This window comes from Pseudopodoces humilis, chromosome 4, assembly GCF_049639895.1.
Source record: "Pseudopodoces humilis isolate 2021_Gansu_Grassland_sample_001 chromosome 4, ASM4963989v1, whole genome shotgun sequence".
NCBI lineage: Eukaryota > Metazoa > Chordata > Aves > Passeriformes > Paridae > Pseudopodoces > Pseudopodoces humilis.
Genome location: NC_142203.1, coordinates 22819518 through 22963696, shown reverse-complemented (window position 1 = coordinate 22963696; position 144179 = coordinate 22819518). Strand labels below are relative to the sequence as shown.

The 144179-nt window shown below is 38.5% G+C and overlaps 1 protein-coding gene across 4 annotated transcripts; it reads left to right on the top strand.

Moving 5' to 3' along the window:
• Positions 1 to 58318: 58318 nt before the first annotated feature.
• ZNF608 (zinc finger protein 608) lies at positions 58319 to 142340 on the top strand. Of its 4 annotated transcripts, none has more exons than XM_088054596.1 (11): positions 58319 to 58356; positions 58554 to 58713; positions 61841 to 62887; positions 96466 to 96721; positions 132922 to 133009; positions 133495 to 135946; positions 137709 to 138126; positions 138670 to 138842; positions 139728 to 139881; positions 141158 to 141217; positions 142204 to 142340. In XM_088054596.1, exons 3-11 carry the CDS (start codon positions 62003 to 62005, stop codon positions 142338 to 142340), a joined length of 4623 nt encoding a protein of 1540 aa, XP_087910722.1. In that variant the 5' UTR covers positions 58319 to 58356; positions 58554 to 58713; positions 61841 to 62002. The 4 variants fall into 4 exon arrangements, with proteins under 4 accessions (XP_087910722.1, XP_087910720.1, XP_005528169.2 ...); XM_088054594.1 differs by having other exon boundaries at positions 141158 to 141239; positions 142204 to 142320; XM_005528112.2 differs by lacking the exon at positions 142204 to 142340 and having other exon boundaries at positions 141158 to 141243.
• The last annotated feature ends 1839 nt before the right edge of the window (positions 142341 to 144179 follow it).

Sequence of the window (144179 nt, the reverse complement as noted above, 5' to 3'; positions counted from 1 at the left end):
GATCAAACAATTTTGGTTGCTGGGTTGAAGTTTTTAAAAGTACTTGATGTTACTCTTGAATCTGCTCTCAGTTATAGCTCACTAAAGGGTCTGGCCCACTGGTGGATCTATAAATACAAACATAAGCTGAAAAAGCTGCTTCGAAGGCAGAATGCACAAATCTGAAGTTAAGTGATTTTCATTCCACTCTATGTTGTTTATGCAGTTTCCAGTTCTGAAAGTGAGTGGTTTTGCAGAACAAAAAAAAATATTTAAAATCTTGTTTGTGTACTGTGTCCAATTTTCTGTTGGTCTTTTACAGCAGAGACACATACAATTACATTGCACTTAAAAAGCACTTAGATGAACTCATTCCAGTTCCCATACATGCAAAGTAGTGCATTTTTAGATAAACTACATTAAAATGAAGACAGACAAGGAGGAGATTGTGTGTTGTGATTTTATTCTGATTACTGAAAGGTAACTTATCTACTATTTTACTCCTCCCTTAAAGTATTTAAATGCAAAGGACAGGGACAGATAAACAAGACATAAAACTTCCCTGGAAAAAAAATATATATGTTCAGCTTTTCTCATCTTATACCTGTTACTGCAGTATCATTTTTGTTGGATAGAAACCTGATCTTCCAGTCACTCATAATCATTAAAATCCCTTTGTTTATTCTAGAATGTGGGGCTCCATGGTCAGTGCCTGGCATAATTCCAAGTTAAGCACAGTGAAAACCCTTGTAACAGCCGTAAGCCAGCCTAGTCCTAGCTCAGCTGCTATAGCAGGTGTCTGTTCAGTGAAAGTTTCACTGTCCTTTTTTTTTAACTTCACACACACCACCACCATTTAACTAACAGGCTGTATATGGAAGCCTTTATATTTGAAAGATACACAAGAGTGTGGTCCCATGCAGCAGCTATGGGGAAGAGCATTATTCTACTCCTGTCCCGTGTCCTGGAGGAAAACTTCTTCCTTTTTTATTCTGTGACTGGTTTTTTGCCCTCTCTATTTACTATCATGCTGTGTTAATACTCTCAAAGCCTCCTGCTCAGCCACACGATCTCTTACCCTCTATATTTCCCTCATCCATTTATTCTTAACATATGCTGACCATCTTCTTGGTAGCACAACTGCTTCTTCTCCTGCATGACCTTGATCCCCTACTGTCCGCAGCTTTCCATCACACTCTCCTTGTTCCTACACCTTCTGCAGCTCCTCCTCTTCATATTTCCTGTTCAGGTAACCTTCCATGTCCTTTTGACACCAGAGGCATGAGTGCACACCTGGCTTTGCATGCTCTTCACACCAGGTTCTCTTTGGACTCTCCTGGAGGGATTACTTGCCTCATGGTGTACTGGGTAGCCATCCCTCCTAAAAGCAGTCCCAGTGTGGTGACAGAAGCCTGCACTTAAGCTCACTCAGGTTGTGGCTTACGGAGGGCCCCAGGGGCAGGCTGGAGGGCAGTTACATTTGCTCTAACCGCATTTATCCCCTCCTTTCTTCAAATGCAACATTCTTCATTTTAGTGCTCTCTACCCGACATTGTAGACCCAGAGTATTCATTAATGTTCCAAATATTAGCTAAAAATTGCTACATATGGCTTTGCCACAGTTTCACTTTGTATCTGATCAAAGCAGATGATGGAAGGAGCAGTCCACACAGACCGCAGGTGCTTTAGAGATTCAAAGCCACAAAGTCAAAGTCTGCATGAAAAATGTGAGCACAATTGCTCAAGTGGTTATTTTATTCATATATACGACCACCTCAATTGCACCTGCACAGCAGGTGCAATTCACCTGTGCAGGATAAGAAAATATGACTCTAACAACCAAAAAACCACCAGCTACCTGGCGTGTCCTGCTCATTATGCACTGCATTAATGAAAGGAATCTTCCCTTTACACAAATTGCCTTGGGTTGAAGCAACTTTCTCCATTCTGCCTTCATTCTATCTACTTAACCTCTTCTGTTCTACAACACTGGAAGAAAATACTATCAGATTTTGCCAAAAAAGTATTTCTGAATTTCAGCTCAATTAACAGCCTATATTTCCAATCAGTAATGTACAGGTGTTCTAGTGGCTAGTTTTGGTGATTTACAGTCACAGGAATTATACAAGGAAAGTCTTAGCATATGGTAACAGTAAGGATCTCTGACTGTAGTGCATTTAAATCAAACAATATCCTCATTAGCATCCAGGAAACAGAGCTGTCCTTTAATGTTCAACAATGCACTACATAGTGAATGGAAAGTTATTATGTCCCAGATGCAAATAATTTCTCTCACTTATTTTTTTAGCTCAGTATGCAGTTAAGGATACCACGGTAAATGACAGAAAAACTAAAAATGCACGTAAATAACCACACATGTGAAATGACACCAAGAGCCTGATGTTCTTTAATTCCATAATGCTCAGTAGCATTAATTATTCCCTAAATCTACATTGAAGTGTATTTAAACCCCAGTTCTAATGTATTTAGCCTTGTATTTCTATAATTCCAGAATGTATTACAAAATCATTACCAGCCCAATATAAATAAAGAAATTCTAGGCATGGAAGCAGTAATGCTGCAGACATAAGTTGAGATAGATTAGTTAATTGTTTTCCTCATTTATTTTCCTCTTCTTCATTAAATCAATATCTGTTCTAGATGGCAGGAGGAATTTGTATAGTATTTGAGTCAACACAATGAATTTAACTCATAGGAATTTGACTGCATTTCTTAGGCCTTCAGTGATATCTCCTTACAAAATCAGTGGCCACAGAGCAAAAGCAGGAACATGAAAACACTGCTTAGCTCATAATTCACATTTCTGTAAGTGGAGGACTTTCCAATAAAATTCAGACACTTGAGAGGTATGGAAACTGCTGTGGCTCAATAAAGGTGATTGAATGCCCTCACCCCCTTCATACAGTACTGGTTGGGGTGGGGGGAGGAGGGGAGGACAGACAGGAAATAAAAAACGAAACAAGCAAAACAAACAACCCTAAAGATAAAAAAAAATATTTAACTGTTAGGTCTCCAGATATAATCTTCTGGAAATTCCCAAAAAGTCTGTAAATCTTATCATACTGCAAACAATTAGAGGTGGCACTAAATGCAGTGAATGAATAATGTACTAAACCAAAATAGAGTGGTTGATTGATTTGGTATATGACTAAAGGCTTCTCTTTTCTGCAATCAATAACATAAACCTTTTCACTTTCTTGTCTCTCCTGCAGCTCCCTAATATTACCTCTCTGCTGGGTGCTACACTGTTCTGGGAAAAGTTGCCCAATGTATTGTTCTGAGATTAGTTTCCTTTGGGACCTTGACTCTGCAAATAATTGCTACCAATCTGCGTTCCAGACAGAATGAAATCATCCCTCATGGAATTTAAGAAAACCATTTTTTTCAAATTATTTTCATGATCCGACTCTTAATTTTCCTTAACATAGCATTAGGAATGCTGCACCTTAAGTTGTAAAAAAATTGCATAGCAGGGCTTTTATGGTTTGTGTTAAGTCATTGAGACAAATAAGGACAACGATGACTGAATACAACATCATACAAAAATCTTCATTTGTGCCTAAATCTCTGCAGTGACTTCATACTTGTCTTGCCACGGTGGCTACTTGTTTATCTGATAGCAGAACAAGGTAATTGTGGATTGCAGAGAGGAAACAAAAGGGGCCCTTCTGGAGAATGTGGCCTGTTGAAAGATAGAGTGAACATCAGCTGGCAAATTAAAACAAAGACCTCTGTGGGGCAAGAAAAGATTACGGGAGAAGGTAACACAACCCTGTCCTGTGATGCTTGAGCTGTGCCCAGAAGTGCCTTCTCTTGAACAACCACCACAGTGGAGAAAAAAGTTGAAAAAAAGTACATTTTGAGAAGATGGCAAGTGTTGGGAAAAGGGCATCTGGTATGTCATTTTCCAGGATGCAAAATCATAGTATTTGAGCTGTGTGTCATCACATAGATAAGTTACAGCTGAGAATTTGATTTTTGTTGTGTGTTGGTGTTGGGGAACGAAATGAGCTATGTCATCAATCATGCATGCCCTCAACAAGTCTTTCTATCAGAAATAAAACCAAGCCAACTTTCAAGTCTGCCATCCATATTGGAGGGAAAGTACTTTATTTTATAACAGCAATATCTTGCTCTGCTTAGTTATTCCAACACTTAGCTGCAGGGAAAACAAAAAGAATTGTGCTGGGTTTGGCTGGGATGTAGCTAATTTCCTTCACAGTGGCTGGTATGGGGCTGTGTTTTGGATTTGTGCTGGGCACAGGGCTGATAACACAGAGATGTTTCTGTTATTGCTGAGCAGGGCTTACACAGAGCCAAGGCCTTCTCTGCTGTTTGTACTTCCATGCTGGGGAGGAAGTTGGTGGTGCCTGAGAGGCTGGGAGGAGACACGGCTGGGACAGGGGACCCCAAGGGATCAACGGGATAGTCCAGTCTATGTGACATCATGCTCAGTACATAAAAGTGGGGGGAAGAAGGAGAAAGGGGGAACATTAGGAGCCATGGCATTTGTCTATCCAAATAAGTGCTACACATGATGGGGCTCCTGGAGAATGGCTGAACACCTGCCGTCCATGGGGAGCAGCGAATTAATTCCTTGTTTTGCTTTGCTTGTGTACCCGGATTTTGTTTTCCCTATTAAACTGTCTATATCTCAACCCATGTGTTTTCTGACTTTCACCCTTCAATTCTCTCCCTCATCCTGCTGGTGTGGGGGTGAGTGAGAGGCTGACTAAGGCTTGGTGTTGGCTGGGGTTAAACCATGACAGAAACCCAAACAAGTTGTTTTGAAAGCCCTGCTTTCAAGGTGAGGTAGAAGAAACAATGTTGTGACTTTGGTCAAACTGAAATGTTAAGCTGCTGTCAGGTAGAGTTGTAAAATGTAGTGTTCCCATTTACCTCTCAACTTCAGAGAAAGAAGCATGCTGTGACATAGTGAACATTTTGATCTCTGAGAACTTTTTTCAAATTTCAGAAAATAACTGTGACCTCTTTGGATCTTTAAACTACAGTCTGGATAAAATGAAATGAACATGGAGTTAAATTTAATTTCTGATCTTTGTCCAGCCAATCTCAACATTTTAACCTTATCTTTGTAGTTGAGACATCTGAAGAAAAGTGTCTAGGGAAAGCTCCCAGGTGGTGACTCTGTGCTGGCACTTTGTGTGCCCTTTCAGTCATTTAGGTCTCACAGCTCAGCTTATAGCAGAATATTATCTAGACTAGAGCTTCAATGCAGTTTTCTACATTTTCTTCCTCTGTTTCCTTCATCAGAAAGCCTGGCATGTATTTTGTATGCAGTCTCCTTTGCACTGTCTTTGTTGCTCTGCAAAAATAAAAAGCTTCATTAAACTGAGTTTCTAATTTCCACATATATTTCTGTGGTCATTCCTCAGTATGTTGCTTTTAGCACACACTTCCCCAGTAGTAAGTGGCAGAGAAGATGATTTGTAGATTGTTCAGCATTTATTTCCTTCCCTGATTGCTTTCCTGACTTCTCTGGCCAAAACTAATCAATAATACTACTGATCTGAGAGATGCAAAATATAGTTTGGATACTTGTCTTTTGACAAAGAAACTTCTTTGTCTGGGTAGAGGGACTTCGCACTTCCTTAGCCTTAAGCCAGAAAAAAAAAAAAAAAAAAAGAAAGGTTAATTCATCCCCTACCTTTGCAGGGTAGTCCTTTGATTGCTGTGAGCTCAAATGTGTTTCAAAATGTCATTCACTTAGACCTGCCTTTTGCCAGCACAGTTTTTCCTTTCAACACTGAGCTCCTCTTGTCGTCCTGCTGTTGCCACCCCTCCTTTGACTTTGCCTGTCCTCCTATCAGTGTCTTCTGCTAGAACATAAGAGCTAAGCCTGCGTTTGTATTTATAGCTCAAATTTAATTGAAAGTTTCGGATGTTTGCAATGAGAAACTGAAAATTAAACAGCTGTGTCTTGACAGCTTTGGAAATGCTGCTCACTGAACTCCCTGAGCAATTCAGAAAACATCTCTGCTGAAGAACAAAACATGGCTTATGTGGCTGTGTTACAGCAGTTGGAAGAAAGTACTAATGCTATGAAGGTTTTATATTACTTTGCATAACTGGCATCACAACCTTTGTTTAATATTCAAGCAAGATTATACAGATAAAGAAGGAAGGCAAGAGGGAGGAAAACTTAAGCAAGCTATGGTTAAGACAGTCTAAAGGTCAAAACTGTAATATTAAATAAATCTTACATGCTTTTATAAACCTTAATTTATTGTCTACGTGCAACTGACATTTTAGCTTTGGGTTTAATACCAATTACTTCAAAGTATTCTTGTAGAAGAATAGTCGATAACCCTCTTACACAGTATAATTGGAATTCTGCATGTTAGAACATTTGGTTTCTGAAAGATTTTTGTAAATGTTAATAGCTGTCTTTTAAAATGGTGTAAGTGTGAAATGCTATGAAAAGCAAAGGTTTAAATGTCACCATGTCTATAATTTTCATATTGTAAAAACTAAATAAGCTTTTACAATATGAAAAACCTAAAGGCCTGCTGCAAGTTTGAAGATATAAGCTAGCTCATTATTAGTTTTTTGAAACTGATATGACAGACACATTTTTTTAAAACTGTGCATTTTAGTCTAAAATGTAAAATTGAACATTTAATTGTCTGGAAGTGTTACTACTGCCAAATCTTCCTATTTAAAATCCATTATCTGAGTCTGGTAATAAAAAGACTTACCTGGGAAGCCTCCTAGTGTGTTACCAGAAGTATTCTCCTCATATGAACCCACTGGAACTCAGACTGAAAAACTACTCTTATTTGTCATAGTTGAGCATTATGATTTGTACCTACTAAAAAGGTGCTCTGGTACATCAGTAGGATGGGAATGGAAATCACAGATGTTTTAAGGTAAAGTGTGCAAGCTTTTGCATTCCCTTGGGTGAAGCATGGTGCCGTGAATTTTGGAGTACTAAAAATTTGGGGAAAAAATGGTTTTCATAGCCTAACCCTCTGCACTCTTTCTTAGTAAAGTCAATAGTGCAGCAATGAACATGCCACAATAAACAAGAGACTGCTATTTATGACTTATTCATCCTGCCATATGTCGATATATTTTAACAGTAAAGATGTGGCTCAAGACAGTCAGAGTCTCAGAACTTTTTCAGTATTACCAAAGGTATCAGTTTTTCTTCCAGCCTGCCTAAATCAAAAGTACAATAGCAGTTAGGAAAGAAAAAACCCAACACATTATAAAGAGCAGAGAACATTAGCAGAAATCACATGAAGAACACCTTGTCCTCTCATGTGGGTTTTAGGAAGCCAAAATAATCTTTTCCTTACATAAGGTAATAATAAGGATTTACTCTAAGCAAAACAAGAAAAGATAATCTCTGTGAGTTAAAAGAAAGAACTATTTAAAGTCTCATGGCAAAGTATGTGATTCCTCACTCCCTAAACTGACTTAAGTAAACTTAACTTACAATATTTTTTCAAAAGAATGCATGAAAAGTTTCCAGAATTTTGGCACTCACATCCAGGAATAAAACATAAAAGGGACAGAGAGCACATCCTACAGCAAAAGCTAGAGTGTAGGGGACAGGAGCATATACCAGGAGAGACTCTCACAACCAGCAGTTAGTAGATTTATAATAGCAGAAAAACCACTGTAACTTCAGTTGCTGAAGGTTGTTGAGTAGCTCCAGATCAGAAAAAGTATGTGACATATTGGAATGGTTTTTATCATACTGTGTGGATCTCAGGTCAGAAAATCCTGGGAATGGAGGGAGAGGCAGGGAAAAATCTGGGAATGGGTAGCAGGGAGCAAAAGAAGTAGAGAGCATGCCAACCTTCACATAGATAATGTCACCATGAAGGGTTGGACAAAAAAAAAGTTCTACAAGACTAGAATTAGTATAGCATCATAAGGTCTACAGTTTAGAAGAATAGGTTTTCTGGTATTCTTTTTCATGGTTTCTTATTACTGACTGCCATGTTGCTTCTACGGAACACAAGAGTCTACATCTATTTTTGTACTCTTCTCAGTGTACTAAAAATTACCAATAAATAACACAAGGAAAACAGGTTATAATTTTGCAAGGTATCTCGTGCCCAGCTGCTCTAGAAAACTGAAACTCTGTCAGACAAAGTCAGACAGAAACTAATGCATGGTTATATTACTTTACATTGTATAAAAGATACTGACTAGACAATAATCAAAAATCTGAGAATTTTGTTTTTCCATCAAAGAATGTTTAGGGAACAAGAACCCTCAGCTATTATCTTTTTATATATATATATATTAGTGTTAAAATGGATTTATGGTATATTCATTTATAATTTGCAGGTTTTTAATTCTCCTATTCTGGACTCATATTATCATTCTAGGAATTTACAGCACTTGAAAATATATTACACATCCTGAAAGCCAAACCACTGACCTCTTATAATAGCCCATTTTCTCCTGTAAGAAAATATTTTTAAAAAATTATAGGGGCAACATAAAAGACAGCTGCTAGTGCCAAGTTTCTTGTTTACAATAACAAGGGAAACCTTCATCACATGCAGAATCCAGTAGGTTAATATGAACATGCAGTAAATGTTAGCTTAAGTATACTACGTTAGAAAAGGACATTTGTTCATTTCACATCCTGAATGATGCATGATTTTATGATGCCATTTCTCAGTCTTTTCATTTTCCTTTTTTTTTTGGTCCAGCTTCCATCTTCTCAGTCAAAGGAAATCATCAAGTGACCTTGAAATCTGCACTGGTATTTTCCTAGCAGAGAAAGAAGCTCACTTTTCTCATTTGCAAAAATGAATAACAATTTGATCATTCTTAAAACTTCTAAAAGGTTAATTATGCTCTCTCCATGAGCACTGAATAAAAACCTGCTTTATCTCTGCCCAAATGAAACCCACAGGGCTCTCATTCTCTCTAACTCTGCCTGGAGACGAAATCCTGCAAGCTGTCAATTAACTCCTATCAGCTCATAGATCTGTGTGAGCTGCAGATAATTTTTTCATCCAAAAACTATGACAGCTCTCATTTTCTGGAGCTGTTGGGTGACTTAAAAAAATTCACAGCAGGAAAGTGTTATCTGGCTTTGGGCTTGCTGGAGAGAAAAAGAAAGAGTGAGAAAACGAGAGGCAGAAAGGTCCTGGGTTATGGAGAGTTCATTTCCAGCTCTAAGATTTCCGTCTGGTTGCAAAACCCCACTTGAACTTGAATTGCATGTTTTAAACAATAATAGAAACTGAGCATGGAAATGTACCACAGAGATGTTTCCTTGACTGTTTGGGTTTGGTTTGGGTATTTCTGTATAGTTGCTAAATAACAGTCAGCCACAGAGGAAAGGATAATAGCAAAGCACAGAATTAGAAGAACAGGCACCCCAATGTGAAGTATTTAGCCTGCTGACATTATTTCCTGGTTGAAAAATGGCTTTATAATTTGGAAGTCAGAATAGTAATCTGAAAAGGAAAGAGTGAGAGACCATAAGAGTGTTGTTTCACTTATCGTGCAAGATGGATGTTGCTCTGGCATGGACAGAAAAATAAAAAAATTGCACTGAGCATTCAGTGATCACTGATTTCTGCTCACTTACTTAATTTCTGAATAGTAAGGTAAATTCTTAAATAATCAGCTATAAAAACTTGCAACAAAGCCATAGGAATAGAGGTCAATGGCTCTGTTTGTGTCAGAAACTGGAGTTAAAGTAATTAATTCTAGATACATTATAAAGTGGTAGTGTTACAACTAGCACATGCATGGGACTCCGAAATTTGGGGTTTGCTCCTGGCCCCGCTTTGACCTGTGGAAACCTGTTCATTCTCCCACTGTGATATTACTGGGTTAGCTGTAAATACCAGGGCTTACTCTGGTAGACCGACAAAAAAACAGCTCAGTTGTATCTCAGCATTCACTACTAGACACTTGGATCATCCAATCAGCAGCTTCAAAGTGCAATGGAAATCACAAATTTTTACTGGAAAAAGAAAGAATTGATCCATCCCTTTCATTCTCAATTTCTGTACATTAAAATGGAAGCTCTCAGGGGCAAACACATCAAGAACTTCTTTTGGAAGTTTTTATTCTAAAAACTAAAAGAAGGCAGGACTAAATTCATTGCTCTTTATTTGTGAAAACAATATGAGAGCTAATTTAAAAAATAAAATTAGTCCTGATGTAGCTCCCCATTTGTAGGATCTTCCTTTTCTGTTTCTGTCTTTTTCAAACTTTCCTGATGTGATGAAGCCACCAGGTAAATTGTTTTCAAGATTAGTGAGTTGACTGATCTCAGCACAGAGCAGGATGCATTTTCCACCATAAGTATCTGAGTTATACTAAGCTTTTACTCTGAATGTACTAGGACAGTCACACCGTTCTTAGATACACTAGGATTTCATATCAGTTCTCATAACATAAATAAATGAGAGATTCCTAGAGAGTCTACAAGCCTAAAATCAGCTTCAATTGATTAACAGAAAGGAGGAATCAAAAGTAAAATAAAGTGAGCTGAAGGATAACTATACTGAGAATAACTTTTGAAAGAACAAATGTACCTACAGAGCTATCTGCTAATGTGGTACCTGATTTTGGTACAGGATTCCTTTTTAGCCTTGTAGTTTATCTTAAAAAAAATATTAGTATAGGTATTCTGATGGTTTTGGCTGTAATATAATTAGCAATGTGGAATGAAATGATGGATCTTTTATTTTTGACAAATTTCTGAAACAGACTTCAATGTGATGCATTAAAACATCTCCATGAGGCTTTATCTTCTTCTCCTGAGGCAGCAGAACAAACCAGCTGTCATGGAATATATGTTGTTTATAGGGCAATATTCTTCCACTTCTTTGAAAAGAACTAATGAAGGCTGCAAATTCACAATGATTTAATTACATTTTAAATGCACCAAGAAGCTGTAATGAAAAGATTTAAGCATCTTAATTATGCTATCAATATTACCTAATGCAGAGAGAAATGGAAAACCTACTAGGCAGTAAGTAACTTAAATGGCTGAAATTATGTGAAATATTCAATATTATCTGATTTCACTTTCAGGTTCTAAAAAGTAGCCATAGAAATTTTCACCTTAAGATTCCCTATAGCAACACATATTTTAAATTTTCAGAAAAAGTACTGGACAACACAGCTGAGAGCACAGACTCACTTAACAATGTTACAATGGTAGAATAAATATGAGAAATTTTAATCCAATGTGTAAAACCTCTGAACACCTAGTAAACAATTACATAGTTTTATTTTTTGACCTGTTAGTCCATGTATGAAGTAACACCTATTATTGCTTTTTGTCTGTTGCTTTCCTGAAGGTTTTGTGCCCCCCTCCTTTCTGTTCATTTCTATCACAGTTTCTCCAGTTGCAATGTATTTGTATTCCTTTAAGGTAAGCATAGCTTAGATTCTACTTAAAGTAATCAAAATTCAGAAAGATCAGTAGGAGGGTTTTTTTTTTATTTTTATTTTTGTGGGGTTTTTTTTTGTTTTTTTTTTTTAGTTAATGAACCAGAAAAGTGACAGGAATAAAACAGATTAAAACATGGGAAAATCATCAAATACTTCAATGAGATAAGTGTTTAAAAGTTTCATCTGCCAGAAGTACATGGCTCATCACTACAGTATATGCAGCTCATTCATTAATGGTGCGATTTTGGGATCCATCAAGTGAACACAATCAAAGGTAGCATGATCAGGACAGTTCAGTCAACCGAAATAGATGGCTTTAATCAGTCTGGGAGCAAAAGGACCGGCTGAGTGTCCAAACAGTTCATGGGATACTCAACAGGACACTTCATGCCGTGGGTTAAGCTGTGCCCTCCAAGAGAAGGCTTGACCTCTCCCTGATGTTTTAAATGTCAAAAGGAAAGAATGTGTACAGGGAACGAGGGAGATGCTTTTGTGTGGAGACTAATATTCCTTGCTGTGTTAAGATCTGTGTTACAGATCTAGATCTACTGATCTAAAAATTCTCTTCATTACAGATGAACCAGTGTCACTCTGGAGCTCTCAGTATGCTGTGTGTGGACTGAAAGACATCAACAGCCCACATGTGAGAAGGCCAGCTTCTCTTCCCTTCTTGCCAGCATGCCTCATTCCTCCATTTAGTCACTGGACTTGCAGGTAGGTTCAGCTGATACTTCCAGGCACTCGTAGGACATTTCTTCTATATTAAATGCAGTTGGCGCTTTTAGGGAGAGAAAAATTTGAAAAGCTCCTGGGAGCCAGAAGTAGTGTCAACCTACTACATGCCATGTCCTGTGGAATTAGCACTTTCACATGTTTTTATCTTGAAAGGTGGGGCAGAATTTGGAAACAAGATCTTATATTCAAAGTTTGCCGTAACAGGAGATGCAGTGCATCTGTGGAGCCCTGCACTTGTATATGCCTGCCAGGTACAAACATGGACTCACCTGAGAAGCTTTCAAATGTTTGCTGTTATTTGCCATTTCAGTGTTTTTAGGTATATGCCAGTGCAAAACCACCTTTTACACAGAGCTCAAAAATGCTGGTGTATATTCAAGTTTTTATTTTGAATTTGCATACCATTTTTTTAAAATGCAAATTAGTAACATATGTACCCCTAGAACATTTCTGCAAATGCTCATAAGCAGAGCTAGTAAGTACATTCAGCTCTTCTGCCAATGACAAACTGGTTTTCCTAATTTTCTGTTTTTCTTGCTCTTGTGTTTTGTTTGTCTAAAGGCAATCTGATATGATAATGATTTATCCAGACAATGATTTATGTACTATTCCATCTTTCTAATAAATATCTAGATTTGTGGAATGTATTAAGGATGTAATCATGTTGGTATTAAATTTTTATCCAGTTTCCATTATAATCAGGAAAAAATTCCCTTTGATTTCAAGGACAGTTCTATCAGACCAGGACCACTTAATTTTTTAAAGCAATGTTAAGTGCTGCTGTTCGCTGACATTGTTTCCCAAACACCAACGATTGTTCATTGACCCAGATGTGAACTTGGTTTTTTTCTGCCTCTGTTTATAGACAACCTTTCTCTGTTGTGCTTATCTACCCTACTCAGAGACCTATTTGACTTGCTGGGATCTTGTGATGGAGCAAACTAGAAAGCCTGTGAAAATTGTTTATAGCTGAGAATGTCAAATCAGTGTTAAAAAAGACACAAAATTAATATTTACATAGATCAGGAACCTCTACTTTACATTCCTACCATTACTCAACTGTTGGAAAGAAGTGTGCTCCTTGAAAGGGGGGAAAGAAAAGCAGCCCACTTTGTAATGCCTAGACTTGGGTATGGATGTCATTCTCTGCAACTCAGTACTTCAACATGACAAGGCAATGCACTAAGTTTCAGGAAATCCACAGTCTTTCCAAATGCCTGTCCATGATTGTGAGCAAAGTTGCCTCTTGCAGGACGCAGAGACCCTTCTGCCTAGCAAAAAAATCCCTTTTTTTTTTTCCTTCTTCTTTTTCTTTGTTGTTGTTTTTGTTTTTTTCAAGCCGACAAACCTGTGAAAGCTCAAAAGGAAACAGAAACTGAATTGAAAGAGAGGCATTCCTACCTGCAGCCTGCTTCAGATGTAATGATTATGATTACAAACAACAATGACTTTTCACAGTACAGTATTTTTGACCACAATTGGGTTCTACATGAACTTGTTCTTATGTATACATAAACACTGTTAATGTGTCACAGGAAAGCTGTGTGATGTTTCAAACTTTCCATGCCAGATGTGTTTGCAACACAGCCACAACACTAAGAAAAGTTATGTATACAGTGATACTAAAGACCTTTCCACTTCAGAAGAGTTATTTTGTGTGTGTAAATGAGAGCATGATTTTTCTTCTCTATTATTCATTTAATGAATATTCAGAATAACTAGGGACAAATAACACTCGGGAAATACATCAGTTCAGAAACTGAAGAAGCTATTCCCATTTCTTTTGTTCACATTGCAACATTTTTAAATGATCTCTGAGCTTTCTAACAAAGTGAAAATTTCAGAAAAGTTCAGAGCTCACTGCCAGATAAGTACTTTTCAGTCCAAACTCAGCACAAAAGGTACATTTTATCAGGAATGAGATAACAGACAAAAAATGAAGTATATGTTCCCCAGTGACAGATGATACAATATCACCTTTGAGATCTGTCTTGTTTTCATCATACTATAAAACTGATTATCATTGTGGTCAAATCTCAACAGTTGTCTTGAATTTTTGGAGGGTTATCTTCAATTATGAGTCTTTTCCTGTGACACAAGGGACACAGAAACAGCCTTTGTGTGGGGAAGAATCTAAATCCTCCATTACTGCCTGTAGGGTAGCAGTGTAAATCAAATCAATGAAGAGTTTCATGGTAAATGTATGGATGAACATTTAAAATTTGTTTTTTTCCCTATGAATCTTTAGACCAGATCAGTGCACACCTGCTCCTGTATGCTTACTAAAATGTATTGAGGAACAGATCTGGTGACTGTGCCCTATGATGGTTCTGTGAAATTACCACGCTTATCCAAAATACATTCACTGGGTAGAAATATTTTAAATCATGTTGAGCAAACAATTGAGCTGACACATTTGAGTAGTAATCTCCAGCAGGAGAAAGGAGCAGGGTAGAGGTGAGCACTGAGATAAGTCACCCTCTTGAATTGGATCTGCCTTTACATTACTGCTTTTTTTGCAAATATCAAATCACATCCATACTGGTAACCGATGTATATGACTGGGCTGGGAAGCATAAAAACAGCAAAATTTAAAAATAAACCTGGTCATTGTCCTGCTGCTTTCACTGACATAGAAGTCTGTGCATTCAGAAACTGCACACTTGAAGGTACATGACAATTTGTGAACTTCACATATTTGTGTCCCACACTCACTCCATTTTCTGTAGACTGGTATTTATAACTTCAAATACCAAGAAAAAAAATATTTAAAGAAAAGACTTGAGGGATAAATGTCTAAAATAATTTGAATAATTTTAGTCCTGAAGTACTGAACTATTTTCAACTTGAATGTCAGTAGATTCTTTGCTGAATTTGGTTGTCTCTCTAGTTAGCTTACTAATAACAGCAAATTAATATCTGACTGATTTGGCCTGACTTGGTGCTCAACTGATTATACTTATTGCCTGCTTCTTCCATCACTTTTAGATTATTTCAGGCAGATCAATTGCCTGAAAAACACAGGCTCATATCACTGTCCAGACTGTGGGGATAGGGACAGCTTAGAAAGCTATAGTACTTTATCTTCATGCTCAGTAAAGTCAGCTGCAGAGAGAATGCTTACAGTTTCATGTTACAGCCATTAAAGCTATAGTGCATGGTCCTTCTCTTTTCTGTATAGCATAAAGCATTTGAACACCACAGGAGTTGCATCTCTCTAGCCTGTCTTGCACTCCAGCTTAGGATTCTGTTCTGTTTCTCTCACTGACCACAGAGAGTAGCTTTCCCCTCTGCTGAGAAGTACACAGATGATTTTACTGCACAAAACCCCCCTTGCCCATCAGATATGTATTAATACACTTGCAGGCAGTCACTGCATGATATACAAAGTTTGACATTGTACAGAACTATCTGGAAGAGTTTTATAGCTATAAAAAATGTTATAATGGATTTCCATAGCAACTTTCTTGCACAAAGACTATTCCATGTGTGAAAGTATTGTCTTTAAAGAATAGGGAGGCTTACATTATATTAAGTCTAGGACAAAGATAAACACACCTGAAAGGCAGCATGGCCTCTTAGAAATTGTGTGTAGGCAAGAAAAGAATGTCATGCAGTGTTGTGTAACTGGACATGGGCTGTGTTTTGTGCTGTGCAGAAAATTGATTGCAGTCTTCTGAGTACATTTACAATAACATTTGCTGGCAAAACCATTAATCTGACTGTACTGACTATTGTGCAACGTCTACCTCTTCAACATCTGTGAACAACACATATCATTAAATTACTGTGCTGTAAGAAACACTGTTAAGAACAAATTTTAATGGTTATTTCTTAGCAGCTCTGAGGGAGCACCGGCAATCATACTGCTTCTTCACGGGAGCTAGATGGCTTGAATCACTCAGAGAGGCTTTTCAGCCAGAGGAAGATAGGTTACTGAATTTAAATGATCCAGTACAATCATTAGAATTCCTGAAAATGTCTACAAGTCATTCCACACAGGTATTTTCAGATTACCCCTTGAATACAGGAAGATTGCCAATGAAAAAAAGAAATGGATATGAAAAGACTGCTGGGCAGCCTTTCTCTGTTACAATAATAGACCAAATTCTGGAGTTGCTAACTACTTTTTGCTGCTATTTAGCAGTTACAGCTTCAAGAGAAATAAACAGCACATACTAAGAAAAGCAAACCATTGTTGCATTCATGACCTTATACCAAACACCCTTCATACTGAGCTTTACTGACTGGCATGCAGATTTGTTTCATAAACAAAAAGTAGTGTTTTCTCTCTAAACAATTCATTGTGAGCAATTTGTCATTGCAAACAGCTTCTGGCAGTTGACCAACTCCTTTCAGATAATCCTTCTTTAAATCAACTGGCCATTAAAATCTTGCCTCCCAACAATGGCACCAATTAGTTCTTAATGAATAATTTGTCTGGATTACTGTATTTGCTGGATGAGATGGAATGAAGCTTGTATGTCATAAGCAAAATTGTTAACACTAATTTATCATTTAATTGCCTTTCTCCTCATCTGGGTCATTTTTAATTCTCTCTTTTTCATGGGCAGGAACTGAATCCATAGCATTTATAAGACCAGAGGAGTGTGTTTGATGAGAGCTATTGATTAGGTCCCATACACATACTTCAGATTTTAGGTCATTATTTTCCTTTTATTGTATTAAAAAAAATATAGTCCACAATAAAATAAGTTCACAGAAGCAATAAATAATTATAATTTAAATTTCTTACAAAATAGGGAAAGAACATGCAAGCATCACAATAAATGTAACGCAATAAATGTTTGAAAACAGGTAAATAGACATTATGAGTCTACTAAGTTCATATTTCTGGAATGCAGAACTACTAATTACAGCTTGGAACAGAAGAACATGAATATTCACATTTACACTACATTCTTAAAAATCTTAAAATAAGGCTTATGTTTCTTCCTTTTACCCTTTTTTTTCTTTTCAATCAGCAGATTTTAATTTTTCTTTTAATGGCTGTAGGTGTGTTGAGTGAAATCAATTCATGTTAACTGTATGTGTCAACTATTTCTGAAGAAAGACTGTTAAAAAGAAGGAGTTGGATTGAAAAGTAGAACAGCTGAAATTCAACTCATTGTCATGGCAATCAATTTTTGTTCAGCTTCCTGTGTTCTCTGTGCTCTGAAATAAGCCATGTCTGCAAGGTGTGACTCCATTTTCTCATCTGAGAGATGAAGACACTAATCCTTCCACTCTCCCAGGTGATGTCGGATGCTAACCTCATTGGATTCTATGAAAGCCATAGGTAATTTGGAGATGAGAGCAACAGAAAGGTCTATAAATAAGATAAAATAAACTTCTTGAAGGAAGCATTGATTTTAGTCAGGACTGATAATATTTCTTGTCAATACTGACATACTAGTTTTCATTTTCCATTATTTCTAGATTTTTTAGTTAAGCTAAAAAAGTATATCTTCTCAAACAGAGTTTGAGAGGTCTTATTTATTGGACTATAACCATGTTCCAGTGGCCATGTAACTCCAAGGTAAGTTACAAAGTGTTATACTATATAAGTACACACAAGAGGTGCCTTTTTCTGTTTCAGCCTCCTAGACTACAGAATCAAGAACACAAACATCATAATTAGTAGATTATGAGAACCAGAGATCTCCTCTTGAATGTAGAGAAACATTCACAGCTCATTGGTGGTCCATTCCCTTGTCTGTACTCTGTGACACTACAGCTTTGTTTATGTATTTTAAAAGAAACAAAAATTGCATGAAAGGTGTATTGCCTGAGACAATTAAGAATTTTGTAATTTTCAGATTTCTCTTGAATTGAAAGTTAACATGTCAATAAGACTTTGGAAGGCTTAAGGGCTGGAGATGAGGTCAAGCCCAATGTGAACATAGTGCTTCTTTGTTCTTCTGGTCTCATCATTCGTTAATAATTACTATGGAATGGATCAAAGCACCTGAAAAAAAAACCAGTATGGAAATGGAAAACGTTGGTCTAAAAATTTCTCTTTCTTATTGCAAGCTCGATCCTTGATACATTAGTGCACTTGTACCATGGGGACTGTATTTTTATCCATGTCCGTAATCCTTTCTAGCAATTCCACAAGGTATCTGTAGTAGAACAGCCAGTCAAAAAAGATCCAGAGAAAAACACTGCCTTAAAGTGCAAGACAGCCTTAAGGTACTTTCAACAAGTGTTAATTCTCAGACCAAATGGCAACCACAGATCTGCTGGAACAGGCAGCAGGGTCATCAGGAATCCAGTTGGCATAGTTAAAAAAAAACATCAGCCACAGTCTCACTGCTAGGTCCTGAGGAAAACAGAGGAGTTACAACTTCTTGGATTGAGTGGCTCTAATGTATCTTCATGCATAAGTAGTCTTAAAATCTTTTTCACTAAAGCCAACAAAACCTACTTTGTGACAAAACCAGTTGAGAGCATTTGATCCCAGAGGAATTGTACAGGATTCTCACCAGAATGAACATGTGCAAAGAAGCATGCAGTCTTGATGCATTTATTCCACTTCTCAGTTTTCTCATATATTCCTGAAATTAAAGACCTTGTGATTAAAGAGACATAATGTCTGTGGATCTGGATGCATAAATGCATACATATTTTATGCATATGTATGCACACAAATATATATATGTACATAAGCACATACGTACCCATACACATAATTTATATTTATGCATAATTACATATGTGGCTTCTTTCTGTTATCCAGATACCAATCCTATACGCAAAAAGACTCCTAGAAAGACACTACAAGAATAGTTCTCTAAGAAAAATATCCAGGAGGCATATCCAGGACTAATGTCTTTCCTCTTTCCCTGACAGTAGAATTTCTATGATTTTGTAAATCATATAGAGAGTTTTTTCTTATTTACCTGTGTTGTTAATGTTTATTCAAGGATAAAAAGTATGCACTTTTATTCATATTTATGCAACATCATTGAGGGTGACAGTTTACTTAAATGTTAAGGACAATTGAAAGCTTTTTATGAGCACAATCCCTTTTTAAAATAGAATGCACTTATAATTTTTATATCCAAACACAGTCAACTGACAATTCAGAAGCAATTAGTAATAAAAGCTGATTATCATATGGTTTGCATCATGTCTCTGTGTGTTTTAAATCTCCTACTTCCTTCAGTAAGATCAGTCTTTGGGGCTAATCTCTCCCACGTGAGTAATGCTATAAAATTGCCTTCTCTACAGAGCAAAAGAGAAATTGTTTAAGTAAAGGTAGAGACTGTATAAATCATAAACCACTCTCTCAGATAAAGGCCATTAGGTAGGTCTGTGTACAAATTTGACACTTTGTTTCCTTGCCTTTGACAGCCGTTTAGAAAGGCTTAAATATACAAGATCTGACTAAAGCTTTCAAAAATTCATCACGGAGTATTTGTTAACCTTGTTCTCCGTGATAGCTGTAGAACAAAGATAATACTCCTCAAATGGAGATAAATTACAGTCTTTCAAAAGATTATCAGCAGTCTTAATCGAGTTTGCTCCTGCAGCTGAACGGTCAGTGACCTTGTTGCTCACACAATAAACATACCTGCTGCTTTACGCTCACAGGGAGCAGGTTTTCTCCAACCAGGCCGCTGAGAACTGCTCCACAGGTTTGTTATGGCTCTAACTTCTGCAGGTAAGTTAGGAAATTCGGCTGGTTGAAGGACAATAAAGACTGTAATTCAAGAGATTTAGGTAAATTTCTAGTGCAGCTTGTGCATACGGATCAGCTGTTCTACAGACATGCTGAACGCTCAGCAGATATAAATCCGCACGGCCCTGGAGATTTCCAGGGCGCCACACCACACCTACTGCCACTTCAGCTGAGAGGCTGGCCAGGCAGCTGACTGCTCCTTCCTTCAGCAACAAAGGAGCTCTGCACAGACTGTGAGGCATTTCTAACATGTAGCTATGTGCCTTTTCAACTACCTCTTTTTGGTTTTGTTTTATTTCAGGTAAGAGTACTCGTGCACCTCCTTGTTTGACATAAACATTTCAGCACCCATTTTTCATACTATAACACATTGGCTTGACAGGAACTGCACTGCAGGGAGTTGGCACTCAAGCCAGTTATGCCCAGGCTCTCTTTCTTTGCAGAGACGTTGGGGTGGAGATTAGATTTTCATTATCTCCTAATGGAATTAAGTCCTGCACTCTATGAGTTTGGGACTGTCCATACCAACCCATATTCAGCAGAATCAAATTAAAAATCACAGGTTTAACACGCAGTTTCTGCAGAAAGAGCACTTCTCTTTTTTTTTCCCCCCTATTAGCAACATGACTTTTATTGGAATCAGCACCTCTTGATGTTGCACAATGGCACAGCATGGTAAAGGATGAAGCTGGGGTGAAGGAACAGCTCTGTCTTCTCTGAAGCAGCCTGTGCACTAGTGGGCAGAGCTGTCTGAGCACAGTTCAGTCAGTCCTGACATGAAAGTTAAGCCAAGGCCGCTGTAAGATAAAGCATTTGGCATTACAGCTCCACATACATTGGAGCTATGAGACTCTCTGCTTTCTTCTCTTCTTTTTAGTTTAATAGCTATTGGGTTTACTGAGTATTTTTTTCCTTCTTTTAGAGGGAAAAAATGCCCATTATGAATGCTGCTGAGTGCTGAAGAATTGAAGAAAACCTCAAAAATCCATCCCCCCCAACAAAAAAAAGAAAAATAAAATATATATATATATATTTACATATAAACATTTCTTAAAACTGCAGCCAGTGAAATAATAATATTTTGCTCTCAACCTGGAATTTCAAAAATATTTCAAGGACAATAAAAATAAAAATTGACTATTGTCACATAGCCTGATGATGAACCTTCATAAAAAACTGAAGTAATGTTTTTGCTATTTGACATTCCTCTGCTCTCTTTCAAATCTCCCCCTTCTTATGATTTCTTTTGCTTCTGTGATTATTAAACTGTCCCTACAGCTTTTCCTTATACACTTCTACAGCAGGCTTTGGATAAAAGAAATAAAAAATTCTTTGAGGCCTTTCACTCATTTACTCACCCTGCTGCTGCATGAGTTGATTATCCCAGGAAATGGTTAATGGTGCTAAGTGTTTTCATACACTACAGCAAACCCCCAGGATTTGACTGTTGCTTTTGTAATTGAGCTCATGTGATTTTATTTTTTTAGGGGAGAGGAAAGAGTCTGTTTTAATCATATGGCTATGAACTGAGCTTCATTTTCTAAGAAAACAGCACATGAGACTTCCTTCACAAAAACAACAGTAAAACCTTAGATCCACAGGGTGGGTTTTTTGTGGGTTTGACACAAAATTATTTTGCATAACCTCAAAATTATGCTTACAAGGCACAAATAAGACAAAGCTAAGCAGATTCCAGTATTTATCTTTTTTTAGCTGTGCCTTTGGGTCAGCTAGGTTCTGCTTTATGAAGAGATGGTGAATCATCTCTGCACCCTCCTTCCCTTGCTTGCTCTGTAAAACAGCCTAGGGCCCTTGGCAGGGCTGCTGTACTTACAGAGGTCACCACTACACGACCTGTTTTTGTTTGTAATTACCAGCAAACCCCACTAAGCTCTCTGGGTCTGAGGATTAGAGTGGATTGCATGGCACCCATGCAGGCACAATAACTTCACACCATCAAGGTGCACAGAGCTGTGGCATCATTCACAGGCCCCTTGTTCAGCTGCTCTCCCGAGCTCACAGCCTCATTCCCTGGGGTAAAAATCACTCACCTGCAACACTCTGGCTGAGGAACTCAGTGGAGTCAAGCTGTCCATCCACAGCTAGCCCTTGCTGACCCTTTCAGGCCAGTGACAAATCTCTGATGTGCTACTTGAGGACTACAAAGCTGTCCTAATACAGGGCTTCTGAGGGCATCTTTGTCGCAGACATTGGCTAGCAGATTTAGCCTGGCGAGGCATGTTAAAACTCAAGTAAGTCTGTGCAAACAGGAACTTGCATGCCCTAGCTAGGCTTACTAACACAAATTCTGTAGGTATCTGGAGGCACATACATACTTTAGCTATACATCCAAATCAGCTACACTGACTGCTCTTTTAAAATTACTCACAAAGGTCTTGCAAAATTAGGTCACTTAATTTTACAGAGTAAAAAAGCTGAGCATTTTCAATTTTCAACTGAAACCTTCAGTTTGAAGAGAGACCTCACATCAACAAGGAGCTGCTGGAGAAGAAAGCTTTGTTTTCTTTGCAGAGATAAGTCTGAGGACTTCAGAGTACATCCGGTCACTCTGATAGCACATCATTTAATCTAGTGCAGAAACTAGCAGAGGGAGCCAAAAGAAATTGTGAAATTTTGTGTAGAGGTGGGGCTTTTATTATGCTGCACATCTATTGCTTGTGACACCTGAGTTTCTGCAGGTTTCCAACCAGTAGATTCTCTTAATCAGTAACCATAATAGTGCTATTTGTTTGCACTCCCATATAAGAAATTAAAATGGAGACTAGAATGGTCTTTGATCTCCTTTACTCTTTTCCTGTAATTTATTCTCCCATTGTTATTCTGTATGAAAGGCAACAGCAAAGTATTTTGGGGCAGGTCATAGACATGAAGGGTAGGACCCAGAGCCTTTTTGTTTCCCATAATCCAGCAGAGTAGGTGATGGCCAGCCTTTGAGTTCCTGCCAGCTTCTGGACAAGAGCTTCCATCATAAAATACAGGCTGAGCTGTTTTAAAGAGTCAGAAATACCTTGCACATGTAAGCACATAAATTCTCTAAAAAAAGACTGCGCATGTGAATTTGATATTTGCAGGTGGGGAGTTACGTAATTGTCAGGAGACAACTGCATGCAGCAAGACTGATCCACTCTCAACTACGGCAACTCACAACAGGTTAGACAAGCTACCACACATAAGGTTTTTCTGCATGATTGCACATTTGACCTTTCAAATTCTAGCCTGAAATGTCAGTGATAAATATTTTTGTTTGTTATACAACTCTAGCGGTGTAATTGTTTTTACTACTATTCTTTGTTTTTATTATTATATGTGGTTAACCCCAGGATTCTAGAGGAACCTTTGCTTCTTGTATTACACGTTAATTTTGCTTATTGTGCACATTTTTTCCTTTGCATGACTCAAAAATAAGGCACAGTAAATCTGTGGCAAGTAGCCACAGTTAAGAAAGAGTCTATGGCTCCACAGAGTTGTTTGTTCAAAGGATAGCCAGGACGAAGTTGGTTTGCAGAGTTTTTTCTTTGACAAGAAAGCATTCTTTTACAGAAGCATTCTTGTAATCTGTCTCATGGAGAATGCTTTTTTGCTTGCTTGCTTGTTCTTTGGTTTCCTTCTTTGCTGCTGCCTTCGTCTGTTCATCTCTTTCCTTACTGTGTGTCTTCTGCTACCTGTGCAGGAAACATTGCTCCTTCTTGTTGGGAGGCTGGGAGAAAACCTCATTTTTTTACTGATCTTTTCATACCAGGACATCTGGACCATGCTAGCTTTTGTGTAGCATTCAAGTGGTTAAATTAAAAATGAGCTGGAACTTGAGAGAAGTTATGTAGAAATAACGCCTCCTAGATCCTAGATAATATTTATTACAATTGTCTACTGTCACAAGCTATTTCAGGCATTTCGCAGTCTTTCCAAAAGCCTGCAAAGCAAAATAAAATTATCTCACTACATTTGTGGCAAAATTTCACTATTATTCATGGGTTTCTTCTTGAAGAGTACCAAAAAAATAAAATGGCCATATCATGATCCTCAAGGACAGGTCCTCATCTGCAATTAACATATCTAGCTAGACATGATTTTACATGAAGACGCACCTTCAACATTCCTTGAATCCTTGCAAATGTGAATGATAAATCATTTACCTAACTAGCCTATAAAATTGGAATCTTCAATCGGAAGATTTATAATTTATATCTTGTGTTTTATAACACAAGAATTATTGTATGATTTCCAGCATGGACTATTTATAGCAAATGTATAAATTGCATTTGGGACAGCCTCATTGGTCATGTTATATAAACACCATACATTGACCGTATATTGACCTCCGTATGCTCAATACAGTGATTTACCCAATAAGCTTTTCCTGGGAAAATATTAACATTAGGGATTCCTTTCTTTCACCAGTGCCAGCAGTGTTCACCCCTACCTGCATTTGCTCATGTACACCTATTTTAAATGTTGCAGAAGAGAACACGGTTCTAATACCAAAGAGAACTTGTCTCCTACTTCCCTGCCTCTGCAGTATCATATTAACACACTTCCTAAGCAAAATACACAGTTCCATACCTATGACTACCACTCTAATATCAACAAATCAAGCATTTTATCAACAAAGTGACAATGGAATATCAGTAGAATCTAATTCCCCAAGATGGTGGAGTTTAAGGGCAGTATTCTTTATACACCACACTGTATTTCTACCACAAGTGCCTAAACTGGAACGTTGGATTTCAGTGGGTAAGTCAGCTGGTTTAAGTACCTGCTTTCTCAGACAGAACCTATTTTTCTCTGTTAGTTTGTTAAGGAATGTAGAGAAAATAGCCTTCCAAAACTAAGTGCTTCAATTCAGGTTTTTTTCCAAATTTTATCATGACAACTCTTCCCCAGATTACTTAGGGCCAGATTTTCCCAACAGCTCTAGCCACAGCAGACCACTTTAAATTGCCCAGGTTTCTAGAGAAGGACTCTTGAGTGAGCTGCATGGTGTGCCTTTGGAGGAGTAGACACATCCCAAAAGGGTGCAGCACACAGAGCACTGGAGTTACCATCCTAGGCAGACAACTGGCACAGCATTCTTGTTCTGGGTTTCCAGACTGGAACACCCTCCTGTGGAAGGCTCTCTGAAATCTTAGCTTTGAGGATCATTTCTCTCTCTTTTAAATAGGAAGTGTAAAAGTTGCACAGAAAGTAATATCAGCTGTCTCTCCAGTGAAAGAGAAATTAAACCATCATCTCTTCTTTTTCACCACCCAAATCACCAAATGATTGGGCATTTATGGTCTGAGATACTCATAAGCCTTTTTACTGTATCTATTTCATTTAAAAGAAAATAATATAAGATTACCAGTGGGAACTGTTAAAGTGGGAAGAGGTTGTCTATAATTTTTTTCTGATTCTTTCTTCAGGTGCTGTGCACATAGGCACAGAAAGGAAGACAACAATAGACACAACACATCTTATTAATCAGACAATTTTGTTATATTAGTCCACAAAGGCAGAGTTAGAAGACAGTGGATCTACGTATGTGCATGAAATACTAATGTTTAGAAGGAGAAATATAAACAGGCAAAGCTAATTGCAAATTGATGAGAGTACCAGAGCATAAGAAGACATTTAGTCAGAAAGAAAGAAGAACAAAGAAAAAGTAGAAAACTGAAAAGAATACAGACAAGCAAAGCTATAAAGGCCAAAAGCTATAAACAGCAAGAAAGATACTAAAGAGAATAGGAGAGCAATTAAAACATTTATGAAAAATTATCAGGCCATAAGTGATTTCACTGTTAAAAGAAGGATTGGTTTTGTCTGATAAAATGAGGCTTACATCCACTTATTAAGCAGAAGAGCAAATGTGGATCATAATGAAAATTACACCACCTACTCTGTGGATAATGACTCAGTTTTTTCAAAAGCTACCAGAAAATTGTTGAAGGAAATTGAAGTAATACCTTTTCACTCAGTGATTGTTAAAACTCACCTGAAGAAATTATCCTGAAGTTTCTCTTCTTGTCTTTCTGTTTTTTATATACTCAAAGGGGAGAAAAATTACCATTCCAGGTCCGTAGACTGAATAGCACCCATCATAGACAGGTCTGTCTGTCATGCCATTGAATCCAGGAGGTGAGGTTATCATGCAACAAGCTTGAATTTCTGGAGCAGAGCAAGCTTCATTGCACATTGTTTGGTGTATTTTCAATTTTACTTTTCCTTATGAGCAAAGCATAAAAAATTTGAAGATGGCAGATACACTCAGGCATTAATTGCTGTTTCAATTGCTTCTTGTTCAAGATGTTTCAATAATAGTCTTGTAAACAGCAATGTAGAACAAAAATTCAATTCTGAACATTTTATTGGGAAAAAAATAGAGCAAATCAACATAATAAGTTCTACTGCAGTGTTTATAATCTCAAGAAATCCTTTAAAGAACCACTGAGACTTTCTTCAGATGATGTCTCCAGCATAGACTTGTTTTCCAAAAAGAAAAAACCCCAGATTGTTTTAACTAGTTTAATTATTGTTAATTATTTACATTTATATTAAAATAAATGAGCTAATAATGAAAATACTTAACTAATAAATAATAAATTAAATAGTCATATCACAGTATGATCTACAAATAAACAGTAAAATAAAATGTATTAGTAGTTATATAAATTTTATCTTTGTGTTACTCATTCATTGCTTTAGGGATTAGATGAACGTCCATTGAGTCTGAGAAAACCTCCCCCTCACATTCTGGAAAGCTCAGGATTCAATGCCCAGCAGGATGCTCTTGCCTGACATCCAAGTCACACTTTTGAGAAGCCATGCTGAGAGGCACCTCTGGCCTTTGCACATAAAAAGTGAATTATATCATTCCTGGATTTTATAAAGTCTTCAGAGGGATTTCATTTGGGACTAAAGAATGCTGACTGAGAAAAACCAGGACAAAGAAGAAGCTGCAGAAGTTTTGGCAACCATATAAGGAATCACTGAAAAGACTTTAGCATCCTTGCTCATCCCCTCTGAAGCATTTCCATGCCTACATTTATTGGGAAAAAAAAATTGTGTCTGTTGCCATGCATTTATGGTGCTCATCTGGACACTACTTTTTCATCACTTTTTCATTTTCCCCAAAACTTTGCTGATTCACTGCTTTTATTTCTAATAAATTAAAATCTTTTGTCCTGACAGATATTTGAAGAAACTGCACTTCATGGTGTAAGAACTGGGCTATCACTCATTTCTCTGGACTTCCTAGTAACCATAATAACTCCTGCAGAAATCATAACAATCTTTTATTCTATAATTTGGGGAAAACAACACTATATGGAAATTTATTTTTGAAAAGCTGGACAACAACACAAAAGAAAATTAATCACAACTTTCCTTAATATACCACTTCTGAACTAATTTATTTAAAATATATTGCTTTTCATCAAACAGCCTTTAATTAATAGAAATCTTACAAAGTATGCTGGGACACAATATTTAGATTTTTCCCTACATACATTTTCTTCTAGGTTTTCATGGCACTTTTCTTCAGCAGTTCTCTTCATCCCAAAGGTAATCGCTGCTTTTTTACAGCACCGAATGTGAAGGCAATTTTTTCATCTAAATATTGAAGATGTCCTCTAAGCAGTAATGCCCAGCTTGTTTTTTTTTTCTTTTTTTCTTTTTTTTTTAAGTTATTATTTTTACTATGATGTAATTTCCTGCTTGTGTGAAAGTACAAGCAAGCAGCCAAGGACAGATGGAGGGAAGAGCAACCCAGCTTGTTTCACCATCAAACGTGCAATGTAATTACAAGCTGTAGTACATGCAGGTTACCCTGTCTTTTAACTTCAGTGAGGCAAACATGAGAAGACATGAAGTCGTGACTTGAAGCACTGAAATAAATGTTGTGACAGCAGAAGCAAGGCCATTTTCTATTTTAGTCTGTGCAGTAAAGGTGGCACTTTGCCTGCTGACAATACGCAGGTGAAATATGCAGAGAAGAATCAGTGTGAGCATATGCTGTTTATTTTAGTGCTTCCAGATGTGTGTTCTCAGAAGCTGCATTTCCTTCCTTGTGATCAGAGGTCAGGAATCCCTTCAAACGACAGCAGTGGGAGCCAGCGCTGGCAACCAGCACTGTCAAAGCAAGTCTTGATGGAATTTATGGAGATTGAGATACTGTTGGGAACACATCACTGGAGATTTAGTGATTGCCCACACTGAGAGGTTTAGGAGTCGTCCTCAAGGAGAATTTCACATCCCAGTTTCCTATAGTCATAATTAGGCAACAATCGGTCTGAAAGGAAGTAAGTTCAGTTTCAAGAGCAGTTTCTGACAATAAAGTCAGAAAGTTTAGTCTACTGTTTTTTTCCATGTTCATCCATTTACATTCATTACTCTTGGGACATTCCATAAAGTCCTTCTTATCTTCTGCAGGTACTTAGCAAGTCTGCAAGTTTGTCAGAGAATGAGTTGAAGATTACAGGAGACTTTGCTGATTTTTATGATGTGCTATTGCCAGACCTCCATCAGGAATCTGTGAGAATCTGTTAACAGGAAAATTCATAATAGGCAGTTTAATGAATAAGGGGTTTTACTGGGAAATACTACATTTTCTGACTGAGTATTAAATTTTAGAGGATTACAAGAAATCTGGAGAGTTACCAGGAAATAAAATTGAATAAAATAAATAATTCCAATGAGTGAGAGATGAAGGTACAAAACGAGGTCAAGTCTGGATTTAAATGTTTAACATTGTTTAAAGAGCTCCATCACTAACTCTTCCCTTGACAGGCTTATTCCTATAGCAAATACTTTTTAAAATATTTCTCTCCATGTGGCATTGCCATATGTTTTATATTGCTTAGTTTTCCATAAACAGAGCACACACACACGTTTTACAGACTATTGATCTTTTTCCTGTTCTGAACAATGTTGATGAGAGGTTTTTTCCTGACTTTTATGGGAAAGTTTTTGGGTTGGTATTTTTGGTTTGCTGGCTTTTTTTAAAAGCTGGTGGGTTTTTTGCTGTTTGTTGTTTTGTTTTTTTTAAGCTGAATTATATCATGCACTGCTGGGGATGTTGGTATTTTTCTAAGCTATTCCTTATAGTGACCAAGCAGAGTCTAATAGACTTTCTTGTCTGGAAGAAGTACTTCTGTCAGTCAGCTATGCCAAATGTTCATTTCAGTAAATGAGGTCTACCCGGAGCTCTGCTACAGTCACTGAGGTCAGATGGGACCCCTCACCTTTCTGTGGCAAGTCCACGGAGGCCTTGCTCATCATCTCTTCATGCACTGAGATCACCAGTTTGAATGCTCCCACTTTTACCATGTGACATATAAAGTAGGATGCACTTTTCTGAAAACTACATCTTGTAAGGTGTGAAGTTAAGCAAGGTGAATCACAGCCATGAATGCATCTCTGATCAGTTCTGATGCACAATTGTCAGATACACATAGCCAGTTAATCGTTGGATTTTGTTTGCTATAATGTCAGCTTCCCTTAAATAGAGAAGAGTTGAGGGATGAGATCACAGAAGTATGTCAGAAGGTTAAAGCTGTACTATGAGGTCCACATGCCACTCCTGCTGCTGCAGAGGTCTCTGCCCTCTTAGCTGCTGGCTGATCCTCCCCAGACTGGTGTCACCTTGCAGCCAGAGCCACCACAAGTGCTTATGTGCTTGTGCTGTGAGCTGGGATCAGGAAACTGATACAGCTCAGAGACAGCCCGTGTCTGTCTCCATGCGTTTCAGATGGATCAGCTCCCTTATCTGCTTTTAGTCTCTGCTTCACAAGTGCTGCTTCTGGCAGGCTGTGGTCAGCACAGCAGAGGGAATGGGCAACGTGAGGCGTGCGTGGGAATGGCTGTGATTTTGGCAGTGCTGCCAGTTTACAGGTGCCTAATCCTGCAGACTAAGATTGTCAATAAATGATGAGGCTTCATGACACAAGGGTTCCATGGATTCTTTTGTCTTATAAATTAGTAATGACTGAAAAATTCTGTATACTACTGGTACAGAACTTATAAATAAACTAGGAGTGGAAACACACAGGCAATGCAGACTTAGCAATAATTTACCAGAGCTGCATTTTCTCCTTTCTGTCTCTGTTTACAGCATTAAGTCATTCAGTTACTTTTTTTTCCCTCTTTATTAAAGTAATCTCTTCTTTGTTGTACAGGAAGGCCTTTTCTTCTCGCCTGTTTTAATGACAGAAACAATAGAGATCATACACAGATGCAGGATCTCCTTTGTCAAGATTATTCCAGATAATGAAGAGGTGAGCAATCACTATGTCAGTTCAACAGAAAAGATTTTCATCATGTATATTTCTACTAATTCACAAAAAGTTGTCACGGAAGGGAAACATCTTCAGAAAGGAAAAACTGATGCAACTTGTCATATTCTGAAAGGATTGTGTGCAATTAGTAGAACAGTAATGAGAAAGTTAACATTTATATTCCTGTATCTTTCTCCACACAGACTATCTAGTTCATTATAATTGGAGGATTGTTACCAGCGGAACATTTTTAAAAATGCCTTATTTCCCATGACTCGTCCAGGAAAGACCAGTAAAGTTCATTTGTACATGAGGAAAGGGAAAAGAATAGAATTTTCCATTACAATACCATCCTAAACTTTCCTTTTAAGGCCATGTCTTTCACAGTGATATATCACAATTATACACATCACAGAACTCCTACTTCATAATTATTTTTCTAGCAAATCGTAGCCATTGGAAAACAAATAAACAAACCCAAACAAACAGAGAACAACACCACCCACAGTGGCAAAAGCTTATGAGAATCATTTGAATAGTATTTGTCTCTAGCAGATACCACTCCAATGAAAGAAAAAAATGGTGCAAATTCATACAATTGATTTTAACCACTCTTCCCGATAAGTCAAATGTTGACACGGCCAGGGAGATGTCAGAGCTGCACGGGCTAGAGCAGTGCAGTCCACTGGGGTGTGAACAGCTTCCACCATCTAAACAAATCTCTATTTCATGTTGATTCAGCTGCTCTTGAATCCTCAGTTTGTTTTGCCTTGGTGAGGTCTAAGTTTTAGAACCTTGCCTAGAGCAATGCTCTGTTTACATGTGATTTTTAAGTGTTGGCTACTAAGTGTATTGTACTTGAAGAGACCTGAACTCAAAAGATCTTGAACAAAATTTTATGTCTCTTCATCTTGCCATGCAGCAGTAACACCACAAAAAAAAAAAAAAGAAAAAAAAAGACAAAAAAAAAGTGGTCCTGTTGCTTGTCATGGTTGATAAAATAAATATGTTTTTCAATCCGTTAGTGATATAGTGCTTTCAACAGAGGAGTGAATAATACCAGGTGTTCTGTGGGATAGAGACATTGTACTAACATTTGGTTTCATAGGAAACCATGGAAAAAAGCCATGTTTGCACTCTATAGCTGGAAACAAAGAAATGTATACTCTTGAAGTGGCTGCCTTCAGTGTGAAATGTGGAATGAGAGAGGCTTTGTTTACTGTGAGGAATGTCACTACCAAGTTTCTTAATCCTTTGTCAACACCGAGCTAATTCAGCTTTCATAAAGACAGGGTAGGGCAATGAGTAAATGGATCAGTTACATTCTTCTACTATCACACTACATTAACATTAGAGTTTACAGGTTGCTCTGCTGAAAGGGCTGTCTAAAATTTATGTTTCACAGGGATTTTTTTTTGGCTAAATCTTTGGCAGACTATGCTTTAGTAATACAAGCAAGCAACAGAAGATGTCTGTGAAACAAACATGATGATTTTGCAATGATCTCAGCTGTGCAGTAATAGCAATTAAAAGCTAAAATACCTCAATGGTCAGTACAATTAATGCCATTAAAGTAATTAGACCCAGCAGCTGTAGGGTCAAATAAAGACAGCTCTATAAATGACAATATGGCAAATGAAAATTACTGACATTTTCATCTAAATTATATTCCCTAAATTATCATCTTAACACTAAATAAATAAAGCTATGATAATTCAAAGACAGATTACAGATGGAAAGTAGCATAACTGCTTGCTCCGGAGTTGGCTAGTGTTGAAATTTAAACGTAATTAATAGCCTTTACTCACTGTCTCTGGTTATACATGGTGTTTCTCATTTACATTCCTTTGCAAGATGCTGACAGCACTAAACATCTGAGAAGAAAGATCTCATCCACCAGAGGAAAATGGTTCTTCATGTTATAGTGCTTATAATGGACATGGTTGCTGCACTCTTCTAATAATAACGACCAGGAAAAGGAATGTGGGAGAGGGAGGCTCTATGCTGTTTTCTTTTCAGTTTTGTGTTCCAAGCCTTTCCTGGAGTCAACGTGAAATGTAATTGCTCTTTTGACCTCTATCTTCTCTCTCCCCAGGTCTGAGGAAGAGCTACACTGGTTGATTATTGCAGGAATGAAAGGCACTCTGACCTTGCCGACCGAACGCCTTGCTGCTTTCAATGTTGCCCATTATGCTGAAGGCAGGCAACTCCTGGAGAGAGGCTGAAATCTACAGGAGCGCTGCTCGCCGGGCAGGCTGCCAGCAAGGGCTCCAGCACACACGGGAAGCCAGCTGGGGGAGGGAGAGGGGGAGACTATATCAAAACATTGTTAGCACAGGGTATAAAGAGCTCTCAGATGCTGATCACAGATTGCTTCTTCATTAATGAGATTTTATATCATCCACCTGAAATTAAAAGGAGCAGAGAAGTAAGGGAGAAAAGAAGAGTACAGTGATAATGTTTTTGCAGTGGTACATGGCAGTCATTAAATTAAAAAAAAAATAAAATTAAATTAAAAAGCCAACAAACCAAAAAAAAAAAAAAAACCAAAAAAAAAAACCAACAACAACAAAAAACCCAAAAAAAACCCTGAGCCCAAACCCACAATTTTCACAACAATAGACAGATTGTTGCTGTATAAGGCCCATTGAAAATACTCCTCCAAGGAAAACGGGTCAAATATTCAGTCGCTATAACTATGCTGAATTGGAAAATATTCACCATAAAAATCTTCCATAGAATATTTCTGGAGCTGTAAAAGGCTGGAAAACATACCAAATGCTATATTTGACAGATTCTCTCTCTTTTCAAGTGTGCGTGTTTTTATATTTACATATATTTCAGAAAACCAAAACCTCAGAATTCACTGAAGTAATAAGATATCATTAGAAATTATTTCCTATTACTCTAACTGTAACTTTCATTGCCCTAAGCCAGCCACAACGACTGGCTGAATGAGGTTTGTAATTTGACCTGAAGATAATATGGAGACTCAGATGGAGCTCTTGAAGGGCACTGATAATTTGAACACAGCCCATTTCAAATGAAGCTGTCCAAAAAGATGTTCAAATAACATGGGCATTTCATTTAGAAGCTGAATTTATCCCAGCAGGGTCACTGGTATTTCAATGTCATCATGACTTGAAGACTGCCTAGTGACTCATACAAAATGAATTGGAGCTCTTTTGTTTGGTGGTTTTTGCTTTCTTTTTTCTCTCAGTCATTTATCCTTATCACAGAGAAACTCGGCTAAAATACAGGCAAGAAATACACGTGTCATTTCCCCAGGCTGATGCAAGGACTGGGTGATTGCTAGACCACTCTCACAGAAGCCACTGCTGCTCGCCTTGCGGTGGGAGAGCCGCTGCCCTAGGATGACAAACACAGCACACACCATGGATCCAGCGGTCATGCTGCACATTGCCCAGCCCTGCCAGGTCCCCGTGTGTGCTGCCAGGCTGTGGACAGCAGTGATTGCAGCTCTTTCTGGCAGCAGGGCCAGAACATGCTGGCAATCCCTGCATTGCCCCTTGCCATTTCCCGTCACTATTCCAGAAAGCGAGGCATGTGCTGTGTCCTCACAGGCATTTTCTGCCTTGAGAAGGTGGTTTTATCAGGTCACTGCTGCTCAGAAAGAGCACACTGATGCTCTGCTGCTGACCAAGAAGCCTGGAGGAAGAAAGCCAAATAAACTGGTTGTAAGTCATGACCAGAACTGGGAAGATATTCTCCTTGTTGCTTGGGCCAGAGTGAACCACCAAGGGAGAGTCCATCAAAAGTCTTTGCATATAATAAAAAAATTAATCACCTTTATTTTTAGAAGGAATGCTGTCCATCAAGATAGCACTGAGTTGATCTGAGTTTACCTGAGTTTATCACCAATACATTCCATGCGGTTATATATCTCTAATGGAGTTCCATATCATCAAATTTCTGATTCCTTATAGGAATTTATGACTATGACCAGTGCTCTCATTCAACTTCTCTGTGATAAATAAAACTGACTGCACACCCCAAAACTTTCACAATGAGGCTCGTTCTCCAGTCTTTCAATTTCTTTTCTAATTCTTTCTGCATTTTCTTTGGAATATCAACAGTTTATTTGAACACAGTGCTCCTATACAAACTATCCTACTAAAAATATCTTTAACCTTATTTGATAATCACCCAGCCTTGTTATTCAGTTGACTATTCCCCATAGGCCTCCACTCATTTTCAGAGCTGCTGAAGTCCTCTACCCTGAAATACTGGCTTCTATTATTTGTCTGAGCTGAATTGCTATATGGTATGTCTGGTTCTTTTCTCCTTCCTTTTGTTGGGAAAAGAAAAGCCATAGTGTTGTGTCAAAATGAAATAAGCCATGCTTTAAAATACCATGTGTAAAGAACCTGAGTGGGAAAATACAGGGGATCCTTTCATCCAGTTACCATACCTTCGATAGTTTTTCCATTTAATAAATACAGATTATATTCTGTATTTATATTGTTATATTAACACTTCACCTTATAGAAAAAGGGTGTTTATATTGAATACTATTTTTGCTATTATTTTAACTGATGCCCTGCACATTTCAAGAAGCAGTTGCCAGGATTAGTGAGGGAAATGGGAGCATATTGTGCAGGCAGAATTGACATAAAAATGAAGCCAGGTGAGCAGGAGTCTAACACACAAATGAGAGTAAATATATTTTCTTCAGCACACTAAGGAGCTAAGTGACTTTTTTCCCCATTCTTTACAGAGTTCAAATCCCTGGCAAACAGCATGCTGCAGCTCAAGTTATTTTGTTTGGAGAAATCTAAAAAGGTTAAGCCAACTAACACCATGAAACAAATGGATCAGAGGTATTTGAGCCCTAGAAAGTCAAAGTATTAAATAAATTGTAAGTTCATACTGTGTCAGTTCTTAGTTTTCATTACTTTAATTTGAAGGGTGAAGTAAAATACAACTATGTTAGATAAAAACATAACAAAATAAAAAGGTACAAGTAACTTGACATGACATACATAAAATAGTAAATTATTGTTTTCACTCAGTCAGTTTACATAGAACCTCAGTTTATTTTTCCTGTAAGAAGTTGAAAGAATATAAGCTGCCATTTGTACTCTGTGTTTTTTGCATCTTCCATGCTTGCTACCTAAATGTTTTGTATTGTGGATACAAAATAGGAGTTTTGACTGTGAACCTGACTACACATTCAGTGGGTTTTGGCTGTCTCAATGGGTGCAGTTCTCCACAATACAAGTATCTGATTAACACAGAATGAACATAAAGACCTGCATGTACTTTCAAGACCAAATATTGCTGAACACTGGCTTGAGTTACAGATCCTTGTTTTGCCTGCAAATCAGGCCTGGTAGGTACTCAGCCTAGAAATGCATACATGCTACATCACGTGTTCTCCTGCCCACCTGGACCTTCATCCAATGAAAAAATAACAGTAAATGTCACTTTTCTGAAATATGGTAGTATGTTCACCATGAAATCATTGGTAGACTAAAAAAATATTTATAAATTACCTACTATAGCTCTAAAAACAACATAAGCAAGATTTTGTCTTGATCCAAAAATACAAACTGAATAATAGTAAAATTTAAAAGATACAAGTAATTTTCCAGTGTGTGTGTGCATTTTGATGTGTAGTCTATTTGGAATTATCTTTAAACTTTGTGGGAGGTTTTTCCTCTTTGTTTTGATTGCCATTTTTCTTATACATGAGACACTTTCTATGCTTATAGCTCAGGAGAAGGGGTGTTAGTGAACTTCATAAAGCTGACCAGAGTGAAATCCCTGAAAAATACATAAAAATGTCAGTTCTTGTCCTATCTGTCAGACCCTGCAAGATGCCAGAATTTTACTGTTGATCTGATCTGGGAGAGATTATAAAGCTCTGGAAAAATCATGTATCACTGAGGCCCAAGTGTGTCTATGGGTTCAACAACTGGGCTTGATGCAATCTAATTGTTGCTCTTTGCTTTATTTTAAAGGTTGGAATGTGGCATTTCAAAAACATAATGTCAGATAAGTAATAAGTGTGAATGTTAAGGGTTTACTGAATATCAGATTTCATCCAAGGAGATGAGAAAGACATAATTTCTTCAATATTTGCTAGATCATGGGTTTTATTTTTGTAGGAAGAGTGGCTGGCAGCTCCTTGTCAGCAGACGGGTAGGAGTACAAGAAGCTTCCTTGTGTTCAGTATCAGCAACTCCTGTTTAATTTGCATTTGAGGGAGTTTTTTCCATAGTGTATTCATTTGCCAGTGAGTTAATATGTCCCTGCATAATCAGATAAGAATGGAATAGAATTACTAATGATAACAGGAGGTGGAATAAGGGCATGCCAGTAGAGCAGCCTTTCCTTTACCCACTTAATCTGAGTAGATCATAATTTCAACTATCTCAAGTTTAGGTTGGTCTTATTTATTTTCCCAAGGTTTGTTGTTGGATGTTTGTTTTTATCTTATTTTTTTTTCCCCCCCAAAGGTGAGTGTAGAAAATTTAACGCTGTGGATTGGCTATGACAGCTACTACTTCATTCTGTGAAGCTGGAGAATACAGAACTTATGCTTGCTGCTAGAAAAATACATTATTTACCTCCTAAACCTAAATAGAAGAACAAACTAATTAAAGCAGAGTAAAAAATGTCCTCTGTAAAGCATGAAGTGAAAATCAAAAAAAAACCCAAACAAACAAACAAAAAAAAAAAAACCACCAAAAAAATGCTGGTCCCAGAGCAGCATAATCTTAATATATGCAAGTCAGTAGCCATACTTGCATTAGAGTAAATGCAAATGTCATAAGCCTTTAGGATTGTAATGTGCCATTCACGGGGCAGCCTGCACAGTGAAGGAAGGAGGACTTCCAAACAGCTTTGTCAGCTGCTATTGTGCCCCTGGGGCTCAGCGGCTACGCTGTGAGCAGCAGTGCGTGAGCTGCCCTGCCAGACTCGGTGGTGCTCGAGAGGTGGTGCCTTGACCTCAGCCGGGAGGTCACGGCTGCACTGCAGGGGTTTGTGTCGCAGCCAAGGACAATCCTCCAGGCTGCTTAGCAATGCACTTGTGGGCCCTCCTGTAGCCCTTGGAAAGGGGCACGGTGACCGGCAAAAGGCTGCAACGCGAAGCTGCAGCATGTTAAAACGCCCCGGAAAACCCCATGAATTTACCACTAGTAAATTCATCCCTACCAGTGTCTCTTGGACAAAGCAGCAGCACAAACACCCTGGAGTTTTATGTTGCATTATTACTTCTAAGCTTCTGTAACTACACACAGATTATCCCTTCTAGCTGAAATACTTTGTAATGCAGATGAAGCTACTTTTGAATCAAAGAGACAGGTGTTAATGGCCAAGATGCAGGAGGCCCAATTTTAAACTCATATATGATGTAATTTCGTTTAGATTAACTCAACTCCTAATTTGGTTTTGTCTGTGCAAATTCTCAGTGAACGCAGTGAGCTACACCATTCAAATACAATAGCTAATGCAGAAAGTGGATATGTCATGTATTCACTGATTCCACTTCACAAATTTCATTGTGATTTTAGCATAGAACTGTGAGTATATAAGCCATGATGTATTAAAAGTCTTATGAATATCTACAGCAGTATACAAGCAATTTGAAAGAAAAGGAGGGAGGAAGAAGGGAGAGAAAAAGAAAAAGAAAGAAAAAGAAAAAGAAAAAGAAAAAGAAAAAGAAAAAGAAAAAGAAAAAGAAAAAGAAAAAGAAAAAGAAAAAGAAAAAGAAAAAGAAAAAGAAAAAGAAAAAGAAAGAAAAAGAAAAATAAAAATAAAAAGAAAAATAAAAATAAAAAGAAAAATAAAAAGAAAAAGAAAAAGAAAAAGAAAAAGAAAAAGAAAAAGAAAAAGAAAAAGAAAAAGAAAAAGAAAAAGAAAAAGAAAAAGAAAAAGAAAAAGAAAAAGAAAAAGAAAAAGAAAAAGAAGTGCAGGGGTAATGGAGGGAATGGAAGGGAATGAAAGGGAAGGAAAAGCAAGTCAAAGGAAACAGTCTCTAAACATGTATTATGTGCCAAACCTTAAACAGTTTCTTCAGCCTAAAGCATTCCTGTGGATTTTGCTTGGGCCCCTTAAAATTCTTAGACGTTTCCTATTTGAATATCATCTGCTCAGCAGGACAGATACACCAACTATAAACTATTCTGCCTAAGTGACATAAACTACATGACCTTGCACTGGCCTTTGCAAATGATTTGGACCAATGATGTGTTTAATTGGGAATTTAATGAGCGAAATAGATGTTCCCGTGCTTTTCCAATTCACAATTATGTTCTTCTGCTTTTACTTACAGATAACTCTACTGACTTTGAGGAAGTTACAGTTAAAACATAATTTAAAAAAATTTAAAAACATAGGCAGAGCAACAGGCCCATGAGAACTTTGCTGCTGAAAACAAGCAGGATTTACAGCACCATGGAGCAAGCAAATCCAAAATGTAAAACAAGGCAAGTAACTATGGTGTCCACTAAAACAGCCTCCCCAAAAGGAGCACCAGATCATTGACAGATGTTTCAGCCACTGACACTAAAATTAAACTTTGAGATTGTAAAACCTGTCAAGCATTGAAGAATGCTTGATCCTGTCACTGAAATTACAAGCACCTCCCTCAACCAACACATCCCAAGAACCACACAGTACAATACTATAGTCCTTTCTGAAGAAAACCTATACTTGATGCTACCAAGTTCAGCATTTCTAGTTTCTTTTCTTATAAACTCTTTTTAGTAGCCTGAGAATTGAGAAAAATTTATAGCTATCTCAGCTGAATGGTTTTTTTATACTTTGTCCATCACTGCAGTGCTTGAGCATTTAGCACTGTCCTGAGAAATACAGCATACAGAGTTATGGGGTCACTCATTCATATAGAAATATGCTTCAGAAATCACACTCAGAATTCAGATTATATTAAAAAATTCTAGCTTTGATTATCTTCAAAGTCACCTTATCATTAGCAAACCACAGAGAGGATGCAACATGTAAGACAGGCGAAGGTCTGAGATCCAACATAGAACACAGAGCAGGAGGGGTCATCTCAGACATTATTTAATGCACGAGTGCCAAGCTAAGGATATCTATCATCTAAGGCAGATACTCACACAGGATGAACAATCCTAGCAGAATCCTTATTCTAACATCTAAAACTTTAGAATAAAAGTCATTGTCATATGGACAATGTGTCCAGATCACAGGGATATCAGAAGGAAAAGGTTCTGTTTCAAGTACAGCATGCTGTGAACAGATTTTACTTTTCCACTGGCTTCTACTGGTGTCACTGAATTTCATAAAAAAAAAAAAAAAAAAAGAAAAGTCATGCTCTGGCTGTGCCCACACTAGTATGACAATGATTAATTGCTAATTCTTCATTCCCTCATGGAATTTATTTATGGTAGGCAACTGATAAAGTGACAAGAACTACATGCCTCTGATTTTTAAATATCATTTTGTTCCCTTTGTACTGAAGATTCTTTGCAAGCACAACACATCATTTAGTGAATCAGTAAACTTATAAGAACCTCGGGTTCACACAAAATTTTCCAAAAACAGGTGCAACTAGCCTTCGTAGCTCAACCTTCCCTCAATCCCCTAAGGGACTGGTGTTGCCCTTCAGGTACCCAGACAATGTCTGGGAATGTCTGTGATCTTTAGAATATAAAATTCCAGCTCCACCGTATTTGTATGAAAGCCAGTTCTGCATTTTTCCCTAAGCCATAGAAAATGTCAAAAGCCATAAGGCATAATGACAGAGTTAGAGTCCCTGCTGCATTATTTATACACATTAAGATATGTCACAGCAATTGTCCTACATAAAGAAGCCCAAGTAGCTTGTATTTTTAAAGGTCCTCAAGTGGATATTTACATCACAATGCCTGTGAAGTCCCAGTAGGTGTGTTCTGATAGGAAAACCTCTGTGAGTCTCTTGTTTCTTTAATTGGCTAGAAGTCGTAAGGAAGTGTTGTAGGAATGTCTACAAGGTTGTTGTCAGGTAGCCAGGAAAAAAAAAAAAATAAACCCCTGCATTTTAAGAAGGATTTATCCATTCACATAACTAGACTTTAAAGCTGTAAGTGGCTGTATGCTTCCATTGATCCCAAAGCTGCTGCATGTACTTGTTGAATTTTCCTGTTACAGTTTTTAGTGCTGGTCAGACTTGTCAAGTTTCTAGTGCAAAGTAGAACAATTAATTTTGTTTACACAAACCACTAAGGTCCCAAGTTAATGCAAGCACAGATCTGTGTTTAAGATCTGTATTATCAAATCTCCCCATTAAACTCCATCAACAACGTAAAGGCAATGAGACACAGAGTCTTCAAGAAAGTTATGCTGAAGCCTCTGAACTACAAGGATTTTGACTCAGCACAGAAGATGAACATCCATTCCTGCCTGTTCACAAGCCACCAAAAGTTTTCTTAAAAAAAAAAAAAGCCACAGACTAACAAACTGGATCCTCCAGGGAAACAGGATGATCTCAAATAACTGGACTATCGTTTGTGTGACTGCACAGCAAGGTGGAAGGATCAGACTTCCAGTACATAGGCAACCCTCTATTGCTTTGTATCTAATTGTTGCTGCCCAGGCAGCTTCAGGGACCTGCAGGCGCTGAGCAGCTTTGTAGAGATTACACGATAGGTCCAACATTCCTGGGGTTGAGCTTCACACACTGTCTGTTGGAGCCTCTGAGAATGGAGACCTGCAACTCCATGCTCTCAGGTGATTGTGCACAGGAGCAGTAAAAGTGAGGAGAACTCAGAAACAAGATTCATAACCCTTTTGTTTTAGTCAGTTCTTACTGAGTTGTGAAAAACAGACAAAGTGATCACCTTCATGCTTTCGAAATGCATGTGGTGATGAAAGGTGTATATAAATTCTGCCAACAAAGTTAATTTCCCTTTTTCTGCTTTAGTGTGTCATGGTGACCTACAAAAACATCCAATGGGCAACAGAGAAAACACTGCAAAGAGGAGATGGTGTTAGCAATCAGGTGTTCAAATATTTGTTCTTTTTTTTTCTCCTGGTTTTTGTCAAACAACTGCAACTCAGAATTAAAGTATTTGATTGCAAGGTCTTGTGTGTCATTATGTATTACTGGTCCTATTGTATTCCTCCAGCAGGGCACAACAGACATCAGTTACTATTTGCAGGCTTGGAGATGTATGTATTTATTACATTTTTCCTGAAAGGCTTGAAAATAAAAGCATTTTCATTTAGTTTATTAACATTATGCAAATGACAACATAACTAGTCTTGATTTGCTGCCACTACCTTGGAAATATTTAAATATTATTATTACTGAGCTCAAGCCTTCAGTTTTATCTCGGAAATTTATGCTTTTAGGCTCAATTTATGCTTGTCAACAAATAATGATCATAGATGTGAGCTGGTTCATAATCCAGAGGTACTAGGTTACAATGTGTTGCCATGGAAACTGTGTTTTATTGCATTTTCTCTACTTGATTTAAGACATTTGACAATCATAGCAACTGTTTGCCTGTCTTCCCATATCATAAAATATTCAAAAACACAAACAACCTATAGGTTACATTCACACAGTTCTTAGACCTCACCATAAAAATAAAATAAAAAAAAAAAAAAAAGAAATTACAACCTTACATTTAATAGGGACCTTTTCTGAATAGTTTATCTCACAGAATGTCAAAGAGTGTTGGAAAATTCAATCAGAGGTTAGTCATCGAATGGACCTGTCTTGCCTGTGGTTCATTTTGTTTATTGCATCATATATCTTTTATGATCACTGAGACTTTAGCCTGAAACAGCATTTTCTTTAACAAGAGCCATGTTTCCTCTAACGTTGTTTATTGCATCTGAAACATTACTCTTTGAAACCACAGTACATTTTCAATTGAGCAAAGGTCTGTAACAGAATACAGCATGTCTGTGTTTATTCTGGATCGTGAGTAAAAAATATCCCAGTTCATGTAACATTAATCACTTTGCCAGTGTTCAGCTGAGGTCATTGCCACATTCCTAGCAGTATTAAGCCAAGTCAAGATTAATCACGTACATTAAACCCTGCAAGGAAAGCATGTGCAGCGCATCTGAAATTAGACATTTGGTGAAGGACTAAGAGAGGACTGTAACAAAATATGTTAGCAGTGTTGTAGAAGCTTTCAGAACAATTTGAGATTTTTACCTCCTATGTTCTTGTCAGCTCATCTATATTTAAGGCTTTGTTGCTGTCTCCTTCATTTAGCCCATTTTTAAGAAGTTCTAAATAAAATCACAAAAATCCTTTTTAGATTGTAGGACTTATTCCCCCCCCCCCCTTTTTACTCATTCATGTATTTAAAAATGCATTAATGTATTCTTATGTGACTGAAATTTAGCTGCTGAGATTTTAAATAAACAGGTTATATAAAAGGCTATATTCAGGATATATTCAGATAGAAAAGTTAACAATCAAATTGTATTTCATATCAATTGTCCTTTCATACTTTCACCTGTTTTTTGTATGTGCACATACATTAGTGCCATAAAGCTTCACATTTTGCACTGATGTTGCTGGAAGTGTAAAAGATGCATTTTACACTATGCCTTTATGTTCTACATGGTAGACAGAATTCCTTTGTCCATTCTTGTAAACTTCCATTAAACATTTGTTTCATTTTTTTTGTGTCACAATCATAAAAGGATAATTGAAGGGCAAATGCTTTCCATTAAAAACCCCAAGGAGAAAACCCTGTTGTGACATGAAGTTTACAGTCAGTTATTTCCGCCTTGAGAATATATTGACATGTCAAAAAGACTAGATTCATGTTTTAAAAAAAAATTAGGAAACTTGGCAATACAGCAATGTAAATGGGAACTAAACTGCTGAACTATAAAATTAAAGGAAGCAGATTAACATTATTTTGCCATTCTGCAATGGCTTAGCAATGGCCTTCAATATCAAATGTTGTTTTTTTTCCAAAGATAACAGAAAATTTTTTCGTACAGCAAACATCCAAAATCTGGGCTTGCCATAACTGTAACTATGTAAGGTTGTGTCCTTATACAGCAGTACAGGGTCACAGAAGTATATAAAACACCATCTCACACCACCAACTCATCCAGACACACAAAATGCTCCCAGCTGGGGATGGATGGATTGTGCATTGAAGGCAATCCTTCTCTGCTTGGAAAGTTCACTGCCTGGCTGACTTCTGTGATCAGCAAGAGCAGTATCCCCACCTCAGGGTCCTCAAGACAGAGGCTGTATTCTACAGGAAAGGTAAGTGGCATCTCATCTTGTCAAAATCTCTCTGGAAAAGGATGCCTTGCATCAGTTTCTGAAAGGGTTCAGACACTATAGCATTTTTTTGTCTCCTTCTTTATGAACCTCCACTCAGCAAGAGAGTGCTTTTTGTACAAGACCAGCACAGAAAGCAGTGAGAAAGCAGTGCTTCCTTGCACTTAGAGAACAACATTCCTCTTGTGGATCATCAGAGGCACTGGTCACAGCTGAAGGCAGGAGATGCTTCTAGTAGCAATGACATTTATGAGACATCTGTGTCATGTGTGCTTGCCACAAATTTATGCTGAAGTGATATCTGGAAACAATCCTTATTCAGATCTAACTGGCATATATTCTTGATGTTCTTTCATAGAATGAATCTTTTTCCAGTGGTTGTGTGTGAGGTTCCTCTCTGCTGCACAGGCTTACAACACTGGATAGAAAGTCTGTTGCCCTCCTTGAATATACTTTCCATGCTTTTATATCAGTCTCATATTTGCTATATGACTTGGGAATGAATTCTGTGGCCTTCGATGTTTCAGTAGTATGTAGAATAAAGATTCTGTGAACCTCCTAAAATACTTATTGCAAGGTTTTCTGAAATGGCAGGGATTTGATTCCTTATACAGTGTCCTCTCCAAACCCATACTCTAGGGATTCAGTGATTTTGACTGTTTTGCCACAGACATCATGCATGACATTTGATCTTTTTCTTCTCCATACTACCTAACAGGTAGGTGTCTGTAATATTTTCTACTAGGTGTCTGTAATATTTTGCTTTCTGCTTCGTATTCTAAAAGTATTTATGAGAAATAAACACACCTTCTTGGGTTTTTTAAACTCTTGATAGAAAATAAAAGTTAAGAAAACTTACCAAAAAAATCCAAAAGACAACATAAAATTAAGAGTTAGTCTCTAATTTTTTTTTGTCTTTTACTTCCAAAAACTTTATTATTGCAAGTTAAAAGTCAACTGAAAGGATCTTGCATGCCTGCAGTATCAAACTGCATGTGTTTTCCCTGGAAATGAGTGTACCAGTGGCTTTATTTAAGACCAAATTCATAGACACACAGAATATGCTGAGTTGGAAGGAAGCCACAAGGATCATTGCATTTAGCTCCTGTCTTATGCAGGCCACCCCAAGAGTCACACCAGGAGCCTGAGATCATTGTCCAAACACTTCTTGAACTTTGTTAGCTTCCCTGGGGTGCCTGTTCCAGTGCCCAAACAACCTCTGGGTGAAGAATTTTCCTGACATCTGGCCTAAACCTCCCCTGATACAACTTCAGGCCATTCCCTCCCATCCTGTCGCTGTCACCACAGAGCAGAGATCAGTGCCTGCCCCTCCTCTTCCCCTCCCAAGGAAGCTGTCACTGCAGTGAGGTCTCCCCTCAGTCTCCTCCAGGCTGAACAGACCAAGTGCCCTCAGCCACTCCTCACACGGCTTCCCCCCAAGGCCCTTCACCATCCTCATGGCCCTCCTTTGGACACTCCCAAACACCTCAATGTCTTTTTTGTGTTGTGGCACCCAGACCTGTCCCCAGCACTCGAGCTGAGGCTGCCCCAGCTCAGAGCAGAGCAGGACAATCCCCTCCCTTGCCCGGCTGTGATGCTGGGCCTGATGCACCCCAGGACACCGGGGCCCTCCTGCCTGCCAGGGCACTGCTGGCTCAGGGTCAGCTTGTCATTGACCAGGACACCATCTGTACCACCTGTACCATTGGCTTTAGGTGATGCCATAATGTTATGCTAGGGTAAAATAATAACACAGTCAAAGTTTCATCACCATAACAACCTGACAATATTTTTCTGAGTATTTTTTGTTTTGTTTAGCTTCATATTTTTGGGTTTAGGTTTTTTTTTTTGGTTGTTATTTTGTGGGAGGGAGGTAGTTTGGGGTTTTGTGTTGTTGTTTTTGTCTTGTTTTTGTTTGTTGCTGCTGTTGTTTTTGTTGTTGGGGTTTTCTGTGGCTTGGTTGGTTGGTTTTGTTTGTTTGTTGATTGATTGATTGATTGATTGATTGAATGAATGAATTACTGATAACCCATTATGTATTTGAAATTAATAGTAAATATATGCCAGTCCTAAAAGTAGGGATGCCTCTTAGAGATAATTATCCATGCTCAACTTCAGAGCTCAAGAGACAAAATGAATGTGTCAACAATACCACTAAATGGTCCTAGGTTAGATAAATTCCTCACAGAAAGATAAGAATGTTGAAATCTTCTGTGAAAAAAAATATGGAACTATGGCTTCATGTGTGTGCATTGAATGCTTCCCAGACTGATGCACTGAGTGCCAAGCTAGGTACCACACAAAAAATTCCTCATGGGTAAGCCTGATTAACAGTTAAACAGCCGGCCCAAAAGACCTGGAAAAAGCCAGTGGGTATAACATAGCAAGAAATCAGATCACTATCCATTGAGCCTACGTGTCTGAAAGAAGTCACACAAGACTCACCTTGGATTTCTAAGATTTCTTACAAATTTGGAAGATTATTTTGTAGTCAATAGCCTGAATATTCTCTCTGACTTTTCTAAATCGTTTGTCTTCCAAATAATTTACTGCCTTCAGCTCAGCTCATCATCTATTGCATACGTTGATCTCACAGACAAATCTCCTTAGTCTGCTATGAAAGCAGGTTTATTTCTTCCCTTCATTTGCTTAGGATTTCCCATGTGTCTCCATGAGTTACACTTTGATTTCTTAGATATGCTTTTCACTGAGAAAGTTGCTGCAAAGTATACTGTTGTGAATTTATAGCACAGTCATTCTTCTAACCCTAAATCCCTCACAATGCTGATGCTCTAAGGAGGAAGGCAGATCATTTCTTTTTACTGCAGCAGTGCCAGAGGAAGGGATTTCTATCCCTAGGTACCAAAAGTCTTTAGCTGTTCCTCTGAATGAGGTGCTTTCATGAGTATGTCTTAGCCTGCTCTTGGAAAAATGAATGGGAGTGGGTTATGTCTAAAATGTGATTGTTTGGGGGCTTTTTTTTTTTTCAGTTCAACCCACAGATCTGGTGATATGTCTCTGTCCTTATGGTACAGTTGTATTAAATGGTATAGCCCAATTCCTTGGTTTACTGCAATTAGGGTTGTCTTGCACTGTTCAGGCCTCAATTTCCTCACCCTCACTCCCACCTAAACTGTATGCTACCACTGACTGCCGTAAGAGGTGACACATCTGGTCCTCCGACTGCAGAGTGCACTCATTCAGTTCACTGAGCCAGCAACAAAATAACCCCACAAAACAGTCAACAGTTTTTGTTGGCTTAACAAACTCCACCGACTCACTTAGGGGTCAAATGAGTGCCAGATCCGTGCAATCGAGAGGATGAGACCACACAACTTGAAGGGCTGGAGAAAAAGTGGGAAAGTGGGGCCTTAGAGAAAAGGACTTCCTCTTTTGGCAGCAGCAAGCTGTTAGAGCAGCTGAAGTGTCTGTCTGAACTGCACCCTCACCATGCACAAAGGATGCCCATGAGAAAGAGTGCAGTAGTGTGCTGTAAAGTCACACCCCTACATACTTTGCAGTAACTTCACTTGAGCCATAACTCTTTTGTTCTGTGTTTGTTCTCCAAATTCCCTCCCTGCAGGCAGGTAAGGGAAGTAGCTTCAGCTAATCCCCTTAGCGTACCTATTGTCAGTCTAAAGTACAGTCATTATGTTCAACAAGCCTCCATTGTAAAGAGTCTGGGAGAGAGAAGATGAAATCCACGGATACCCATTTGACAGAGCATTCAGAAATACAGAAAACCTACAAGCTCACCACACCATCCAGAAATCCTAAATCTTACCCGTTCACCCCATCACTGCATTATGTCAGAGTTCAAATTACTAGACATTGATTAGGTGGGAGAAAGGTTTGCCAGAAAACTTTTCTGGCTGAATGCACATACATTGCACAGCAGAACATGTCGGGCCCCTTATCTAATTAATTCTGTAATTAACAGACATTGCCCTGTTTTGGAGAGATCAGTCTTTTTTGTGAGCGCAAGTAATGCCAGTGACTGGGACAGAAAATGTGGGTTTGAATTAAATTTTCAGTGACCACTTTTGACCTACTCCCTTCAGTAATTAGCAAGAATATTCTACTAGAATCAATAGCTTAACAACAACAGAGGCAGCTCCAGGATATGACTACTGGGCTGTAAACAACCATTGCAGATGAAATAGAGTTATTTTCTAAGTCTGTTGTGACTTGTTTACCACTGCACTCCCTTGTCTCTTCTTGTAAGTACCTAAATATCATCTCTTCCAGGAAGAGCCCCCTCTAAATCACTTCTGCAGAAATGGGTTCTACTACTTAAGCAGTGGGGAAAATAGTTTTGTTAATTTGCCTCATTTTGGTTGAAATTATCTAGAGAGTGCTCAGGTGGAGGGAATATGATGTACTGTCCCCAGGCAGATAATGAGATGTACCTCTTCACTGGCACAGCTATTTGCGGAGTATGTTGCTTATCTCTACTGCTGCAGTCTCCCAGGGAGACAGTCAGGGATATCTTCAGAGTGAGGAACTTTTAAGGTGCAATTAGATAGATATCAGATAAGCCATAAAAATATTATTTAATTATATAATATTTTATTATATTTTATTATTTTAAAAAATATTAATCATTTTAATGATTTGTATCTGCAAGAGGACATAAATTAGTAAGGACTTATCAAACTTTACAGTTAAAGTTATTTAAAAAGACTTCTGAATAGTAGGTCTTAAGAAACCCCATATATATATATTTGTATAAACATATAGTCTCACACTTATATTAATATAGAAAGAGCTAAAACCAACTATTTTTTGTCTCTCACAAAAGAAATGGTTCACACATGTTGTCCAGCTTGAAAGTTTCCAAGAGAGCTGATTGCCAGCAATTATTTTATGTTTTATGATGCATTCTTTCACTCTATATTTGGTTTTGTTCATATGGAGTGCTCTGTGCAATACAAAGGTTTGTATAGGTTTGGAATTCTTATATTTCTCCTCAAAGCTTGCTGCTATTAACAGAGAGATTGCTTAAAAAAAAACAAAACAAAACAACTTTTCCATAGCTGCTGGCTCCTCATGAAATGCATAACAAGATTTCAAGGAAATAAACCCAACCCATGAAGAGAAAAAAAAAATGAGAGGACACTAATTTTCCTCATTCTGAGTAGGAGGTATAATGTCTTTATAAAGTAATAATTAAAAAAATACAAAACAATGACTGGTGCCTTATCTGGACCTTCCAGCTGTACTTCCCCCTTTTGCATTAGCAGTGTGTGTTCTAAGGTTATGAAAAACCATGAAAATTGCATCTTAAGAGGAGTTTTATTCTTTTTCCTAGGATTTGATTGAAACAGACAGCTACATTTTGTGTATATATAATTAGGCAGTAAAATAGGCTTTGAAGGCAGATTTCTGTTTAGTATGTGAGTCACACGTACAACAGTCTTTCATTCAGCAACGAAAGACTGATCTTTTTAATGCCTCAACTCGCTCAACATGTTTTCTGAATGCTACATCTTGCAGGAAAGAAAAAAAAAAGGAGAGAAGGGGTAAAAAAAAAAAAAAAAAGAGACAACCCAAGCAGCTTTAAAGACATATTTCTCTCTTTCTGTTTTTTTTTTTTTCCTTGTTTCCCCAAACGAAAAACAATCTGAAAAGCCAATCTAGCTAGTCTGTAGTGATTTAACCTTATGACAAACTGATTTTTATCGTCTTTCTTTCCAGATTGTTGTCCAGGGCAGCACTGAATGCTGCACCAGCTCTAGGCGTATCTAATCCCTCTCATAAAAGGCCATTGTGGTAGTAAAACTGAGACCAATGGCTTTTTCATTCTCCACATCTCAGCTCTCCAAAGTAATGGCAATGGGGTCTCCTCTTCATGTTTTTCTTTTCAGATGCATAATTTCTCCTTTTAATAAGGCTAAAATAGAGAGAAATAAAAGGAACACAATCACATTTTCCTCAAAGCTCTTTCTATAAATACCTTCTGGATAACTGAACTTAGGAACAATTATCTGTATTCTGAGCTGTTGTGACACTGTGTGAATATAGCAAACTATTCATGGAAGTTTCTGATCGTTATGAAGTATGTGAACATACTCAAATTTTGGGCACTATGACTTAGGGCTTCACAATTTCTGCTTAAGGTCACACTGGCATTCTTCTTCATCCTGAAGCCTAAGGATGCAGTAAAGGTACTGCTCAACACCAGGACAGTTCTTGTACTTATTCCATGCAAAGTAATTGTGGAAAAGCAATTACCCACTTACTTTGTGCATTTGCAATGCATTCCTCTCAACAATATTTTCCCTAAATCATAATCCATATATTTTCACAAAGAATAGCTAAGAAGGCTAGACAGCAAATATTCTCTGGAAAAAAAGTGTGTTTTCCTTTTTTTTTCTCTCCCCCCAAAAGCCTTGACCTCAGTGTTAAATGTTTTCATTAACAATATGTTAACGTATTATATTTCAGAACTAGTTCACCATTTTGAACAGCAGTATGAGAGAGTTGGCCTGCATTTGATTACAAATTTTTATTTGACCTCAGAGGAATGCTTTTAACCAGCAAAATACAAAGTACTAGATAAAAAGATTTAGAGCCAGAAGCAGTTCACATAAATTAATTTCTCCAAATAAAAAAACACTGCATTTTAATATACCTGATTAATACTGATACACTTGCAGATATCTTTTTATATTACCATTAAATTAAAACCCAACAAATCTGTTTAAATTACACAAAACTTTGATTTGAGCAAAATATTAATACGTTTTCTTTTAAATTCTGAAAGCATTACATTTGTGCCCTTAAAATTATAGAAGTGTAAAATAAAAAGCAAAATTTTATAATCAGAAAGATATAATTTATTCCTAAATTTTAAATCTGGAGATAAAAGGAAGGAGAGGCATTTAGTCTGCAAAATATTCCATGGGCCAGAGCATGGAACAATTCTAAAATATCCTTCTCTTTTAAATACAAGAAATCTTCTGTGCATTCTTGATCAATATGAGCTAGAATACGCTCTGCACAAGCAGTGACCCTCATAGGATTTTTTCCAGGTTCTTTCATAATACATCTGTGGGAAGATGGCTGAAACAGCACTTCTGGCTCTGGGATGCCACAAACAACCTTAGACTCCAGAACAGTTTCTAAATATCTCCTAAGGACTCAAGACTTCTTTCAGGAATCACAAAAAGTGCACCAGGCTTTTTTTTTTTTTTCCCACATCCCCAGGCAGTTCAGAGAACAAGACAAAAAGTCTGTTTCCATCCCAGCTTAAAGAGATTGAAAACACAAAGCATCTACATAAGGCAGATAAAACAGAGACCCCTGCATGACTCTTGGGATGTGTCACTCTTTTCTCTGGTCCCAAAGAAGAGTGCAGTTGCAGTCACTGGAAGGTCTGCTTTAATAGCAGCTATTTGCAATAGAGGTCTAAATCTAATGCAGATGTTCCTCCTAATCATATTACACTTGATCTCAATATGCTTAACAAACACAGTCCTCAGGGCACCCTGTAAGGTAAGTAATCACTGTTACACAAAATTACAAGTGAGGAAGTAGAAATTTTGTGATGAGATGACCTGCAGGTTTCAAAGTCCAGACTGTGCAGAGGCTCACCAGCTAGACAGACCACCTCTGCCTTCTTGTCTGGCACAAACAGAACTACATTTGAGCACACACCACTCCTTTAAAAACAGACAGACGTGAGGTGTTCCGTTTAGCTACAATCACAACTTGCTTCCATTAATAAGAAGAATGATCAAGCAATATGATTATGTTACCTTCTTGTACTACAGCTGTGGTGTGTAACACCAGCTATGTTTCATGGCCCCTGTGTGGTACAACTCCTTGAAGTTGTACATAAAAAGGTGTGCAACAAGACTATTGGAGTGTTATACACATACCATATATTAACAGAGTAGGAACTCACTGAAATGATTTTGCATGTTGTATAATATATTCTAGATTCCCAGGTGTTTTACTGTCTTTAGTAGGAAATTCCCATTGCAAGGTTTTTTTTGGGTTTTTTTGTTTGTTTCTTTTTTTTTTTTTTGCTTATATTCCTTACTTCTATCTTGGTGTATTGCCTGGAGTTTTTTAGTTTTGGATTGCTGTTGGTTTGTTCTTTGGGTTTTTTTTTTTTCAGCTTTGGGGGTTTGTTTCTCGTATTGTTTTTGTTTGTTTTGTTTTGTGGTTTGTTGTTGTTGTGTTTTGTTGTTGAGATTATTTTGTTTTTTCATTTTCTCTTTTATTTACCAGGCTTCTTTTTAAATTAAACTTTTACAATCACACCTCTGAAGAAAATATGTAAAAGCTGGATGGGTCTTCTACTCAAATGTCAACAGTGCAGTTCTACAATGTTTCAGGTAGCTCCATGCATAATGTAAACCTTGAAATGAGTAATATCTCCCGATGGTGTTTCATCATCCACTAAAAAACATAGTGATGTTACTTTTGGCTAAAGGACTCATTGATGCTTTTACATTCACTTGTTGCTTTAGTTATTCAAGGCAAGACGACCAAATCACAGACGTTGTCACCTAATGGTTGTGAGACAACTGAGAACAGACTGCCCCAATTCCCCATCTTCTGTACTTATCCTACCTTTTTGTATTTACACTGTCGTCTTTACTGTCTCCCTCTCTTGGTCACCCCCTCTCTTCTTTCCTATTGTCTTGCTCCCTGTTTCCTCATGGTGCTTTTAGAGCAGGTCCCTTCTTGTGTAGTTGAGGACACAAAGCTTTCTTTGTGTTTCTCTCCTGCCCCAATACAGCAAAGGAAACAACAAAAGAGCAACATGGACAGTCAGCAGAGCAAGAGGGCACAGTTGCCTACTCTAGTACACAAAGAGAAGTTCTTAGGGTTATTCTCTTCACTTGCAGCTCCCGTAGCTAACATATTTAGTTTGTTTAAATGCTTCTCATCCTGATTATCAAAATCTTATGTATTCGTCTTGTTCCAGAGTACAGGTTTTCTCCTTCCACACCTCTGCAGTTTTTAAACCTACTGGGTTTAAAACTACACCCAAACAGACTCTGATTTTAATCTGGGGGATTTTCAAGGGTCATTCGTCTTTGAGCTCCCTTCCGTCAAAAATGTAGCAGCATGTTTTCCTCACTCTTCCCTCGAGGATGATATACCTCACCTTGGCTCTGAAAACTTTTGGAGTCATCCCTCACTTTACCAGACAGTATGCATTCTGACTGTTCGTCACCTTTATCTTATTCCTGGTACATGCTATCTGATCTTATATCTGGCCTATTCCTTCTGCTTATTCAACATCATGCTTCTTGCTCAAACCCACTTCTGCTGCAGACTCCTTACACCTAACTGGCTACTCCTCTGCAAATTCCATTTCCAGACTCATCTTCCCTCTCCCTGGCCTATGACTCCTCGCCTTTCCTCTAATAAAGCAATCCAATCCTATTCACTAAGCCTCAGTTTCATTTCCCCATGCTCATTTGTTCTCTCTGAAAGTGTGAAGTATAGTACCCAGCCACTGGCCTTTTGTACATTTTTCACCTTAGCAAGACTACAACATGGACACACTCTCCTACTAAAATACTGAAACTGCGTGTATCATTTCTATTACAAGTTATAATTGACTGTGAAACATTAAGCTCAGTCTATGACAAGACTGTAACAGATTTCAACATGTATTGCTTGTTTCTCAGAACACACTCTCTTTATTAGGAAAGAAATAAATGTTTTTAATGTTATCTAAAGGTTTATATTAAGTACTACATAAATAAATATGCTGTTTAAATTACTTGAAAAATTGGCAATCTATACAATGAACTGAAGGCTATACTCATGTCTAGGTAAAAGGTTTGTAATTCAAATTCTACAGCAGAACTTCAGAGAGCTGTTAATTTACAAAAAAGGAAAGACTTACGAGGTTATTCAGTCCACTCTAATGCCACGATGAAGTAATTACCCATATTATTTATTTTTAGTGCTTTTTCCAGCCTAATTTTCAAGCCTATGCTATGGGACTTAGGAGCCTCCTTCTCATTTATTCTACTGATTAGCACATTTCACTGTTAGGATTTTTATTTGTTTATTTTCAACTGTTGCCTTTTTCTTTTCCTCTTTTATTCTTTTATTTTCCTTTCCTTTTATTTTTTCTTTTTCTCTCCGTTTTCTTTTCCCACTTTTTAAAATTATTTTCGTTTTCTTCTTCTTTTGTTTTCTTTTCTTTCTCTGAGCTCTCAGAAGGATAGCTTTTATCTTGCTTACCTTTTACTCTCTCTGTACCTCCAAATAAATACACATATGGACACAGAGGCTCTTTCATAAATCATTCCATCTAGTTGTCAGGTCATCTTTGTTGCTCTTCAATAAACAACATAGCAGCACTCTGTTTCCGTATAGAATTTATATTTGAATGCTGAAACATCAGAGACACTGACTTCTGGATTAGGTATCAAACTGAGACTCCTTGTGAATATGCAGATAAATGTAAAAGAGTCTAAGGACTGTTCTAAAGAAGCAAACATTGTCAGCACTGCAATCTGAAAAAAAAAAAGAAAAAAAAAAGTGGTATCTAACAGAAGTATCTGCCGAGTATATAATGACTCCTCTGTAGTTTGTATCATCACTTCCCACACTCTGATCTATGGATCACTGGCAGTCAGCAATGGTATAATAAATTACCCACAACTAATCTGCAGAGCCAGTAGTTGGTGCACATCAATTGGAAGTTCGTCCATAATACTGTGGGATACTCCGAGGGTTCTAAGGATGTGCTAACTCAAAATTTTCAGTTCAATACAATTTCTAGCTCACTGCTTTCAAATCTTATTGCGAGAAAACTTCTATGTGCAAAACGTTGTGTAGGAGAGAAACACCACTCATCTACATAATTAGTCTGACAAGTAAGTCCTGATGAGAAATGGATTTTTTGCCCTCTCTTAGGTGCAATGTTGGAGAGAAAGAGAAGGATGGATTAATCTTTGCACACATGCTGTCTATAATGCCGAGATTGGAGGTACGGACGCGTACCCGTGCTCCTGAAACATGGAACGCGGGAACAAAGGGAGAAGTGGAGGGAGGCTGAATGAGGGGAGGCAATTAAGGCTGTGCTGCAAATGACGGTAGGACTAGGAGGCATTACTGCAGTTTAGCCCGGCAAGTTTAACCCCAGAGGTGTCAGCGGTGGCGGGCCGGGGACCGCACGGCTCCCCTCACACCCGGCGCCGCCGTTCCCCCGCCAGCTCCCCTGGGGCCCGCGCGAGGGGGCACGGCGGGCGCGCTGCCACCGCCCCGCCCCGCGCGCTGCCGGCCAATGGCGGGCCGCGAAAGCGATTTCTGGCGCGCTGATTGGGCGCCGCCCGCTCAGCGCCCGGGGGAGCGGGCAGCGCGCGGGGCCCGCGGTCGTGGGAGGGGCGGGAAGCAGCTTCTCCTCAGAGCGCACGGGCTGCGGGCAGAGAGAGCAGCCTTCGCGGGCCCACCGCTAAACAAAGAGACTTTCGACGGTGATTTTTCCTAGCGTGTGCGATGTGTATGTCTGGCAAGGCTTAAAAAACCAAACAAACAAGAAAACAAACAAAAAGCCCCCCACCCAAAACCGACAAAACTCAAACAACCCTCCCGACAAAACGAAAAAAAAATCGGACAGGGACCAGGCTGAGTGAAGAATGGTGATCTCTTGCTATTATTAGGAGTCTGCAGCCGCATCAATTAAAATTTCCTATTTTAGACAAACATCACTAATTTATTGGCCTTTTGTCTGTCTTGTAAAATGCACAGGAATACAAAGTTGTAATTAAATTTGGGGAGCAGGTAGAAATTAAAGTGGAAAAGCCACTAAATCACACAGTGGGCTTTGGCCGCTTTCTGAAATACTGACGTTCCCAACCTGACAAGACAGTATGAGTTAAGTGGTCCTTTTGCAGCCACTCATGGGAATCAGCTGCTGCAGATGCACCCACGGGCCGACGAGCAGTCTTGCTGTAATTTCTGCCACAGAAATGGATAAATAAAACCCTGCTTCGGTAACCATGCGGTACGCTGAACAGGCTCCTCTGCAGACTCGCGCACAAAAGCCAGGATGGAACGGGGAGAGAGGGGAGGCTCCCCTCTGAAATCTGTGATCTAAGGATGTTTTTTAAGGATACTTTACCCATCAGTTGGCCTCTGTGGTTGGAGAAATGGCTCTTCCACTGACTGTTGCTTTCAAAAATTAAAATGATGGTGTAAGGCAGATAAAGCAAAGGCATTTTTGCAATCTCTCCCAGTGGCTGTTCCTTGGCTAGTTAACAGACCATCTATTCAGAAGCAATTTTCTTTGGGCTGAAATTATGCGCTGACCGTAGCAGATCACTTCCCATAATACCCCTTCCCCCACCCGACGCTAAATACAAACCGTCTCCTACTCACTGTATAATAATGTGAAAATGACTGTAATTTTGCAGACAAGAAGCAGCCCAAAGTGAAACGTGTCTAAACAGAGGTCGATACTGAAAAAATCAGGGCCATTACCTAAATCTGAAAAATACATACTATAAGGAAACAGGAATAGTGATCCACAACTAAGTAGACCAAAAGCTTGGTGTTGCTGATCTTAAAATTTTGCTAACCAGTGAGTGACATCACTCCAGAGCTACCCCGGGGAAACTGTGATTTTCGGTACCTTGTAACATTATGCAAGCCCACCCCTCCACAAATTGCAGATGCTGGGCCTAAGTGTCCCCTTGCTGGGGGAAGGGTGGCAGTGTCTGCAGCCGTCTCCACAACCACACCGGCTGGGAAGTGGCTGCTCGCAGGCCCTCCTTGAGATTATCCCTGCCTTGTCCCACTGTCTGGGTGGGAGGGCAGGGATGTGTTCACTGTTCACACCCCAGCATTTCTTGTTTGCGCTACACACATGCTATGACTTTTCCCTTTTTTCTAGCTTACCTTCCCCCCCACCACCTCCCTTTGTAATGGCTTAAACATTTAATGTGATCAAGGGCCTCCTTGAAAATGAACATATTTCTGCTAATAAACCCTTCATTATCAGCCCCTGAAGGGGAAGTATTTTTACACAGGAGAAACGGAGCAGTCTCAGACCGGGCAGCCTCAAGGCCTCCCAAGGTAGCATAACTTGGTGACCCCAATGCCCATGGCGTGAGGGGCCCACAGGACCTGGAGAGCAGGCTTTTCTGCTAGGGCCCAAGGTCACAGTGACCTACTGGCCATAGAGCAGTCGGGTCCCACGCCACGGGCGCTTTTTACTCCCACTAGTGTTGTTTTACCTTCCACAAAGTCCCAGCAGCAAAGCCGGGTGTGACAGGAGTTTGCGCCTCTGGTACCTCTCCACTAATCGCCCCTTTGATGGGAAGCCTACAACGCGGGAACGCTGACGCGCGTGGTTTGCTCAGCTGGACGACATCCAGAGAGGTATTTTGTCGCCCTGTCATGGGTGTGCAGGACATCGTAAATGCCACGCTTTGACTTCTTGCCGGAAATTTTGACTTGGGCGATGCGTACGTTTGGCAAGAAAAACATCCCGTATCGATTTTCACAGGGAGATCAGTCCCAGCCAGATCAAGAAGACGAAAGGGAAAAAAAGTCAAAGATAGGAAAAAGGGAGGGGAAAAAAATAAAAAGTAATAAAAAAAGAGTAGATCGTGCTTAAGGGTGTTAAAAGGAACAGGGTGTCTTCAGGGCCAGAGGCAGTGCCCCCCACCTCCCGACACCCCGTGCCCGCGGGCGGCAGCCGCCGCCACCCCCATCCCACCCTCGCCGTCCGCGAAGGGTTAAACGCAATTTAACGCAGTGGTGTAGCATAATGGCTCCCAACGTAAACAAAAGGAATGATTAAGGGGGATATTTTCGAGCTACACAAAGCCCGATAGGGAAGATTTGTGTTACTAATTCCTGTGAAAGGATGTTCACGTGGTAGTTATAGGGTCGCTGGCATTCACACTTCAGTGCGTGCGGCAGTAAATCAGCAGTTTGGAAACAAAAGGGTTATTTTCTGCTCCCCTTCCTTCCGAAAAAGACGAAGAAAAAAAAAAAAAAAAAGGGAAGAAAGAAAGAATAAAACCCGACCTGTCTAATTTAAGCCATATTGTAAAAATGAACATGTAATAAAATACATGAGGAGCTGAAAAAGTGAATACAATGAGGGCTGATCCGAGAACGAAGCAGCGCCTCGGTGACCCCCCAAGCAAAGGTGGGGGTGCTGCCCTACCCTGAACCTCCCCTCAGCCCCTTCCTCCAGACATTGTTTGCTTTTCTCCTCCACTAAGCACGAAAATAATCGCACATGTATATCAGCAACTCTCTCTCGCTGGCTTCAAGCTGTTATAATTTTGAATGAGGGGGCATTTAAAAATTATGACTGAGATTCTAAATTGCCTCTTTGAAACCGGCACAGAAAAATCGTTCATCATGGCTTCGAAAACTGCACTGAAATTAAATTAAAACGAAAGGAGGGAGTCTTCCTCCCGAAGTGTGAGTCTTGGCAGAGCTACACTCTACCTTGGTTTTCTTTTTTTTTTTTCCCCTCCTCCCCCTCTCTTCTCTTTTCTTCCCCCCCCCCCCCCCATTTCTTCTCCTCCCTCTAAGCCTTCAATGTTATGTAGGATAGTTGAAATGGGAAACACGATTTGTATCTGGCTGCAGCAAAGAGGCTTGGCGTAGGCTGCGGGCTGCAGAGCGAGGGGCTGCGTGCGTGTGCGTAGTGTGCGTGTGAGTGCAGAACGTGTGAGTGTACAATGTGGGGGGGGGGTACAGCGTGTGCGGCTGTGAGGCTATCGGGCGTGTGTGGGGAGGCACAGCGTGTGCGGGGGTACAGCGTGTGAGGGTTCCGGGCGTGCGTGCGGGGGTACAGCGTGTGCGGCTGTGAGGACAGCGGGCGTGCGTGCGGGGCACAGGGCGCGAGTGCGGGGGTGCGAGCGGGTGCGTGTTTGTGTCTCTCGCCCTCGCCGGCAGGCAGGAGGAGCGGCGGGCCAATCGCAGGGCCCGGTTTCATAAAAGCTGGGCGCTGATTGGCCGGCAGGGAAAGGGCATCGCGAACAAAGAAAAGTCCCTCTCAGGTACCGCGCGGAGCGAGGCTCCCACTCCCCCGCCTCGGCCGCTGCCGTGGGGGCAGCGCCCCTGTCCCCTGTGCCTGTGTGTCAGCCTGTGAGGGGACAGACACACATGCCGGGTTTGCCTTCTCTGCCCAGTTCTTATTTTTATTTTATTTTGGTTTCATTTTTTTTCTTTCTTTTTGTCGTTGTTTTATTTCTAGAAAGAAAGGAAGGTTCATGATACCTGGTGCTCTCTTCCTCCAAACACAATAAATCTGTTGAAGACATTAGAATTTTTTTTTCCTAAAATAAAAAGCGGCTGCAACAAAAACACACTCAATGCAGTTAGAAGGAAAAGGTCAACTCGATCCAATACAGACCGTAAGTACGGTTGCGTGGTGTGTCTATAGCACTTAGAGGGGATTTTTTTATTTTTTTCTCTGCAAACGGGAGTGTTAAAGAGTTTTGGGAGTTGAGATAACTAGGGTTCTTGGGGATTTTTAAAGGAGGAAAAAAGAGCCCCCAAACAATCCCACAAACAGGGTGAGTTATTTGAGGGAAGTAAGAGGGTGAAAGCACTGTAGCCACACAAATCATACTTGACGGGGTACTTGGGGGGCGTTAAAGCGTAGTGCCTTTTTTGGGTTTTAACTAACCCAGGGCGCGGGGAGGGGGGGATAAAAGTGACACGATTACAGCCAAGTCTGCATTGCTTCCCCGCTCCCCCCCTTCCCGGCCCCGAGAGCGCTCGTTAGCAGGAGCGATGGGGCACCGACAGACCGGGAGGCACCTCGCATGTGTCACACCGAGACACCAGGAAGGCTGGAGCTGGGGGGCGGGGGTGGGATCGTCCGTCGCCGGCTGATGCCTCAGCCGCTTCCACCGCCGTCTCGTTCTGCCGGCCCCGAGGCGCGGGGAAGCGAAAGCCCTGAGGTAAAGGCGCCTCCCGGGAAGGCGGCGGGGGGCTCGGCGTTCCTGGGGGGCACCCCGGGGCTCCAGCAGAGGCGGCGGGGCCGGCGGGGCGGGGCCGGGCCGGGGCAGGGCGCGGCCCGCCCCGCCGGGTGTGTGAGGGGCGGCCCCGGCCGCGCTCCGGCCCCGTTCGGCGGCGGCCAATGGTGCCCGGCGGCGTCACGTGACGCGGGCGGTGGGCCCCGCCGCGCCTCCCCTCCCCCCGCCCTCCCGCCACCGGCAATTCATTACGGCTTTTAGCTTCCCATCGCCCGCTAATTAAAAATACTAAGCTAAAGCTCCGAGACCGTCTGACTTGGGCATGGGGGGAGGGAGACACAGGGAAGGGGGAAGGGGCGATAACGGTAGACTGCGAGGTTTACTGAGACAATAAGGTGGGAGCGATCTGTCCTGACAAAAAGGTCGTCTGCTTTATCTCCTCGGACTCTAATTACTGAATTACTTACCGCATGACTGACTAGCCCAAGCTCACGGGTTTTCCGTTGTTATTATTTTTTTTTTCCCCCCCCAGACAGCACTTCGAAACTGATACGTGCCTATGCTGATTTTTTTTTTTTTTTTTTTTTATTATTACTATTTTTAAAAAGTGCTGATCTAAGGCTGGGGCGGGAAGGAACGGACGTACGGACGGGGACAGGCACCCCCCTCCCCGAAATCTTACCCCTGGGAAAATTTAGTTCGTTTGAGAGCACGCAGTCCTTCCTCCACTCCCACAAAATGTTTTGATAACCGGTTTATCAGATCAGTGATTCCCCCCCTCCCGCTCCTCCTTCTCTTCCTCGCCCCCCTTCTCCCCCCTCCCCCCTCCTCCCCCGCCCGTTTCCCCTCAAGTTACTTCAAGAAATCAGATCTGTCAGGACGGGCGAAAAAAATGCCACTTCCCAACTAACAGGCGGAATCCAGCCCAGATTTTCAGTCCTTTCTTCTTTTTTTCCTTCCTCCCTTTCACTAATTTATCCCGATGTTAGCACATTCTGTCTTGTAACACCCGGGTGCCTGTAGGTTTGTTTCGTGGGATCATTACTTACTGATCGGGATGGCTCCCAGGTCCGGGGCTGAAGACGGAGTGTGAAGTTGGGGAAACATTTTTTTTTTTCTTTCTTTCTTTCTTTCTTTGTTTTTAATTTTTTTTGCTAATTTTTTTTTCTTTTTTTTTCTTTTTTTCCTTTTTAAAAAATTATTACTGTGGTGATTATTACCTCTCGGTGCTTATTCAGGAAAAGCAAACAAAAAAATCTTGTCCTTGATGCTTCACTTCTGAATGTGAAATATTACCTCCCAGCTCGTAAAGTTGTGAGGCACAGCATTTTTTTTTTTCTCTTTTTGCTTTGTTCTTTTATTTTTTTTCCTTAAGGAAGGACGAAAAAACCTAAACAAACAAACAAAAAAAAGGACTTCTGATTCGTGTGCCAAAGTAGGGGGAGATATGTTATTGACCGATTTATACTGGCTGAGATGATACTTGCTTTCTACTTCATGATCACTTGCTCTTTAAGTAAAATGAGGCACAGAGTTGTTGCTGAGACGAGTGGGAACAGCATTTTGATTTGCTGGTTTAATTAAAAATGATAAAGGATTAAAGGTAAGCATTATGCATATATATGTATAAATATTTCGGCAGTCGACTGTAAAAGGGAGAGATCCCTTTAAAAATCGTTTTAACTAAGCTTTGTCAAACACACACTCATTTGCGGTCACTGAGGCCACCTTGGTGCAGATCACTTAAAGTGTATGTCTTAATCAGTTTCCTGTACAGTCAGTAATACTATATTTAACAGACCTAACAATTGTGTGACCTAGGAATACATTAGAGCTGCTTTTAGAACTGTTATCTTAGGGATTTTTTTTTTTTTAAGAAAAAGAATTTTTATTTCTTCGCACTTTTTTTTTATTATTATTTTAACTTATGGACTTTAATATCTTCCAGTAAACATTTGAGTTTGTAGGTTGTTGTTTTTAACAGAAGATGTATTGTGGCAGGGAAAATGAGGTTTCCCACTTCCCTTAGCACTCTCCTCCCCCACCCACCCAAGAGATTAAGTGGAAGGGGGGGTAAAAGATAATACAGGAGACTCACAAAACTTCAAGGGTCTGGTTTAAAGCCACAAAATCCATGGAATGCAGTGAAGAGTGAATCCGTGTCCTTCCTTTTCTCCTTTTCGTGCCTAGGTGGTGGTCCAACGGGTTAGATTACAACATGTGCTCCAACAGCAAGGCACCACGTCTATGACTGTATTTCCTGAACTTTGTGGTTTTAAATAATGTAGATAATTTTTGTTCCTTCTTTTTTCTCTTTTTTTTTTTTTCCTTCTTTTTTATGGACATGGGTTTTTAAGAGAGGTTGTGGATATTGGTATACAACTAGATTAAAAGTGCTCATTATAAAAACACCATAGCCACTGCCTCTGGTTTAACAAACTTAAGAATGTAGCAATGGTGAATGTTTTCGCTCCCCCCTACCTTGCCCCCTCTTTATTGAGTGACGTTATATTGTGGTAACACCCAGACAGGAAATACTTGACTTTTTCCCTCCTCACAGGACAACGTGGATGTGGACTGCAGGTTGTGAGCCTAGACACACCTAGGGGAGGAAGACAAGAAGAGTTGAACTTAAGAGAGAGCCCAACGGAGATAAACGAATGTCCCCACATCTCCAAAGGAAAGTTCATCGGATTTTTACTCTAGAGATCTCATCTTCAGGATGTCATTGAACACTTCCACTGCAGGAAAAGGTGTGGATCCAAACGCAGTTGACACTTATGACAGTGGCGATGATTGGGAAATCGGCGTCGGGAATTTAATAATTGATTTGGACGCCGACTTAGAGAAGGACAGACAGAAATTTGAGATGAATAATTCTAATACCACCAGCAGCAGCAACACCAGCTCCAAGGATTGCGGGGGTCTGGCTTCCAGTGGGGCTAATGCTACCTCAGCCTTAGCTGATGGCCTAAAATTTGCTTCTGTTCAACCCTCTGCTCCCCAGGGGAATTCCTCTCACAAAGAGACTAGCAAATCAAAAGTGAAAAGGAGTAAAACTTCTAAGGATGCTAATAAATCTCTGCCTTCTGCTGCCTTGTATGGGATTCCTGAGATCAGCAGTGCTGGCAAAAGGCAGGAAGTCCAAGGGCGCCCTGGAGAGGCAACTGGCATGAATTCAGCACTGGGTCAAAGTGTGAGCAGTAACCCAAACGGCAATAATAACAACACCAGCAACACTACCACCGTGTCCTCTTGTGGGAAAAACAAAGAGGAGAAACCAGGTAAAGCCCCAGGCAGCAGAGGCTCCAAGAGGGATAAGGATGCAGGAAAATCCAGGAAAGACAAGCAACATGATCTGCAGCAGGGCCACCCCAATGGCAGTGGGGGTGGCAATAGCCAAATTCCCTCTGGGCATCTCTATGGCTTCGGGGCCAAGGGAGGCAGTGGTGGAAGCAGCAGCCCCTTCCACTGCACCTCCTCTGCTGTGGGGGAGGTGAGCAAAAGTACCCCGGATTCAGGGTTAATGGGGAACTCTGTTTTGGTAAAGAAGGAAGAGGAGGAGGAGGAGAGCCACAGGCGAATCAAGAAATTGAAAACAGAAAAGGTAGGACAAAGCTCCTCTCCACCTCCTCTGTGTTTCCCCATGTCTATATTAAGTGTCCCATGAGTGTCCCATGACTGTATGTCTGGCTCCTTTGTCCTCTCTGCTGTGTATTTGTAACATGCGTATGTCCTTCCTCCTTCCCTTAAAAAAAAAAAAAAAAAAAAAAGCCAAAAAACCCCAAAACCACAACAAAACAAACAAACAAACAAAAACCAACCCAGAGACCTCTTTCCTATGTGGAAGATCCCATGTTTCCAGCGTGCTGCTCTTCCTTGTGATTTCCTCTCCCTGTCGTCAGACCTGGAGAACGTTTCTGTTTTGTCTGTTCGTTTTAATTGCACTTGCCCAGAAGGAGAAACGCAGAGATGACCCTGACTGAGCTGTCCCCAGTTTTAGCAGAGCACGGCGGTACCAGTGGGATGGCATGTGTTCGCAGGCTGGTGTGAATAGCTCAGGCTCCTGGCACAGCAGGTCTTGTATGTGCTGATTCTCTTCCACAACATCTGCAGGCATTTGTGTCCATTCCTCTCCCAAAGTGTAAAGGAACCCTTCTCCCTTCTCTGACCCACTGCTTAGAGCTGAGACTGTGTTTGGGGGAGGAAATGGGAGCTATCGGCAGAGACCAGGGCTCCGCCGCTGTGCTTCGTGGAGATGCAGGATGCTTTTTGTGCTGGGGGCTTCCGTAGCACTGTAGCCTAGAGGCCCCAGAAGCTGCTGTAGCGACTGGGAGGACGGAGCCAGTAGACAGGCAATGCCTCTTGTCTTCCTGGAAGGAGGATGCTGGGAGGAGGGAAATGCACCTTGTGATGAGAATGGTGTGTGCAAAACAGCTTTTGGAGCAGAGTGGAGCAGTTTTTCTCCTGTCTTGGGGGAGTTTTCCTCTCTGAGCCATGCTGGCTCTTGGATTTGAACTGCTTGTTTGTTGGGTGGTTGAAATGTGTGAAAAAAATCAGATGGGAGTGTGTGGTTTTATTCCTTTCTATTACAAGGATGCTTTCTGTATGAATAGATGAATAGATGGCCACTACTCTATTCTTCGGGAAAGGTGGAGGGGAAACCTTGTTGTCTTTTGTCAACTGCTGGTTTAAGGATGTTCTGGTGTTGGTGGGAGTTCTGTCCCTAGGGCAGAAGCCATCTTCTGGGGCTCCAGAGGGCGAGTGTTGGCCCAGGATTACAAGTACGGCAAATTCTACAGGTTGTTAAACAAAGAGAACCTGGTCTGCCGGAAAGCTAAAGCAAACCAACACCCTCCAAATGAACTATCTCAGGGTGTTAGATTGTGACTGTCTTGTCAGCTGTTGGTCCTAAATGACCTGCTTTTACAACTTTCCTGAGTGAATGTTCAGAAATGGGGAAACTTTCAGGTCGGTGTTAACTGTATGGACTGCAAGTGTCTGGGAGGGCTGAAGGTCTCAGGGAGTCAGGAGTTCTGTCTTCTTATGACTGGCCACCAGTTTTTTGTATTTCAGTCATGAAGCTTCTGTAATACTAAATCGACTGGTGGATTAGATTTGGGTGTTTGTGATATCAGATATTGGTTAGTATTGGAAGATAATTCCAAGGGATTCTGTTCAAGGCAAGGAACAAATTAAATTTCATATTGTATGCATATTATTGCTTTTAAGATAGCATATCTATGGATGAATTTGAATGAGCCTTATGACCTTGTCTAAATGCAGATGAGAAAACCAGATTGCTGTGTAATTCATGTGTGTATGTTTGCATTTTGATTTCTGAAAAGTGCTGTTCACTGCAGAAAGGTGTCCAAAAATCTCATGGTCTCTTTATTAACTTAGTACAGTAGGCATTTACTTCTGTTGCCAATAGTCTTCAAATTGCAGTTCTCTAATCTGTTTTAACTATCTAGATAAATTGCCCTAATCCGGTCTTCACAATGACTGTGGTTAAAGAGTCAGAGCCATTTGATTGGATTCAGTGGCTGCCTGGAATGTGGGAGGTACTGCCCTTTTGCAACCCCCTTAGCCTTTTAATCTCTCAGCCAAATGTTCACATTCAACAATTTTGTTTAGCTGGCAATCTGAACATTTCAGTATCTCAAAGGCTGCTGCCATGGCAACAGAGATTAGAGGGTGGTGTGGTTTCTCCCGTTTTTGTGTTCTTTCAACTCTCTAGTCACACAGGAAATTGTATGAAGAATCTATATACGCACAAGTAATCTTATGTGCAATGTAAATGGGATGGCATGCAAATTCAGAAGTAAACACGTATGGAGGAGTTCAGCGTCAGTGGCACACTCTGTGTGTTGTAGATGTCGCTCCAGGAGGAGGTCTGGAGCTTGCATTTCCAGCAACAGCCGCTGCTGTTGGCACACATCGACTTTAATACAGGCTTTGCACATCAGAGTCGTGCAGCCTTGGCCATTGTCTGGCACAATGGTGTGCTTGCTATCTTAAGTAACGTCCCTTAGCGTTTTTCTTAGCCAACAGTGTTCCCATTTAGAATAATAATGATGATGATGATAACGATGGCGATGATGTAGCTTGTTGCTGGTAATGGTTGATACTTTAAGTCCAGACAGTGGCAATATTAGTAACGTTCGAGTGTTCCATGTTTGTCATTCTGCTTTTCTCTCCCCGCCCCCCCCCCCCCCCCCCCAAAATGATTTATCGTCATTGGAAAGAATTCTTTAAAGGTTGTTGAAGTGTTATTGCTTTGACTGTTTGTATGCTAGAACATACATGCCATACTTGCACAAAGCAACTTGTATACATAATTTTCAGCCTGCATGTTGAAATCAGTGTTCAGTTATCTTACTGTTGTGCAGGACATTCCTCATGAATTCGGAAGTTTCCTTTTAGAATCAAATGAGTTCATGACTGCTGATTCAATATCTACATGTTTTTATATGTGGTGTGGAATATAATACTGCATTTGTTTACTATTTGTGAAAAGCTTGGAGCAGATTCCCAGGAGTTGTAGTCACTATTTAGCTTTCGCAGCATGTTTCAATTCTATTTTTAGTCTATTTATTATGTTTCCTTGCTGCAGAAAGTCATGTAAAACATGATAAATTGAATCTTATGAAGCCTAATTAAATCAGTGACTGTGTTCTGCTGGCTCTTTTATGCAGAAACCGCAAGTATGTTGTAAAAGTTGCCACTCCCCTAATATGTGGATAAAGTCAAAGTGTGCTGTAATTCTAAGATGTTTGAGCTATATTTGTGCAGTCCATTTTGTGGCTAAGCCACCAATGACATGTCTGAATAAGTAGCTTTGACAGGTAGGCTAACCACTCCTAAGATTTTTGGTGTTAAAACCTGTCTCCATTTTCCATTTCTCATCCATACGGTTTTTAGCACAGTTACTGATTGTTTGTCAGCATGAACTCTTCATCTGTTCCAGCTAAGTTTTTGTATTTTTAACAGCTGCTACATTGAAAAATGTTCAGAATAGCTACAAAATTTGCTTCGTGTGCATGGCAAGGAGATTTTTGGAATTCATTCAGTGATAATTTGCTCTGAGATATGGGAAAACTTTATTTGGTATGTGAATATCAGCATGTTTACATGAAATTAATGTCAAAGATACAAAGCTGTAGTCAGAAGGATTTAGTTACAGTTCTAAATGTATCAATCTAGTGATACTCCAGGATGGATTTTTTCTCTTTTTTTAGCTTAGTCTTTCTCATTAAGACTGCATTTCACATTTGAAAGCTATCTTTAGCAAATTAACATGTTGGCTAGTATTATTTATCTTCACTTTCTTTGTTGTGTTTTAGTGTTAGGATTTGAGAGTGTTTTGTTCACCATCAGGAATCTCTGGGTGAATTTTACCTAATGATGTAAATCATTTAAGTACATGCTTTGATTAATGATGTTATGGAGATATGCTCTTCATGTACTTTCCTTGCCAGCCTTGTGTATAGTTTATTCACTGTGAAATAAAAGGGCAGGGAGGTCACTTGCTGTAATTAAAGAACAAAGTCTATTGTTGTTTGACAGCAAACTGTTTTGAAAGCTACATAAGGGATTTAGCTGTTAAAAACATTGATAAGTATGGGTGTCTAACAATAAGCACAGCTCAAGGTTCTCAAAGTTCTGTAGTGCTGTCTAGTAGTGTGACGATGCTTTTTGAGCTGGGTGAAGAGGTGTTGCCCTTTGGCCGAGGAAAGCTTTCCGTGTGAACCTGCTGACCTCTGACAATATGTATGACCAGATCTTCTATTGAATTCCTGTGCAAAGCAAGAGTTAGTGTAGCACAATGGAGGCTGGTCTAGAACATCTATCAAAGAAAGTAGGGAAGCTGATAACCATATTCGGAACTACTGGAAAAATAATTCACTTTGGGCATTAGTAATTTTACAATTTTAATAACTTCGTAAATACCCAGTAAAGAGGAAAGAACTGATTGTCCAGATGTCATGAGGTTAACCGTGTTCTCCATGTTAAAGGTCTTTCCTGCAAGACTGTTTTAATTATAGCTATATAAAGACTTGTTTTTCCAAAGTAGCATTTTATAGTCCAATAAATGAAATGTATGTTAAAAGTGCTAAGCAAAATCTCCCGTAATCATAGAGGTGTTCAATAACCAGATTCAAGTAACATGGAAAGTACCATCTGTTTCTAGTTTTCAGCATAAGTGCAGGAATTGAAAAGCTGAGATTTGTTTGTATTTTTCCGACTCTCTTTATTTTTTAAATTATTATTATCATTATTTTAAAAACTTCACCTGGCACTTTATAGAAGCTTTCTGAAATGCAATAATACAAGAGAGACTGTGAAAACACATGTTCGTACACACCGTTAACCAGTTCCACTTTCATTTAAAGAGATTTCCAGAAGCTCAGTCATTGAAGAATTTACAATAGTGAATCACCTCCTGCAGGCAAACACAATAAGGGTCAATTCTTCAAAGGTCTTGCTATTGAGGTAGAACCTGATTTACTCTGTCTTTCCTTATGAAGTAAAACGAAGGGGAAAAAAACTCCACAACTTCCCCCCCACCCCCCCCCCAACAACAACAACCAAAAAAAACCACCCCATCCTCTTAGCGGATAACTTTAGCAAGCTCTTATCAGGCGCCTAATTGCATATGATAAAATCATTGACTAAAATTTTCCATGCAGACTTTACTGCTGTTCAGTGAAGTGTTCTAGAATTGTTGATAGGGAGAAAATCACTCTTTTAAAGATAACTTGTTCTAAACTGTTAGGCAATGAGATTCTTGGCTGCAGCCTATGAGCCCTGGATAAAACGCCATCCGGCCTTTGTTTGAGGTCTTTTACTGAAGCTAATGACTGGTCTTGTGCCGTCCTGAGATAAATGACATTATCTCTGAGTGGTCTGACAGGAAACAGACATGTTAATGGTGAAGCTGCGGGGAGGATCTGCTGTAGTTCTGACAAAAGAGTAAAGCTTGGACCCCTGGTTGTGATCATTAACACAGAATGCATTCCTTCATAATTGGAAAGCTATTTTATCGACAACAACGTAAATCACAAATCTGAAATCTGCAGGGTTTTTTGCGTGGTAAAACTGATGCCTTTTTTTATACCGCGTAAGAAATGGGTTATCTCCATCGAACTGACATTAGTGGGAGAGCCTGGGGTCTGCTTTCTGTTAACTGGACACATCCCTTACACATTGAATGCAGGTTCCCCTTTATGTGCCCTGTGTTATCCATGCGATTTGAATTTCTAAAAGAATAAAAATACCCCAGTGTTTCTTGACATTTTATACTTTTAGTGATACATGTGATATTGAGCATGTTTTACAAGCATAATCAGGAGTATCGTTGTAGAAGTACTAACATTTCAGCTGTCCTTCACCTTTACTTCCATCTTGGATAACGGCATATATATATTTTTTGGATTTCTGTCACCCACCCTTGGAAAAGGTTAGATTTCTCCCGCAGCAGTTTAGGCAGTTTTGTGTTACTGCCCCATGGTCCGTATTTCTTAAATATGGAATCCACTTTTTGAGTGGCATGTTCCAGATTTCTTCCACGGTATGCAGTTGGGATTGCTGAATGTAAACAGGTTTTAGAGTCTACTCTGATCTGAGCTAAGATACTTTGTACAAATGATCCAACAACCAGGCTATTATTTTTATAGTATTCTTAATATTGTACCAGCTTTGTAGTGTACTTATATGATGTTCTAATGCACATGGTGATATATTGCTATGTTTCCTGAATGGCTGGAGGTTGTCTGACTTTTTAGCTGTGCTTCATTTTTTTATGACAGAAATGTCTTGCTGTGAGTCCTCAGATAGGCTCACACCTGTGGATCTGTGGATGGGCTTCAACTGAAGGGCTGGCTGTATTTTTTGCTAAAAACTAGCATTTGTTTTAGTGTGTTTACACATCAAAGAGTTATTTGTATTTCTTAATAATCATAGAATATATATTGATATTTTTTTAAAAAATGTGGTCTGTACATAACATTTCCTGTTGGGTGAAAGATAGCAAAACAGTCTTTCATGAAAATTTCTGATGACGCCATAGTTGCAAAAAGTAAATACCCGTTTAAAAAAATCATAAAGGTTCATATATATAGCGTTTTATAAACCTTTTTCTCTTTTTGTACCACTGTTTCTGCTAGGTGCAGCTCTTTTTCAGTGCAGTTTTTCACCAAAGTGAACAGTAACACAACCTATCATTTTTTAATAAGCTTAAAAATATGTTTGAGATGTGATAATTTTAATAAATACAATTACCAGTTGTTACAGCAGGATTTGAGGGATTTTCTTAAATGAGATTTTAAATTACGATTTTTAAAAATTGTTGTTACACTCTTGGTTTAATACCACAATTTACTGAAGGCAGTGAGTAGCCGTTTGGGCAAAGAGGAAGGCTAGAGAATGACTTTTGGTTGTGCTGTAGGATTTCAGTAAGCACTCTGTTGCACTTTCTCTTTTAACTCTTACAAAGTGGTCTTGGCAATTGGAACAAAGCCTTTACATTTGAATGAAAGGTTGTAAAACTATTCAGAGCAACTTGACTGACAAGTAGGTTCTTTGTAATTTTTTTTTTTTTTTCTTTTTTGAAAAAGAGAAATATCAAGGAGTGGAATAGGTAGTTTGCTCTGATGCCCCATGTACATATATGCTTCCATGATACATATGCTTATATATGTATAACACTGCTTGATTAAATAGTTCAAGCGAGTGTTCAGGGCAAGTTGTGTGCAATAAAATAGGAATCATGTCTGTTAGACAGGTTTTCCAACCCTGGGGTCACTATGATGTTGATTAAATTTTCTGAAATCTTAAGCCAAAACTGCGAGTAAAAAAGTTGTGTTTAAAGACAGAGATTTATGGTATGTCTGCTTTTACGATAACTTGACAAATACTGCTAAATCTCAACGTGAAAGGATCAATTTCTCTAGCTTCTGCCTGTAATACCTATTAGGAATTAAATGTGAAGCTCTTTGTTTCACTGATTTTGAAGTGAAATTGTGCTATGTTCAATTATATGTCCTTTATGATAAATCTTCGTTAACTTATTAGAAAAAAATACCAAACATTTGGTTCCCGTGTCTTCTCACAGCTTCTGATTCTTCCTACCCTAAATCTCACTTTTGTGCACAAACACATCTTGGCTGAGGTGTTTGTCTCCAGAGAAACGACACCAAATAATACTGGAAGGAAAATGACCTCATGAGGATGTTTGAAGCATATGCCAATAGTGGCGTGTGAATTAATTTTTTTGCAGTCAAAAGAGCAAACTAAAATCTATTGATTGTGCTTACTTGGTGTTTTCAAAACACTAGCATTCTAGTTGTTGAGTTGTCTTGTCATGTTAACCAAGAGGCAGATGGCATAACACCACAGAAGTGTATTTTTACTTAAAAGAAACTTCAGAGGTTTTGATGTGTTTTCTTTTCCTCTTATTTCCCCAATGGCTTTTTTTTATTGAAGAGTAACATGAGGAGACCTGGTAGCAATTTTATTGCTTTCCCATAACAGTTTGAAATAATAGGTTGCTCTTTGGTTGCCAGTCAAATTTCTACCAGTCAGCTTGATTCTGCTTTTTATCATGTGGTAGTGGAATATAAAAAGTATATGTTTGTAGTTTGCCCTCAGAAACTATTTTTTTCCATGCTTCAATTAGCAACAGAAGACTAAGCTCCAATTGGTCACACTTTTGTAAACTCTCAGAGTTTGCTTTCTTCATTCTGATAAAAGAAAGCGCCAAGTTTAGGCTGTGTTTCCCAGGAAATTTTGAGGCACATCTGGCCTCTTTAACTGTGCTCACTAGACAGTTTGATTTTGCACACATTTAGTCATTTGCATTATCCATTGAATTAATTCAGGGGTTTTGTTAAGCCCATCCCCCTGCAACACAAGTTCATGCTATTCAAATGTCACCTTTATTGATGAATTTCAGTGATGCTGTGCTGAACTCTGGTAGAAATAGGTCTGTGGGTACCATAGTTGCTTGTTACGTAAGCATAGCTTTCATAGTTTTCACCACTTCCCTCAACCAGTAAGAAGAGTGAAAAGCAAACTGTAATCTCCTTTCTCATAGTGTGCAGGGCCAAACCAAATTATTTTTGGATTTCCTGTCACCTCCTTGGCTGATTTCTGTGGATGGCTTATGTTAAAAGGAACAATAATGTTTGAATTGGAAGGGTTTGGTCTTTGGGTTTTCTTTCTTCGTGGAGAACTGTTTATTTGAGTGTGGTTCGCCACACTACATGGATAGTACTACCCAATCTGTGCTTAATTATAGGCTTGTAGCAGTGAAGTAATGACAGTATTTGCATGTTTCAGGGTTTCATGTTCTTGCCAATTCTTTCTTTTTGAAGGAGGGAAATGAAACTAGATCTGTATCTCTTCAACCAAAGGTAATAGTTAGAAGCAAATACAATTAGAACTGGACCTTGTTACTTTGTTGAACTTTGTTTTGCTGGTAGGAGTTTAAAATCTGATTTAGTAAATGTTGAGGCATTTGTTTTGTTAGCTTGCACTGACTGCAAGGATCTAATATGCGGGAGTATTTATGGATATCATGAACATATCTGATATAAAGTTCTGATGGTTAATTTTTGCTATGTGTTTAATGTTAGGCACTATATGTTGTATTGCACTGGAGTTCTGGAATTTGAAGGAAAAGTACTGCTACATTCTGAGAACAATGAAGGTTATTCCACACCCAGTTTTACATAAAATTAAAAAATACAACATAATTTGATGTTCTTGCCAACTTCAGCCAATATTAAGGTGTAATATTATGGAATAGTGTTGCTAGTTGCTGCTTAAGGAGAGGGTTATGCATACACATGTGCATGTATATATATCAGTATAGATATTCACACACATACTGGAGGTGTATGTATATATATATATAGATATATAGATATACACACATGTACGTACATACACAAAAAAAGAGCTGCTACTGTTTTATAAATACAGCAACTGAGTTTTGGCTAATAGTTTTATTTACATTTCATGTCCAGATCTTTTAACAGTCTTTCCTGTGATGCTGCAATGGATGCCAAGCACTGAAGGAGAAAGCTAGCAGCTGTTTCCATTACAGCATTGGTATATTAGCCTCTGCACTTTATTTTCATTTTATGATCTCCTTCAGCCTTTCCTAATCACCCCCTAAAAAGGCTTTTCCCCTTATGCCTCTGATTTATCTGTCTGCAGGGTTCTGTGTTTTTCTTAGCTTTAAAAATGTAAAATCGGTGTGGTTTTTTTTTCCCCTTAAGAGCTTAATGCTTTGACTCTTACCCACACTGAGCAAGAGCTTACTGTCCTTTTCCAACTCAAGTAAGTAGTTCCTTGTGTTATGTCTCTGTAATCCCTTACTTGAGATGAGTCTAGGTTGCAGAACAGGACCTACTATGACCAATTATATTATTCTTGTAACAACTTGAGCCACTGTATGATTTATAGTTTCTTTTGCACGCCACCTGAATAGTGTTTTGTTCGTTCTTGCTCTTTCATTCGCCATCTCTCTGAAAATAATTGTTTCATGGCTGTATGCTCTTATTGCTGAGATATGACTGAAAACTGCATGCAGTACAGTGAAGCACATTCATTTTCATCTAGTACCCGTTTATTGCCTTGAGCACTGTAAATCTGTCAGCTCTTCACGATGCTTTCACCTCTTTCTTCATTTGCTCCAGCTTCTAGTTTGACAATGTTCCCCTGAGGCAGAATTCTAATCTGCTTCCAATTAGTTGCAAAATGTGACTCAAATTTCCACATTATGGCTGCTGTTTTACTTGCACGCACACATCTAGAAACAAATTAATGCTCTTGAATATTTATTTTTGAGCCTTCAGATTTACTCTAGGTGGAAAAGTTGCCAACTACATTCAAACTACATCCAAGACTTATATTTTTTCTCAAACTGGAGTATTTCTTAAAGGTTTCAAATGCCCCTTACTGCTTAATTTTCACAAAACGTTTTCAACTGGTTGGTAACTATTGAGGGTACATTGTATTTCGATAAATTAAACAAGTTAAGAATACATATAATTAACATTTAAATATGGACGTGATTGCTGTGTCAGTTCAGGCTAAGAGGCATTTAGTTTCTGCAGGGTTAGCACTTTTTTTTTTTTTTTTTTTTTTTTTTTTAACCTTTAAGTAGTTTTTCAGGATGAACATACATACCTGACACCTGTCTGACTGCCACCTATTATCTGCAACTTAAGAAGTTGTCATTTGACTGGGGGGAGGGACAGAGACCTGTTTGATCTCTGGTGAGTCTTAATAGGTACAGCTAATTAAAATCTTTTTGTGTGTCCTTTTGTATGGACCTGTGCTTGTGTATGCATCCATACACGAGTGCATGGGTGTACATTTAAAATATGATACCTTAAATTTAGAGGGTTTTCTTGTAGTGTTCATTCTCTTACGAGTAGCTACAGTAGGAATATATTGTATTGAGGTGGGAAGAAGTGAGATTTTGAGTGGAAAGTGTGGAAATCGGGACTAACACCCTGAGGAGAGGACTGGAATCTAATGGGAGTCAGAACTTCATTCCTTATTCAGCCAAAACTAGCATTAGGTGCTCTGTGACAGTTCTGCCCTATTGCCCATCCACCCCTAATGCCTTATGTAGTTGTGTATGTAGAGAAGCACAGAGTATTTAATTAAAATATACCAGCAGCTAAACTTGTAGGTGAAAATCTTTAGTGGAGATTAGCACTCTAAAGCCTGGCAGATTGATGTCAGCAGCCGTAATAGACTTTAAATAGGCTTGCAGAATTTCATTGGGAGTATATTGCTGAAATTGAAATGGCTAAGTACCAGTCATTTCTAAATGAGATTTACACCTGTAAATTTATCTATCCACCTACAATACTTTACTTATTTAAAGTATTAAGTATTAAAAACATACAGACATGTTTTTAAAAAAATATTTAATTGCCTTTACTGGCTCACATTGAGATGGTAGCCTGCTAATCCCATGTTGTATGTAGAAACATCTTCATGAAGGCAAATAGATACATGTTGTGTTCCGATTTTAATGCTTGAGAACTTATTTTCCAGAAAGAACAAAAATTTGAAAATAGAAATAAAGGAAAATTATCTTAATGTTATTTTCTCTTGAGTCATCAGTGACTTTTAACTGCAGAGATGAAAAAGCTAACATGATATTTATTTCTCTGAAGGTTTCATTTACTCTAGTAGACTCCTGTGATTCACAACATCGTTCTATAAAGAAACAGTATTTGCAAACATTGTGAAATGCTGCAGTAGCATGGCATTTTTTTTCTCATACAACATCCAAGTATTTGAGGTTCAGCTTTGTAGCCATGGTGAATCTCAATTCCTGTGATTGTCAGTTGTTGATAAAAAAGTACACAGTCAATTAAGATTTGAGTGAAATGTATGTATTTGTAGCTTACAATAACTGACTTTTTAAAAAATATGCCAAGTGAATAACCAGGACAGTACATAAAAAACCACCCCCACGCATCATCCAGATGTATGTGTACACACACACAAACATGCAACTGCACATTATTAATTTTTCAGGCAAAAATCACAGTGCTTCAGAGAAGCATTAAATGCTTTTGTTGATAGCTTATAGTTTTATAAACTCTAAATGAGCTTATTGCCTTTTAACCAGCACTAAATAATAGAAGAACCTATGAGCCTCTACATTGGACAGCAGCCAAGCAGCTGAAGAAAGCAAGGGGAGAAAAAAAAAAAAAAAAAAAAAGACGTGAATGGCTTAATTGTAGAGCAAATCATTTGTTTACAGATTAAGACCTATTTGGTAGCTAAATCCTATGGACAAGAAGGTGAAAGAATGAGGCACTAAGGTGCAGGAAATGAGCTTTATATTTTGTGCCTAAGTCCTGCTATTTTTGCCTCCTCCTAAAGCAGAGGAGACAAGGAAAAAATGAATTGTTTAACAGCAAAGACTGCTGAACAAACTGCACATATTAAGTTGGAACAAAAGAGTGGGAGAAGGGAAGTGTTGGTGCACTTAGGTGCTGACAGGAACCTGACAACTGGAGCTGCTTCCAGCTAAGGGGCACCAGTCTGTGGCAAGAAGAGCTGCCCTATTTTGTTTTCTTTTTGAATGGGGTGGGGGAAGAAATGCTTCTGTTAATTTGAGCAAACATAATACATTTTCTTAAACCTCTCTCCCCAATATGCCATTTGGTTTGCTTACTAGAACGGCTTACCCCCCTTTTTCTTCTGTCTTGTTTTTTTTCCTCTCCTTTTTAAGAGCAAGTTTTGTTTAATAGGCCTTTGTTTCAGTATCATAATTAATTAGCTGGCAGTTCAAATGGTTAAGAAGTGCTTGTGGTTCCTGTTTTATTGTTGTACAACATTTTTTTAAAGACCCACTTACTGGTGGCCTGTAAATTTGAAGATATCGTTTTCATGAGTCATTGGTTTAAAGATCAAAGCCAAGAAAGCATTATAGCAGAAATGGAGTAGCCTCTGCTGTAAATGTTGTTTAAGCATCTTCAGTTAAAACTCACCTTTTCAATAATTTATAGCCTTTCAAAATTCTTACCTTCTGAGTTGAATTTTCTATGACTTCTCTTTGTCACTGCTGAGAAAGTGAATTTACAAAGTCTGAATAAGGAAACAGGTCCATAGGCATGGAAAGTAAAACATTTTATTTTACAGAAGATCCTCAGTATCTTGGTCAGCAAAGCCTTTTGAGAAAACAAGTTGTGATTATTTGTGTAGAAATAGGCTTTGATTTGATCAGATTATAAACTATTTGAAGATTATATTTGGCCTATGTAGAACAACTATTCCATTTTGCATCTTCAGTGGCTGTAGTAATTTACATGGGAAAAAGAGTAGATATAACTGAGTTCAGTAACTTGTGTCTGGTCATCTCTAGTAATAAAATACATTTTTAGTTTGATCCCCTTAACTTATAATAAAATGGGCATTTTTCCCTTTGGCTAGTGTCAAGTTTGTGTAAAGAAAAATTAGAAGATGTGTGAAGAAAAGATCTTGTCAGTTGTTCTTATTTGAAATGCAGTATAATAATAGGAAAGCTTTTAGTGTGTAATTATACTGTGTAATTTTCAAAAGGGACGAGAAAAAAGTTAATGAGCTTCAGGTGTGACCTTTTAAGTGCTTGGCAATGCTGTGCCTTGTTTCTTTACATATTGCTTGACTGAAATTCACTGATGTGTTATAAAATGTTGCACTCTGCTTGTGAACAAACAAATAGTGTGTTGCCAGTGCAATTAAGAATATATATCCCTCAAACTAGAGTCTACTAAGTAACAACTCAGAAAATACTAAGTAACAACTCAGAAAAACATTCTTAATAGTGTTTCTTGCTTCAGATTCTGTTTCTGCTTCAATTTTCTGATCACAAGAATGAGAGACAGTACATAGAATTTGCTCCTCACTGCATTCCCTAGTAATGGGCCACTTCACCCATCCCATATAGGCACAGAAGCCAATTGCTTCAAAATGAGCAGCAGCATGAGCACTGACATCTCTGCAAGAAGAATGCTGCTGTGGAAGTTATGTAAGACCTGTGTCCTTTATATGCAAACTAATTATCAACGTATTTGTGTATGTTTATGTCCCTTTGTATTCTCCATAGGCTCTGAAATGACTGTGTCTGTGGAAACATTAAACCAGGTTGTTACCTGATATGTTTGGTAAAATGAGCATTGACATACCTGAAGTGACTGAAAGCAGTATTCTTAATGACTATTAAAGAACTTTGCATTATATGCATGGTATTGTGATTTGTTCACACTGTACTTTAAAATCTGTATAATGTATAAAACCAGTTTGTAATAAGAAATTTGCAGTAGGAAAATTTAAGGCAAAATAATAGTAATTTTTGCATCTACTTACACATACATAATTTCCTGATTATTATTGCTTCTAACAGATACACAGTTGGTCTTCAGACTGCAAGTTAAAAACTACAACATTGAAATGACAAATGAAGTTTCCTAAATTTTCAAAACAAAATTGCTTTTTTTTGGTGTGTGTGTATGTATACAAGTCTTAACTACCGGTAGACAAAATAACTCCAGGGTAAGTCTTTAATTTTTGATCAATATTGTGAATATCGAATATTTTTCTTTACCAGTAGTACCTTGCCAAGTGCTTGATGGACTTAATAAACTTATTTGTATCCTTGGTAGAGTGAAAACCATTACACCAATGATTAAGTTATGTTGCCCTGAATGTGGGTTTCAGTAAATTCAAAAGAAACTTTGCATTCTAAATTAACAATTAGACAAAGAAATAATTTAATCTTGGAATTTGGAGAAATTTGATAGAAATTTGTCTTACTTTTTTGTTATTGTTGTACTGGAAGCCAAGGGGCTGGTAATAAGCCCTTTGACACTTTAGCTCATTAGGATAACAATAGCTCTGGATAGTATTTATGGTGTCATAAGAGCTCATCTTTCTTATAATTATGTTTATCAACTTTTAATTCTTTCCAGAAGAGCCACACTAATACAGCATTACTTTCAAAATTGAATGGGGAGTTGGTGGTGTAACTTGCACTAAGATATTTAAGTATTTTGTAGGGAACAAGCCTTTGAAGTTCAACTATAGAGGTTAGAGCACAGTTTCCTCTGTCTTGTTTGGCTTGCCATTGTTGTACAGTAAGTCACTGTGTTTGCTTTTGTGAATAAAAATCAGCTCCACAGATGAGGAGTGTGACACTTCTGTGGTTCATTCCTGTACTTTCAGTATTTTCAGTGTTTTGACTTAGAGAAGGTCAGTTTATCTGGAAACCTCAAAACAGTACAGCAGGTTTGTCAAGTAATTAGGTTAATTTCTTTCAGTTGTTACTAAGTTTGTAAATCTTTTGCTAACAGACCAGGCTATGAGCAGAGAGGAAATAGTACTTAGAGATCAAGTGAAAATCTCCTTTCAAATTGCAACTTTATTTAAAATCAAACTTGTAGTGGACTTTAGAGTGGAATTACTGCATTTGTTGGTTTGGGGTGAGAGCAAAGCATCATTACATGTCTTTGGTGTAGGAAAACACATTTATTTTTGTTTGGTTTAAGTTAGGCTGCTCTTAGAGGAACCAGTATATCCAAGACTAACTCCTGTTACAGCACTACAGAAGTTCTTCAGTCTGATTCTTCCTCTGTGGAAGCAGGCTGTAGTAAATCTTGTTTTCTTCAGTTCTGGATGCAAAAAGTTATGGTTTTGCTCAGTTCTCCCACAAAAGGGAACCATTGCACAGTGCTCATGCAAGAGTGTCTGCACAGGTCTTGGCTGTACCTCAGTCTTTGCATCTGGATAAGCAGTGAAGCTGTATCTGTGGCTTGGGTAGGAATGGAACAGTGCCAGGACAGAACTGGAAGATGATGACCAGAGCATGCTTCAGCCTGCGGGTATCAGTGGAACAGTTTTGTTAGGTTTCTGAAAATGAAATTTGAGCTGTAATCCTGTGTGGGGTTCTAACAGCACCCACCCAGAATGCTATCAATACATATCATATCATATCATATATCAATACATATCACTGGAGGAGTATTCTCAGTGATGGATTCAGGAGGATTTTACAAGGTGGGACATTTAGACTGTGGTTTGAAATCTCCTGGATAAACAGCAATTTATTTTAAAAGTAATGCATGCTTTCTTCCTGAAGGCCATCGCTATTTTATGTATATTCTTTCTCCTTCTTCCCTTTCTTCCTTCTTCAATAATAATGATTATTCAGACTTCCTGAATTTGTGAGATACTATTGTTCCTTGCACACTGTAGTGCCTTTTAATATTTTTCCCATCTTATTCCACACTCAGTGTTAGTAGAAGAGGTGGAATATAAGAAGAAAAGTTTCCTCAAGACTTCCCTGTTCATTTGACAGGTTGTATATGAAGTCAAGTCTCTGATTCCATGGTGTACTGTCTGTCTCCCCTGTTGTTTCTGTGAACTTATCAGCTGGTTACAGAGAAGAGAAACTATTTCCAAATTCATAAGGAAATGTGTTGTGAAACTGCAAAAATGTACAGCACTCTCAAGGGTAAGCTGTGTATCTGGAACACTTTGTCAGGGCTTTCCTTTTTTGGAAGCTTTCATTAACCTGCACAGACAGCACTTCTAGAAACCTAATTGCTGAAATCCCTGTCTCTGTTAGCTGTCCTGCTTTGGAACTCTCCATCTCTTTAGCAACATTTGAAATTCTTATCTGCCTGTCTGATGCCTAGGTGCTCCAGATATTACTAGGAAGAATATCACAGATGATGAGAAGGACAGATTTTTCGGGCATAATGGTCAGAGTTAGAACTGCATCAATCATTTATTGAGATAAATGAAGCTCACTTACTCACTTAGATGAAAATTCACACTTAAGTTCTTCATTCTTCAGGAGAAGTTGTTGTTTTTGTTTGCTTTTGTTTTTTGGGATTTTTTTTGAGTGAGGTTGGGGCAGGGATGGAGACTGAACGACATCTGTTACCTGGTCATGAGGAATTTGCAGGTTTTTTGTTGTTTGTTTTTTTGTTGTTGTTTGTTTTTTGTTTGTTGTTTTTGTTTTGTTTTCTGGCCACTGTTTCCACGCCACCAGACTCTGGAAAACTTGCTGCAGCTGGCTCAAGATAGGAACAACCTTGTCTTTGTGTTTAACAGCTCCTTCATTTGTCTGTTGATTGTCTTGTGTGCCCAATGAATTAATTTATGATAACCTGTGGAAATAGGTAAGCATACAATTCCTGGTACAAGTGATGCAATTTGACAGATTCTGTGTTTAAGTGCAGATCTCTGCTGTTAAGGGAGCCAGGTGTGACATTCTTTTCCTCTGCATTTAATACACTTAGGAAACTTTCCATAAGATGTTCAATGATAAAGAAATTAAAAATCCCCTTTTTGTAAAGGAATAGGAAGTAAATGAGTGCAAGCCTTTGGCAAGGGAATGACAGTCTCTCCACTGACTGTGTTGCCAATCTTGCAGCACAAAAGTGATTCAGCGTCTTTCTGACTGTGGCCTAGGCCAGATACTATTGATGGTGCTGTGTTTAATGCTGAAATGTAGCTTCTGAGTAACCATTATAAATCAACAAACATTTTTAAGTTCCTTCCTCTTGAATGTGTTTTCACAGTGCAGAAAAGGCTATGGCACTAATTGCTGAAGAGTTAGTTTTTTCTTCAGTATGCCAGCATTTCCATATAGATGCTTATGTGTGTAGTTGCTTGGATTTCAAGCTACTTTCATCCAGAGAAGCCTAAGAAACACAAGAGATGTATATTGACTGTGTAAGTACTGAGGGCTGAAATCAAAACGCTATCTTTCCTGGTTACAGTTAACCTCTGGTTGAACTCTTAAGTGCTCAAACTGGCACCAGCCCCATTTCTTCCAGAGCTTCCTCGTCCAAAATTGTATATACAGATAGTGTGGGAGTTACTAGGATGATGACAGATGCCATTTACAGGGCAGTGGAGGGCTAGCTTGATTGACCTGATCTGAGAAATGCTCTTTAAGTAGTTGTAGAGACAAAGGTATTTAATGTGTGAGACAAACAAGCCTAGTAATGACAGTAGCTTCTGGACTGTTCTCCTTTGTCTAGCCTAATTAAAGATCCCCGAGAGTTGTTTTATGAGCTATGTATTGTGCAGAGAGCCATAGTTACTTCCATAAAACTAAGCTTAAAGAGGTGTGCATAATTGGGAGGAAAGATTTTAGTGGGCTGGGTGTGGCTGCAAATGTTGAGCATAGAGAAAGGGAGGCTGTCTGGTTTGCCTGCAAAATCTGTGGTTAATCTAGGGGATAATAACAGAGCCTTTGATTATCGGTTTCGAAGTACAGCGACATACTGTTTGTTCCCAAGCTGTTAACTTTCTGAAAAGTCACTGTATCTCAGTTAATTAATGATGTTTATAGGATCAGCATGTTGTCCAATAAGCAAATCCTTCACAATAATTAAAATGTGAGTGTTATAATCTTAAAATACAGTTATCTGACCTTTTAAAAGAACGGCGTGTGTGCTACTCTCTGCCACTGTTGTATTGAATTAGAAATCAAAATCTAATAATGACTATGTTTTCTCTCTAGTGAAACTAAATGTGGAACTCTTTTTCCCTGTGCGACACTGCTGTTACAGTCAAGGGTGTCGTCAGTATTAAAATTTAAATACCACCTCCTCTTCCTTCTCCTCAGTGTGATAACCCACCCTTAAGGGGAAGGTGGGTCATCACATTCACTCATCATCGCTGAATAAAGTTGTTTTTGATTGTAACTTTACGGATTAGCAATTCCTTAGTCCCCATATTGCTCTCCAAAGCACAGAGGTAGCCTAAAATGGCTGCAGATTATGATGTATGACTGCTCTTGTGAAGCTGCAGCTGTGAATCTCAAAGAGGATGTAACCATGCAGAATCGCTCTTTTAGATGGTCATTAGCGCTGCATAAGTACAAGCCTCTTTTTCAGACAGCATTTATTCTTCACGGTTCTTCTACTAGTATGTGATGGCAATGTCATTTGCCAAGCATTGAATAACAATGAATGTTTTATTGAAGTACAGTATTCTGAACCAGTGCTTTTTTTAAGCTGTTTAAGTGCTTAATTTTCGTTTGACTGCTCCTTTTCATGCAAATGTGAGTGTAGCAGAAAAATCCAATACATCCTCCTCCCTTGTGCTTGTGTGATGTATTGGACTAAGCTGAAGGCTTCTGTGTGGCAAAAGGATACACAGCATAATTTATCAGTTATCCACTGGCATGCTATCCTATTCCAGTTTTAGTTGCTTTCATTTTCTTTAGAACAAACGTACAAAAAACCAAACCAAACAAAAAACACACAAAATTTTTCTCTGTGTTATTAAGAAAAAACCGAAGTCAAGAAACAATCTCTTCCTTGCCCCTAGAATTGCCCTCAAAGAGAGGAAAAATTAAGCACAATAATATTTTTTTTGTGAATGAAAAATGGAATTTGGTCTAAATATTTCAATGCACGGTTATTTCACTCATCTTGCAAGGACCAAATTGCACTTGGAAGCATTATTATTTCATTTTTGAAGGGCAGGTTTTTGGTGTGGTTAACACCTAGAACTTTGGCAAGATTATTTTGAACAGGCTAGCACTTCCTTTTTCCATTATGAGGATCTGAACGAAAGCTCATGTACCCAATATGCTTTGTCCTTTTGAATATCTGGCCCCTTGTTTTGATTTGTGAGCTATCTTGAAAATCTGGCATCAGTTCTGGGGGTTAAGTTTGTGAGAAATGACCTCTCACTTTTAAAATTTCAAAGGTTTATTAAGGAAAAAAGGAGCAGTGTGCTCTGGCAGCATAAGACCATCAACCACATGCTCATCCACAAAATGGCTGCTCCGCCTTTTATACCCCCGCTGTTGCATCAGGAAACCCTGGCCCCGCCCAGAGCCCGTCAGTCAGCTTCTTCCTCACTGTTCATTGGTGAAAGCTGCTCTCTGGCATTTTGATTGGAGGTCAGGTGTTGCCATGCCACGCCCCCTAGCAGCAGGCCTTTCCTGCTCACAAGTGCCCCACGCAAGGGTGCGTGTACTCGCCTTCCCTCCACATGTCCTGGACAACCCCGGCTGTCCGGTGGCGGCTACAATAACATACCCATACATCAGTAGAGCTTCTCTTGGCATCCACACAATATTAATCCCTTAACTGCGAGAGCCAATCATCCTCTTACCCATCTACAACGAGTTCTAATTAAATAAAGTACACCGTCTGGCCATAAGCTTTGCAGTACACTGAGGAAAGGAAGAAAGGGGGGGGGGGGGCAAGCTATCATCATTTTATAGTCAGTGAAATTGAGACAACGAGGCCACAGACTTATTGAAAATGGTCAATGTATTTTGATATTGAATTTTGATATTGAATATTGCCTTCAAAAGTGCCTACATACAGACCCAACCAAATGTCTCTGTGATCTCAGAATTCCTAGGTTTTAAGACCACAAAGCGAGTTCTGATATTATGGCGTGAAAATTAGGCATGCCATGCCATGCCATAGTGCAAATACGTGATTGTATCCATTCCTGTATTACCATCAGACTCTTTACCATGGTTTGGGAATACAAAATAATTTTTAGTTGTTTAGGGGTAGAACAGTAGATACCGTGTTTGTTCTATGGAGCAGTAAGCAAATACTCAGCAGAATTCAAGTGCTGTGACACTAATTTTAATAAAGTGCATGATCATTGTCTTCTAATTAAACAATATTGAAAGTAAGTGGTCATTCTCTAGGCAATACTCAAATCAATCCAGTCTAGGGTAGCTTAAATATGTATTTCTTTGCTACGTAAGAGAGGAGAACTTTCTATATCATGCCTGTTGAGACAGAGAAGATTGTGTTTATCTGATTCTTTGCCATTTTTTCCTCTATAGAAAAGTTAGGTTAAAATGTAAGAATGCATATGAAGCTGTTTGCTTGTAGTCAAAGATCCACTAATTCTACCTCTGTATCTTGGGTGTATGATTTTTCTAGTGTTTGTGTGTTTGTGCCTTCTTTGTCTATCCTCAGACAAGCAATGCATCTTCAGGTATCTTTGATCCAGACTTTTCTGGTTGGCCATTAGTCATGTTGGTTCTCCAGTGATAAAGGAAGCTTTCTTCTCAATGCAGTTTTAACAGTTCAGCATCAAGGTCTGTCACATAAACAGTGTTGACATCAAAGGATTTGCAAAAATGTGTGAATTTGCAAAAATACAAACTTGGTAATATTTTGCCTTTTGTATTTGAGGGAAAGGAAAACTGAGCAGATTGATTTTAATGTCCAAGAGGAGGGAAATTCCAGAAGCAAAAGAAAATGAAGTAACTCTCTCAAAATTGGAAAATAAACATGTCCTCAGTTTCAGTATCTAAAAGTAGTATTTGTATTACTTTGTTTGCAGGTTGGCTTCGAACTAAAATACTGTTTACATACACACTGAGAACTGTTGCCAACCAGTGCACTTTTTATACTCCTGCTTTAATCCATTTAATCCATCCAAGAGTCAGTCCAATGCGAAGGAAAGGCAGCAGAGGTGTAATAAACACTGATTTAATTTTTACAGCACAGTACATTATAGAACTATAAAATTGTGTGATTAGCCAACTCATTAACACTGTCTTAAAGGAAATAAGTGTTTAGAGCTTGACACACTTAGTGCTGAAAACCTTTTTAACAGTAAATTTGAAAAGTAACCAGTATTGCTTGGAATAAGGATTGTGCTGCTGTGCATCATCAGGAGCTCCATATTAGGGCTGTCATCCAATTATTCCATTCTAATGCATTACCTGTTTTACAGCTCCCCTGTCTATACTGTTTTGACACTTCCTTGAGAGTGGTGCCATGTAGAACCTGCAGAGCACTTTTAAGTCACAAAAGTAACTTAATTGATTTAAGTACTGCCCTCCACTTTATAAAAGGGTTTATTTTCATTTACTCTTTTGTCCTGTGTTTATTAGTAGTGACTTAGAAGGCATAGTGAGAGCCAGTATAAGAGTCATTGCAGTCACCCAAAGTCTGCTTTTCTGGTAGAATCCTATTGATCCAGATGCTGAGTTAGTTGTTTATGCTCTTAAATTTTTCAGTGATAATTTAAGAGATCTAATAATCTGGTATGAGACATCTGAAAATTTCTGGTTTTTTTGTACAAAGACTGCTTTTTTTTCAGAAAGCATGAAGTGCTTTCTGAAAATTATATATTTAAGCTGGAAATTTAGAAAGTCTTGACCCCTCTGTAAAAGTCTAAAAAATAACAGTCTTTTTAATTTTCTCGATACTGGGAGGCCACTCTTGTCAAACTAAACTCATCTCGCTTGGTGCATTAACTTCAGCATTTGGTATTAGTTTGTATTGTTCATTCAAATTTGAAAACAATGTTAGAAAATTCTTGGAAAACGAATTTACTGTCTCAGCCAGCTTAACAAACACATGGCTTCTTAATAAATTATACTTCTTTGAATCACATTTTTTTTTTTTTTTTTGGGTCATTATCAGTTATACAATGGTTGAATCATTTTCTTGTTTTAATGCTGTGCTTATAAAGTTACTGCTTTGGAAGAGGTCTGCCTGATGAGTGTTTCCCCAGGTTAGCTTTTAAGTCACTGAATTGCAAGATCACACCATAGAAAGAAAGAGGAACACACTTCAAATTAAATCTAAAATTAAAATGTTGACATGTTTTAGGGTGAGGCTCATAGCATGATGTTCTTTTTTGGGTATATTTCAGACACAATCTTTTAAAACAGATCTAGTCCAAAAACACATCTAGGACAAGATAAAATATATTTCTAAATTTGTGTCAGCCATTAAGCTACGGGTGATCTATATTTAAAGACCTGTTGTATTTAAGACATTGCTTTTGCTGTGGGAAAATAAGTATAAACCTGAGTGAGCAAGGGGCCTTTCACACACACTGTTAAGCTATGTGATTAAGCTCATTGATGCTTAATCAAGTGAGTTTAAATGTTATATTTCTCTAGCAGCACTTGCCATCTGCATGTGCTGACAGAATAATTGTGTCCCCTTTGGTGCGAGGCTCACACAGAGGCTGTGGTTCCATCTCTGCAGCTGATTTCAGACTGAGCTGTCACGGCCATGCTTTCTCATGGACCTTGTACAATGAACTGACACATCAAGATGAATACCAAAAGTATGAAGATGAATTTTGGGATTTAGGTCAGATCCTACAAGATACAAGACTGTACCCATAGCTAAAATTGTCATTACAGGTGTCCCTGGAGCAGTAAAGCCATGGAAGCTATCATTGCCATGGCTGCCTGAACATACAGTCTGGGACTGATACCTCCTTAGTCCAGCTGTTTACTAAAGGAGGAGTCCCAGAATACCAATCTGTTGCTTGACATACTTGGTGCCTTTATGTGCTTCCTTGAGTAGTTAAGACCCTCTTAGCTGTGTCAATTTGACTAACAGTATGCCATCCTGAAGTAGGATATGAGATGTGTGGTACTCCAGGTAAGAAACTGAAGGGAATGATTGTCTGGAAGACCACAGCAAAGTGGGAACTTTTAAAACTGGTTCATGTCAGCACAGTGTATGTATTCTGGAGCTGTGCCTAAAACTACTGGCTCTGGGACAGTGAAGAGTCTAAAAGGTTCCTGCTTCTTGCTTCCTCTTTGCTCAGAGGTTAATTACTGGCAGTAACTGAGACAGCTTTTTTAAAGGTAGTTCTGGAAAATCCCCATAAATAAATTCTCTCTTCCCTTAAATACACAGTATTGGCAGGATTGGATTCAGGTTGTTTGCAGCCATGCTGTGAAACCTCTCTATTTTTAGACCCTTAAGCAGAGTTCAGAGAGGGAGGACAGTGATGGGACTAAACCATCCAGCTAAAAGTGCTGCATTTAAAATATCAGCAACGTTTTTTGAGATCCATCTTTATAGGCATGTTTACTTTTGTACAGAGGAATAACTGTTCCCTTTGGAGTTACATTCTTGGCTTATTTCCATTCATTTATATGCAAGAAGAGTAAACCTCTAGTCAACCACACTCCATAGAGGTCAATAAGAAAGGCATAATTGTGGAATTTTCCCCCCACACACTTTTGAAGACACACATAAACCTGAAAATCAGGTGGTAGTATTTCTACTTCAGTTTTTCAAAATCATTAGCAATACAGGGTAAATGTATGCCTGGAAGTCTAGATAATTTGTATATAATGGTTAATAGATCTGGTTTTGAGGATGAGAAAAGTCATCAGACACTTCTGTGTACAGATGTTCATTTCCAAATATCTGAGCAATAGGTGCAGGATTGATACATTCAGGAAAGGAACACACAGAACTTGTTGCCTTTGTCCACCAAATAGAGCTTTTCCAGCCTTTCACAACTTCACATATGTTAATGAAAAACATTTTCTGAGAAACTGGCAGCTTCATGCTTTGTAGCTAATGCCAGCTTTTTTCATGGAGCAGTTCAAGTCAGAGCAAAGGGAAAAATGCCTTGTTTTAGTGCGTGAATTACTCTGACAAGCTTTCACATCGCCCCTCCTCTTATTAATATTCTTTTTGATGTGAGCTTGTAAAACAGAGGATTGGCTGTTAATCTCTGGGATCTCAAGGGCTTTTGGCAGTGGCCCATAATTGATGTGTTCACATGGCTGTTGTCTGACTACTAATGATTAGACAGCAGTGTTATCTCCCAGCTAAATCAGTGTTGCTTATAAATCACACTTGATAAAGTGCAGTTCCATTTCTTCAAAGGGTCTGTACATGTCTATATAGTTTGATACAACTGCCAGAGCCATTTCATGATTTTGTGACAGCTTAGATTAGGTTTATTTTTATGAGCAAGATATTTGAATTTCTACCAAGCATTCAAAAATGTTTCATTCAGTTTGTCTTTGTTTTAAGATTATACAGTGGTAGAACAGAAAGGATATGCACATTTAGGTCAGATTATGCTAGAAGGTGTAAATAACTGGAGAAAATAACACATGAAAAGTGGAATACTTGGACTCGCGATTTTTTTTGGCTTTATTTCAATAGAAAGGTAACTTCGTTTGTAGTACATGTTGATCACACTGTTACACAATAAAAATAGTCTATGCGAGTACAAGGAAAGACATAAAGAAACACAAGGCATTTCAACAATGGACTCTGGGGTTTTCTGGATGAAATTGGGTCCTTTGCATGTGTCCCTTCTTTTTTAGCAGGACAAGAATGAAAAATCCTTACTAAAACTCTTCAAATACAAATTTCTGTGTTTGGGTTCCTAGAAAGCATGCTAACGAGGATCTTAAGGTACTGAGGCAAAATCAATAGGTAAAAATGTTGTTGAGATAGGGCATGGAAACAGAGATCTCAAGGTGACCTGAATTCTGAGCCAGTGCATGGACAAGATTAGTCTGTCTGTTAGGTAACCTCTCTATATTCAGAGAACTTGGGTGCTGATAGTGTAGATCCTTTCATGAAAAAGAACTAAGAGAACACTAAATCTGGTTTTCTCCTCTCAGCCCAAACTGAATGGCCTCAGAGTTGAGACAAGTAGGCAAGCAAATTTTGAAAGGTCTTTCTTGCTGACTCTGCTTCTTGTATTTGCCTTCACACACTGCAAGATTAATTCTTCAGTCTCATTGTGAAGGGTTATTGGACACTTTGTGTCAGGAATTGGCACCATAATTGACACAGTAATTTGGAGTGAACAGATATTAGTGGCTTCCACCCCCCAAGGATTATTTTCCTTTAAAAAAATCTTTATATGTGTTTTTTTCAGAATTTTTTTTAGAGCTCCTATTTGAAATGCTATCTACTTTTCTCCCTGCTAAAACAACCACTTACAGTCCAGGTGCTGCCCACTGTTATGCTTCAGTGGAGCTACTCTGGATTTATACTAGTGAAAGTGTACACCAGTTAGGAGAAAAAAGAAGACTTGTCATAAATTGTCTATTCTGAAGACATTGGAAATAGATCAAACTGTATTTGAGAATAAAGATTTTAACTAGATATCCAACAGTGGGTAATTTCAAGGAGAGCTAAACAATAACACTTCAGCTCTTTTTTCAGTTGAACTGTCACAGTGAAAAGGAAAGCTGAAAGGTCATTTTAGAAGTTTTTCCTTTAGTGACTTGCTAAATAATCATGAATGTGTATGTCCCATTCCTGAAAATAGTAATACTGTCTTATTCTTTAAATAAAATTGGGACACAATATCCTACACTTGGTAGTGTTTGTAGCTTGAATCTTTAAGGTCTAAGGCATACAGAAAAAACCTAAGTGATATGGCTCCTACCACCTATAAAAAAGTACAAGAAGGAAACCTCTAAGGAATAACACAAGAATATATTAGTGAAAAACCCACATGTCTTGCCTCGAAGGCCTAAGGGCTTTTTAAATTAAAAATTTTAGGGTCTGTAGGCACCAATAAATATGGGGCCATTAGGTCAAATGCTCAGTTTTCAGAACATGCTAAAACTGCATGATAATAAGAATGTAATCAGGCCCGTTAAAGATTTTGGTATGCAAAGGCCATCAAGAAACTTAGTTCTGTTCCTGAGGATTTCAGAAGGTCCTTTCACAAGCTTTTGGAAGAGAAATTATTAATTTAGACAGTTTTTCTTAACAAAGATTTATTGAATTCAGGAAGCAACAGCCTCAGTCATAATGAGTGCAACTTTGCACTTGCAAAGTGAGTGATCAGCAAATGGGGAAAGGCAGCATTGGGCTCTTGACATGCAGAACATCAAAAAAAGTATAAAGAAGCCATTTCTCTTTTAAGTTTTGTTGCCACTTTATTATATATTGTACTGGAGTCCTGGAAAACTCACAATGTTTTATTAAATGTCGTCTATACTCCAGAATGGCTGAAGTGGCAGCTCTTCCACCAGACTGTGGTCACATCATCAAGTAACTGAAACCATCTTTTGGAAGTGGAGAACTTCTGCTTTGGAGTCATAGGGTCATGATTTGTTTGGACATTAAGAATGAAATTTTGCAGTGGAGCAGTTAAATGATGATGCAATGAAATTAAACAGTATATTCCTATATACAATTGAGAATGAGAAAATTTTCCTTGGTCTGTTGGAGTCTTGATCTTTCATAGAGCAACCATACTTCCTTAGGCTGAAGTCTCACATGTATTAGAAATAAACATGGGAAATCTGAGGATAATGTTTGTTTATAATGGTATGAGAGCTATGTGAGCAAATACCATATCTATTTTCAGTTTCAGAACCCTGAAAGGTTGAGCAGAAACTTCAGAATAAAAAGAAGTGATTGCTATTGTTACAAGGCAAAGCTTCTAAAGGCTCATATAACTTCATAAAGCAGTATTTAACCCTCACCAGCAAGTGGACACGCCTTTTTTTTTACCATATTCAGTTGCATGACACTGACAGATACTGGACATCATTACGCAGTTTTTATTTAGCCCCAGACAATATAGAGAAATTTCTTCCTTGATTATTCAGAGTAATTCCTTTCTTGATTGTGGAATAGTGTATCTCTGTACACAGGATAGCTATCTTGAGTGAATTTTAGTATTTGTTCATTTTGTATTAAAGCTTAGCAAAGCTTAGTAGCTGACTGAAGAAAAGTTTGGAAGTGCAGATTGACCAGGAGAAATCAAGATTCAGTGCAGTAAGGTGTTCTAGAGACAATTAGCTCAATGAATGTGATTTACATAGGCTGACTGAGGAGAAATGTCTCTGCAAGAAATTTGCAGGTGGTGATCTGGGCATCCTCCCAGATCTCTGCCAAGCATTAGAGTTGACATACAATTTTTCACAGACACAGCCTTGGCAAAAGGATATCACTGGCAGCTGTCAAATGCTAATCTTTCTCATAGTAAAATGGGTGAATGGCTTGGGAAATCCCACTCATCTGAGCTCAAATAGGAGATCCAAGAGAGACAAGGAAATTTCCTTGCCAGTTGTGCTGCATTAGACCCTGCTCAGAAGTTTGACTTTTCACTGTAGTTTTCATTAATACTATTTTAAAAATAAAGTACTATCATTGTCGTGTCTGTGGAGGTGCTGCAGATCCATAATGTCACGTAAGTCACAAAAGGTCTGAGGAGGTCTGGAGGTCACCATATAAAAAGAACGTGCAACTGTCAAAAGATGAGTTTGCAGAAATCTGTGTGCTGGTTAATGTGGCTGATGTGAGTGGTAAAGAATATCTTTGGTACAAGGGGGACTTTTGTTCTCTGTATTGAAAGCTTAGTAGCAGTGCAAGACTTTAAAGTGGATTTTTTTTTTCATTTTTTAATTTTTTTTGCTTAATAGCAACTGTTCAGAATATTGAAATCATTCCAGATGTGAGTGATTTGCTGCTTTACCAAGAAAAAAAGTGACAGTTCTGTTAATGTCCTTTGCTCTCTCCAACTACTCAGTTGATTGAAGTGGATAAGTTAATTTTAAGAGTAGGAAATACTTGGAAACTGCAAGTAGATGCTACTTGTGTTACTCAGTTCAACACAATTACTCATCAGGTTTCTTGCTCATAGTGCAATATTTGTAAAGCATAAATATTTTTTAAGAAAAATACTATTCTCAAGCAAAGGTTTCAAAGTGTGAAATTTGGATGAAATTTAGGCAGTTTGAATCACCTTTGTCATTCTTTTATATTTAAGCTCTTGTGATTCTCAATTTTCTTAGTACCTCTGAAGTTCCTGAGCTTTGAATGTAAAATGTGTAATAGTTATGTCTGTCCTATGGCAGAAATTCCTTTCTACACCCATGTCTTACAGGATTTATTCTTTTCTTTTTTTCTGTGCTGTCCTTTGTGGCACTGGCCTTTTTTTCCTCTCAACAATTTGATATTTGAATAATATCAGAATATTTGAAGCAGAATATTTGAAGAAAACAAAATATCAGCTCCATTAAGCATGATGCCAAAACACTTCTGAGTTGGCCTCTGATATGATTTATAGGCAAGAAATACTCAGCTGAGATTAAAAGGAGATCTTTCAGACAAATGAAGGTTCTTCATAGTGGTAATTCCCGTTACATGGTATATAAATAATATAAGAATATATATATAAATATATATAAATATATTTATATAAAGAATATAAAGGAATAGCTTTAGGTTTTGGATATGTAAATTCTTTTTGGGGCAAGGTTTATAGCAAGAGGAGAGTTAAAGATTGGTGAGATGTCTGGAAGTTCAGACATGCTTCTGAGCACACAGACATTTTTCTCATGTCACATTCTCCCATTTGTTCTCTTCCAAAGCAGTTAGATGAATTTCATTAAAATGACTTCTGATTTATGAGATTACAATGAGGTCTTCTGGGGTCACTGTTGTTTTTGAAAATTAGGATAGAGGCAAGTATACTTTATGTAAAAACAAGCTAGTCTCCTTTTCACTGTAAAATCTAAAGATAGTAATTTGTAGGATTCAAAACTTCCAGATAGGGCTGAATTCCTTTATTTTCCTGTTTTCTTTTCCAGACATAGTGGTTCTGTGAAGTATTAATTCATAACTCTAAAGAATGTAATGTCAATGTAATTTTCAAGGTTGCAAGTTTCTTAGTCCTTTCTGTCTTTATGTTGCTGTCTTTTAGAGGGAGGATTTAGGTTTGCAAAGGGCCAGGCTTGGTTTTTTAGTTAGATCCTGTAATAGGATTCAGATCTTCTTTTCATATTCTTTCTATTAGGGCAGACATTCCCACTGGGAATGCTTACAGTAGACTTTTCTTTTTTTCTCAGTTTAAAAAGCCGTGCTTTCTGGGAAGAGCTCATACTTAGCCTGAAACCTGCTCCTTTGCCTTTCTCCTGGCTGTGTTGGTAGATGGATTAAATGGCTTTTGGCATGTACATTTCAAAATCACCTGGTGGATGACACTGCAGTAATGTATGACCCACTTCGGTCTTAGATAGGTAGATTATGTTATCGTTGAGATATATCTTCAAAGACACAGCTTAATTAAACCAGGAAGGTGAGTTTTGATGCACAGAATTTGATTCCAACATGTAAAATGCCTGAGTAACTGAATGGCAACCTTGCTTATTAGAAAGTCTTGCCTTTTTCTTGTTGATACGATATTTCCTTTCCTCTTCCATGTGTGCTTCCTCCTACTGATGAATGTTATGCAGCCACCAAAACAGACTTTTTTTTTTGGTAAATGTTCAGTTAAAAGATTGCTCCATGGGGCAGTAGACCATTGCTTGGCAGGCGGTCTTCATTTTCTGTGAGCTTTCTGTTACTAGGCATCGTAGCTCCCTGATACGATCAAACACTTGGCTGTGGAAGACTGCCATGAATAACACTGCAGCTTTGTAGCCTTTATCACCAATCAGCTCTCAAAAACTCTTGGAATTAGGTGAGGAAAATATTGCTTGAATATTTCTGTCTTTTTGTACTCCTTTTGATTGTGTGTCTAAAGGGAGCATCTATGTAAATAACCTTCTTCAGATTCAGATTTTCAGTCTCGTATTGGAATCTCTTGTGTGATAAACAGCAAGGCTACTGCTCAGTATGCGCCAACACCTGGGAATAATAATGAAAAAATAACAGTGAGAAACTGCAGAGCATCTGTTCTTGACATTAACTTTCCTCAGTTTGACAGACTGCCACCACCAGATGTTAGGCTTATGTGCCTTTTCTTCCACTGGAGATGGCCGCCTTCCTGCCTCTCTTTGCCTCTGAGAGCTTACATCAGTGCCCTTTGGAGAATTCATGAAAACAATTGTGTCACCACAATGATCTCTAAGAACCACCACTTTGCTGTTATGACTGTCGAACAAGATGGGATAATTTTAAAACATGGAAATCTGGAGCAATGTTTAAGCTTAGTGTATTTTTTTCTTGTGGCTAAGGTCATACTTGTGCAATGAACATGTACCTCAGTGACAGTAAGTCACTTATTTCTCAGCCAAAGGTTTAGTGTTTTAATTCACAGAAAAACAGCTCCATTTAGTGCAAGCGCCCCTATTTGGCCTTGTCCCGAGTGAATGTTTCTAGTGGAGAACACGAACATTTATTAGCAAGCAGGTCTAAATAAACCAGAACTGAGCACAAATATTTGTAACAAAGAACTGAATAGGATACACTGTCAGATCTATGCTTTCATTAGTTCCCCCTCACTGTTTATAATACTCAAAAACGGAAAACACATCTGTCAATTTAGCCTACATTCATTTAAAACGTTGGCTATTTTAGTATGACCACAGAAAACACTTTGGATTTTTCTTCCTCTGGTTTTGTGATGAGTCCATTTTATGGAGGAATGATGTTGCATGTGTAGTAGGAGGTGTTGAACAGCTTTACAGAGCACCATGTAAACTATTAAACAGGCTATTCATCAGCATTTTTTCGGTTTATGATGGGATGTGGCTTAGCTTTTCCTAAGTGCTAGGTTCCATTTACCTGCCAGTTACTGACCCCAGTTCTCTTCTGGTTTGAAGTAAGGTATGTTAAGAGCTCCTAAATTATGCCTGGGGTACATGCTGACCCCGCTTCAGTGACAGAGCACCATTACACAGCCAGTGCCTGGGAGCAGGGCTCTGTGCCATCCAACCGTGTGCTTCCACTTGGCAGCAGGAGCTGTGGAGCGGAGAATCGGTGTCTCCCCACGCACTGCATACACACTTAGGGTTTTGTGTGATGTGTGCTATTAGATACTGCAAGGAACAGCTGCTGCTGGGGGTCACTTGGTATCTGACTTGCCTGTGTGCATTCAAGTCTGCCCTGCAAAGATTTCTGCCTGTGCTTTAACTCTGCAACTCTGTTGGCATAAGGAGAAGAATAAAGACATAATTGCTTGAGTGCATTGTTCTATGCCACAGGAACTCTGCTTTAACCAGTAGAATTTTTATGGTATTACTAGGTTTTTACTCCTTAGAGATGCTTTCAGTATTTATGTTTTGATTTGGTTTTGGTGTTGTGGGGTTTTTTGTGCTTGTTTGTTTGTTTGTTTGTGGTTTTTTGTTTGGTTGTTTTTGTTGTTTTGTTTGTTCTGGGTTTTTTTGTTTGGTTTGTTTGTTTAGTTGTTTTCTTTCTTACCTCTAACCTGAAGATTTCATTTTCAATAAAAAAAATCCCCTCTAAATGAGGAGTGTGTTGGAGAAGATTGTGGTTATAGGTCCTTCCCCTGTCCTGCTTAGTTCTAATGTAATTGAGATCAGAATCCAGGCTGGTCATACAAAGAGCATGCAAAACATTTTTACAAAGTTACTGAGAATTACTTAGCACACATAAGGCTTGCACACACAATTAAAAGCCTTGTCTCCCAGTTTGCATCTATGAATAATGCTAAAAACAACAGAATTGTTACAAAGGCAAATGATAACAATTGTTACAATTTAAAAAAAGTTCTTCCTAATTTGTCATTTTATTTTCTCATTGTGAAAAGTGCCCATTTGATGAAGTGAGCTGATCTATGATACATGTATAATAGCTTTTAGTCTGTCCTTTTCTTTGTATCCCCATTTTGCATCCCCATTTTGCTTTACAAGGAGGCAAAATTAACTTTGATCTACCTTAAGATGCATTTGAGCAAAGCCTAGATGATGTGCAGTGAGTCATTATGTCTTTTCTGTTGAGTCTTCTTATGAGGTCCAAAATTAAAAACATCATAATCTGGAAGACATTTGATCATCTATTTCAATGCCACTAAAAAGCAGCTATTCAAAAAAAAAAAAATCATTGGGTTGAAGAGTGTTTTCTTCGTGTGATATCTGTGATCCAATGGGCCAAATGAACATGAGTTCCAGGTGGTTTAGCTAGTTGCTGCTCATATATTTATTTATCTAGCTGTCTTTTATGGGACAAGGGACCTTGGAGCCAGAGTGAAATATTGAAAACCTTCAGCCAAATCTTTATACAGAAAATCTGCTACTGAGTAGACTGGGAGTCATATGGAAGAGATAACTTCTTCAGCTCATATGTTGATATTGTCTCTGTGAATTGTCTACTGTTCAGACTGATTGTCTGGTGAGATGTGTTCTGATCATGTGTTTTGGAAACCCTGAGAAATTAGATGGTTTGGCTCAATTCTTATAAAAGTCCTCTCTTTTATTCCAAGCAGAAAGATCTAAATGCTACCTGTAAGGTATCAAGTGGGTCATCCTAATGTATTTTAAACGATTGGATAACAAGAGATTGTATTTGCTGCCATATGGATATTAGAATTGTTCCAAGTACTAATTTCTCTATGGTACACATTAAAGAATAGCATTTGTGTCTTTGTGCCTGTCTTTATGAATGTTTTTCTTTACATAGTAAATGAAGTTCCCAGTTCAGAAAATTAATTTTCATCCACAAATCAGTCTCTACTAGTGCCACTAAAAACATAAACTTAATCCTTGTTTTAAAAACTTACTATTATTTCATACTAACAGTCTATGACAACAGGGAATAGTTCTAGTAGAAACTTACTAAAAAGTTGCTTTTTTTATTATGTATGACAGACTTTTTTGTAATTAATTCTTTATGTGTAGCATTGTCAATGGCTAATGTCAAAAAATTTGAATTCATGCAACAGAAATTACCCGTGATACACAAAATCCCCACATAAAGAAATGCGGTATTGGCAAACTGGGTTTTCTCTTACTTAAAAAAAAAAAATTATTTTTATTTTATTTTATTTTATTTTATTTTATTTTATTTTATTTTATTTTATTTTATTATATTTAATTTAATTTTATTTAATTTTATATTATTTTATATTATTTTATTTTATTTTATTTTATTTTATTTTATTTTATTTTATTTTAAACTCTCACAGCACCATTATAGTAAGTTTGTCTGTTGTTTTCAGGTTGATCCCCTGTTTACAGTGCCTGCACCTCCACCTCCGATTTCCAGCAGTATCACACCTCAGATTCTGCCTTCCTACTTTTCCCCATCTTCATCCAATATTGCAGCACCAGTCGAGCAGCTTTTGGTACGGACGCGTTCAGTGGGGGTAAATACTTGCGAGGTTGGAGTAGTAACAGAACCCGAATGCCTTGGACCCTGTGAGCCTGGGACCAGCGTGAACTTGGAAGGAATTGTGTGGCATGAAACTGAAGAAGGTAAATTGTTTTTTTCATTAGGTTTGTCTCTGAGATCTGTCGACAAGGGGTATGTGCTGTGTCTGCCTGGGTGCTAGCTAAAGGCTTGCTAATCTGTTGGGACACTGCTATATGCTGTGACAGTCACAGCTTTACAGTTCAGCTAGGGAGCTTCTATTTTAAAAACAAATGGCAGGTCTTTCTATTATTTGAAACAACTGGGTTTTCCAAATGACCTACCATGTAACCGCAGCTAATAATAGAATTGTTTCCTCTTGCTATATTAAGAAACTCATATGAAGAAATTGCTAATAGAATAGCATAAATACGATGTTTAAATGTGCATTATGAGGTGGTGTTTGTGTGATGGGAGTGGATATATGAATAGTTTAGATGAAAATTTAGCTGAATATTTCAGCTGATAAGAAATGCCACCATTGCATAACAATAGAGGCCCCTGAGACCCTACAAAAATTCAATTTGATGTGATTATTTTTGCATTTTGGTTATCTAAAATGTGCTTTAAGATGAAAGCTTTCAGCCTTGAAGAAAAGTGTTCCATGTGGTGAAGAAGTGCTATCAAAACCAGATTGATTTCTCTAATATCCTTTGAAGACATTTGTCCGAGTAGGAGTGCTGGAGAGCTTTGGGGAACACTAAACGTTGATTTGCTATAATTTAGAGCAAAGTAAGTAGGAAGAGGATTATGCTCTGATATGCAGATTTTTCCATTTTGGATTTCAAAAGCTCATTATTAAAATACCAGCTTTCTCCTGCTAAAAATACTTCATGTGTACAGTAAATTTCTGCAATTTTTCATTTAATAATAGCAGATTCTTTCATTTATAGCTATGTGAAAATCTTCCTGATAGTTTTTACATTTCTTTTGAAGATTATTTAATTTTTAGTGTTCTACCTTCCTCAGCAGTGTAAACAAGATTATTTACAAAATGCTATAATTACAGAATACAGCAGTGCATCGGTTCATGATAAATCCTGGCGTGCTTCAGACCGTATGCACAATGGCATTTTGTCCTTTGCAGTGATATATAAGACCTCACCAAAGTGCTCTACACTGTCCTCTCAAAAATCAATAGAGAGAGTCAGATTTACTTGCTTTTATATGCTTTCATCCATCCATCTTTCTCTCTGTGTATGTCCACAGCAGATTCATAAGGTAGATTGATCATTTTAGATTGTTTTTAAAGCACAGTATAAATTCTGTTTTAAAATATCCCTGCAGAGATGACTGCCCTTAGCAACTCCAATCTTTCTTGACTGGCCTGTTTTAACCAGAGTTGGAATGTGTGGGTGTTAACTGTGTTGACATGAAAGAGCAGTAGCTGTTAACAGTGTTATTCTTGCTGAATAAACTAAACTTCTGACCCCCACTGAATTTAAGAGGCCTTCCTTGTGAAAGGTTTGGCACCAGAAATGAAGTATTAAAAAAAGTGCATTCTGGTCAGGGTAACATTCCATTTACCAGTATCACAGCACTCTAATGGCTTAAAAACTCTTGTTAGTTAATGGAAACCAACTCCTTTAGCCTTTTCCTGATTTGTCTAAAACAATTTTCTGAAACAACTCAATTCAGTGATGGCATGTTTGAGCTAAACTGTTACGAGTGTGCCCATTTTCATAGCTTTGCAAACACTCCTTGGGAACACTACCGCTAGGAACGAATACAAATATAGATAAAATGGGATTCTACAATACTCTAGAAATATAGCTAGTGTAGATTAAGAGACTGAAGATAGTTGATATGATACTGTATGATGTGTACTATGCCCTTTGTGTTTGAGTGTTTCAGACCCTGCAGACTGAAGAAAATAATACAGATTTGACTGTTTTAACCCGGAGTCCACAATCAACGCTGTATTAATAAAAATTAATTCCTAATTGCTGATCACTTTAATTAAGTTTTGATGTTTGGAGCACACATAAAAGTATATATTTACGTGTTTTCAAGCCTTATGACATGCTCATGAAAGCAGCTATATAGTTTGCATGGAGCCATTTCTGCCAAATTCTAGGAAACAGCATACAGATAGGTCTTCTTTTCACCTTTAATAGAAAAAAAATATTATCAGATACTCCTTTTCTCGAGTTCGAGTTTTGACTTTAGGGCAGAACACAACCTTTCCTATACTGGCGTAAATCCAGCTTACTCTAACCAGTCTTTCTAACTAGGCATGTGTAAAACCATCTTGATGTTTATGATGCCATATAAATTTCTTTTGTGATTTTTATGTGTTTCTTTAATTTTCACTCCTTTTACTGCTTTCCAAAACTGAATAGAAACACACATGCAAACAGACATTTCTCTGGCTGTCTATATATCCCATAGCCTCTAAACATAAAACAATTTGAGGAAGCTAAGGAAGGTATGAAAATTTCTAATCCTGGCTTGTGTTTTGAGATATTTGAATTATTTTGCATCTAGTTTAGCCACTCTGTAAAATGGGTTGTGAGATGATAAGGATAGGCATGTAGGCTGGCTGCGTACTCATCAGAACCAAATGTGCTGCTGGGCGGCCTTCGTGTGCTGCAGCAACTGGTTGTGGGAATGCAAATACAGAAAGGATGTGGTGAATCACATTTATTACAAGAATAGTAACCTGAGTCGAGAAACACAAAAATCAAAGAGTTTATGCAGAGCTCATTATTAGCATAAATGTAATACATGCTTTATAAAGAATAAGGTATATACTGAGAATTCCTGTTATGAAGGTATCTGAAATAACCAGTTTTCTTTTATGTATGTTGAGCAAGTTGTCACATTCTGTTGCATTTGTTCTTTGAGGTCAGAAAAAGGACGATATTCAGGCTTATGAGTCATATTTTTAAGATAATCACTCCAAGGGGGTGCAAGGGAAGAAAGCAATGCTGGATTTCAGACAAAATTCTGAAAGATCAAAAAGAGCACTGTTACATCTCTTTCCATTACTTCCACATCACTCTAGTTGACTTGATTTAATAAATCAGACCATTTTTCCCTGAGTGTTTTAATTTTTAGACATGTAGAGGGAAGCTGGCATCTGAAGTCTGTGATACTTAATTACAGGGGGTGGTCACTAACCACAGGTGGTTACTCCTACAATTGACTGAGACTGCTGGTTATCACATGGGCATTTCTCAGCTGCTCTACTAAGTTGTGTTGTGTTTAACTGCTAGGTATGTAAACCATAGGCATTATCATCTTCATAACAACCTTGTTTGGATATAACTTGGTAGTGTTTCCAAAGTGGTGGTAATGGCTGTCAAACAGAGCACACTGAAGGGACTATCTGAGGCTACCCTGTGGGAGAGGAAAGAGAAATGATTATGGGGGCGAGTCAACGTGAAACTGGCAGCTGATGTGGATACTTGACACCAGAAGCTATCTGCAGTAAAAATCCTTCACAGAAAGCAGCTAGGTAGTGCGAACTAGCACGTGTATTTTGGTTTGGTTGGTTATTCTGATGTTCTCGGAAACAGCTGCTGAAAGTCTATTGCTATACTGAGAGAAAAGTTTATCTTGAATCAGGTACTTGCTAAACTGTGTGATTATCTTCTGGGAAAACAATTTCTAAGTGAGCAATAATTGCTTCTTACTGCCTGGAGGAAATAAAAATGACCCAGAAAAAAGGGAAACCACCAACCAACTTTCTAAATTGCTTAGAGCTCAAGTTTTTGTTCAGCTTCTCAGGCGCAGTTGCCCTGGGTCACATCCTGGTTTTGGTTCTGCATCTAGTAGTAAAGCCTGCCTTACCAGCAGTTCTGATGTCTTCTTTTCCTGAAAACTGCGTAGGAGACAGCCCTTGCTGCCTTTGTGTGAAGAATGATCTGTCTACGTGTGGTGATACACTTCCTCTTTGTGCAGATCAGGTGCAACCTGCTGTTGTTCAGTAACAAATAATGGGGAAATGAGTTGTGTTTTTTAATCGGGGTTAAAAACCCCGTAACTTGAGACTTGAGACTGGTTGCCAAATAGAAGAAACAGGAATCTCAGAAAAAAAGAAACACGATCTCAGAAACCTGATGGGATCATTTCTAGGGTATTCCAAATTCCTCATGCATCAGTTCTGACACAATTTTGCAGGATTTTTAGAGAAATTTAGCAGAAAGGAGATGACAAAGAGGCATGCTGGTATTTGTTGTGTATAGGGTTTTCCAGTAATATGCATAGTTTGTTTTGAAAACATTACCTGTTGCACAGAGCTAATGTGGATTTTCTCTGCCTTACTATGTGGTGTTAGTTTTGCAAAGACTACTTTAAAAGAACAGTCTGTTTTAAATATCTTTGGTTAGATATGTGTTTTTACATGTGTGTCTAAGTAAGGGGGTGTATGTGTCAACAGAAATAGAAGAATGAGTAGTCTGGCTGCCTGTTATTCCTGTTAGCAATTTTTGTGGTTTAACAACCACATTTTCTTACTCTAACAAATACAAAGGCATGATAAAACTATGAAACTTGTAATGGGGAAAGCCATGTCAAGTAAGTAAGGAAACAAATACAGAAATTAGAGATTTTTATCAAAGAGTGTTACAACAATTAATAGAAATTTAGAGAAACAAGTCAAATCACACTGTTGTCTTGAGCTCAAGCAAGGTTGATTGAGAGAGGCAATATGCTTTATTAAACCAAGTGATACAGGCATAAAAAACAAGTTCACATTTAGACTGGGTGCATTTATATTTCTGTGTGATGTAGACCATTGACTTGCTGGGTACAGGGGTTGGGTAATGTTAGCCACCATATTTAGTTCAGAATTGTGTTTATTTATATGACAAAAGCATAAATATAACTACTGCTCAAAAATCAGGCTTTGTTATGTCCACATTTACATTTAGAGAAGTGGTTCTGGAGGTGGTAGGGTTTTTTGGCTAGCTACATTAACAGAACACCTAAAATCCAGCTGTTTCTTCCTGCTGCGTGGGTCATCTGCTGACCCAGTATGAACATCACCCACTATCAAAATGCCATCTGTCAAAAAAGAGCCTTTACATGTATTTATATCTTATATATCATGTTTAATATTTGCTCTTTCTGCTATGTGTGATGCCAGACCCAGTAAATCAGTGGATTTAAGGAAGCATTAAATATGTGATTTTTTTTATAGACTTCAGCTGTCTCACTGTATTATCTCAGGCACTTGGAGTCTGACACGTATTACGTGTTTCATAGAAGAGATATGCTCTGCATCTCACAATAAAAAGCCACAGTCTTGCATAAAAATGCTTGTGGTTTGTGGGAGCTCTACCTACTTTAAAGAAGGAATCTGGGATGTACACAGACGGTCTGAAATAAGTTTCAAGTGTCGTAGGAGCCATACTACAAGATTGATTTAGCTGAAGTTAAACCAAGATTTGTCGTGTCTGAAGGGGCCATTTTGATCATCTCAGCTGTTTGCCTGACCTTATCAGAGTATGCACTTTTTTAGGGACATAAATTCTGGCATTGTCCTCTAACTAGCTTCTGCACTGTTTCTTGTGAATTTCCTTGAAACACAGAGTGCTGGCCAGTGTTAGAGCCAAGGAGTACCTACTACTTGTAGCCTGTTTTATACTGCTTTCATCTAAAATAAATGAAGCAAATAGCAATTTTAGAGTATCCACAGAAGCCCCTCAATTGGTTTTAAGCCATTGGGACTGACTCTATGAACCAGGTGCACATGGTTGTGATGTGGCTTCAGTGAGTTGCCCTGAATCAGCTGGGTCACAATAACCAAACCTTTACGGGCTCTTTGTTCTCAGCAAACAGTACATAAATCATGTCAGTATAAACATCAGTGAAGCAGAAATTCAAAATAGGTTATGGATAGTCCCTGCTGGCAGGGGAAGGGAGATAGGAGATATTTTGACTTTCTTGAGTTTTAGTTTTGATTCTGTTGCAAAGAGCTCCTTTTCCCAAAAATTTCATATAAACATAAATTTAAGTTTGAAGCACTTTGTCTAGGTGGTGTAAAGCACCACGGATTAGTGAAGATTTGGAAAAAAAAAAAAAAGTGGTTAAATTAATAGTGGTTCTGGAAACAGAACCACTATTAATTTCCAGGCTTTCTAAGTGCAGCAGGGAAGTTAAGCTAGCTCATCACCCTTTCCATTCCTTCCCAATACCATTGCTTCAAATTTTTGAAGACTGCAGACCAGCACTGGAAGAAAGGCACTTAGGAAATCTGTGCTGCTACATGCCAAAATTGGTATTTAAATGTCAGCATTCCTCCTTGAACATAAACACCCCACTGGGTCTAGCCAGTGCTAGTCTTACGGATTTGTTTAGAGAGGCTGTACGCCTCTGCTGCATGGAGGAATGTGTGATTTCTTTATTGCCTACTGCTTCTTTTGTTGGTTCACTCTTATTACACTGATGTAATGCTAAGCACAGTGTGGCCACAATACAGTCACAATAATTGACAAAATCATTAGAAGTGTCTTATTTACCCTGGGTACTATCAGACAGCTTATCTAAAGGGACCTGGAAAATGCCACATTTTCCAGCTGAGAATCTGGGTATAATTCTCTTGGTATAACCCAAAGCAGAGAATGAAAAAACTTAACAAATTCCAGACAGTGCTTACATAAAACTCTGCATATTGCCAGACTCCTACAGAGGAAGACTCCCTGCACTGCTTGTACATACATAGAAAATTACCCCTTTTACAAACAAGCATATGGGGGCAGGGAGGGTGCCTAGAAAAAGGAAGGAGGATAATTGAGATTGGAAACATTTGCTTGGAGCTATTTGAATGTGAAACTGAGCCTGCTCAAGCAGTGAGGGTATGAACACTGAAGGAGCTGCTTCAAGAAAAGCAACAGTTTTCAGCATATATTGCTCAAAAGCAAAATCTCAGTAGCAGCAGATTGCTTAGAAGTGGGACTGTTCCAGTACAAAATACTTGGAACATGTAATGTTTGGCTTTGTAGATAGCAGGGGGAGAGATGACTGCTAATGAAGTGTGTGTGCATCCAAGTGTTTCCTTACTAAATAAATTCCATTGGAGCAGGGAATGAAAGCACAACTGAAATGGCATCTTTAGTTGGTGTGCTTCAGGGATTAATCCACTTATTTAAAGATGTTCTCTCAGTCACTATTCATTTTGTACGTAGTTTAAATAGTTAGAACAAGCTGTTGTATTCCAGTTTTGCTACACTCCTAATCAGCGCCGGTCTTGTGCACTGGTGAATGAGAAGTTCTCTTGGTTGCTAAGACTGTATGTTTTTACTAATACAGAATAATATAAACTTAAAAGAGAATCTATTTTTTCACTGTTTGAGGCTACATCATGAAAAACTGCTTTTGGCATTGGGACTAACTTTCCAGTATAAAATCAGTGTCTGGCCTAACAAGCAGCTTTTAATTTTTCTAAGAAACAAGAATTTTTAAAATCTAAAATTTTTTTAAAAATTGAGATTTTTTTTTAAAAGAAACTTATATTTTTTGTATCCTCAGGCATATTTGTAATTCTTTCTAGTTGCTATTGATGTAGTACTAACTAGGTACTAATCTGGAATTTTTGCTGGCAAGTAGCAATCCAAAAAACAGAAGTAAAACTCAATTAAAAATTTTGAACAGTGAAGAGCCCTTTGACCTTCAGGGTTAGTAAAAGATCACTGCTTATGTTTTTGTTCTGAAAGACAAAAAGGCAGGAAAAACAGAAGTTGAAAATGTAGAGATTGAGGGAGAAGAAAAAGAATGTATATACAAAAGAAAAGCTCAAGGGAAATAGCTTTCTTGATTTAGTCTGAAAAAGTAGGTCTGGATTTACAAAAGCTAGTGTTGCAATGGAAAGCACAATTCAAATTCATTTGAATTTTATATCCCCAAGAGCCATGAAATTTAGGGTAATAAAACCCCCTAGAAACATCTGGGATGAAAAACAAACGGCCAGTATTAGAGCACTTTGCTTTAATTTGGGTTTTTGGGTTTTTTTGTTGTTGTGTTGTTTTGTTGGGTTTTTTTAAGGAGTATCAACTAAAGCAAAACACACATCCATCAAAATTAGCACTGGTTTGTGTTTACTAGCTGTAAATTTAAAGCTTAATAGAATTTAAAGGGGATATAGCTACGGAAATAAAAGGCTGTAGAATTAATTTTTAAGGGCAGATTTTTTATCATTCTTGTTAAAGATATAATCAGGATAAAGGAGAATGCTTAAGAAAAGCTTTAAATGCTTTCTTTTCCCCTACTTTTTCTCTTTTCCCCCTGTTTTAAGATGTCAATTATTAAGGTTTTTTTGCATGTCTACTAGGCCTTCACTTGGGTCAGTACTCCATGTATTTAAATTATTTTGTTTTGTTTGAGTTTTGTTGTTGTTTCTATTTGAGCGCTAAAGGCAGATCAGGCTATTTGCTATTTCTGTAGTAATTTAGCTAATAGCATAACAATCTCTATTAATAAAATGGAACTGATATTAGTTGTCAGGAGGTGGCAATTCTGCAGCCAGTCCCTACCACTGATGATAAGTGTTGTGGAAAATCAGTGTGGGGGTAGTTCCAAATCAATTTTATTTAAGCTAGAGGTGTGGGGGGTTTTTTTCCCCCCATCACTTAAAACTTCCTCATTTAAGTAGGTTGAAGCAAGTAATTATGTTTTACTGCCTGTTTACTTTCCCCTGCAGTGACCAAACCTGTACTTCTTTACCTTGCATTCATACTGTGCTGGCTTTTGTGGATCTTTGAAAGCCCTGAGGCTATGGGACCTGCTCTAGCTGGGATTTAGAAACAGTAAGAAGAGTCTCAGGTTTCACTAAAGGAGCTGTTTTCCTTAGGGAAGAGAGAAACTGATGTCAACTTCTAGCAGAGTATGACTTCTAGAGTGTTACAGATTTTTAAAATAAGTTTACTTTATAGGTTATTCTCTACAATTTTCTGAAAGTCCTAAAAGTTAAGACTGTAGGTTCTGTGGAGAAAGTTTTGCAATAAATTAATATTGCTTCGTGAGGGATTTTGTTCAGATGTCACTCTCACCTTAGACAATGAATGCAGTACAGGTTTGTCTGCATGCAGGCCAGTTTCATCCAGAAGAATCACTAGCTGTTGCTAGACTTCATGTAGCTTCAGACTAGGAAGAATTATTGGATACAAGACTGAGTGATTAAAAAAAACCAGGCTCCCAGGTTCCAGCGGTATCCAGCCAGACACCTTTATTTAGACAAGATACAGCCAGACAGAAAGCCAGTAGATGCTACTCATGTTCATTACTTTAATGAAGATCAGTTATTTTTGCTGAATGCTGAAGAGGGAAGGGCATCTCCACATAGTTGCATACATTTGAAAAAGGTCTCATTTTTCTGTTACTGTGTGAAAGAAAGAAAAAAATTTCCCTGATAGTCTTATAAAAATTTTAAATTTAGCATTTTTAAGAACATGTGACTCCTGAGTGGAAAAATAATTTAGTCCTTTGACAGTAGCCAATTTCTGAGATTTTTCAACTTTATCAGTGTTTTGCAAACCTCATCTGGGCCCCATTTCTTTCAAGGTACAGACTACTTAAAATACTGAAATATCTGGGGTCTGAAACATAATTACATAGAAGTTTATTTTTCATTAAATTGCATAGTCCAGGTTGGTTTGATTTATCTGGGAAAACAGATTTATCTGGGAAAATATCCAAACATACTTCAGGGGTGGGAGAAAAAGTGTCAGCAGTGTTGGTGGTGGAAGTGTTGCTGGAGAGATATCCACAGCATTTCGGCTTTCTCTGGCCAGTGTGCACATCCTGTCTGAGAGAAGTCTCTGGATTTTCTTTTTTTTTTTTTTTTTTTTTTTTGGTGTGTGTGTGTGTTTTATCCTAAAAGCTGGACAGACTGTTTTCCTTGAGCTTTCCTCATTCCAGCACCTAAACTATGGGCCTCAGCCACTGGGCTGTTGTGCCAAGGTACTGTCACTTGCTGACCAGGGAAACTGTAGGTGCCAGCTGACTTGAGATGGGTTTTGAATGACTGCACCTCCCCTACAAACGCCTTTCTGTTGACAGTGGGGATGAAGCTGTATAACATTTTAGTAATTTATTTCATGATACTCACTGAATGTTCTGCAAGAACTGAGTCAGTTTCTTCCTTGGATAAAGATTAAAGGCAGCACAGAGGTTCATATTTATAAACTGATGCATTTTCGTATGAAATATGAATGGATAGGCTAATGCCATTTCTTTATACTTTGATTCTTGCCAGAGAAGCAGCACATAAAATTAGTGTAAATGAGGAGGAAGGGGAACTCTTGAGGAGCAGAAGTAAATCTGTGCTTGCTTTTGCTTCAAGGCAGTAGGTGGTGATTGCATTATAAATGATTCTGTTGGTCTAGACAATCAAGTGACAGGAAATAACTTAAGAGAAAATGTTTTTGTATCCCCAAAGCGTTATCTTTGAGAAGCACAGTTAGTAATGCTGTTGTGAAAAGAAACCTCCATTTGGACAGACAGCTTGATTCGAGTAAAGCTGCTAATTTGTTTTCAGCTTCAAGGAGATTTAGAGTCTTTGCATCTTTGGCAGTAGCACACAGTGTAATTGTCTCCTTTCCCCTTAATCTTCAGTCTAGATGCATTGGCTTAATGTGGCTAGGAGAGGGCTGGAATGTTGACTGAATTAGCTGCACCAGATAGCTTACCCTAACAGGTGAGGAGAAGTTATTCTCACTCTTGAGTTTGTAATATGAGAGGAGAACACTGGCTGTTCTTTTCATCATTGCATCTAGTGGCAGAAACCCTTTTAAGCAGAATGGAAAATAAATTGTGGGGTATGAAAAGGAGGTGACAGAACTAATGTTCTTGCACTGGCAACATTACTCAGCTATTAGGGGCTCTCTGTAAATAACAGCTTTGCTTTCATCTATTTTCTGCCTCTTTCTTTCACAGAAGTAATTTTATAACACTACAATTTTTAAGTACTGCAAAAAAAAAAAAAAAAAAAAAAAAGCTAACTGTGCACCAGGAGATTTGTTTGCATTCCTATTATTGAAACAGTTTGGTATTGCTGGTGGGCAGCAGCTGCTTATGCTTTTGGAATATGTGCCATTAATACAGCACTGGTTTAAAAGTAGCTCAAGTCACCAAAATGACAATCTTCAGTAAGGGATATAGCACATCACTGAGCAATTAAATTATTTAGTCAATCCAGTGGTTAAGCTTGGGTCAGCTTTGAAGGGTAAATTTCATTGCTGGGATACATTCTTGGCTATGAATGAATGCATGAATAATCTGTCTTTGAACCTTAAGATGCACAATAGACAAAATAACTCTTGAGTTGAACTCTTGAGAGTGGGCTGATTTATGGGCAGCTGTTGAAAGTGTTCCTAGTCAAATTATTTTTTAATCTGTGAAGTAGAAACCTGTAGTGTATTAATTACTGTATACCATTCCAGTGGTAGACAGAAAAAAGCTGTGCAAGTTTTTACAACGGGTTTTTAATTTATAAATTAAAGATTAAAAGGAAAAAGTAATGATTTTGACATGGTACATTGCCATAAAATGAAAATCACTTGTCAGGGCTCCAGCAGACAAATAGCTGAAGGCGTTGTTGACCTCAGCTGCTCAGCCAGTTGATCTGTGTAAGTTGCCTCCAGTTTAGCACAGGCAGCAGCAAGGATTGTGCATGCTTCCAGTGCCAGCAAGTTCACAGGGCTGCCTAAGCCTGCGCTAGTTTAATTTACATTAATGCTGTGATTGCAGGTGACCAAGGATCTGACACACACTCATTTGTACCGCTCCTGTTTCAAGGTCCATAGCCTCAAGCAGAGGGCAGGAGCTGATGTACAGAAGGCTGTAACATTCACCACACCAAGCTTTGGCCACCTTGGTTTGCTGGAGGGCACCGTTTGCTAGAAGGGTCAGGAGGTCGCTTTTGTGATCAGCAATAGTGGCTTGGCACGGCACCTTTTCAGTGCCGGGGAGGAGGGAACTCTTGCTGTCTCCATACCCTTTTCTGAGATACTGTGTCTCCATTACACAGTGCTAACAAGGTTTACTGATTGTAGTAAGGCGTTCTGAGTTATTAAAGTTGTGTCATGGAAGTTGGGTTTTTTTGGGAGAATTGGTTACAGAAGGAGCAATTTGATTTTATTTTCTTTCAGCTAACAGACCAAACAGATGGGGAAGCAGACCTGGAGTAGTTTTGCTGGCTGGCTGCCACGATTCTGTAAATTTTGATTTGTATGGATATGTAACAGTTTTATTTTTCCCTTTTTGGAGATGTAAGTCTTTGGGAAATTAATCACTGGCTTCCTGTGAAACATGCACTTGTAAAACAAATGTTGTAGCAGTGTGCCATGCAGACCCTGTGTTGTGTCAATTAGGAAATGTGACATCAGCAAACTCCATAGACTGTCAAAGGCTAAAGCACTTTTCAAAGCATCATTCATTCACAGCTCTCCAGAGAAAGAATTAAAAAATGACAGAAATTTGAACTGCAGTTCAGTACAATTTTATTGTTTTTCTTTGCCATTCAAAAGGCACAGGGCTTGTAATTCTGTCCAAATAAGATTTTTAATACCATTTGACCTTGCACTGTTTTGTATTTGAAATTAACAAGACAGTCATATTTTCAAAATCTGTAGTAATAACCAAGTGTGAGGTGATCAAAACTTGGAAATCCTTCATTTAAAGTTCCAAGGGAGAAAGATGAAAAGATATAAGCTATGTTTGTCTCCCGTCACTTCATGCTACTCTCAGCACCTCCACACCAGAACAATCTACAAGCAAAAGTTGCTAAAGCTTTTATTAACTGTGGTATTGGTGCCGTAGCCACTAATTACACACCAAGAGGGCTACATTTAACAGTAAAAAAATGCTAGAAATTTAAACACATTACTGACAGCCTGGGTCATAGTCTTTTTTTTTTTTGGTAGCTTTTTCGCTGGAAATTTCAAGAGCTGAGTTTCTTACTGCTCACTCAGCATTTGGATCTTTGAGATCAAAAGGCCTTTCCTTCAAAGTGTTTCATGTTGTTATTTAAATGGTAATTGGATCTATCCTCAGTTTGACTGTATTTTAACTTCACTAGACTTGGGATTTTCATTATTTTCAGTTCTGTACTTCTAATGGAGGAGGTGATCTGGGCAATGACAAAGATTAATTGCAAATTTGGAAGCTAGTTACTAGTCACAAGACTTTAGGAAGTCACACAGGCTATTTGGGCAACATGTGCTCCATAATGAATGATTTTTCTATTCTAATAATTAGTCTCTTCTTTACTGGTGATTTTTGCATCTAGAGTAGTTTTTTACTGACAGATTCATATGTCTGTACAGTGTGAACTGTACATAAATTATTGTTAAACTATTTGCCTGCAAACTTTTGGTTTAATGCAGTACACTCTCAAGAAAATGTCATGGCCTTGAAATACTGATCTTCAGAGAGGCAATGCTTGAAGATTAGGAAGCTCTGGTGTATACCCTCTGTAATCTTCAATACTTTCTGGTGAAGAAAAAATGATTTTTACATCATGTCTTTGGGAGACAGAGCCAACATTTTGCTTTAATTCCTACTCTTTGCTGAACTGGACTTCAGCTCCTCTCTTGTGAAGCCTTCAGCTGTCAGTGTGATGATGAAGTAATATGAAAATTGCTACCACTGTTATCCAGGAAAGACACTTTCCCAAGGAGACATATTCTATATGATATCACTATCATCATAATTGGTAAATGAGACACAACCCTTATTTCCTGCGCTTGGTGACTTGGTTTTCATTTTTCTCTGGGGAGATCCCAAAGCACCTTCAGGTATACCACTAAAGTATATTCAGGGTTAAAATGTGCTTGTGCTAAAGATTGCACAAGAACCTGCAGACCTGAGTCAGATAAACAGGTAGTTGAATGTGACAGTTTTCAAAACACAACAGTACAACTTCCACGTGTAAAGGAAAGAGGCATCTGCAGAGTTAACAGTGGGGTCTTTGTATTGGTGGTATATCACCAAGGACTGTGTTAAAAATCCTCCAGTGTTTTCTAATAATATTAGATGTACCTTCCCATTGACAAGCTCATTTTCTCTAGACCACCCAGCATCACATCTAACCTGCAGCCTTTCTTCCCCTGCAGTCTCCTTCCTACCCTCCCCCAAATGTATGGTGCATGTGTATTCATGTTTTCGCTTTCTGTTCACGGAGATATCCAGCTGGGAAAATATAGTGTGTACAATACTTTCTGCCTTCAACTGACACTTCTCATAAATTGCAACAGAAACACTGCTATCAGCAGCTAAGTAGCAGGTAGAATACAGCTCTACATAGCAAGTCTCAGCAGGACACAGAAACTATGGTTACCAAATTTCCAAAGAGAAAGGGTTGGGAGGGAGAGTTTTTAATGTAAGAATAACTGGGGAAGGGGAATGAGAAACATTTAGAATGGATTCATTGAAAGCTGTCTTTTTCTGAAAAAAGAGAAGGCTTATAGGGCATGACTCAGTGGCTTCACATTCACTTTTTGCTGAATTGTTGTTTTAGAAGACCTCACAAGAGGTTTCTGTTATAAACAATGCAAAATAGTCTTTCCTAGTTGCTCCTTAAAAACACCCCTACCCTCCACACACATTCTTTGAAACACTTTTTAGAAAATATGTAATACTTAACTGCTGCTGTAGTATAAAGTGTTTATGACGGAATGCCTGGGTCAGCCACAGCGCATATATAGTTTTGTGGAAATAGACTAATAAATATCATTATGTTCCTAATCACAGAATTTGATAAGTTTCATTTTGCCCTCAGCTCTATTCAAACTCAAATCTTGACTGGAAAAGGCTCACAGCCTTGAAAACAACCTCAAACAGCACAGGTTAGAAAATATGTCACAGTATTTATCGTCATAGATTTTTTTAGGTTTTTTTCATGTCTGGGTTTTTTGTTCGGTTTTTTTGGGTTTTGTTGTTTTGGGAGTTTTTTTATTTGGTTTGGAGAGGGTATTAAGTTGGATGAGGTCTTTTTTATCACAGGTTGAGCTGTTCTTTGTGACCATGGTAGAAAGGACAGGAAACAATGATCTGTGGCAAGAGATTCAAGTGAGATATTAGAAAAACATTTCTAACAGCAAGGATAAGGAGGCTGTGGAGTAGGTTTGTTTAGCAACTTTTTTCCATTAGAGAAAAACCTGTATTAACATTTTTTAGGATAGATGCTGATACTGCTTCAGAAGTAGGAGGGGGTGGACTGGGCAACTGCTGAAGTCTTCCTTCCTCTATATCCAGTTCTGAGAGCAGGATAATTCATAAATATGTCAAGTTTTCATTTTGAGTTTTTGGTTTTTTTATTGTATTGGTTTGGTTTTTTTTGCTTCTCACATGGAGATTTCCTAGGAAATTAGGGCATGGTGTGTCACCTTCTTCCTTTTTCTTTTCCTTAGATTAAAAATTAGTTGAACAGCATTAGTGAAATACAAATTATAGCAGACAGCTAATAATCAAGGGCTCGTGGGAACCAAATATGGAACAGAGAGCAACTCTCTTATGGACAACATAGTAATAAGGACCAACTGCTGAATCCAGATAGCTAAAGGAAGAATAAGGAGAGAGCGCAGGTACCCTTGGCTGGAAAGTTACCCCTGTGCTTGGTTTCAGCTTTGATTTTTCATACCAGTACCTAGCTAGTAAATACCTTATCATTTTGAAGGATGTTTCTCTGGTAACCTTTGCATTTGTTCAAGATAATCTTTCAAAGCTGTCCTGTGAGGAATGAGGGAAGGCAGTATTGTAAACATAGTACAGCATATTGAGATCCAAGAATGCCATCAAGTCTGAGGGAGGCACGTAAATAATGCTAATCTTCCCTCTGTGAGGACAGCTATTGGTTTCAGTTTGGAGAGTAATGAGGATATACTGCTTTTCTTCAGCTTATCAAACTATTTTCAATGGAATGTTTTTCTAGCAATAAGTCTTCATTAACATTTTTGTATATTTCTTCAAATGGTATTGGTTGTATGCTGAGTTTTGCTTGGAGAGAATTTAAAAAAACAAACCAACTCTTCAAGGTCTCAAAGATATGGCCAGATATATTTTATTTATGCAATCCATAAGATAGTTATAAGACAGCCCTAAGGGGAGAGAGTTTCACTCTTAGTCTTCCCACTTTTCTCATTCTTACTACCATCCAATGGTAATAGTATTTAAGATTTTCTTTGTTTTGTGTTGTTTTCCCTGTAGCTGGTTTCCCTGTGACAGACAAAGAGTAATAGTAAGCTTTACCACTAATGTTCCCATTGATTGATCCTTCATTTGGGTTCTTTTTGCAGTCTTCCGTTGCACTTCTGAAGTTTTATGAAGTCTAAATACATCATATGAATTTCTCAGCTGGTCAACCATACAGTTTTGTCAAAGAGCAGTCATTATCCATTTCATTATCTAACCATGAATCTCCTTGGCAGTGAGCAACTAGCTTACAAATGCATTACATTTCTCTCTGTCCAGTCTCTCTAAAAGAGGATGTTATCTCACAGACATCAAGAGAAAGTCCCATACTTCTCTAATTGTGTAGGCAGATAATTTACTAATCTCCCATTGGGAAGACCTTTACAAAAAAAAAACCTTCAACCAATAACCACATAACTCTTGATTGTGCCTGCTGCATTCTCTAGGCAGAACAGGTGAAATGTAGAGTCAAAAAAATAAGTTTAAAGCTGTTTAGAATCTAGACACAATTTCATTCTTTATGTCTGCACTGACTAACATTGTGAATCTCTGAAATCTGGATAAAACTCAGAAGGTTCTATATGAAATGCCTTTACTTTCAAAAAGAAAGATAAAATTCACTTAAATTTTATTAGAAAAGTTCGTCCTTAATGGTCATGGTTAAATGGTTAAATATAGGAGAGAGTAAATTATCTTTCTACTCCCTGAATTATCTGACAGCCTTCTGTAGAGTACTGCCTCCCATTCTTGGAGGTCTATGGGCTCATTTTCAGCAATTCCCAAATATACTGGGAATGGGTATATTAAACCCTCAAAGAAAGACATATCAGAGAAAAAATAGGTCTTAATTTTTCTAAAACACTGGCTGTGAAATTTAAAAGTACTTGAAATAAACTCAGTGGATGTAATTTCACATGGAATTATTTCTCAGCTACCTTACTCTAGCTACTGAAATAATTACTTTGCAGTCTTTTGGTTTAAGGATGTTTTACTTCCTGTTGCCAGTTTTCAAGTTTACTAGATCTGCCTTTTGTCTTTTTTTGTCTGAAGTAGAGTCAAGTCTTTGAAATAGTCTGTAGGTGATTAAAAATAATAAATAATTTCAGGAAAAGAACATGAAACTTTTGGAAAGGAATAGCTAATAATAATAGTAATAATAATATATAATAATATATACTATAATATAATATATTATATAATTATATAATATCTAATAATAATAGTTAAATTCATATTTAGGAAATACAGATTATTTCATGACCGTGCTTGTATCTTCCAGATCCTATCAGTGTAAACAACATACATATAGTCCTTATGAACTCTTTAGTCAAGTTTGCACTTCTGATGGAACAAATGCAGATCTTGGTGTTCTTAGAAATAGTTCTTAGTCACTCAGCAGTTTTATCAAGGGGAAAAAGGGGCTTTTCAGAGGACAGAAGCTGAAAGTAATATAAGCTTGCAAACCTTGCAGGATGGTTAGAATGCATCTCTTGGGCAACAGAGAATCTTTGCCCTAGATCGTTTTTTGATAGAATCCTGCCATTTTCAAAGCATTCAAATGAAGGAAAAAGGTAGCAGCTTTCTACCAGCCTACCAATCCTGTCAGCTGGAAAGAGATCACAAAAAGTTGATGTGGATTTCTTTTGGTGTAGCTCTTGTGTGTCCTCCAGCCTTCTTTGCTGGAATCTGATTCAGTTCATCAAGCAGTCTTTTTATCTGTCCAGCCCCAAAAGGTTTCCTACTAAAAAGCAAATGTTTCTGATTGTGCATGGGCCTTCGCAAAATGAAAAAAGGCTTCTCAAAAGTAAGATGGTAACTGGATTTAGGCTGTCACTAGTATGGTAGTATGGTGAAGGGAAAAAGACAAACCCTCTACAAATGCATTACATGGGCACATTGAAATCCTAGTTTACTTTCCTTTTTTTCTTTTTTTTTTTTTTGGGGGGGTTGGGTGGTAGCCATTTTAAGTATTTTCAGATCTTGTTTAGCAAGAATATATCAGTTCCTGTTATTAAACCTGCAGTCTTCAAATCTTCACTGGTGTTACTTGTTTCAAAGGCAAGTCTCTTCCTTCCACAGAATTTTCATACATAACTGTAATTTTCTTTCACAAAATTACATTTATAGAAGATTTTTCAACTGGAACTGGTGCACACCAGTCCTAGTTCTATTCAGTTCCCAAAAGAGGCAAAAAGACCTCTATATTCTTGTGTCCCTGAACAGTTGAAACAAATGTGTGGCCTTACTTTGATCTTTAGCATTCTTCTCTGTCTCTGTCACAGGGGAAAATCTATGAGAAGAAGCGCAGCCTCTGTAATCTAAGCAATTATTTGAGAAAAATACTCAAAGATCATTGAGAGAACCTCTGAACACAGTGAAACTGTGAGGAAAAGGTGTCACAGCCTTCGCTGCCTTCTGGGTGAGGAGAGAGGCTTCTGCCAGAGATTTGGAAAAGGCAGCCAACTGTCATTCCTTTCACACCTTCCTGAAGTGTTACAAACTTCTTGTTGTGGCATCTGTTGTTACTGCATTTGGTTGTCTACTGCTCAGAGATGTGGTTCATCAACAGGAGCCCATGGGTGGGGACATATGGAGGTCTGACTTTTTTTCCCCCATCGCCACCCTTCCTTTGTCATTGTTCCTTTTTTTTTTTACCTGAAGAAATGCCCTGAATCTGAGAGGTTTTACTTTATCCTTCCTTTTAAGTGGCCTTAATCTGCTGGTGAATATTTCACAGGAAGCATAAGAGAACAAAAGGCAAGTACAGTATCACTTTTTGCTGATGCCTTTTGTGGTTTCAGATGGTTATCGTCATAAAATCTTAGAAGACACTGAGTTGGAAAGGATCCACAAGGATCATCAAGTCCAACTCCTGCCTTTATGCAGGACACCCCAAGAGTCACACTGTGTGCCCAAGACTGTTGTCCAAAAACTTCTTGAGCTCTTTCAGGCTTTGTGCTCACCCTGGGGAGCCTGTTCCAGTGCCCGAACAACCTCTGGGAAAAGAACTTTTTTCTAATACCAAACCTAAACCTCCCCTGACACAACTTCAGGCCATTCCCTTGTGTCCTGTTGCTGTCACCACAGAGCAGAGATCAGTGCCTGCCCCTCCTCTTCCCCTCCCAAGGAAGCTGTCACTGCAGTGAGGTCTCCCCTCAGTCTCCTCCAGGCTGAACAGACCAAGTGCCCTCAGCCACTCCTCACACGTCTTCCCCCCAAGGCCCTTCACCATCCTCATGGCCCTCCTTTGGACACTCTCTAACACCTCAATGTCTTTTTTGTGTTGTGGCACCCAGACCTGTCCCCAGCACTCGAGCTGAGGCTGCCCCAGCTCAGAGCAGAGCAGGACAATCCCCTCCCTTGCCCGGCTGTGATGCTGGGCCTGATGCACCCCAGGACACCGGGGCCCTCCTGCCTGCCAGGGCACTGCTGGCTCAGGGTCAACTTGTCATTGACCAGGAAACCCAGGGTCCTTTCCATGGCACTGCTCTCCAGCCTCTCATTCCCCAGTCTGTCCGTGCATCCTGGGTTATCCAGTCCCAGATGCAGAATCTGGCACTCTCCCTTGTTAAACTTTTTATGGTGGTATCTCTTATATGATATTTATATTTATACATATATATATATTTATATATATACATGCATATATATACATATATATATATGGTATCTCTTCAGGCAACCTTTTGTCCTGAAATACAAGACTCCTCTACATAAGGCAGGTAGGTCAGTTGAAAGATCCTAACTGTGTTGATAGTGTGGAGAGCCAAGAGCAAAAGAGCAGTCTATGTGCCCCACTGTTCCCTGCATCTCCATATCCCTGTTTTATGTTGCTCCTTCTTTTGAAGTCAAAAGCCTTTAACAATAAACTCAGTTTGGTTGCAGCCTGTCTCAAAATTTCCTCCCTGCATATTTGTGTTAAATACATCAGAAACAAAGAAACATATGCATGTTCTGTATATTTCCCTTTAAAGCAAAAAACTGATGAATTCATGGCTTGTCCCACTGGACCTCTGTTTCCTTTGCTCATTTACTTTCTTCTGAAGGAAAACAGACATAACTTTTTTGTAGAGTTGTGCAAAAGAGACTGTTGCTCAGAATTGTCTCCCAGCCAGTAGGAAGGTGAATATCCACCCCAGTGAACCCCCACCATCTCTTGGGTATAAGAAAAAAATGCATTGGCTAAATGTATTTATGAAACCACATTCACAGATTAGGACTGAAAGAGGTAGATTTTATAAGGGTTTGATTCATCACACTGGTATTTCATGAAAGGGGAGGTCCGTTTGAGATATGCAGATTATTCCATGTAGTAAATGATGGCATTATTTCCCTTGCTTCCATCCTGACAGAAACCATTAGCTGTAGTGGATTAGCTGCTGTCTGAGTGGAAGTTGTTCTGACAAAGATGATCATGTAAGGAGTGAGCTGTAGTTTTATATTAGGAGAGAGATCAGAAAACTAATGCATCGGAGAATTTGAAGAGAAAGAACAAAACACTCCCAGAAGCCTTGCTTTTATGGCCTGTCAGAAGCAGCTTTCTTCGTGTGGCCAGGAAGAACATAAATGACAATATAACATGGAACGAGGAGTTGTACTTAATCTGACTAAATGCTGTACATAAAGTCTTTATCAGTCTTTTCTGCTCTTGCTGTTACAAACTTATATTTGCAGGCATTCAGTTAATTTCCCCCTCCCTCTTGCTCCTAGGCAGGGGCTGCAAAAATTCAAATTTGTTGTTATTTTCAGTATCATAAATAGAGAGTGAAGGATAATTCTAGTATGACCCCAGATCAGACATGACATTTCTTTCTTTTCCCACCCCCTTCAGTTATACTGCATTACTAAGCACAATTCACAGTGTAGTGGTGGTGGAGTTTACATGCACTGTCAGCACAAAGATGGGAAATGAAAATGTTTCTTGCCAAAATTTATGAAGAAGTAGCAGGTGAGGTGTGGAAATCAGAATTAGGCCCTTGGGGCTTTTGGTCAGTGTATGGTGTGCACTCCAGCACAAATCTGCATAACAGAATGAGGGGAAGGATTTTCCTCATTAATTCTTGTGACAAGGAAGTGAAACAAACCACACAGCTTGTACTACAAAGTTTTTATTGCTTCATAAATTTTATTAAGATAGAAATTAACCAGTTTCCTCTGTGTTTTAAACAGAATCAGTTTGTGTTTATTGACACAGGGGAAGCTCATCTGTGTTCGAGAATAGATCTGTTTTCTGTTAGAAGAGGATGCACTTCAGAGAATTTTTTAATGGTATAATGTATTAACTTGACACACCATGCTTAAGAATCTGTGGTTTGGGATTTTTAATTTAACAACAACAGTTTTTTCTACCTGATTGGTTTTATGATAAGCAGTGGAGTATTGTGAAAGAGGTACTGAATTATAAGAAAACCACTCTGAGCTGCAACAGATGTGCCAAAGTCAAAAAATATTTATATGCATTTCCAAAAATTTTTCAGCATTGTATCCACATTAGGTCTGCTGCTATGTTTATTGAAGCATTTGACCTATGTTTTCATGCTCATTTAGGGAGGACCACATAGTCATGGGCCTCTTATATTGTGGCAAACATATTCAGGACTGTCTTTCATTTAAGTTGTATTATTCATTAAGAGTTTTAAGCTGCCCTAATACATGCAGAACTTACATAGCTTTATTTGGGTGCTTCAATACAGACATGTCCATATTTGAAATGGAAGTTTAATGATCTGTGACTATCTGAAAAATGAAAACGTATAGGCAGAGCCCTTGAAACGTCACCCATCTTTTTCTCTTATTTTTACAATAATGATTGTACAAGATGGGATTTGCATCTCTGAGCAATGAGTTAAATACTTCCAAATCTCCTCGAAATCAATCTTGTGTGTTCATGCATGCAGATTGAAAACCATGACTTTGAGATTTACGTTCTGTGAATAAAATTTACGTTCCCTGAAAAGCAAAGAAGGCTGTCATTTCATGCTTCCTAACCTTCATTGTCTATTTTACTTCAGCAGAAGCCCCGTGCGCCTGCGCACAGTCTTGGAGAACAGCTTTCTGCTCTGTCGATTTTTGTTTTATAAAAGCCCTGTTTTCTTTATTGCATTTACCTATTACATCTGTAAAATTTATTTAAGCTGTGACAAATTTCTCTTTTGGGCCCGGAGTCCGAAGGAACAGCAGCCATCAGGCTGTTCATAAAAGATTTGTTTGCTATGGTTGTTCATTAAATGGTAAGGGTCTGTGGGTGAGGCTAGCTGTCTAAAGCTGCTCCGAGTAGGTGGGTTATGGGCTGTACTTAGTGAATATACATCATCAGGGAGACAAATGTGCTTCAGCAGCCTTTTGTTTTGTTCAGCTAAAATGGGTGTTGATTTTGGAAAGCTCAGCGAAATCAGTGTCATTTTTCTAAATTAGATATCATTCAGAGTACCCATGAAAAACAGCATTTAGGTTAAATATAGCAGCATTACTTGTCAGCTTAGTAAGTTGACAAGAATAGCATTACATTTATTTCCCTTAAAAAAATGCTCAAACTGAACACTGAGCTAATTTACAGCACTGTAAACAGGAATCCTTGCACACTGCAAGTCCTGTAGAGTCCCAGGTGCTGCAGTGCTTACCTTTTCACACTGCTTGGCTATTTTTTTTCAGTCATGTTTTATGTCCCTGTAGGGACAAGAAATTTAATGTTGGTACTATTTAAAAGAAAGGAAATAAAAGAACATTCTTGAAGATAAAAACCTGAGTTACTAATACTGTGACTGTTTGATCCACAGTGTCTACATAAATAAATTGAAACGCCTGCTGTATTTTTACTTTTTATTATGCTATTCCAGCACCACCAGTGCTTTCTGCTCTGTTTATTCAGATGTCCACCAAAATAACTGTGAAACTTCATCTTCACCACAATCTGAAAACAAGCTATTTGATGGACTATGAATTATGAGTTCTTCTCATTCTTCAGGGCGTAAATATGCTTTCAGCTGAAAGCCAAGGAGGGAGGGGAATCCTTCATTTGAAACAAGCTTTTAGTCTGCACTTGATCTCCTCTGGTTTTGTATGAAAAGCCAGATTGGACTGAATGACAGCTGAAAAGGCAAGCTGCTGTGTCAGAGGATTTAGCAGAAGGAAACTGCTGTTCTTTCAGCCAGCACCTTTACAGAAAGCTCTCTGAGTCTTATACCAGTTCAGTGCACTTGTGAAGTCGGAGCACTAAAAGTACATGGATGAAACAGTTTAATTGAAAATACATCTCACAGCTTAGTACTGGTATTCAGGTTTAAAAAGTAAATAGGTCTTCATTTATGGCTACTAATTTCTTGTCTGGAATTTAAAATGAAATAATTCTTTCCTAAAAGCTGAAGTTGCAATGGCAGAATCATCTAAGGCTACAGCTAAGTTAATTAAAAAAACCCACCACCACCCCCCCAAAAAAAAGCTCCAAAAAAGCCCAGAAAAACCCAAAAATACAAGGAATACTCTGGCAACTGCAAAACCTAGTCATTCTACACAATTATTGAAATTCTTACACCGAAAATGTTTTTGTGTATGTGGCGACATCAACTGTTTGTAGCATTAAGATTTATGCATGCCACTGAAATCATACAGAGTTGTTTGAAATTAATAGTAATAGTGAAGGGCAAATGTTTTCAAAGACAAATCAGTCTTCTTCCATGTTATACATGCAGAAGTGCCACTTAAATGATTTTCACACCTCAGAACAACACTAGGAAAAAATAATGACATCATGATTAGTTCTGGAAGTGTTTTTCCATTTTGAGCACATGTGATCTTGATCTTGAGATACTCTAGGGTGTCTAAAGAAGAAAATATCCATTTGTCCACAGTTAGCATAGCACAACTCCACTAGAGATATTTTTAATCAAATCTGTTATGGTCACTGCTTTTCTAATACACAAGCTATGTTATGGTACATGACAACATATGCATGACAGTTCTGTGTGACTGGAAGGTTATCCTTCTTGGTCTGCATAAAATTATCTTCCAAAATCTTTCTTATTGTGTAAAGATGACAATGTTTCAGTGCTACACCTTTCTTTCACGTAAGTCTGAGTCTAAGGACTGATCTTTGTTACCTATTATTGTTAGCAATTAGGAATGTGTTGCTTTCAAGAAAAAGGCTTTGGGGCCATTGTTGTACAGCTCAGAGTCAATAAAATCTGAGCTGCTCATAATAGCCTTTCTTTCTCATTGAAGCCTTGGACTTGCTCTAACTTCATCAGAGCAGAGGAAGAAAAGAATAATGTGAACAATAGGAGCCCTGGAGTTTGACTTAGGCCTAATGTGAGGAGGCTGTAAAAGCTGTCAGGGAGCTTGATTGATTGGCTCTTGGGCTGCAGTCCTCAGTGCAAAGCAATAATGTTCCTGCCTCTTGTGAGAGGGCTGGAAGTGTCACCTGGGGTCAGAGCTTATCAGCCTCAGGGGCTAACATTTCAGATGAAGCTAAAGTGCAGTCAATAATTTATACAGAAATTTGGGTGTAGATTCTGGAGTAAAGCAAGCTTCATCTTGAAACTGCTTGACCAAAGAAGTAATTAAGTCACGTCTGAAAGTCCAGTACCTTTTTTTTTTCCCCTTAGTGACACAGGAAAAGTCTTCCAGTATAGAAATACGTCTTTCTGTCATTATATGCTGGTTGTACTTTTGATGAGGGAGATGAGGGAGAGCATGCCTATGATAATCCTTTAAGGGATGTTACATTGCCAAAAGAAACATAAAGATTTTTAGCTGATTATATTAGATTTCCTAGCATCCCAAGTTTTTGCCTACGTTTTATGCAACACTGGGCTGTCTTCAGTGTCTAAATAGCTTTGTTTCTAAACCTATGAGGGGTCAAAGGTTGATCAGCTCCAGTGCATGAAAAAGCCAAGAGAAGCTGTAGTAGAGGCATAGATCACAGCAGGCCTGGATAAACTAGCCAGGCTGCTGTTAATAAGTGGAGAAATTGGGACAGCATGCACAAAGGATACTTACAGGAAAATTGTTCAACCTGTTGCTGGCAAGAGAAGGAAAGTCTCACAGAAAGTATGCTCATCTCTAGTGGGTACTCATTTTGCTGATTGCTTGCCTTTGCATTGCATCAGTATTGTTGAGCACCTGGAGTAAGCCAGCTGGTTAACTAGATGTTTTGCTATTTTATCCACTTGGAAGATACTTTAAAACGTAGGAAAGAAAATCATGGTGAACTTCTCTGCAGAATTTTGACACCATTGAAGTAGGTTAGCTGACAAGTAGCTCACTTTTGTTCTGTCCCAGCAAAATGACTACTTCGCTTCAGTAGATGCTAACAAAAGCCCTTTTACCTTCTGCTCAAGGAGAACACTATTAGTCACAGTTCATTAGGCTTGTTTACAAAACTGAACTGGTATCTTAAGTGTGTAACTGAAACACTTTTGACTGCTAGAGGCATGTTTTCCACCACAAAATTGCAAGAATTTTATAATGGCAAGAATAGCACTGCCTAGTATTTTTCAAAGAAAATAACTACTTTGTGGTATAAGAACTTCAAAAATTATGTACGAAATAGCTTTGGCAATGCATAATATTTGTTTAGTGGTTTTCAAATCTAGAAGGTGAAGTTTCAAGCAAAGTTTGGTTTATAGTCTGTTAGCTATAGGAACAAAAGACCTTAAAATTAGCTTACATCAAATCCTAAACTGAAGCAATTATGTAGGAAGAAGAGCCTCAGATTTGTAAGGTTCTCGATGTGTTTTTCTTAGGCAGAGGAAAAATGGAAGTGCTGGGCCTGGCCTCACCAAACTGATTCCTTTCTGGTGTATGAATGGGAAGGAGTTAGAAGAAAGAGAATTCATCATTCACACTTGCAGTTTTCATAGGACTCCTATGTACACCTAGCGCTTGTCTACACACTATTTTAATCTTTATGTATTTTGCCAGGAGGTTTCTTGGTGGCATATTACTGTATTAAGATCTTAATAGAGTTTATCTCCCCAAACATAAAGGATGTGTCCCTGTGAGTCCCACAAACTAAATGAAAGAAGAGTTACTTGTCTCCTGTTAGCTGTTGCAAGAAAACCTGAGGGAGCTCTGCAGAAGAAATCCCAAATGTTTTTATTTCCCTCCCCTTTGTCTTGGATGTGCCTGTCTTAGGTGTTTACTTACCCGTTTCCCAGGCTGAAGACAATGAAGTCTTCATGAAATCAGTGAAGCTTAATGCAGAGAGAGAGAGAGAGAAAGATGTAAAATGCAGTTCAATAGATTTCAGTGTTTTCAGCCACTGCTTTAAATTGCTATTTTAAATTCTAGTGAGTGGAATAATAGAGAAGTTATCATGTCTACTAACTGCAGTTGGCCTTTGTAAAGAGTGGCTTGTTAGGAGGCTTTATGATTTACTGAGGCCCACAGCTGGCTGCCAGCAGAGCTACAGGAGTGTGTTCTCTCTTGGGCCTGGAAGCTAGAGATGAAAAGGATCCAAAGCTGGCACAAAAGCAAATAAATGCTTTGACTTTAAATAAGGCATCATAATTTATAAGGGGCTCTGCTTCTCAGTCCCAATGAGGTACATGGATGAGCAGCAGCTCTTTGAGGTTGAGCAGAATTGTCTGTCTGGCTCAACTACAATTCTAGTATCTGCAGTCTACAGATTTGGAAGCATTTTCATGGTTTGGGATTGGAATTGTTTCTTTAGTCATGCTGTTTCTTTTCCATAAATTGTCTCTCTTCTGTCTTTCATTTCTTTATGTTTCATTAGCTACTCTACTGTTTGATAAATAATTGTACCAGTTTTTGTATCTGGCAGCTCTTTATCATGATGTATAGTGCTGAGAAACTAATTACCAAAGACACCTGAAGGTTTATAGGTGCATTTTGTCATCTGTTACTTGCTTGGGTTTTACTCATCAAATTCCTACAGTAGCAGAGTTCAGAGCTGGGAGACAGATTTCTATTGAGATGCTTAATACTTGCCTTAGGAAGGAAAAAAAAGAAAAAGTCTGAGCTCCTTAAGAGGTTTTGGGTGTTTTGTCAGGTGTTCTTTTTAATAGATATACACATACATGCATACACACATAAATTTATACCAGCTTCCCCATTTCTGCAGCTGTTTCTCAACAGTCTGCTGATGAAAATAGTATTTCTGTGGTCTGGTGTCTGAGAAGAAGAATAGAAGTGAGGCAGATAATTCATAAAAGGAACTCCTGAATGCTTGTCTGGGTGAGAAAAAATTGTTTTGGTTTTCCCTTTTTTTGGCCCTACTTCTTGTATTGAAACACTAGCTCTTTCCCCCATGCTCCAGACTTGTTCTGCTTTGCTATTTACTTGCTTTTAAGCGAGAAAGAGTTTGGGAGAGAAGTAAGTAGCTGAAGAGTTCCTGTAATTAATATAAAGTGCAGGAAGCAAGTGTGACAGATTAGTTGAAAAGCCCTGTGTTCTGTTGCTTATCTCAAGTGACATATGGTCCTGGAGTACAAGCAAAGGCAGCGGATTGTGGGGCTTCTTTTTCTTTTGCTGTGCAAGAAGTCAGAAGAGTGTCCATGTGTTCAACAGGCCAGCAGCATAGGAGCTGAAATAACACTCCTTGAGAAGTGAGTGGGAAACTCAGGGGATTACAGAACAGCATTTCCTTCTTCTAAAATTGAGACCATGACACTTTTCAGTGTCAGGCTATGTGAATCACAGTTATGATTACTGAAGTAAAAAAGAAAAAAAATCTGCTAGAAGCAGAATACTTTATTTCTGAAACAGATATGGTTTTCTTCCGAACACACAGATGTTAAGTGATTTTCAGTTTGCATTTTTAGTATCAGCTGAAATAAAGTAAGACTGCAGTTTCATTCTCAAGCTGCAGTGAAACAGTGAAGTTGTTTAGTTACTCTGGCCAAAGAAAAGGTAAGGGGTGCACAAAACCTAACTCTTTAGTTGTACTCTAGAGGTCAGAAGCCTATAGTTAGTTTATAATAACATTAATTGCACACTTTCCTGTAAACACTGCAGTCATGTGGTCTGACATTCAAGAGGTGTAACAGCAATTTATCCAAGAGTTTTCCTAGTCCTGCCAAACTCTAATCACTTTGATATAAATCTGGCAGGAGAAAATTATGTGGGTTGCTGTGGCTTCATAGTTTTCAAAATCACCACTCTAAGTAGCTCGTATTTTAGTAGAACTGTTTAGTTGTGGATAAATCAACAAGCGTTTTGGGACCCAACCTGATGTAATTTCTGAGGTATTACCCAGTTCCATTGAGTCTTTTATTGGTCTTTTAATGAGTGTGAAATTTAGCCTTGTATTTGATTAGGACCATTCATATTTCTTTCAGCTCTCCATTTGCATTTAGAATCTCGGTCACCGGTTATTTGTTAGGCAGACCAGCTTTAGAAGAAATACATGCACTGCAAAAAAAAAGTAAAAGGACATGAGCTCTTTCATTAGATGCTGTCCTGTCTTGCAGAACCAGCCTGCCCCCAGCAATTCAGTCATAACTTTGTCCAAAGGAACTATCATTTCAGCTAACCTCGGCTACATGTCTGCCTAACATGTTTGGGTTTTTTGTACTGAAGCTGGAAAAGGATAATGTTGCTAGGGAGGCAGGAAAAAGAAATGAAGCCAGAGCATCTTTTAGCTGACCGTTCAACTGAGTATTGACCAGCTGTCTTCATGAGAAAGAAATAGATGGTGGTGAATAAGCTAGAGTCTAGTTTTCCAAGAAGTTCAATGATTTTCCCAAATCAATACAGCCCATCAGGCTGCAGAACAAAGGATGCGAGAGACATGACAGTGATGGAAGTAGCATGTGTTCTTTTGTGAATTAAGCACATGGGCTCATGGGGAAACCGGATTTCTTCAGATATTGCAGTGTTTATTCTATTATATGCACTGGGATAAACTTCTAGATTAAGAAAATCTGTTACAGTGATTATTAAGTGGGATTAAAAAGTTGTCTGCTTGATGGCCCAGCTCCATGTTTCCAAGAGCTACTCCTCACTGAATAATTGTTGCTTATTTTTTGAATGCAAATAGGAGTATGTAATGCAAGTCCAGGGAATAGGTTCTATAAAACTATTGTTTTTAAATTGAGGTAGAAGTTCCTACTTTCAGTATTACCTTTATTTTACCAATGACTTCATAATGAAAATAAAAGAAAGGGTATGTCATTCAAATAAAGTATCCATGAAATTTAGGTTGTCATTCCCCAGAACTTACTGGAAATCACACAGATATATCTTACTCTGTTAGGCGGCTGCAGAAGCTACTGTAGCTTGTAGCCCAGCTGTAGCTGCCAGCAGGGCAACATTAACTAAAATAGCAGGGTTTAGCCTCTCAGCCCTACAACCTTTAAACTTGCAATGCTTTCGTGAAGTACAGAATACAGAATTAACACCACAGCTAAGTGCCTCAGTGGTTTATGACTACACCAGCAGTATTTCATGATGCTTCTTTTTCCTTGATGCTATCCAATCTTCCCATCTTCGTTGCTGTACAGTATTTTTCAGATAAAGTCCAGTGCCCAGGATGACTAATTGCAGATCTGTGCTCCAGATGGTCTGATTACAGGATGTGGTTAAAGTGACTTTTCAAACATTCTCTGCTGCAATAGGGCTTTTGGAAAAAGAAAAGAAAAAAAAAAAAAAAAAGCAAAACAAACGAAAAAAAAGAAGCCAACCCACCAGTCTTGCATTTTCAGACCACCTGACAATCATTACATTCTCAGGCTGGCTGATTTTGATGCCTGTTACATGTGCATCTGCTGTAGATGTAGTTAAGTTCTTGTGCCATGCTAGACAGAGAGTATGATTAAAGTAGTAAATAAACCGTACGTCTCCCAGTTCAATGTTCAGTGTGTAAGATGTGGCTTCATATGTACAGTGTTTACTGTTAATTTTAGGTTACTTTCTGGATGGAAGCAATCAGGGACAAGCCATTTGCACTGCAAGTCTAATATAAAAATTGTTCAGTGTTTTTTTACGCCCAGATGAATTGCAGGTGTATATATGGATGTGGGATTGATGATGTAGTGGGTATGGTGGTTCTGAGGCAAATGAGTTGTACTGCTTCTGCTAAACCGGTGGCGACAAAAAACTTGAGATAATCCTAATATAGATTTTCATTTTGCAGCCTTTTGCATTTTATACATTTTAGGTATTGTTAGAAAGTGATGTCAGATAGATACATGTGGGACAAAAAAAATTGCAGTGCCAGATGTGGAATTAAACATGTTTAATTGATGGCGGTGGTGTACTCACTGATGACAGATATGCCATGGTCTGGCTATCTCAGGCATGTCTGTATTATTTGTACTTGGCATGGCAGGGACAAAAGGCAAATCAAATTTGACTTGCAAACAAAATTGTGGATTCACTAATCATAAAGATACAAGGAATTGATTATGTTGTAGTGTTACATCAAGTAATGTTGTGATGCTTCTCTATACCAAGGATTACATCTCAACCTTGAAGAGCTTCTGTGCCACAGAGATTTTTGCTACAAGAATTTGTGGTATTAACCTTTTAAAGAAGTAATCTTACTAAAAAGATTTTGCAAAGTGTAGTACACTCTAGAGATCTTCCTCTGGCATCAGCAAAAGTTGTTTTAGAGTGACACTTTTAGAGTAAAGGTAGTAGGCAGAACTGTTAATTTTGGAATTTTGACCACAGAAGAATCTGTTTACATTTAAGCCTGAGTGGCTTACATGACTTTTAAAATATACATGACTTTTTAAACATACATGACTTTTGATGACTGAAAGGCAGACAAATAGTTCCTACTTTTGAAAGATCATTTAAATATTCTTTAGAAATCAGTTATAGAGGTGTTCAGAAAGACTGTGCAGATCTGGTTTCTCCAGAATTTTACAGATACTTTCAGCCAGATTCTCTACTAAGAGCAGAGGAAGCAGCTCCTTTTACAAAAAGGAAAGCATGCCCACTCAGATAACTGATTTGCTGAGTTCCCTGGTAAAATAATCAGTTTGCACTAAACCAGGATTCTGTAGCATTTGCTGTGATCTGAACACAAAAGCACCTATGCTGTGAAAATTAAGTCAGGCTTTCCAATCTGATTAATTGAGTAGCGTCTACTTGTATTGGAATTTGAACATGTTAATTTTCTAAAGCCAGTACTTTTAAAAGCTGGGGCCTGCATTTAAGGTAGTGATGTAATAATTTGATTTCACACCACATGATATAATTTTCAAAGTTTTGAATACAAACATAAAAATTCCTGGCTTGTGTTCATTGCAGAAAATAGAGTCAAGAAACGACTGTAATCTGTTTTAGACTAGGTACTTTTAAAAAAAAAATAGGGTTTTTTTGTCTTAAATGAAGGAACATCTTCAAGAGTGTCTGCTAAACTTGCAGTGCCCAAGCAGTCCATATGAACAATACCTTTACTTGGTACTGAAAATACCTTTGATTGTGATGTTTTTATGTCAAAATAGCACATCTCCATTTCTTAGCAACAAGTTTAGTTACTTCATTTCCAATTTGTGATGACATATTTAATTCTATGAGATATAGTTAATAGTAAATAGCAAATTTTATTTCTGGTCTTTGGTATGCAGTAACATAGCTTCTAAAAGGAGGAAGAAGGCACAGGGAAAGAAGAGATACATTATATCCACAGAACTCATAAAAAGTGAGGGTTTTTTTGTAGGTTTCTGAAATTATTTTCTTACATACCACTTTTGTGACATGTGACCTTTAATTCCATAATAAAGTTCATGTACAAGTTGACACAGTTGTTTTGTACACGTTACCTATCAGAAGTACTTATGTAAAATGGTTTTGTGCTCCTATAGGCACGTGTTAGTTTTTCCTGCCTGAATTTTTGTTTTTGCCATTATCATTGTGGTTATGATTATGATGGTACACACATTGTGAAGGAAAACAGCAAAATACAGAATCTTCTCTTGTTCCTAAAAGGCTGACAACATTTAATGTTAAAGGAAAAGTTTCTGGTGGTGGTGGTGGGCACCAGATGACATCCTGGATGTGCCATTAATGTGCCAACATTAATGCTTTTGGGTATGATCCTGCCTTGGCTAATAATGGATTTTGTCAGAAAAACTACAGTAGGTGAACTGTGAAACTTCTGGGTAACATGATCCCATTTTCTTATGTTATAACACTTTTTTGTAATTCCCACACATCAAACATTCTCTGCTTACTATGTCTACTCTTTAATGATAAAGAGTAGCATTGATAGTAACTTCAGAACTTTTAATTTTCATATTCTTGTTTGCTTTGATGTAAGATATATGACACTGGAGACTGCAGAAAGTATTGCTTATTTTGGATATACTGTAACTGTGAATATTTACATAGTTTGCAAATGGAATGATCAACCAAATTAAACCAAGAAATTTATATCCATATTTTGGGGACATAAGATTTTCTTTATTATGTCCAATTCTTGTGAACTGTGCTCTGGTATTTGGTCAAACTTTTTAAGATGCTTGAAGAAACATTTGTGTGTAGCATATATCCATTATTGTTTGATCTAACCTCACAAGAACAGAATTAGATATTTGAGTAGATTTCCTCCTGAATTAGAATCTTAGAGAGACCAAATACCCTCAGGTATTTAATTTCATTTCATTTCATTACAAGCATCTGAATTTTTTCCCATTCTTCAGTAATGGGTATTTTTAAAAAGTTTAGGTTTTTGGGCTTTTTTTAAGGTGGAAATACCTCTCTTTGTTTAGATAGTGTGAGATCTGTGGATTCCTCACACTGTTTTTGCATTTCCTCTCTTATTCAGGCAATGTTAAATAAACTATTGCTACATGATTTGTAGTCTAATGTAATAGGAAGTCTCATTACAGGGACTTACTATTAGACACAGCCCCTGAGAGTTTGGTCCTGTGTGTGGTGTGTTCCTTCACAAGGTGGAGGGGATACATGGGCACACATGTGCACAGAGAGGAGCTGGAACAGCCCAGAGAAGGGTTAGTGCATCCCAGAGTGCATGGCCAGTGTACTCAGAGGTGACAGTGGGAGGTGAGCGGGACACTGCTCTAGCACTGCCTCTGGGACCGAGCAGGCTCAGCAGAGGCTGTGGGTTTGAGCTTGAACACTGTGCCAGGACTAACACTGTAACCTGATTTAGAAGAATAATCCTTACTTTTCAGCCCTGCATCAAGTACATTGTGTGGAGTACCAGCTCAGTCATCTCCATTTTCATCTTCTGGTGCTTTGGCCTAATAAGCCTCCACCAGTTGCACATTTCCTTAGATCAGTCCTACCTCTCATGTGACTTATATTCTCCTCACCCATTTCTGTGATAATCTTAGAAGATTAAATGAGCTACCTTCGCTGCCAGTTCTGTGGAATCCTACGTGTGGCTGAGCAGTGTGCTATCCATTAGGGAAAGGAAATGTATTCCTTGCCATTGCTACTCTAACACAGTGTGAAGATTAATATTCTCTCATACTTGAAGGCGGCCTTTGCTCAGCCTAACAAATTTAATGAGATGCTATATGTAGCAGACTTTCAGGGAGGAACTTAGTTGTGTTTGCTTTTGAAACACTGACTTTCTTACACTGGAAGGTCATTTAAATGTCTTCTTACAATTACTGGAATATGTATTGATTTCAGGGGCTTTTATTATTTTCGCTATTCATTGCCTTCTACCTTGCCCTCTTTTCTGTCAATAGGTAACAAACTATCCCTAGGTCTGGTATATAAATAAATTAATAAAGGGCATGTAGAGATAGGCAAGATTACAAATATCAAGGAAGATGGAGACGTACATCAGAATAAATCTTCATTGACACCCCCTGCCAAAAAAAACCAAACCAAAACAAGAAACAAACCAACCCCCCCAAATTAAAAGAAAAAAAAAAAAAAAAGAAAAGAAAAATCCAAACTCAAAAAATCCCCACAAAAATAACAATTACTTTTTCAGAAAAGGTGAACTAGCTGGGGAAGAATAAATGACAAAGATAATTCTTCAGTAATACTCTGTGGGATGTCAGAGAGTTCTCTCTGCTTGGTACTTTTGGGACACTGAACAAATGCTGGAACATGGTCTGGAGGGATCAAGTGTGCTGCTTGCAGATAGATGGGCTGCATGCCATAATACAATTTGCTAGTGGAAAATACTCAATTTTCACTTGGAACCTTACAGAGTCACAAATGAAAAGCTGTTACAGTGGAAGAAAGGCATCATGTCTGCCAGAGAAACACCTTTGCAATCTCTTTTCTCTAGGCTGTGAATAGCAAGTGGGAACATAGCTTGGAGTTGCTCACTGTTAGAAACCCCATTTCCACCAACAGACATTTTCTCTTGGATGTACTGGGTTGTTCTCCTCCTCCTCCTCCTCCCCCTCCTCCTCCCCGGACCCCAGCACCCCCTGGCTACCTCCATGCTTAAGCAAGGGGCAGTGTAAAGCAGCCTTGGTGTCTTTGCAGGCTGCCTGGTTTGCCTAGGTCATAAGAATACAGCATGGCATTTTAACTCTGATCACAGAATCACATAGTTGGTTAGGCTGGGGAAGGATGTCTGAGATCATCAAGTCCAGCCTATGACCCAACACCACCCTGTCAAGTAGACCATGGGACTAAGTGGCCCATCAAGTTTCTCCTTTTAAACACCTTCCCCATGGTCCTTCTAGGTACTGAAAGCCTGACTCTGACTCTGGCTGGAGGTGCAGTTTGTCTTTCATGCTTCAAACCAGTTCATCCCAGTGTACAAAATTCCAGTTGCCTAATTGCAATGAAAAACCATTGGGGGATAAATTTCAGATCTCTTACAGAGAATTTTCAAGAAAATATCTTCTTCCCTGACACCTCTGCTACCAACATTTAAAATACTTCCCTGCTGCTAAAAGATCCCTGAGGAAATAAGCTGTCACTTGTGTGTTAACTTCACCTCAGTGCAGTAGAGAGGGATGGTTTCAGTGCAAAATTAGAAATTGCGCTGGTAAGACAAAGCAAAAAGATGGGCTGGAAACATTCTGGCACAATGCCATAATCATATCTGTTACAGAGACGCTGCAGATAGAACAAGGGAAGTGTAGAGGGAAAACAAGGCTGTCAGCTGCGAGTTGGTGTCTTTACGCCTCTCATAAATTGGGAACATTTTGTATTGTGTCTTTCTTTGTTAGCTAAAATGTATTTCTTATTTCAGTGTGTGTAATGAGAAGAGATGTCTGGTTCAATAATACTACCTTCTGTTTATCTGTGGCAGTTAATGAATTAAAGGGGTCATTATGCTGGCTAGTCCATAAACATGATGATAAATTATGTGAAGAAGTGTTTGAGGGCAACCTGAAAACATTTGAATGACATCCCCTCACATTTATTTTCTTGTTATTTAAAATAACCTTATCATTCACAAATTTTACAGGGATAATTCAAATAAAACGAAATTAGAATTCTGCTTTAGGCAGGCAAATTTGCATTTAATAAAAGTCATAAGTGAAAAAGCAATTAAATTACAGTAGGTTGTTTGAAGGATCCCTCTTCCTATATAAATATATATTGCAATTACTCCTGCCTTCAGTGGTGTATGGTTGAAGTTTCATGTCTAGTCCCTCACTTCCTGCAGAAGCAAAAGCAAGGCAAATAATACATTTTTCCAGCAATATCTGCTGAAGAAAACTTGCAGTGCATATGTGTGTATGTTTGTGTGTTTGGATATGAGTAATTTCAAGTAAATAGAAGCATCATTATCATGTTGTTCAAAGCAAAGCAGATTATTCTTCTCAGTCACCTTCTGATTTAAACACTGTAACTGGTGCTTAGTTTATGCTGGCCGGCTGCCAAGTGAAAGCAATTATGTGCAATAATAGCAAAATTAAGAGGTGAGTGTTGCTGTTTTACAGCAGGACACGGCAAAACCCATTTCCTTCTGTCAGCTGTATCTTGATTACACACACACACAGTCACACAGGCAAGCTGTCTTACACACACACATGCGTGCACACATTCTTGTTCTTTGTCGTTTGCTGTCTTTCCTGTGTGGTTTTAACTTGAGGTCACTGAAACCAGAAAAGAGGAAGAATATAGACCACAGTGTTTGAAAACAAATGAGAGTAAACGTCTCACTCTGTGGGGGAAGGACAGAAAAAATATAAGAAATAATAAAAGAATAAAAAAAAAGTCTATCCCAGTTATTGTTCTAACTAATACTTTTTTTTTTGCTCACTGACAGGTGTCCTGGTGGTAAATGTTACATGGAGGAACAAGACTTACGTGGGAACACTGTTGGACTGCACAAAGCATGACTGGGCCCCTCCTAGGTAGGCAAACATTCTGAGTCTGTTTTTTCTCTGCTGTATTTAAACCCCTAATCTCAGGCAAGAGACTGTACAGAGATTAAAAAAGCACAACCAGTTATAATTGAAAACATGCACCAGTGAAACAAGTAGTTCTTTATTCTGTGTGAAACATGGGGTGGAAGCTCTTCTTTATTTTACTTTTGTATTTTTGAGAGGGAAGGGGAAATACATGGGATTCAGTCAGAGAGCAGTTAATTTCAAAATTTCTGTAAAATGCATTTCTGTAAGTTAGCAAAATTTTTTGCTCCACTGCTCTAACTAGGTGTGTATGTCCTTACAATTTTTGTCCTTATTTAATGACTTTGACACTGTAACATTCTCATTTGTCAGAAGGACATCTTTTCTTTAACGTGTGTGAAGTGTCTCTTCCGGGACGTGGTGGTGAGTTTTTTTGGTTTTTTTTTTTAGTTCATGACTCCTGCTGATGAAATCTGTTGTTTGTACAGGTTTTGTGAATCACCAACAAGTGACTTGGAAATGCGTGGAGGACGGGGCAGGGGAAAGCGGGCAAGGTCCGCTGCAGCTGCGGCTGTGCCTGGGAATGACGCGAGTTTTGCAGAGTCCAGAGGACTTCAGAATAAAAATCGAGGCGGTGCCAATGGGAAGGGGAGGAGGGGCAGTCTTAATTCAAGTGGGCGCAGAACACCCCCAAACTGCGCCATGGATGAAGTCAAAGCCAGCCCCTCATCCACAAACAAGAGGAAGACTAAGCCTCCTATGGAGCTGGATTTGAACTCCAGTTCAGAGGACAATAAGTCTGGAAAACGCATTCGTACTAACTCTAGAAGCACTCCCACCACCCCACAGGGGAAACCTGAGACTACTTTTTTGGACCAAGGCTGCTCTTCTCCAGTGCTGATTGACTGTCCTCACCCCAACTGCAACAAGAAGTACAAGCACATTAATGGATTACGTTACCATCAGGCTCATGCACACTTAGACCCAGAAAACAAACTGGAGTTTGAACCTGACAGTGAAGACAAAATTTCAGACTGCGAGGAAGCACTGAGTAACGTGGCACTTGAATGCAGTGAGCAAAGCACAAACTTGCCAGGCTTTGATCCACTAAAAGCACCGACATCTCCTTCCTCCATTGCTACCCCAGGGACCCCCAAGGGAAAGAGAGAACTGACCAGCAATGGCCCTGGTTCAGTTATCAGTTCCAAAACTGGCAAGAATTCTGGCAAAAAGAAGGGTATGAACAGTGAATTGAACAGCCTTCCAGTAATTTCTAACATGGCAGCCACACTGGATAATTGCTCAGTAGCAGATGGCAATTTGCAAACCGAGATGCCGAAATTGGAGGCTGAAGGGTTAATCGACAAGAAGAGTTTGGGTGACAAAGGCAAGAAATCAAACAATTGCAAAGTGGATAAAAACCTTTCCAAGCTGAAAACAGCCAGGCCCATTGCCCCAGCGCCAGCACCAACTCCTCCCCAGTTAATAGCTATACCTACTACAGCCTTTACAACCACCACTACAGGGACAATACCGGGACTGCCCTCTCTAACAACTACTATTGTTCAGGCTACACCAAAGAGCCCTCCACTGAAACCCATTCAACCAAAGCCCACAATTATGGGAGAGCCAAGCACTGTAAACCCAGCTCTCACATCACTCAAAGACAAAAAGAAAAAGGAGAAGCGAAAGCTGAAGGACAAAGAAAGCAAAGAGACAGGCAGCCCCAAGATGGATTCTAAGCTGGGGAAGCTGGAGGATTCAAAAGGGTCTGGAAAAGACTTATCTGGACATTTTTTAAAGGACCATCTCAACAAGAATGAAGTGCTAGCTAATGGACTGTCAGAGTCTCAAGAGAGCAGGATGGCAAGTATTAAGGCTGAAGCTGATAAAGTTTACACATTCACAGACAATGCGCCCAGCCCTTCCATAGGGAGTGCCTCCAGGATGGAATGCAGCACTTTGGTGAATGGACAATCTGCCATGGCCCCACTGCACGTGTTGACACAGAATGGCGCAGACAGCACGGCCGCTAAAACCAACAGCCCTGCTTACTCAGATATTTCTGATGCAGCTGATGATGGTGGCTCTGATAGCAGGTCGGAGGGCATGAGGTCAAAGGCCAGCTCTCCATCAGATATTATTTCTAATAAAGATGGTGTTGTTAAAGGACATTCTTCAACCACAGCACAATCAGCTCAAGCAAAAGAGTCTCATTCTCCCTATTACCATGGCTACGATCCTTATTATTCCCCGAGTTACTTGCACTCTGGACAGGTCAGTGCCCCAGCAGCTGGGAACAGCAGTACCCCACAGGGGATGAAAATTAAAAAAGAGGCTGAGGAAGAGTCTGAAAAGAAAGAGAAGGCAGAATCATCAGATGCCAAGAAAAGTGAAAGCACTTCCTCTAATTTGCAGCCACAACATCAGTCAGTTATAACTCAAAGACACCCTGCACTTGCTCAGTCACTTTATTATGGACAGTATGCCTATGGGCTCTATATGGACCAAAAGTCCTTAATGGCCTCCAACCCTGCTTACAGGCAGCAGTATGAAAAATACTATGAGGACCAGAGACTAGCAGAACAGAAAATGTCACAAAGTGGGAGGGACTGTGAAAGGAAGAATGACCCTCCCATGAAGGAGATTGGGAAGGATGACAGCAAACAGAAGAATATTCCATCTGCCACTATTTCAAAGGCCCCTTCAACTCCAGAGTCCAGCAAAAACAACACTAAAATAGGATCATCGGTTCCTAGCAAAGGTGAGGAGACAAGCAAATCACAGATCCTTTCCAACCACCAGCAGCAGCTTCAGTCTGACACTTTCAAAGCCAAACAAATGGAAAACCACCAGCTTATAAAGGAAGCTGTGGAGATGAAATCTGTTATGGACTCGATGAAGCAAACAGGAGTAGACCCAACCACAAGATTTAAACAGGTGAGGTCACAGGAAATGGAACAAGAGTGTCTTGGTTTATCATTTAAGTCACGTGAGATTTTTTCTTCCAATTCTGATACTTTCTTCTACCTCTGCAGCCAAACAAACTCCACCATCCTTTTTTCATGCTGGATGGTATTGTAGTCTGTGAATAGACCAATAAACCTTCCAGTTGAGCTGTTTGAAAAGAACAAAAAAAATAAATTGAAAAGTCTAGTAAGGTGATGACCGAGAGCAGGCTTAAGACCTGAACTATTTTAAATTATATGCATTAATAAAATAGAATTAAATTTCTCTTTTCCTTGTAAATTCTAAGCAGTTTGCTTAGTTCAGAAATGAGAAATTTCAAGCAAAATAAGCAGCTTTCATTGTGAGAGGACTTAAAGTAGATTTGAAACATGGTTTGAAGTGTTTCTTTTTTGTGTTAAATGACAGTTGGCATTTACTAAAGATGGGTGAGCTGGTTCTTTGAAGAGTTGGCTTAAAGCACAGCTCTTTATCTTAACCCAAGGTGACCTTTCTGAAGCAGTTAAGTTCCCCTTCTCTCCTCAACCAATCTCAAGCCCCTACAGACCTACACAATGGATGAAATCCTCTCTCCATTGAAGTCAGCAATAGTTTTGCCATTGACTTCAGTGGAACCAGAATTTTATCCAGTGGCTTCATGCTGACCCTCGTAGATGTCACATTGCCTTCATTTGAGGCAATGCGACTCTGTGCTCTGAACTGGAGCCTCAATGCTTGATGCTTTCATGTTCTGGTGTATGGTACATCCCAGACTTCACCCTTACAGGCTGTCTTTCAAGGTACAGTGGGATCAGGGGAGTGGGAGTAGAGAGCTCTAAAGGAAGTGGGTTGGTACTGACCTAAGTAGGAGAAGATTTCTGCTGATTCGAGTGAGTATTTGAACCAGACTGTCCAAGCATTTAAGTTGCTTGCTTATATTTCTGTGGCGTGTGCCATTAATGTCTGTCAATTGGAGAAAATGTTGACAATTAACTCTTGCATATCCTATATTAGAAAAAGAAGTCTTCCTGTTACTTCTCCCTACCGATTTGGTGTGATGTTGTAAGAAACACCCCTCTTTAGTTCTGTAACATCTTTATAAACTGGTCTGTGTATTGTATTATGTAAAAAAGTATTTACAGTGCCCAGTACATGTTCTTTAAACCATACAATCCTGATCCAATAAATACTTGCCCATCTGTAACTTTAAAGATTGTCAGCTGAAAAAGTCTGCTTTAATGTTTGACTTCAACTGATTCCTGGATGTTTGTAATACTAGAGGCAGCATTAGACTCTTGCCTGCCAGATCAGCTTTTCATGTGCATTGTTCCAGGTATTCTAAGTGCTCTGGCATATCATTAGCCAGCTCTAATTTTGTGGTTCACAGATACTTTTTGCTCTCTAGTGGGAAAAATCTCTCTGTGGGCTTTAATTAAAATGTTTTATGAATAACATGGTCTCAGAACTTCATTACATTGCATATGTATTTCATGATTAAACTAGTTAAAGGCATGAAGAAGGATATAAGATGAAGCAATTGAATTAAATTTTGATAATAGACTCTTGCTCCTTCATGGGAATATTGGTTTGACTTTGAGCTCGAGGCACTCCGTGGCAAGCAAACCTCTCCTCTATGTAATGGGGATATTGTATTAAAACAGCTATTAAAAATACATTAACTGAAATGTGGGAAATATCAATAACAAACTTAGTTCTATGTCTAAGTTCAGAACAATTTTTTTCTCCTCTGTATTAGGATCCAGATTCACGAACATGGCATCATTATGTCTATCAGCCCAAATACCTTGATCAGCAAAAATCAGAAGAACTTGATCGTGAGAAAAAGTTAAAAGAAGACAGCCCTAGAAAAACACCTAACAAGGAAAGTTCCCTGCCTAACCTTCCTGTCTCATTAGCAAGCATTAAAGAGGAGCCTAAAGAGGTCAAGCGTTCTGATTCTCAATCAGTGGATGAGAGCAAGATAAAAAACGATGATCAAAAGACTCCTGTAAATTGGAAGGACTCTCGGGGTGGTAGAGTAGCAGTTTCCTCACCAATGAGTCAGCATCAGTCATACATCCAGTACTTGCATGCTTATCCGTATCCGCAGATGTACGATCCCAACCATCCGGCCTATCGCGCAGTCTCTCCAGTCCTAATGCACAGCTATCCTGGTATGTATTCCGAAACCTGCCTTGCATGCCAGTTAACATTTGCGTCCTCAGGTTCAGTGAAGCCTGCATTTTAATACTTGTGTTAGTAGGCAGGCTAAATTAGAAACTTCATGGGTGATGTTGTGTTGGTTGTGCTTCCACTGGGGAAAGTTCTGTAGATGAAACTGATTTAATACAAGATGTTCCTTTTATGAACTCTCAAGTTTCTCAACACTTGACAGTCTGCTGTTGCTGTTAGACTGACAGATAGTTTATTGCCTATAAAAATATTCTAAGCACTTACTGTCAGAACCATTATAGTTACTATTCCTTTTACTTAAAAAGGACCCATAAATGTCTGAAATGGCTATCAACTCAACCCTCTTTATAACCTCCATTCATCAGGGTAAATTAGGTGATGAAATTGAAGAGCAGTGGTGCCATTTGAAAGTCATGTGATCTACTTTTGATGTAATTCTCTGTTCTGACATTGTCTCCTCCTACCTTGATACAATCAAAATGTAAAAACAGTAACTTGATGTGGTATTTATTGTTTACCTGCAGGGGCCTATCTCTCTCCAGGATTTCATTATCCAGTTTATGGGAAGATGTCAGGGAGAGAAGAGGCAGAGAAGGTCAATACCAGCCCAAGCATCAATGCAAAATCAACCACTGAGTCCAAAGCACTGGATTTGCTCCAGCAGCATGCCAACCAATACCGCAGCAAGTCACCTGTTGTAAGGCTTCATCTGTTCTTACTGAGGATTGTCACATACGGGAAAGGGTAGAGGAGGATCACAATTGTGGGAAGTACACAATCTGGCATCAAGCTATGAGTGCATGATTCTTCTTTATAGTACTGCTTACAATAAAAGCAATTTATAGTCAGAATGCTTCTGTGGCATAAACTAGAAGTAACACACCTGACACAGTTCTATGCTGAGGTTTCCTGTCTTGAATGGACTCAATATAGAAATACAGATTCAGAGATTCTTCCCGGTGCACAGATTTTTGCAGTTAAACAGGAACCTCCTTTTATTTTTGGGAACTTAATGAAATGAGAAGTTGGTCTATGGGATTTGATAATATCCCCTCCTTGTATTTGTCAAGCATCCACATCTTCTAAGTAGCTGATTACCAGCCCCCATTTCTGAAGATATACAAACAAGATTTACAAAGTTGGAACAAATACTGTTGTTTCACTTTCAGATAAGTTGGTGCTGGTTTTAATTGTGAGCATGCCACTGCCTCTCATTCTATTTTCTAAAAGGTCTTCCTGCTATTCAGTCAAACTTGATCCCCAGAGAGCTTTAGAAGGTTGAGCACATAGGTTATTCAGGCATTGTCAAGCCAGCCGAGCTTCAGGGAGCCCAAAACTAGAAGTCAGTGTGCTGTCTTCAAGATGGCAGTGTGTTGCCTCAAAATCTTTGTGCCTTGGGAAACCTTCCAGAAAGATTAGCTTCAGATAAGAATCAAGTGCAAATATTCCAGTAGAGATACTTCTTCAGAAAAGGTAGCTTCATCATTTGTATTCAAAAGGCTTTTGACAGGTAGTAGCACATGGTTTTGTAGTGATTTCATCCCTTTTAAAATTCTCACATCAGTTTTCTTTCTGTTACTAGCCTGTGGAAAAATCACCAGCTGAGCGTGAGCGGGAAGCAGAAAGGGAACGGGACCGCCATTCTCCTTTCAGCCAGCGGCATCTCCATACACACCACCATACACATGTTGGAATGGGCTACCCCCTTATACCTGGACAGTATGACCCATTTCAAGGTGAGCAGAAAATTGTCAATGGATGGGATTAGCTTGCCTCATGGAATTGTTGCCTTGACACTGGAAATTGTGCCTACATGAAGCATTTTGAATAGAGATCCCATTGTTAGAACAGAAGAGCTTTACATTTAGGAAGAAGGCTTGAAAATTTGCAGCATTTCTAGCAATAAATTAGTAACTTCATGCCTGAGAAATATCAAGTTTTGTTTCCAAAACTGGGTGTCAGAGCATTATTAAAGATGAACCAGTTAGGCTGTGTCATCCACATGAATGTTTTGATTCCTCCTGCAAACTGACATTAACTGTCTGAAAGGCAGTAAAATATCCAAACCAAACAACCTCCTTTTTGTATAATTAGGGTTGTGTAAGCAATTGAGGAAGTGTAGCAAAGACAAAAGCTTCTTATACTGAACATATTTTACGTAAAAGGCATTGCAGTCACAAGGGTTTGTGCTTGTTATAATTTGACTGTTGGAAAGAGGACTCTTTGTATTTTGGCAAATGCCATGTGCAAAGTTGCAGTCAGGGAAAAAGCAGCACAGTGAGATACAATTTATTCTCCCTAGGCTTTATACCAGTCTTTGAATGTTCTTTCTCTGACTGTGGACTCTAGCTGAATTAAAAGGAGGTTTCCTCCCATGCAGCAAACTATGCTACAAAACTACATGCTACCACAGTTGGTGGCTAAATGACATTTCTTCTTTATGTTGACTTGGTGCCTCAGCACTTATTTTTCCTGTGTAAAAGTCTTGACATTTCTCAGTGTGATTCAGTGATTCCGTATGCCTTTTGGGATGCATTATGCTTGTTCAGTAACAAAACTGTAAAAATGGTAAGTTATTAATAAAGTATTGTATCCTGAGCAGCTGGCATGTCGTTTCTGTAATTCACTGTGACTTTTGATTCTTGTTGTTTCCTGGTACCTATTATTTCTACTGAGCTTCTTATTCATGAACTCTCATATAAACCACTTAGCATCATTCAGTGCAGTATTTGGAAAGAAATGCAGGAAGTAGAAATGCTGTAATTTCTTGCAGAATATCTATCAAGGACATAGACTATCTATCAATTCAGTTTATTACAGAAAGGTATATTGATCATACTGGGCAGACTGTCTTAACAACGTTGCCTGAAATATTTGTCATTTATGTAGTGTTAACCCCTCCCACATTTTCTGGTTGTTTGTCTTAGTGATCCTTCCTACCATTTCTATGACCACAAAAATCCATTAAAACCAGAAGTACATCAAAATTCCTTTGTTTCTTTTTTCTCTCAGGATTGACCTCTGCTGCCCTTGTTGCCACTCAGCAGGTGGCTGCACAGGCATCTGCATCTGGTATGTTTCCTGCACAAAGAAGGTAAATAGCCAATAAATTATATATTATAACATAGAGAGGAGAAAGAAAATCACAGATTTTTCTAGCCTGATGGTGTGCATTTCCTTGTATGACAGTTTTTAAGGTTGAGGAGAAACCTGTTACTCTGGGTTAATTGCAGTTTTATTCTCCTTAGAATGACATTTTGTCCTTAGTTGTGTTCTGTAATTGTAACATAGGTCATTAAGAAAGAACAAGTAGTCTGTCTTCTGGGATTTTCCATAGAGTGTGTTTTAAGGATTGGTACTAAGCTAAAACAAGAGATTATGAAATATAATTTAAGATCCAGATTTTTAATAAAATGAGTTTAAAATTAATATCCAGCTGGCTCCACACATGACCAGAAAAACTTAGGATTTTATCTATTCTGCAAGTCTTCATGGCTTGCTGATCATGCTTTTAGAGAGGTTTGTTTGGGAGCCCATTAGAGATGGCTTTGTATTTAAGTTGCACACCCCTGTCATACATTTATATGCCTCAAAGCCTGTCAGTTATTTACTAGGTTGTCAAGAGGAGAACTTCTGTATTATGATGATCCCATTTCAAGTGGAAAATTCCAAAGCATCTTTTAACATTAGGGTTTTGTTCATTGCTGGCATGTTAAGACTCAGTATAACGTGTCAAATGGAACCATGAAGTTCTAAGTTACGGGTGTCTGTCTGAAAGCTGGTGTTGAAACAAGCAATTATTTAAGGCAGAGAGGTTTGTAGCCCCAGAAGAGCTGATGAATGATAGGGTATCAGAACCCAGAAGAAAAATCCTGGCACAGGTTACTTTAGGATGTTGTTCCTGGCAGGGGAGGGATGAGGACAGGGCTTGCTGTCTTTTCTTCTTGGGTTAGAGAATACTTGTAGAGATTTCCTTTCAAGGTGTCATTTCAAGATGCAGGAAAAAATGTGTGAGGAAAGGATGCTGCTTACTAAAACCTTCTTCTTTCTCTTTTCAGAGAATGATGAATTTGGGGATGAACATTGTCATGTGACTGGTTCACATGAGGAAGCGCTTTATTACAGACATCAGTTCCATGGTGTTAATTTGAAATGCCTTAATGGCAGGCAAAAACCAGTCATTTCATTTTTGTAAATTGCAGATTTTATCACAGAGTAACAAATGTTGCTGTAATTAGACTTCTGTTTTTATATATATATATATATGCGTATATATATATATACATATATATATAAAAATATATATATATTCTTTACTTTTTTTGTATCAGTACCAAGGCTCGCACACAGGGTCTGCTGCTAAGTTGCGAACCACACACTAAATGGAGATATGTATTTGTCATGTTTAGAAGGCGTTAACCGCAAAAGGCTGTTTGTTTCTTTTTTCTTCTTCTTCCTTTCCTTTTTCTTCTCTCTTTTTTCCTTTCCAATTGTAAATAAATAATGTTATGTATCAGTGTGCCTGAACCTTGCATACCCTTCTGGTATTTCCCACAAGCTCTCAGAGAGGCTAACTGTGATGACACTTTGGTACAATGTAGATGTCTATTTGGTGGTTCCTATTAAGATGCATCAGTGTAAAATGTTACTGTATTCACTGTTTCATTGTAATTGTGTATTGTGAAAAATATACCTTTGGAAGGCATGGGGATTCTAGTACCACAAAAACTGTGTTGTATATAATGTATAGATTTTAAATGGAGATAATGAGCATCTGTGAATAATGAAATGTCTTTTTTGATAATCTTGAATGGCAGATAACCTAATAGCCTGCATATGAGAAGACATCTGTGATTGTTCTATTACTTGAATAGTCCTGCAGTCTTTTTTTTAATGTTTACAATTACCCAGATTTAGAGGAGAGACTTTAATGCCATTACCTGTTTACTTGTTTTATGCTGTAACCTAGTTTATTTTATGTAAAACCTATATCAAATGCTTTCATTTTTTTACTTGCCTTAAATAATTTGGCAATCAGAATAATGAAAAAACTTTGATTTTTTTTTGTTCTGTTGGTTTGATTTTTTTGTTTTTGTTTTTTTTTTTTATTATTATTATTATTTCTGGGTGTTCTTGAGCCACTTTGAAAGATGTGTCATAGCTGTAGATAGCAGAGGGTGCAGCAATGGCACAGGTCCTAGTCATGCTTCTGCTGGGCCTGTGCCATTGTCCTCTCCCAGCAGGCAGTGCAGGGTCCAAGCCAGATGGCAGATGGACCCCTTTCTGTTGACCCTGATAGGCTCAAAAAAGACCCATGGTAACACTTTGGATGGTATTAGTGGAACTGAAGTCTCTAATACCTGTTTTAGAGCAGCTCTGTATGCTATAAATTATAGGCAAATTTTTTCATATTATATCTGTAATACCCTTCCCCCAAAAAATGAATGGACGCCTAAAAACAGAGGACCTGTCAATTAGAAAAAAAACTTCCTTTGCTGTGTCTAACCTGCATTACCACAAGATAAGTATTTTACTTGCCTATACCACCTGTTTGGTTACAATGCAGTTAACATAGTACACAGTAACATGAAATTGCTAATTGTGGCAAGAAAAAAAAATCAGATTTACTGGTCAGGTTTTTGAGGCTTTAACTTTTTTCCTTTTCTGCATATACCGGTTACATTGATTGTCAAAACTGGTTCTTAAAGTTTTACTGTTTCTTTTTTGTTTGTGTTTGTTGGGGTTTTTTTTGACAGGGTGAATTACTGCAAGTTAAAGATTGTTCTTGAAGTTGGTTACGTTTCTTCTACCTTGTGAATACTTAATACAGAAGGATGAATTAAAGATTCCCAACAGACAAGCACACTTGGACTTTTATATTACTATGATGAATCTGCCATTAATATTGCTATAATTGTTTTATTTTTATAGGCATAAAATCAGTTTCCTTAGTGAATAGTTATAAGGTTTATTGATTTTTACTACACATCATTCATCTGTGGCTTACTATTATTGTCTTGTTCTGAACACATTC

Excerpts from the sequence above, each read along its gene's own strand:
- ZNF608 (XM_088054596.1), top strand. The coding sequence starts at position 62,003 with ATGTCATTGAACACTTCCACTGCAGGAAAAGGTGTGGATCCAAACGCA. Across the intron at positions 133,010-133,494 it reads CATGACTGGGCCCCTCCTAG|GTTTTGTGAATCACCAACAA; the intron begins GTAGGCAAACAT and ends TTGTTTGTACAG. Across the intron at positions 141,218-142,203 it reads TGCACAGGCATCTGCATCTG|AGAATGATGAATTTGGGGAT; the intron begins GTATGTTTCCTG and ends TTCTCTTTTCAG.